Source organism: Ursus americanus, chromosome 15 (genome assembly GCF_024610735.1).
Source record: "Ursus americanus isolate L20-20 chromosome 15, mUrsAme1.1.p, whole genome shotgun sequence".
Lineage (NCBI taxonomy): Eukaryota > Metazoa > Chordata > Mammalia > Carnivora > Ursidae > Ursus > Ursus americanus.
This window is the reverse complement of record NC_142141.1, coordinates 56970460-57114638: the sequence shown is the minus strand read 5'-3', so window position 1 is coordinate 57114638 and position 144179 is coordinate 56970460. Positions and strand designations below refer to the sequence as shown.

Genomic DNA, 144179 nt, shown 5'->3' with positions numbered 1-144179 from the left:
TGCTCCGTCGGAAGAGCCCACATTCACCAGCAAACCATGAGGCTGGTACTACCATTCGGCGCAGCTAAGCCTCTATCCCAACTCCTGCAGTGATCACACAGCCCCGCTTTGCTCTGACCACCTGCCCATGTGACGGCCACTCTTGTCCCTCCTGCACTCTCTTGCCAGCTGGCCGAGTCCCTGACTTTGCTCTGGGGGACACCTCCAGCCCCAAACCCATGGAGACCCAGATGACAGACACGCAGTGCCTCCAAAACCTCCCCTGCTCTCAGCGGCAGATGGCGGCTCTGCCTCAGCCTGGGTCCTGTGTCCTCAGCCCTCCCACTCTCCCGTCCACAGGACGCCACATCCTAAACACAGGCCGAGGACACATCACTGCAAAGGAGATCTGCTTGTCCGATCATTCTTTTTTTTTAATTCCTGCATATTGATTCTGTATCCTACGACTTTAGGAACTTCTTTATCAGTTCTAACAGTTTTTTGGTGGAATCAGAAGGTTTTCTATATCATGTCATCTGCAAATAGTGACAGTTTTATTACCTCTTCCTTTATAATTTGGAGGGCTTTTATTTCTTTGTCTTGCCTGATTGCTCTTTAGGTCCCTCTGTAAACATTTATTGAGCACCTGCTGTGAGCCGGGTGGATTGCAGGCGCCCCAGCCCCAAGGACGGTGAGGCACCCACATCCCTGCTCTGAAGAGCCGCAGTCACGAAGGCCACTGGGGAAGGCAGTTACAGCACAAGCTTCATCGAAGCCTCACACACGGAGGGAAAGGGCAGGGACAGAGGGACTACAGTTGGGGGAGGACCCCAAAACTCCCACACACAGCCAGTCCCCACCTCCTGTTCAAGGTACCCAGGCTGGTCACCCCTGTTCTGCTCTGCATGGTAGATTCAGTCAAGCAACACACCTCCCTGGCGTGACACGACCACTTCCTTGGCCAGGGTCTGTGGATAAGGCCTCCGTGTGCAGTCTACACTCGGCCACCTCAGGTTCCCAGGCCGGAGGCATTGCTGAGAACGGCTTTGCCACTTACTGGGCCGCCCACAGGGCTGAGTCCCCCAGACCCCCTGGGTTTTTGAGGCAACCTGTGGGTAAGCAATGCCTTCTTACATAGTAATGTGTCCTTCACAAATCCAAGCTTCTCAAACCAGGTGTTTACGTCTAATCTCTCACACTGGGATACTTGCACAAAATTAACAATAACAAATTCCTAGAAAAGTGAAAGGAAAAGAAAAATAGAAAATACACACCTAAATGTTTTATTAGCCTCAATAGACATAACGTTACTCTATCAAATTGCCATAGAAGTTTCTGAACTCACTTAGTTCTGTGCTTATCTATCTCACTGCAGAAGGTATAACCAATAGTTCTGCCACCCTCGGGGTCGTGCGACCCCAGACCCAGGCCGGCCGGGTCCATTGTCCCCTTGGCCGCGAGTCATCTATGGCTGCTTTCATGGATCACAGAGCTGAGTAGTTGAGACAAGCAGCTCCTCTCTGGCCCTTTACAGAAGGTGTTGCCTGCCCGCCATGGACTCGCTCAGGGAACACTGTCTGCCATCCCAGCACCCGCTGTCGTTGCTCACCTCCCTCTCCGCGAACAGTGAGAACGTTACATCAGTGTAACAGTGAGATCACGCGCACTGAGTGACCCTCTCCTCGGGCTGCTGGAACTAATTACCACACCCTGGGTGGCTTACAGCGAGGGAGATTTCTTCTCTCACGACTCTGGAGGCCAGAAGGCTGAAATCAAAGTGTCGGCAGGGCCATGCTCCCTCCTCTAGGGGAGGATCCTTCCTGCTCCCCCAACCCCAGCTTCCTGGGGCTCCCCGCGATCCTCAGCTTCTGGCCACATGACTTCAAACTCTGCCTCGTCTTCTCACCGCTGTCTTCTCTGTGTGTCTGTTTTTTCCTCTTCTGTCTCTTACAGGGGCACTGGATTTAGGACCCATCTGGATCACCCAAGATAATCTCATCTCAAGATCTTCAACTTAATAACAGCTGCAATGACCCTTTTTCCAAATAAGGCCAAATACAGGTTCCTGGGATTACAACATGGACATATATTTGGGGGGCCTCCATTCAGCCCACTATGTAGAGTGTTTGCTCCATGCCAGGCGTTATTCCTATGCTAATCTCAGTCTCATAACACATTGATGAAGAAGGGACTATTGTCATCTCCAAAGTTAAGTAAGGAACAATGAAGGTACCTCCAAGGGTTGGTGAGCAGAGACAGTAGGCAGATGTAGTCCAAAGCATTGCTAGGCCATATGGCACTTTCCTGCAGATTATTCAAAGGGACCCCTTCTTTGAGACATTCATCCAAAAAAAAAAAAAAAAAATCGTCATAATAGGCCAATCTTTGCCAGACCAAGACATTTACTGCCACCTGCTGGAAAACATTAGTAAAATACACAAGTCCGCAATGTCTGTGATGTGAGTGGTGCCCCCTGGGAATGGGTTACCGTCGTGCAATGCACAACCTGCACAACTGTACAGAGCAGCTCTGTGTTGATGATGAGGCCAGAGAGCAACAAAGGCCAGGCCAATCAAAAAAGCGGGATCTAAGGGTAGGAGAGGAGCTCTGGATAGACTGAATGGTGTTGATATCAGCCTCTGGCATTTTACCTCTGACATTTTAACTTCTGGTGGAGAAGAGTGAAGTGACGCAGAGGCACAAGCAAACACATCCGTTTCATAGACCCTGTGGTCTGAAAGACTCCACGCTGGAAGCATGTGCAGCAGGCCTGCCCCCTGCACGCGGCTCTCTAGCTGCCCCCTGCAGCAGAGCCCACCTTCAGAATGCATGCACGAACCCGTCTGAGTCTCAGAAGCAAGTACAATAGAGTCCTCAAGAAAGCAGAAACTTTAAGGTTGTCTATCTGAACTTGAACCGACTGCAAGTCCAAGAATTGACTCTTACCCATCTGTGTTCCCATCAGCCTCTAGGCCACACCACCCAGGGGCAGCTGGGGTGGAGGCAGGTGTCCTTTACCCTGGCATGGAGCAGAGCCACACCAACTCCTCTGTAGGCTTCACGACAAGTCAGTCCATCCTAAGGGCTGGCTACCCCCATCTCCTTCTAGGGCCTTCCAGACTACTGCCCCATAACAACATGGAGCTTTTTCAATGTCCCCTCCCACCTCCTTTCAGTGTGGTGACATAATACTCTTCTGGGTCAGTTTCTTTTTTTTATGTTATTCTTTTTCCTGTTAAATAAATTTTTTGGAGAACTTTTTGGTTCACAGCAAAATTGAGCAGAAAGCACGGAGCAGAAGGAGGAGTTAAGATGGCAGAGGAGTAGGGGACCCCTTTTTCAGCAGGTCCCCTGAGTTGAGCTGGATAGGTACCAGACCAGCCTGAACATCCACGGAATCAGCCTGAGACGCAGGAAGATACAGCTGGATCTGTACAAATGAACATCTCCAGCGTGGAGTATTGAGGTACAAAGTGGGGAGCCTTGAAATTGCGCACAGATATTGGAAGAAAAACAGAAGGGGGAGGGAGTCTCTGCATTCAGGCACCGGGAAGCAGTAGCCACCTGCACGGGGAGCGGGCGGACTCGTGGACCGGCACCCGCGAGGGAGCAGACTGAGACCGTGAGCCGGGGATCGTGCACCACGAGACTGAAACGGAGCTCTGGTGCGCTCACTGGAACCGGACTGAGACCGGGAGCTCCGGGAGCGCACGGGGGCGGCTGGTGGCTGGCGGTGTTAGAAACACAAAGGACAGAGACGCACTGGCCCTGGAAGTGAGGGCTGGGATGCCGGGTGTGGGGCGCACATCCCGGGACGCTGCAGGGTTGAGCAGCACCAACAGAAACAGAGTTAAAGTGGCCAGAACATCAGTGGAGAACGGTCCGGGATCCCTCTGTTCTGAGACAGAGGCTGAGATTCGGCCGCTGCTGCTCTGACTCTCAGAAGAGGCACAGCAAACCACCAGGGAAAGCCGCCAGAGAACAAAAGCCTAGAAATACCGGCTCGCAGCGTGCCCATCCCCATCCCCCCTCGCAGGGGACACGGAGACTCTACCCAAACAGGGTTGCCTGAGTATCAGTGCGGCAGGCCCCTCCCCCAGAACACAGAAGGCAGTCTGAAAAATCAAGAAGCCCACAACCTGGGCGCCTGGGTGGCGCAGTCATTGAGTGCCTGTCTCCGGCTTAGGGCGTGATCCCGGCGTTCCGGAAAGGAGTCCCTCATCGGGCTCCTCTGCTGGGAGCCTGCTTCTTGCTCTCCCACTCCCCTGCTTGTGTTCCCTCTCTCGCTGGTTGTCTCTCTGCCACATAAATAAATAAAATCTTTAAAGAAGAAGCCCACATCCCTAAGATCCCTATAAAACAAGGGCGCACGGCCTGGGTCCCAGTCAATAATGTGGGCTCTGGACAACCCCGCAACCTCTCCTCATCAGAATGACGAGACGGAGAAGTCCCCCCCAGCAAAGAAAAGACAATGAGTCTGTGGCCTCTGCCACAGAACTAATGGATATGGATGTAACCAAATTATCAGAAATGGAATTCAGAGTAACGATGGTCAAAATGATGTGTAGACTTGAAAAAAGTATTAACAAAAATATTAATGAGAATATAGAATCTCTAAGGGCAGAAATGAGAGCGAATCTGTCAGAAATTAAAAATTCTATGAGCAAAATGCAGTCAAAACTAGAGGCTCTGACGGCCAGGGTGAATGAGGCAGAAGAACGTATCGGCAAATTGGAGGATGGATTAGTAGAAGAAAAAGCTAAAATAGAATCTGGGCTCAAAAAAATCCAATCCCATGAATGTAGGTTACGGGAGATTACTGACTCAATGAAACGTTCCAATGTCAGAATCATCGGCATCCCCGAGGGGGTGGAGAAAAACAGGTCTAGAAGAGATATTTGAACAAATTATAGCTGAAAACTTCCTTAATCTAGCAAAGGAAACAAACATTCATGTCCAAGAGGCAGAGAGGACCCCTCCCAAGCTCAACCACGACAAACCTACACCACGTCACGTCATAGTGCAATTCACAAATATTAGATCCAAGGATACAGTATTAAAAGCGGCCAGGGCAAAGAAATTTCTCACGTACCAAGGCAAAGTTATCAGAATTACGTCAGACATGTCTACACAGACCTGGAATGAGAGAAAGGGTTGGGGGGGAATTTTTAAAGCTCTTTCAGAGAAAAACATGCAGCCAAGGATCCTTTATCCAGCAAGGCTGTCATTCAGAATGGACGGAGAAATAAAGACCTTCCAGAATCGCTAGTCATTGACCAATCTCGTAACCACAAAACCAGCCCTACAGGAGATATTAAGGGGGGTTCTATAAAAGTAAAAAGGCCCCAAGAGTGATACAAAACAGAAAGTCACAATCTATAGAAACAAAGACTTTACTGGCAACATGGCATCATTAAATAATATCTCTCAATAATCAGTCTCAATGTAAATGGCCTAAATGCTCCCATAAAGCGCCACAGGGTTGCAGATTGGATAAAAAGACATGACCCATCCATTTGCTGTCTACAAGAGACTCATTTTGAACCCAAAGATACATTCAGATTGAAAGTAAAGGGATGGAATACCATCTTTCACGCCAATGGACCACAAAAGAAAGCTGGGGTAGCAATTCGCATAGCAGATAGATTGGATTTTAAACTAAAGACTAGAGTTAGAGACACAGAAGGGCACTATATTATTCTTAAAGGATGTATACAACAAGTGGATATGACAATTATAAATATATATGCCCCCAACAGGGGAGCAGCAAGATACACAAGCCAACTCTTAACCAGAATACAGAGACATATAGATAAAAATATACCAATAGTAGGAGACCTCAATACTCCACTATAAGCAATAGACAGATCACCTAAGCAAGAAATCAGCAAAGAAACAAGAGCTTTGAATGCCATACTCAACGAGTTGGACCTCATAGAAACATATAGAACACTACACCCCAGAACCAAAGAATACTCATTCTATTCTAATGCCCATAGAACATTCTCAAGAATAGATCATGTTCTGGTTCACAAAACAGGTCTCAACTGATACCAAAAGACTGAAATTATTCCCTGCATATTCTCAGACCACAACGCTCTGAAATTGGAACTCAACCACAAGGAAAAATTTGGAAGAAACTCAAACACTTGGAGACTAAGAACCATCCTGCTCAGGAATGACTCGATAAACCAGGAAATCAAAAATCAAATTAAACAATTTATGGAGACCAACGAGAATGAAAACACAACAGTCCAAAACCTATGGGATACTGCAAAGGCAGTCCTAAGGGGGAAATACATAGCCATCCAAGCCTCACTCAAAAGAATAGAAAAATCTAAAATGCAGTTTTTATATTCTCACCTCAAGAAGCTGGAGCAGCAACAGAGGGACAGGCCTAATCCATGCACGAGGAAGCAGTTGACCAAGATTAGAGCAGAAATCAATGAATTAGAAACCAGAAGTACAGTAGAGCAAATCAACAGAACTAGAAGCTGGTTCTTTGAGAGAATCAATAAAATTGACAGACCACTGGCAAGACTTATCCAAAAGAATAGAGGAAGGACCCAAATTAATAAAATTATGAATGAAAAAGGAGAGGTCACGACCAACACCAATGAAATTGGAAGGATTATTAGAAACTTTTATCAACAGCTATATGCCAATAAATTAAGCAATCTGGAAGAGATGGAGGCCTTCCTGGAAACCTATAAACTACCAAGATTGAAACAGGAAGAAATTGATTTTTTAAACAGACCAATTAATAATGAAGAGATTGAGTCAGTGATAAACAACCTTCCAAATAACAAAACTCCAGGCCCAGACGGTTTTCCTGGGGAATTCTACCAAATGTTCAAAGAAGAAATAATACCTATTCTCCTAAAGCTATTTCAAAAAATAGAAACAGAAGGAAAGCTACCAAACTCATTCTATGAGGCCAATATTACCTTGATCCCCAAACCAGGCAAAGACCCCATCAAAAAGGAGAATTACAGACCGATTTCCCTAATGAATATGGACGCCAAAATCCTCAACAAGATCCTGGCTAATAGAATCCAACAGTACATTTAAAGGATTATCCATCATGACCAAGTGGGATTCATCCCTGGAATGCAAGGGTGGTTCAACATTCGCAAATCGATCAGCGTGATACATCATATCAACAAGAAAAGACTCAGGAACCATATGATCCTCTCAATTGATGCAGAAAAAGCATTTGACAAAATACAGCATCCTTTCCTGATTAAAACCCTTCAGAGTGTAGGGATAGAGGGTACATTCCTCAATCTCATAAAAACCATCTATGAAAAGCATATAGCAAATATTATTCTCAATGGGGAAAAGCTGGAAGCCTTTCCCTTAAGATCAGGAACACGACAAGGATGCCCACTCTCGCCACTATTATTCAACATAGTACTAGAAGTCCTTGCAACAGCAATCAGACAACAAAAAGGGATAAAAGGTATCCAAATCAGCAAAGAAGAAATCAAAATGTCTCTCTTCGCAGATGACATAATACTCTATATGGAAAACCCAAAAGAAGCCACTCCCAAACTATTAGAAGTTATAGAGCAATTCAGTAATGTGGAGGGATACAAAATCAATGCTCAGAAATCAGTTGCATTTCTATACACGAATAACGAGACTGAAGACAGAGAAATTAGGGAATCCTTCCCATTTACAATAGCACCAAAAACCATACGTTACCTTGGAATTAACTTAACCAGAGATGTAAAGGACATATATTCTAGAAACTACAAATCACTCTTGAAAGACATTGAAGAAGACTCAAAAAGATGGAAAAAATATTCCATGCTCATGGATCAGAAGAATTAACATAGTTAAAATGTCCATGCTACCCAGAGCAATCTACACTTTCAATGCTATCCCGATCAAAATATCAAGGACACTTTTCAAAGAACTGGAACAAATAGTCCTTAAATTTGTATGGAACCCGAAAAGGCCCCGAATCGCCAAGGAACTGTTGAAAAGGAAAAACAAAGCTGGGGGCATCACAATGCTGGATTTCAAGCTGTACTACAAAGCTGTGATCACAAAGACAGCATGGTACTGGCACAAAAACAGACACATAGATCAATGGAACAGAATAGAGAACCCAGAAATGGACCCTCGGCTCTTTGGGCAACTAATCTTTGATAAAGCAGGAAAAAACATCGGTGGAAAAAAGACAGTCTCTTCAATAAATGGTGCTCGGAAAATTGGACAGCTACATGCAAAGAATGAAACTTGACCACTCTCTCACACCATACACAAAGATAAACTCCAAATGGACAAAAGACCTTGATGTGAGACAGGAATCCATCAAAATACTAGAGGAGAACATAGGCAGCAACCTCTACGACATCGGCCAAAGCAACCTTTTCCATGACACATCTCCAAAGGCAAGAGAAACAAAAGATAAAATGAACTTGTGGGACTTCATCAAGATAAAAAGCTTCTGCACAGCCAAGGAAACAGTCAAAAAAACTAAGAGGCAGCCCACGGAATGGGAGAATATATTTGCAAATGATGCTACAGATAAAAGACTAGTATCCAAGATCTACAAAGAACTTCTCAAACTCAATATGCAAGAAACAAATAAACAAATCATAAAATGGGCAGAAGATATGAACAGACACTTTTCCAATGAGGACATACAAATGGCTAACAGACACATGAAAAAATGTTCAAAATCATTAGCCATCAGGGAAATTCAAATCAAAACCACACTAAGATACCACCTTACACCAGTTAGAATGGCAAAAATTGACAAGGCAAGAAACAACAATTGCTGGAGAGGATGTGGAGAAAGGGGATCTCCTACATTGTTGGTGGGAATGCAAGTTGGTACAGCCACTCTGGAAAACAGTGTGGAGGTCCCTTCAAAAGTTAAAAATTGAGCTACCCTATGACCAGCCATTGCACTACTGGGTATTTACCCCAAAGATACAGACGTAGTGAAGAGAAGGGCCATATGCACCCCAATGTTCATAGCAGCATTGTCCACAATAGCCAAATCATGGAAAGAACCGAGATGCCCTTCAACAGATGAATGGATTAAGAAGTTGTGGTCCATATATACAATGGAATATTACTCAGCTATCAGAAAGAACGAGTTCTCAACATGTGCTGCAACATGGACGGCACTGGAGGAGATAATGCTAAGTGAAATAAGTCAAGCAGAGAAAGACAACTATCATATGATTTCTCTCATCTATGGAACATAAGAACTAGGAAGATAGGTAGGGGAAGAAAGGGATAAAGAAAGGGGGGGTAATCAGAAGGGGGAATGAAACATGAGAGACTATGGACTCTGAGAAACAAACTGAGGGCTTCAGAGGGGAGGGGGGTAGGGGAATGGGATGGACTGGTGATGGGTAGTGAGGAGAGCACGTGTTGCATGGTGCACTGGATGTTTTACGCAACTAATGAATCATTGAACTTTACATCAAAAACCAGGGATGTACTGTATGGTGACTAACATAATACAATTAAAAAAACATTAAAAAAAAAAGTATGGAGCATTCCCATATACCCACACACGCACAGTTTCCTCCACCACCACCATCACTTTCTAAAATTTTTAAGTCTTTTATTAGTATTTTTCCACGAAGGAAAAATAAAATCAAGAGCAAGATACACTTCACAAATGGGTACAGAAAATCACAAGAACAGCCCAGCACTTACAATAATTCACATACACACACGTGCACACGCACCATGGCTGGGACATACGTATGCTATTTTTACAAACTATTAGGTTCTTGGACAATTCAGGATTTTCAAGTTCCTCAGTTCTCTGAGAATACCTGATGGGTTGTCTCTGGGACAACTCAAGGAGGGGATCTACAAAACTTGAGATAGACATTTTTACAGGAGTGACAGTAAATAGTGAGAATCCTGATAGCTATACTTCCCTGCATCCGTGTGAGCCCTGCAGGATGAGGGGTGTATCCTCTGCACCGCTCTTCTCACCCCACCACTGGGTGTAACCGACACTGAGAGATCCGTCCTAGGAATGTAGTGATGAGTGTCTGAAGAGTTCAGGACTTGTCGGAAGATATGCTGTTCTATTCGCACGCTAGAAAATTAGTATATTTAATATGACCAAAAGCAAATTACCATTCAAGTTTTACTACATCCTCTGGGTAAGGTTTGTATCTGTGGTCATTACTGACGAAGCACAATGATCAGCTTTGTGAGAGGGTCCCTTCAGCAGAGGCAGAATAGGCTGTACTGTTTCAACGCACATCGGTTCTAAAGAGCCATGCGGTTATGAGCAACAGGGTGGGAGACCTGGAATTTGCAGAAAATGGTGCCTTTGGCAATAAAGATGGTCAGGGAGAGATGGTGCCTGGAGGGAAGAACCATTCGGTACGCTGACCGGGAAGTAAATCAGTGTGTAAGAATCTCTTTTCTATCCATTATTCTAAATCTTCATTGATAAATCAATACACCTCAATGGACCCATACATTTTATAATACATTTTTCAATCACACTGGTAATACGGACAGGGGCCACAAAGGAGTATTTGCCTGGGATCCCACACAACTTAAGGGACACCCTGGTAAGTACCACAGCAAATACTGTGGGGATGTGGAAAAGAAATTAATGGGCTCTCTCGTGCACTGTTAGTGGGAATGCAAACTGGTATAGCCACTGCAGACGTACCTCAAGAAGTTTAAAAGAGAATCGCCATACGATCCCATAATTCCACTACTGGACATTTACCCTAAGAATACAAAACACTAACGCGAAAGGATACGTGTACCCCTGTGTTTACTGCAACATTATTTATGATAACCAAACTATGGAAGCAACCCGAGTGTCCATCGACTGATGAATAGATCAAGATGTGGTGTGGGGGCACCTGGGTGGCTCAGTCAGTTAAGGGCCTGCCTTCAGCTCAGGTCATGATCCCAGCATTCTGGGATCAAGCCCCACATCAGGCTCTCTGCTCAATGGGGAGTCTGCTTCTTCCTCTCCCTCTCCCCGCTTATGCTCTCTCATTCTCTCTCTCTCTCTCTCAAATGAATTAATTCTTTTAAAAAAGAAGATGTGGTGCATGTATGTGTATACACACACACACACACACACACACACACACACACAGAGAATGGAATAGAATAGTACTCAACCATAAAAAAGAACAGAATCTTGCCATTTGCAGTGACACAGATGGAGCTAGAGAGTATTATACTAAGTGAAATAAGCCAGTCACAGAAAGACAAATACCATACGATTTCACTCATATATGGAATTTAACAAGACAAATGAACAAAGGGAAAAAAAGAGAGAGAGAGAGAGAGAAACCAAGAAACAGACTCTTAACTATAGAGAACACTGATGGTTACCGAAAAGGAGGTGGGTGGGGGGATGGGTGAAACAGGTGATTAACAGAACACTTACTATGATGAGCACTGAATAATGTATAGAATTGATGAATCACTATATTGTACACCTGAAACTAATATAATACTGTATGTTAACTATACTGGAATTAAAAGTAAAAACTTGGGGCACCTGGGTGACTCAGCAGTTAAGCGTAGGCCTTCGGCTCAGGGCGTGATCCCGGATCCCTGGGATCAAGCCCTGCATCAGGCTCCTGCACTGGTAGCCTGCTTCTTCCTCTCCCACTCCCCCTGCTTGTGTTCTCTCTCGCTGGCTGTCTCTCTCTCTCCGTCAAATAAATAAATAAAATCTTTTAATTAATAAATAAATAATAAATAATAAAAGTATAAACTTAACAAAATATTTTTATAAAGAAAGTAATGGCCTCAAACATGAGAGCTAGGAGAAGCCAAGAATGTACATCAGAAGGAAAAGGCAGAATGAAATAATAGCAATGAGATTCTTTTCCAAATAACAAAGGATTGACAGTATGCTTTGCATTTAAGAGTAGTTATGTTGTCCCCACGTCTTATATTTTGGATGAGAAAGAAGAAAATCAGCTCTTTTGCTTGTCAGAAAATAAGTACATTGAGATTTAGAAAGTATACACATGGCTGGGACATTTTCTTTTCTAATAATATACCACCAACCTAGCCAACATAACCAATAGAGACATTAATATAGGTTTAAACAAGTGTATCTCCTAGGCAGATCCTTAAATTCCTTTAATTTTACATTAGGATATCAAATCGCTCATTCTAATGGGTTAGTAAATGCATAGTCCTTCAGAAGCCCCATTGACAAAAACACAACATAGGCAGAGGGAAATATACTGTTATTTCTGCTCTGGCTGTATTTCCATTCCCTAATAACAATAATGAACTTGAAGCATTGTATTTGCATACAGATAGGTCTAGATTCCTGTTTTGCTGCGGCTGTACAGTTAAGCATGTCACTGATGCGCACTTCCCAGCCTCAAAACACAATTTAATGACCACTTTATGGAGAGTCGAATTACAGCAATGTGTTTAAGCATTAGGGCTGTGGCTTTTCCAAAAATTGTTGGCAACAGGGCAGAGTTCTATGGCACATAAAAGTCAAACACAGGGGCGCCTGGGTGGCACAGCGGTTAAGCGTCTGCCTTCGGCTCAGGGCGTGATCCTGGCGTTATGGGATCGAGCCCCACATCAGGCTCCTCCGCTATGAGCCTGCTTCTTCCTCTCCCGCTCCCCCTGCTTGTGTTCCCTCTCTCGCTGGCTGTCTCTATCCTGTCGAATAAATAAACAAAATCTTTAAAAAAAAAAAAAAAAGTCGAACACAAAGTTCTAAGCTGTTACAGCTCATTGATTGTAGCTGTTCTTTCAATTTCTTAATGTCCCCAGCCACGGTATATGGCCACCCATTCCATTTCCGTGACACTGCTCCTTCCTTCCTTCCTTCCTTCCCCACTCCCTGTCACACATGCACAAATGGCTGCGCACCAGTGTAAATACAGCAATGCACAGGCCCTACCCTCCAGCAGCACAGGGTTGACCTTAGGCTGACAGGAAGATGAACAAACATGGTACAATGTGAATCCTGGTGCATTCCAGTCACCATGAGCACACAGGTAATGGAACATCTGCCATCGCCCATGCAAACCACACCTTTGTGAACATGAGTTCAACAGGCAAACACTGGGATGGGGCGCAATAAAGAGCATCTCCAATTGGTGTAAAAGTACTGAAGTGCATTGAAAAACAAAACAAATACACAAATACATGACTCCTAGGAAACTGGGGCATAGTGACAGCTGGTGTGGCTAAACTATGAGACAGGGCAAGGAGCTGAAAAGCAAAGGCCAGATAAGGAACATTATTCAATGTGAAACCAAGAGGTCATCCTACAAGCAACTGAGGACCACCAAAGAGGTCATATTGGTTTTGTTGGCTAGTTGGTTGTTGCTCTTGTTTCTTTGCAGAAACAAAGAAAAGAGGCAAAAAAGCAAGAGCAGAGGCAAGGAGATCAGCTAAAAGGCCATCACAGTCCTGAGGCACAAACCCAAGTTCTGAAAAAAGGCACTGGCAGAGACCAGTGGCTATCTTTGAGTGACATTTAGAAAGAGAACTCACCACGGGCTTGGTATCCAAACGTGAGGAAGACGAGAAAAACAAATGCCCGCAAGGTTTCGACCTTGAGCCAAGAAACAAAAGACCATGCCATTTTTTTAAATTCGAGAATGTCAAAGAAAAAAACAGAATTGGATGAGGGAGAGGGGGTCAGAATAATTTTTACTTTAAACAGGACTTTGAACATCCATTGGAGAGCTCCCAAGGTCAAATTGAGGCAGAGAAGGCTGCAGGTGTGGAATCAGCATGGGTCCCAGGGAAGGGGTGGGGAGAACAACCCTGGAGTAATGGCCTTGCCAGAGAATGCCAAAGCTGAGACCCCAAAAAGGAAGACCAGGGTAGAGATCTTAAGGAGTGCCGGGAGGTAAAGCCAATGAAAGTCAAGTGTTATTAACAAAGGACTAAAGCCAGGAGAATACATCATGGCCACGGGCCTTCCCCAAAGGGGATACAAGCCAGGCCACAAGTGAAGACAGGAGATGCCGGGGCCTGTTGCAGGGGGAGGAAGGACCTGAGGTTTGCTTTATTAAATAGGGTGTGAGTGGAATGAGCTCAACTGGGGATGGGCACCTAAAGGGCAAGTGGAAACAAGAGACCGAAAGCCCAGAGAAAAGTCTGAGACACAAGGATGCCTTCAGTAATTTGCACAGTACTTGAAGAAAAGACATGCTGGTCCAAGGGAAGTCCAGCTTGGGCAACAGGAAAGCCTTCACCCACCCTGGTGAATTCCCCATGGTCTGGGCTGACCTCAGGCTGGGCAGCCCAGAGCCTTATCTGTGCAGAGGGTGTGGAGCTGGGATGCTGACTCTTGCTAAAAAGGCAACGATATATGTTGGCTAACTGAACATAATAATAAAAAATAATAATAAGGGAACTCAAAAAGGGAAACACAGATTGGTAAATCAATAAACTCATTTAGTCATATTAAAAAAAATAAATAAATCCAGACTTACCAATTCACAATGAGAAATACAAGTGTCAGGTAGTCTGAAGCTCCTGTTTAGTGCGGCCATTGCACTCTCTCTGAGTAAGGTGGGAGAAAACTTAGCAGGAGGTTATCGGCTGGTGACAGGGAGGCAGCCACCATGAGCTCCATGGTCTCCTGATGTAGTGGAAACAGGCTGGGGGTCCACCAGACCCCCACCTGGCATGCTGGACAAGGCCCAGTGAGCACCTGTCCTCCTATCTCCTTTCCCTTTGTTCCTGTCCTGCCAGGGTCTCTCTACACCAAATCACACTCCCTAAATCCTACCCGATCTCCCCAACTTCAAGAATCGTCAGCATTCCCTAGGGCCAATAGAATGGACCGAGCGCTTTCATGAGGCTATCTGGGATTGGCTACATCTCACCCTTCCAGACTCCCGACCTCCCACACTGTCACACACATTTGATTCACTAGGGAAGGCTGTTGATGCATCTTTGTCTCCCACCTGTTCTGTAAGCCCTGGGCCCTCATTCCTGTGTGCTAGGGATGGCAGTTCATACCAGCTGAGCTCCTTCTCTGCTCCACACACTGAGCGAAGGTCTGAGTACCTGTTTGTCCATCTAATTCACATCTAGTGTATCTAGGCCTCGGCTCTAGAGAGTTGGTTCCATCATCAGATTCATTTATAGATGGGAAACGCAGGCTTGATGAATAAAGAAATTTGCCCAAGGCCAAACAGTTATCAAGCAATGGAGTACAGCCTGTGAACCCAGCCCTGAGCTTAGAGTCTACACTCTCAAAGTTGCCACCTGCCCAAGGCACTGACATTGCCTGCACTGCAGATGTTGGTTTATACTCAATTCGTAGTTTACATTTGTACTGTGAAAAAATGGGGACTAGAATCATGAATGCAAGACCTTAAAATAAAATACCTTATTACTTTTTTGAAGATTCATTTATTTATTTGAGAGAAAGAAAGTGTGAGCAGGGGAGGGGCAGAAGGAGAGAATCTCAAGCAGACTCTGCACTTAGCGCAGAGCCTGTCACAGGGCTCCATCTCACAACCCTGAGATCATGACCTGAGCCGAAATCTAGAGTCGGACCCTTAACCAACTGCACCACCCAGGCACCCCCTGAAATACTTTATTATTTTAAAGACCATTTTCCTTTATTGTAAAATGAGATCTCCAAGACTGCTTCCCTAATTTTAAAACCCTCATTTAATTAACTCTATCCACCATCTCTTTGGAGGTATAAGATTGCAAATCCTATCATTCAGGCTCCTTCTCCCCCAAATCCCCAAATCAGTCTGGATTGATGAGGCTTTACTATAAAAAGCAATCTTCAGCCGACATGTGGCATTGTGTAGGAATTAAGCGTCTCTACTCCAGAGGTTGCTTTCCTGAGTGCAAAAGTTGGCTCTATCACAAAATTACTGGGTGATTTTAGGCAAGTTAATTAACCTCTCCAACCCACATTTCTACATCTATCATATGGGGGTGATTGTCATCGCCCATCCCCCCTCCATCGTCATAGCCCATCCCCCCTCCAATGGTGAGGTACACAGATAATCTGGGTATAGGGTGGCACGGAGTGAACACTCAAAAAACACAGCCATTAATGTTCTGTACCCTGCTCTACAGACACTGCCAGAGCATTTTATTTGTGTTTAAAAATGAGATATACGCTCTTTGTTTCCATTCTATTGAAGGAATTCTTCGGGAAATCGTTATAAAGTAAAATAAAAACATGTGTTTGCTCGGACAAATGGCCAGTCCTTTGGTTCCCGCCTTCGTTGCTCTCTGGGAAGAAGGGAGCCACGGCGTGTCTGCATCCTCGGCAGCAGCACTGACTCACTGCTGAGAGAGAGGAGAGCTCAGGACTCTAAATTCTGAATCTTTCAGACAGTCCCACCATTCTCCAAGTGCTGCACCAACATCATGAAATACTTTAAAATCAATAAAAACGAACTTGGGAGCAGAAGGCAATTATTCACACATTATCTGAAAACAATAAAGTAAAATATACCATCCATTCAATTTTTAGGATTATACGTATTACAGGTAAGTATTTATTTTTAGCTGCCTTTCCCCCTCTTTCTCTCTTTTTGCTCCAATTGTTGGTTTCAGAGGGTCAGACAGAGTTCAGTTGTATAGAGAAAGTACTAACTGCTGAATGGGTCTGTCAGGCTCCTGTATTTAAGGAGACGGAATTGCATATTACAAGAAAATGATTGTTCAGCTACCTTTTCATTAACAATTTGTCTAAAAGGAGACAGACTTAACTGCTTCCATTGAAGTTGGGAAGCAACAAATTGAATGTGCTCCATAAGGATTATGTCATACTTCAAACATATGGTGAGCTACAAATACCGAGATAGCGCACTCGGAAATGGTGGTGGGTTCACTGTTGTTTGGTGGCAGTTTAATTGAATAGCCATAAATACTACTAAAAAAAAAAAGAAAGGAACTTGTCATTATCTGCACAATCTCAAGTGAAATACTGTAATGATTTTCTTTTATATATATTTTTGGTCCCTGGCACGTTACAGAAAAATTTCTTTTGGGGACCGATACTGAAGGTTATTAAGGAAACATCAGCTTAAATGCATCCCAGGTCGGTTTCCTGTAATGGCTTTCCATGTTTGAGCACACAGAGGAGACATCGAAAGGGAGAAGAGAAAACTTCAGAATGAGCCCGGGCTAATGCGAAAGGGGCTTCCCTGGGTGCACCCTAGGATGCCGGTCCTGGGACCAACAGGTCAAGCAGGCTTGCTTCTATGTCTGTCCATACAACAGAAAGTCCTGTCACTTCCCATCCTCACCCCACAATGTTCTACCTTCTTTTTTTTTTTTTTTTTTTAACGTATTCTCCACACTGAATGTGGGGCTCAAACCTACAACTCCAAGAGCAAGAGCAAGCACCACCGACCGAGCCGGCCACGTGACCCAACAATGCTTTGCCTCTTTAACTCACCAAATGATGCTATTACTTTAGACATTTCCAGAAAGCTCTGTGTTGGTGTTGTGTTGTCATAATTTATATGGCCAACAAGTCCACAATGGGTAAAAGCCCCAGAACTCCAACCGTGGTTTCAAGGGGTCCAGATTTATTCCTGTCCACCAGGAAATCCACTCTTGCTCAGTCATGGAAATATTACTCATGAACACTCATTGTATATAATGTTCATGCGCTCGATGGCAAAACAGCTGTTCTATTCTCCTACTTAATAGAAAGAGATCACTAATTAACAAAAAAACGATTCCACACAGAACAAAGGAAAGCCATGGAGGCTGGACTGGGTAAAGCTGGCTCTAAGGGCCAGGTGTGGGAAAAGCAGAGCACTACTAGAGAGAAAGAAGGGAGAGATTGCTTTCTAGCAACTTTCTAAAAATAATATGTTGGTGAAGACTACAGATGGCCAACAGGCTCATGAAAAGATGTTCGATATCATTAATCAACAGGGAAATGCAAATCAAAACCACAATGAGATACCACCTCACACTAGTCAGAATGGCCAGTATCAAAAAGACAAGAAATAACAAGTGTTAGCAAGGATGTGGAGAAAAGGAAGCCTTGTGCACCGCTGGTGGGAATGTAAATTTGGTGCGGCCACTGTGGAAAACAGCATGGAGGTTCCTCAAAAAATTAAAAACAGAAATACCATATGATCCAGTAATTCCACTATTGGGTATTTACCCGAAGAAAACAAAAACACTAAATCAAAAAGATAGATATCCCTATGTTAATTGTAGCATTATTTACAATAGCGAAGATGTGAAAGCAACCCAAGTGTCCATCGATAGACAAATGGATAAAGATGTGGTGTATATATACACCACGAACTATTACTCAGCCATAAAAAAGAATGAGATCTTACCATTTGCAACAAGTGGACAGACCTAGAGGGTATTGTGCTAAGTGAAGTAAGTCAGACAGAGAAAGATAAATAAGATATGATTTCATTTGTGTGTGGAATCTAAAAAAACCAAACAAACGAAAAAGCAGAAACAGACCCATAAATGCAGAGAATAAACTGACAGTTGCCAGAGGAGAGTAAGGAATGGGCAAAATGGGTGAAAGGGAGTGGAAGATACACACTTCCAGTCATGGAATGAATAAGGCGCAACACAGGGAATGTAGGGAATGGTATTATAACTGTGTTGTATGGTGACAGATGGTAGCTTTGCTTGTGAACAGGGCATAATGTACAGAATTGTCAAATCACGATGTAGTACACTCAAAATGAATGCAACATTGTATGTCAACTATATTTCAATAAAAAGATAATAAAAAATTTAAGAAAAAGGTAGTATGTTGACATGACTGTTAAGACCATAAAGACACGAGAGCTGTTATCGTCAACCTGTTACGATAACAAATATTTTATGTTTACCCCTTTATATCTGGAGATAGAGCTCATGCAAAATATAACCTAAAACAACACTCACCAGGGTAACTACCATAAAAAAAGAAAACAGAAAATAGTAAGATTTGGTGAGGATATGGAGAAACTGCAGCCCTCATGCACTGCTGGTGAGAATGTACAATCACGTAGCCACTGCGGAAAACAATATGGACGTTCTTTTAAAAAATCAAATATGGAACTACCATGTGATCCAGTGGTCCTACTTCTGAGAACACACCCGAAGAAACTGAAGGCAGGGTCTCAGAGATACTTGTACACCTATGTTCATAGCAGCATTATTCAAAATAGCCAAGAGGCGAAGCAACCCAAATGTCCGCTGAGGGATGAATGGAAAAGCGACAGGTGGTCTAGACGTACAACAGAATGTCATCCCACCAAAAAAAGGAAAGAAATATGTCACAGGCTACAACAGGGATGACCCTTGAGGATGTTACACTAAGTGAAATAAGACACTCACAGAACGACAAATTCTGTATGATTCCAATTATATGATGTATCTAAAATAGTCAAATTCATAGAAACAGAAAGTAGAATAGTGGTTGCCAAGGACGGGGGAGGGGAAGAATGGGGAGTTGTTGTTCAATGGGTATAGTTTCAGATTTACAAGATGGACAAGTTCTGGAGATCTATTTCACAACAACATGAATATACTTACTACTACTGAACTGTATACTTTAAAATGGTTAAGATGGGGGCACCTGGGTGGCTCAGTTAGTTGGGTATCTGACTCTTGATTTCTGCTCAGGTCATGATCTCAGGGTCCTGCGATTCAGCCCCGCGTTGGGCTACACGCTCAGACTGGAGTCTGCTTGTCCGTCTCCCTCTGCTCCTCCGCGCCCACCCCCCGTCTCTCTCTCTCAAATAAATACATAAAATCTTTAAAAAAATAAATAAATAAAATGGTTAAGATGGCTAAAAGTGTGTGTGTGTGTGTAACCTAACACAAACAATTTTTAAAATACTCAACACAATGTCCTAATGGTGAAAAAAGGGAGAAAATAAATTTGTGATAAATGTACATATACTTCAAGACAGAAATGTTCAGAGAACACAACCCTAGAGGGTTAATGCAGGAGTCAATGCTTGCTGCTGTCCTTAGAATCTTCAAGGACACAGTGGCCAGAGACGCAGGTGGACAGAGGTGGTACCTCCCAGCAAAGCTGCAAGCAAAATTATTTACATGGTGGCTGCCTTCCTGGAAAATTTAGGGCACATCACCCTGCACATATGGAAAACAGAGTTAGAGTATTTTCATCATGTGCAAGTCCCAAGGGCTATCTGAAAGTATGACAGGACACACAATCCTTCAAGCGGCAGTCCTGGCACTTAGCAGGATGCTAAGTGCTCTTTTTTTTTTTTTTTTTTTTTTTTTTAATTTTATTGGTTTTGAGAGAGAGAGCACGCACGCGGCGCCCCGGATGCTAAGTGCTCCTAGACCTTAGTCACCCAATGCTCGCAGAGCCCGCCAGTCACTGTCACAACCAAAAATGCCCCAGCCGATTTCCATCACGTAGCACCCCCCAGGGAAAACTCACCCCTAGCGGAAGCGTTCGTATGGACAACTAAACCATGAGACCCACAGAGAAAATCAAAGGGTAGGGCCTCTTATTTGGCGTTCCATCCCCCACCAGTGACACAGCTAGGCTCAGCCCCAGGCCCTTGCCCAGGGGAGATTTTCAGATGTCTCAGAACGCAGGCAAAGGCCCCTCTTGGCAAAGCTATCTCAGGACAAATTTAGACTTTGTGTTTTAATTTCTAGGACACTCAGTGTAGGCCCTCCCCCACACATGTCCCTGTCACGGAATTTTATTTACTCGGGACTCTTGAAAATAAAAGGCTTCAGCCTCAAAGGAGTGAAGCACTAATGGTGAAAACGGATGTGCTGTTACACCAGCGGGGGAACCATCTTTGGGCTTCCTGATGACCCCCAAATAATCCGGCGCCTGGAGCCACCCACTCTGCCAGCAGCCAGCGGTGCTCCTGGATTGAACGCTCCCATCCCTGCATTTCCACGTCGTGACTGGCCTCTCCCTCCCTGCTTGGCTGAACCGTGCGGCGCCTGGAGGCTGAACCGCCTGCCACAGCTACAGGGGCACCCGGCCTCTCCGGCTCCGTGAGCCACGGCCTGAACCGGGGTTTCGAGGAGACAGAGGCAAAGGGCCCGACGAGGAATTACATCAAGGAGAAAATAGTGCTCAACGCCAATCAGACACCCGTTAACATCTGAGCCACATGCCCTACATATAATACGGGGGGCAAGAGGCTCCCTTCCGGGGCTAAGACCGTGTAAGGACCGTCAGAGTTTTTCACGCTGGCCAGATGCCCTGCACGCATGCGCCGAACGAGCGGCGTGCTGGGACCACAGCTGAGCACCGCTGCAAAGGCGGGACCCCATCCCTTCACCCAAGCAGTTCCAAGTCAGGCTGCACAACCAGAGGCAACTACAGCATCTCTGAGAATCTGGGGGCGGCGCAGGGACAGGATCAGCAGTAGGCAGTAAAAACTGCCTCCAAGCTAAAACGCCTGAGGTCCGGAAATGATCGGGGCAAACGGGTTTCATACGCCTGAACGACCAAGAACATTAAAAACTGTAAGCCAGTTTTGTGTCTAGACAGAGCCCCGTCTAGGAACCGTATGTGATATGCAATTTTCTACTTAGCAGAGCAGGTACGCAGAATTCAATTTGGGGGTGATCTGTATTCTATTCAGTTTCCACAATAGCATTCAAATGTAGGCAGAGACAGAGGAATTTATCTTCCCGCAAATTCACTCCTTAGGGGTCTGCTGGCTCATGGTGGGTTCAGTGTTAGCTAGATGGGCGGTGAACAGACAACAGCAAGAAATTACAGCTTCGGATTGCCCTGTGGGAGCCTCGGGCTAGCACTGCTGATTGTGCCGCCTCCTGCAATTGCAGACCCAAGACCACTGCCGGAAAAAAGGGATACCTAACCTTCGAGAAAAAATGCCTCCCCAGCTACCCAACAAGCAGGTCCTGCTCTGGTATGGAGCAGGAAATCCTGTCTAACATATTTCCCTGAGCTAAAACATTCTGCCATTCCATCACATTTGATCATTTCTGCAATGTGGAATGTTCTGCAGTCAGATTGTCCATTTTAAATGGTATTTTGCTCTCCTCCTCACACGCGCACACGCAAATACTGGTAGTAAATTGATCGTGTGTTTTGCAACCAGTAACCTCTTAGCATCTAGGAAATTTAGCAATTACCATGACTTAAAATGTATTCTGCAGACCAACTAGAAACAGAAAGCTAAACTTAGAAGCTAAGCATGGCTTCCCACTCACATCCATGTTATCAAATGTCTTTTGTTCACATCTCGGCCACGCAGCGGTTCAGCTTTTGGAATCCCCGGGAAGATAAGCCTCCCCAGGAGACCTCCAACATACCTAAGGCCCTGCAAAGGAGAGCATCCAGCCAAGCTCTCCCCCGGTGGGGGAGGCCAAGTTCTCCCCAGGAGGGAGCAGCCGGGGTACACTTGGGGTACACTCACAGACCAAGCCAGGTCCGAAGGGTGGAGTCACACCCCGGAGTTCAGCCCATGTCCCATCTTCCATTTTCAGAAAGGTGAGGCCCTGGCCACACTGATGTCTGCTTCTGATGGGGCTGGGGGTTGGGGGTCATTCGTGCAAGGGCTGGCGTGTGTCCCGGCGTCCCTCCAGTGCCACAGAAAGCCAAGCTGCAGCCTGCTCCTCCAGCAGCCAAGCTTCATCAGCATCTGGGGACAATGGCGTGTTTCTTGGAAGCAAGTGGCTGACCATGTCGGTCTTGGAGAGGGGGTATCGGAGAAGTAGGATGACGACCTGGTCCCGAGATAGAGCCAATCGGCAGGGTGTCACTCGCTATGTGGTGGGTCTCTGTCTACCTCCCACCTTCTCATTGCTCGCCCTTCATGGCTGTGGAACTCAGGCCCCTCACCGTGGGCCCCAAAGTGGCTCACCAAGAAAGAACTGGTAACAATAAACAGTAGACGTTCCTTTTCAATGTCCTGATCCCAGAACTAGTTAGAAGTTTTGTTTTGTTTTTTTTCCTAACCGATCCAGGGTTGTCATGAGAAGCGGCTAAATGTGGAACAAGAAGGTTCTGAGAGCGTTAGGAAGTGCCAGAAGCATCGCCAGCTGTGGCCAACAAAGCTGCAGAGCCCAGTGGTGACTTGAGAGCTGAGGTTTGGTGTATCCATTTAAGGAACTGTTAATAGTCTGAGCAGTAACACAAGGAGCCAAGAAATCTCCCTTCTCCACAGGAGCCTGTGGGAGCCAGGCATCTATCAAAACACCCACAGAAGCCAACTCTCAAGGTGGGAAATAAGAAGGGGAGCAAGGCAAAAAACCAGACATGGTCAGGAAATGCAGTTTTACTACGAAGAAGCTAAAGGAAAATACAAGACTAATATTTGAGAGCCTGAAAAATGCATTGCTTCTCTGTTATTTCTTTTTTGAAGTAAAAAATTAAGAGACAAAAACCTACGTGAAGCTTTACAAACTTTGTTTTTAAAAAGCAATTAATGGCACGGTGTATCAAGGCATGTATTTTATAAAATAGAAAAATCACCACAGGCAAGCACATCTATGGCACTATATTCAAAGGAAGAGATGGGATTCTGGAATAATAAACAGGCCTTAGTTGGGGTAGAAGCCACGTGTTGAGTGATCCAAGGTCCTAGAGAAGAGTAGAACCACAAGAAAGTCTTTGGGGATAAAAGCCACCCACCTACCAGGAACCCCTAACTGGGTTGTCACTTGAGTAAGAAATGAATATCTACGTGGTGGGCCCTGAAATGTAGAGATTTACTTGTTCAGCACCTAGTGTGACCCCAGTGAACACCAGCTCGATCCCTACCAGTGCGTGACCCTAATGCTGCTTCCCAAGTTCTCTGAGCCTCAATGTCCGTATCTGGACCACGAAAACAGTAATGCTCCTATACAGGTGTGTTGTGGTAATTAAATTAAGAAGGGAAGTGGGTATGAACCTGGAACATTATAAGTCTTCCACAGAGGTCTGGATTCACTTGTTTTTTTCCAAGGAATGGAGACTAAGAATGGCCCGGAGGTGCAATGAGGTCTTTAAACTTCAAAGCATCACCAGAGGGGTGCCTCGGTGGCTCAGTCGGTTGAGCATCTGCCTTCGGCTCAGGTCATGATCCCAGGGTCCTGGGGATCAAGTCCCGCATGGGGCTCCTTGCTCAGCAGGGAGCCTGCTTCTCCCTCTGCCCCTCCCCCACCCCCTGCCTGTGTGCTTTCTCTCTGACAAATGGATTAATTAATCCTTAATAAAATACCATTACTAGTAACAAGAAAGAGCTTCTTGGAGGGGCGCCTGGGCAGCTCAGTCGGTTAAGCATCCAACCGTTGATTTTGGCTCAGGTCATGATTTCAGGGTTGTGAGATCGAGCCCCACGTTCGGCTTCACACGGAGCCTGCCTGAGATTCTCTCTCAAGAACAAAAAAGAAAAAAAAAGAAAGAAAAGAAAGAGCTTACTGGAAACAGATATAAGGGGGGAAAGAAAACATTTTATATATGGTTTTCTTTCGTGTAACAGGAGGCACGTGCTTCCATCTGAAAATTATTTCCCTCTGAGCAGCTCTGAATGTCAGGCAATTTGGAATTGTAAAGTGCAGGATGTGACGCAGGAAAACTATTGCTTAAGACCTACTCCTCCTCTGCCTTTGGTTCACATGCTCTCCTTTCCTGTCAAACAACATGTCTTAAGAAGGCAGTCAAGAACTTTCTGGAAGAAAGGCATGGGAGCAGAAGTGATGCATGCCACTTGTAGGCCTGGTTCCTGAAACCCTGCATGTGTCCCCCCACATTCTTTCCCCTTCCTGCTGGCCGAGGTGCCAAGGATCAGGGTGACCCTGGAGGCCACATGTTGAGAACTGCAGAGCCACTGTCGGCCACAGTCCCTGAGTGACCCCAGGGAACAGAGCCACCACCAACCTGAACGGTTACAAGATCCCTAATATATTAAAATTCTGTGGTTTGCGGTCTCTTTGTTACAGCAGCTAGTGTTACCTTAACCAACACAGACCTGCCCATCTCTGTATCCCCAGTGCCTACAGCAGAGCGTGGCTCTGCTCCTGGTTGAAATGGAACGTCTCTACCTGTGAAGCAGAGCTACCCAGAATTGCTCCCAGTTCTAGGAAAAACAAAATAAAATTTTACTCCCCATGATGAGGAAAAAAGGTCATAAAGAAATGAAAACACTGGAGTCAGCAAGTATCGGGCCGAGCCATCTGGAGTGCACAGACAATCTGGAAAATACCAACCCATGAATTAGTCATCTGCTCTTTCCTCCTCCAGCATTATCTCCCTTTAGTCAAGGTACAAAATTCCAAAGGTCTTTACAAACCTCCCCTCCACCACTCACTCTGCAGTTGAGAGAGACTGACTCCACCCTCCCTGCCCCACCCCCAGATTGGCAGACTGGCTTCAGTCAAATAGATTATTCCATCCCCTGAGGCATGGAGATTGATCTGGGCATGGTCTGGGGAGCTAGGCCAGACCACAATGTCTGGCCAGAGTATTAAGACTGACTAGAATTGAAAGCATGAATTCAGTCCACTTCAATATAACTACTGAGACAGCAAACATGCAAAAGGTATTCTTGAGATACAGTTACGTGTATGCGCAACCCCCCCCCCCCGTGGCTTTCCTATGTGCTCCAAAATCCATTAGTCAGTGCAGCCTTGTGGAGTGAGCCACCCACCAGGTCAGGGAGGCCTAGAGCCCAGAATTTAGCATTTGTGGTTTGCGGGCCACATCAGTGGACAAGGCTCTAGGCACTGCGATAAAGAGACTACAATACAGTGAGTTGCACGTTCCATGTCCCGTGTCCCGTGAGACACTGAGCCTACAGTAGGCCTGGCTGAGGCCCACCACCATCCACCCCTTTGTGAAGATACAGATGGACGACTCTCGTGCCCCGCCATGTCCCGTGGCTCCCAGTGACACAAACAAGTGGTACCAGGACACAGCAGGGTGTTGCAAAAATAATAATAATAACCCCAAACTAAATAAGCATGTGCTATTAGTTATAGTGTAAACCCCTGCCTTGAATGTAAATTACACAAGTCCGCCAGTGAGTATTCGGACACCTAAGTCCACTGGAGTGTGTGAGCTTCACTTACGAAGAAGTTACAGTTTTGTGGCCTCACCTGCAAGGCAGTTTTTCAAGTTTTCCTAGTCGGACTCATCGCAGTGGAACCCACTTTCAAAAAGGTGTCCTTGAGACCACCAGCCCCGCAGATCTGCAATACGTCTGGTTTGGCTAGGCCAGCTGGTCCACCCCAACATCATCTGTCTCCCGAGGAAACAGCTGGTGGGAATCACTAGCTCTCCCCGTGACAATAATTCTACCGTGAGAACTCTACTTCGCGATCCTTGCCCTCTCCCTGCCATCCAGGATGTAGTAGGTTAAATAGTGAAAAAATTCATGTCTACCCCGAAGCTCACCTTCTGAGTTGACCTTATTTGGAAAAAAGGATCTTTGCAGAAGTCATTCGCTAAGGATCCCAAGATGAAATCATCCCGGATTTGGGGGCAATCCCTAAATCCAATGACTGGTATCCTCATAAGAAGAGGAGAAGACACAAAGACACACAGGCCTCCGTCCCCACTGAGCTAGTGGTCAAGGGCCCCCAGGTCTCACCTCTGGGATGTCTTTGAGATCGACCTCACCTATCTCTAGTGAGGGCTGGGGGAGGACAGACTGGATGCCCAGGTGCCAGACCACCCGCCACCACATGCCGTAATACCTCAACAGAGGATCCTTGCAGTGGGGCCAAATGCCCTGGGCTCCAGGAGGCCACCCCAATACACGGGGCTCTCTCCTTTATGTCCCTCCTTCCCCATTTCCCAGTTAAACTTGAAGTCATCCTTTGCAATCTTGCTAACTATGCCAAAAGCTTGTCCATCTATCCTGCGTTTGAACTCTGGCAAGAATAAGGACAGGGTCTTATTTAAGACTGCTTTCATCACGGTTTATCAGGAAACCAGCCATTGAGCAATGCCAAGGGCATGTGTGAGATGAGGACACAAAGGGAATCAGGAGGCCCCCCCATGGCCTCCCAATTTCTCATGAAGGGACCTAAATGCCAACATCTCCTACGCAGAGCAAGCTTCCTCCAGGCCCCAAGAGCTCAGAGCCCTGGGCTCACTTGCTTCACACCATGAGCGGGGCAGAGGGGCCACGTGAGCACTCCAGGGTTTATGGAAGGAGGGACTGTAACACTAACATTTCCTCGCATGCTCCCACCACAGGCCCGAATGACCCCTACCAGACTTAACACATGTAATAGCTAACATTTAGTAGATGCTGGGACACGTGTGTGTTCATGGATGTCATCGTCACAACAATCATTAATACCCTACTTTTCCATTATGAGGGAACCGAGGCACAGGACAGCAAAGTAACCTGCCTAGTCCAACTCTCCTTAGACATGGAAGATGGGGACACATGGGTCCCCCAGACCCGTCCCTGTCGGTCTGGGGCATCCCTCAAGTATCCCGTCTCCAGAAATGTTCTGGTTCAAGGACAGCATTCCATTCTCATTTTCCAGAAGTGTCCTGAAACTTCAGAAGTCACGTCCAACACTTTTTCCCTCTTGGGACTACAAACAGGGTTGCTTAATTCCACAAACTGCTCTCTCCCCTAAAGAAGACCAATTTTGCTTCTCCCTAGGCTGCTCCGATGTCCCTGCCCAGAAGGATTTGGTCCTCTGCTCTCCTCCGGCGTCGTCATGTTCCCCAGCAAGGTCTCTACTGAGCCCCCGTCAGAGACGGGCAGGAGGTGGCTGCGAGGCCCAGCAAGGCGCCCGAACTCTCCAGTGACTACACAAGCACGACGACGCACTGGGGTCCAGAGCAGGTGAGGTCCCCTCCGTGCTGCCGCTTACAGAACGTCCTCACAACAAGGGCTAACTGCCTGGCCGCGCCCGGGGCTCCTGGAGCAGTGACACAGGGCCTGGGTGAGGGCGGAGGGGACGAGGGAGACACGCATGCCCTCGCTGAAACCCTCCCCAGGGGGTTCTGACAGCAACCCCCTGCCAGGTGAGTGCCAGCGATAACAAGTGAAATCTCACCTCCTAACCCACGCTTCATATTTTTGGTTATTTCTGATGACAGGAAACAGTGCACGCTCATTGCGAACTTTTAAAAAGTAAGTGAGGTAGAAGATGGAAAGCACCCAAACTCTGCCCCTCCCTCACACAAACCTCAAGTAACACGTGGGTGTGCGTCCCATAGAGCTTTCTGTGCCTGCGTAAGTACACACGTATATGTATTAGTTATTTTTCGATTATTCCGAGATTATTATTAGATCAGATGATTTCTAATCAACCACTCAGCCAAGCCATCATTGTGTCTTAATGTTCCAGCAGTACTTTGGGCTTACGATATACCGAAAATGCAAACAAATCATTTACTGTATATTTAAGGGCAGGTCAGTTTTTCATAATAATGTTCTGGCTTCTGATAGTTCCCCTACAGTTTTTTCTTTCCTACTGACCCCCACATGGAGCAGAAGTCTCCCTGTTCCCTCATCTCTGTGCATAAAGGTAATATGGTTGGACGATACGGTCAGATGACACAGATTAAGCTGGGCCAGTCGCTCCCTGAAGGACAGGAGTGTCTTCTGAATGCGGGGATGTCGCTCGCCCGGATGCTTTCCTTCACAAGATGACAGCCACCATACCTGCTGGTTGAGGAGGCTGATGGTGCTCCCGGTTCCAGAAAATAGATCTGGCTAAGGCGGTGACAGAAAGCCGTAAAATGCACACGTTCCAACAAGTCTCTCCTTCCCACATTAAAAGGTTCACGAAGCCGTGGGGCACGCACTGTGATGTCCGAGGGCCCAGGCAGGTGCGGAGAAGCGAGAGCCCACAGTGGGCACTGAGAATCTGATCAGAACACCACCGCGCCCCAGGGGCGGGTGAGATGCTCACTCGCCAAGCCTCGCACTCTCCCCTTCGCTGAAATGACTACGATGTCCAGCTACGTGGCCAATTCCCTTCACCATTAACTGACCATGTGAATGTACTTTCTCTTCTAGAAAATACACTCTACACATTTTTTTCTCTCAAAATCTCATGCCCAGTTTCACTGAGCCTCGAGCCCTGTGTCTGCTGGACAGGTGAGGGTACGGAGTGTCTGGATTCCAGTGCCAACTCCGTCACTTTTAGGCATAACTTTGCTCAAGTTGCTAACATCTGAGGCTTCCTCACCTGTACAATGGGAATAAAGATAGTTCTCTCAGAGAGTCCTTATGAGAACAAATCAAGCAGAATAATTTTTTTTTTTAAACAGGCAGGGGAAAAAATACAATAAAACCGTGTGTAAAGTGGAGGAGACACTCTGTAAACAGCAGCTCCTTGCAAAATAAAAGCATGTCCAGGGAAGGCGGGCACAGCACTCAGGAGTGGGAACGCGGAGCGTGGACTGAAGATTCTCCAGAAGAGACGGCCGCTCAAGAAGGGAGACGTGTAGTGGCATGCCTGGGGGGGGCCTGTGGAGCTGGCCGGCCCTGGGTTCAAATCCCAGCTCCCCACTCAAGCATCAGCAAGTGGCTGAGCCCCTGCAAGCCTCACTATCCTCATCTGGAGCAGGATTATTAACAGGACCCTCCTCTCAGGGTAGTCAGGAAAGTGACATCAGGCCACGCATTTCAATGGCTAAAAACAATTAGCAAAATGTTGAGGATTGCTGAAGCTGGTGAAGTCCAGGGGGGAGCATTTTACTGTTCTCCCTACTTTGTGCACATTTGCAATCATCCCTAATAATTTGCAACCAAGTTCTTAAAATAGTCCTCACACAGAAGTGCTTACTAAATCCGTCTGCCCTTACATAACAGCCGAAGAGAGACAGAGCTGCATGCCGTTCCTGGCATTTGGAAGATTGTGGACCTCTCTGAGAATGCGATGAAAGACGCAGATGTACTTCCCATCAATACACCACAGCCTATGCCCCACGTTGTACACGAAGCCCGCCTGGGACCCCTGGGGGCTCCACGGAGCCCAGATTAAAAAGCCCTGCCCTTCCATTATAGGGAAAAGGCAGAGCTGCAGGAATTCTCTGCCATGCCACCCATTGTTTCCTAACCTCCCTTAGATTCAAGTGAATTGTGGGAAATCACTGAAGGAAGAGGGCCTGAAATGATGGGCCAGCCCTCACTAGGAGAACAACCAATCCGGCACCCACAGCAAGCAAGACATGTCTTATCTCTATGCTTGGTGTTTATTTTTCTGCCTCGAGTCATTTATCTGAACATGGAGTCCTTTTCTTTCCAGCCAGTGTCTGAGACGTTTTAGCTTCATAATCAAAGGGGTTTGAAATTTTGGTACACCTGTATTAGCTATCATATTCTTGGGTTGAATCTTCTCCACAGCAATAAATCTCAGAAAAAAAAAATAAGTAAGATGATGCAGTATATCATTTCTGATTCCAACTGTATTCTTGGTTTAACATACGACTTTTATGTCTTTGTTAACATTTTTTATCTAGCTTTGTGCAAATAGATGGAAAAATATCTAACACGGTGCAAAATATAACTGTGATATAAAAGCTCTATGAAAGCCGTAAGCGAGAATAATCGGCTACAAATATACCTCTCAAGTGGAATAAAATAGTTAAAGTTTTAGCTGAACTATCAATTTGGAACACAATTACAGCCCAGTAGTTAGCAGATCACTCAGAAATGGATATTTTCGTGTTCTACTTTTCAAATTACAATGTGGAACTTTCGGCAATAAAGGGCAGTTTGAAGAAGTGAAAAGTCGTAAAATGGGGAATGGAGCACATCTAGCATGAACAAGGGGAAAAGGGAAGTGTGTGAAGCATTAAATGGGACTGGGATCACTGTAAAATTTTAGGAACAGCAATGCCTCTGATCTGAAAATCTCAAGAGAGTGTACAGCAAGGGAAGGCTGGATAAGTTTAGAAAAAAAAAAATAGAATAAGTACTCTGAAATAAATGTGGAGGAGAAAAGTACAAACGATACCAACTAAAATTGAACTTGGGGTTGCCAATGGGAATTATCAATAGCACATCGCTGTGGGAACACATGTGAGCCCAGGAGTACTCACGTTACCGTGTAAGAGTGGTTCAATACTCAAGAGGAGTTCATGAAACGATGATCTGCTTGAATTTGCTCAACGTCCTGTCTAAATGGTACTTCCTGTGTTCCAAGCCGAAAAAGACGAAGCTGGGCTCCAAATGCCTCCCACCACACACAGGAAAAACAATCTCAGTGCTCTGAGGACAGAGTGCTGAAAACCGCAAGGGAGGCACATTTCTCACTTCTGTGGCACTGAGAAAAGCTACCGCTTGCTCCGGAAGGAAATATCTCTATTTTCCCAGGCTGTTTGCCCTAAAAACCTCGGTAGAAAGGTCAGTTCAGACCACAGGCTGTCAGTGCCTCCTGTACAAGAAGACATTCAGAGGCATGAATGATGTTTACAGTGACACAGACTTCTCTTCAACAGCATTCGATGTAGGGAGACAATGGAATAATATCATTGAAATGATTTAGAAAACAAATAACCAAGAATCTTAGCCCCTCAAAAGTAAAGGCAAAATAAACATTTCTCAGAGAAATGTAACCTTTAGGGTGAACTGCCCAAAATCTGGGATATACTCATAAAGCAACGGAAATTTATTAACATCCATTTTCATCTCATTTTTGCTTTAAAACTGCTGGGAGACAAGTTCCTCTTCTACTTCTGGACAAAACCTCAGCCCCATAAATGTCTTGGTCATAGTTAGATTACAAAAATCTAAAAAGGGCTAAATCACAAAAGATCAATTCCACATTTTAAATATCCATTCCCGTGTTAAGTGTTGAAATTCAAACTACTGCTCCAAGCTGAGGTTTCTCTGTTTCCCCCACGTCAGGCTGTGCACTGCGGTTAGGACACGAGCTGCCATGGCCTCTGCTCTCTTCCCGGGCTTGTGCTTCTATCCCAGCTTCTGACCCCTGCAGGCCAAGCGGGACAGAAGAAGATGCGGGGAGGGTAGGAAAGCAGGAAAGCTCTTACTGACTAGTAGGGGAGGTGAGCTAGCATAGTGCTCTCGGGGTTCAGCAAGTGTCCATATCTGACCCTTTATCTCATGGTGTATTATGAACTGTGTCCCCCAAAGTTCACATGTTGAACTCCTCACCCCCACTGTGATGGTATTGGGAGAAGGGGCCTTGGGGAGGAGATTTGGTCATGAGGGGGGAGCCCTCAAGAATGGGAGCTTCCCCTCTCTCTACCCTACTCCCAACACTCTCTCTCTCCCATGTGAGGATACAATCAGAAGACATCCATGATATTCTTGGAAGTAAGGTTCCTCCACTCCAGTAAAGGGATCAGTGCATCCCAGGAAAAGTGGCGGCACAATGGTGGAATCTACAGGCACTGACGCTGGGAGGCTCTCTGCGAAATGGCGCACTGCACCTTCAGCCTCTCAACCAGTCCCATCAATGCACACAGAGCCCTGATCGCCTTTTAAGTGTCCCATCCTTAAAAATAAACCACCAACCCAGGATCTCTGGACACATGGGAAAAGCCTCTTTATTACTCAGCTATTGCTCTGTTTGCAGATGATATGATCTCATATACAGGTAATCCTAAAGACTCCACCAAAAAATAGTGAGAACTAATCAACAAATTCAGTAAAGTTGTAGGAAACAAAGTCAACATACAGAAGTCAATTGCATTTCTATACACTAACAACAAAGTATTTGAAAAATAAAACAATTTCACTTATGATAGCATCAACAACAATAAAGTACCTAGGAATAAACTTAGCCAAGGAGGTAGAGATCTGTACACTGAAAACTATAAGACTTTGATGAAATTGAAGAAGACACATATAAATGAAAGATATCCTGTGTTCATGGACTGGAAGAATTAATATTGTTAAAATATCCACACTACCCATAGTGATCCACAGATTCAATGCAATCCCCATCAAAATTCCAATGGCATTTTTCACAGAAATAGAAAAAAACAATCCTTAAATTCGTATGGAATCAGAAAAGACCCTGAATAGCCATAGCAATCTTGAGAAAGAAGAACAAAGCCAGAGACATCACACCTCCTGATTTCCAACTTTATTATAAGCTACACTAATCAAACAATATGGTAAAAAAATATATTTTAGCACTGGCATAAAAATAGACATATAGACCGAAACAGAACCCAGAGCCCAGAAAAAACCCCACAGGTATTTAGTCAACTAATATTTGACAAGGGAGCCAAGAATACTCGATGGGGAAAGAATAATCTCTTCAATAAACGGTGTTAAGAAAATGGGATCTTACCTCACTCACAAAATGCATTAAAGATTTAAACACAAGAACTAAAACTATAAAACTCCAAGAAGAAAACATAAGAGAAAACTTCCTTGACATTGTCTTGGCAACGATTCTTTGATATGCCATCAAAAGCACAAGCTCTGAGAGGTCTAGCCTTGAGGAAAGTTGGACTAAAGGCTGGAGGAAAGAGCTGGTTGAGCACGTTTAGAACGATAATGTCAGAGAGAGGAAGGCAGAGAGAAAAGGAAAAGGTAAATTGCAGCTCCCAATTCAAGGAACCAAAAATGCACAGGGTAGGAAATAGAATCACTAAGATATAATTTGGCTCATCTATAAACAAGATTGACGGAGCTAAAGTAATGAAAACACTGACTATATAACCTCTCCATCTCTGAAGGTGGGGAAGGGAAAAACGTACATGTGAGGATTATGTGATAGTGTAACAAAGCTTAATTCTGATTTTTCTTAATATAAATTCAACAGTCATAAAACAGTAATCTAAAACTAAAAGTCAAGAAATAGCAGTATAAGCATTATCTTTAGAATTGTGGAGGTAAGAAACATAAGAAAACAGAAAAAAAAGTGGAAAGCATCTGCTGATGGGGGTAGGGAAGGATAGGGAAAGACATGGTCTTTTTCATTATAGATTGTGATGGTTAACTGTGTGTGTCAAGTTGACTGGGTAAGAGATACCCAGAGCTAGAAAAAAACATTATTTCTAGGTTTCTGTGAGGGCGTCTCCAGAAGAGATTAGCATTTGAATCAGTAGGCTGAGGAAAGAAAATCATCCTCACCATGGGGGGCCGGCATCATCCAATCTGCTGAAAGCCGAATGAAACAAAAAGGCAGAGGACAGATGAACTCTGTGAGCTAAGACACCCATCTTTTCCTGCCCCTGGACAATGGTACTCTTGGTTCTTGGCCTTCCGGACTCAGATTGGGACTTACACCATTACAACCCCCACCAAGTTCAGGCCCTCTGACTTCAACAGAATTACACCACTAGCCTTCCTGGTTCACCTTGCTGATGACAGATTGTGGGACTTCTCAGCCTCCATAACCATGTGAGCCAATTCCTATAATAAATTTCCTCTTATATAACTACCTATATCCTACTGATTCTACTTTCCTGGAGAACCCTGACTAATGCACAAGCAAAACACCTGCAAGCTTCTGCTGACCTCCCATCTTCTCCATCCCATTGGTCAAAACAAGTCAACGACCAAGCACAGCTTCTGAGTGGGAGGAAGCTAAAAAGTTCCAGGGAGCAGGCAGGGACCATTCAGTGGCCCATTCGTGTGATTAACTACCCACGGCCCCACTCCACAGGGTTGTTGCAAGACCAGAATGAAGTGACCATAACAAGACTCAATAGATATTCAAGAACAGAGGAATCCATGATGGGTATCTAAGCTGAAATATCCAAGGGGCACAGCCGGACTGCTCTGGCCTCTTCTCTCAACTGTCTTTGAGCTAGAATGCTTCAGATTTAAGTAAGCTTAGATTTGGACAAACACCAGAAGGACCATACATGGATGTAAGCCAGGAGTTTTCAAACTTTGCACTCCATGGCCCCAGAATTAGGAGGGAAGGTGGGTAGGAGGGAGGGGGATGCAGCAGTTGGAACATCTCTGCTTTGAGTAAGGGTTTGTTTTACGTTTTGTCTCCTGGACTTCTGCAAATTATTTAATGTGAACCAAGTTCAAAACCCACTCATCTAAGTACTGTCTTTAGTGCCAGGCTGTCCAGAGAAATAGGATCCACCTGTGGACTCTCCCAATATCAATGAGCAAGCACCATGCAGGACAAGATACTAAGAGCCCCAAGGAGACAGGCTCACAGAATCTCGGAGGATAAACAACTGTGAATTTGGAGCCAAGGCTCTAGCTGCAAGCTTAGTTCTCCCATTTCTCTCAATAACAGTGCTGCTGCTTTAATTATGGGTTGTGGATGGTTCTAGCAAGGAAGAGAGCAGAAAGGTCAGAGAGGTGCCTGCAGAAAGATGGAGGGTGGCAGCCTATATAAAACCTTATCCAAATTTGCTCCTCGCACCTGGGCTTCCAACACTTCATCACCAACCCTTAAGATGAGGCATGTAACTGGAGGTCAATAAAGTGTTCTATCCCACGTCTGCACAAGTATCAGTTGCCAAGTTATTTCAGGCAGGAACAGCTATGTAATTTGTGGAACTCAGTGCAAAATGAAAAGGCAACTTTCCTTGTTCAAAAACCATTAAGAGTTTCAAGACAGCGAGCGACAGCAGAGCATCAGAGCGAGCACAGAGCCCTTCAAAGTGTGGGACCCCCTATGACCACCTGGGGGGCAAGCCCAGGTAGCCAGTCCTGATTTCCAGACCCCAGAAAGACCACTGTTGGCAAAAGGTGAGTAATAGCTTGCTGAGAAAGTACTTACAGACTGTTGGCTCCCTCTCTTTCATATAAACACGGCTAGTCCTACAACCTGGGTTTTCTTATCAAATAATTGCACAAAAACAGCAAGTTAATTTCTAAAAGAGGCCACCTTTTCTCCCGCTGTATTCTAGAAAAAAATCATCAAATATCGGCTGCATGTGCCCTGCAGAGAACATGAAGGACGAAGAGGAACAAATAGTGGCCCCAGCCTTTAGTTTTAAACCTTATCTCTAAAGAAAGCCTTTGTCTCCCTTAAAGGAATCCTGGGCATCTGTGAGAAGCTGGGAGAAGTATTTTGGCAGACAGGCAGTGTTTTTCCCATAGAAGCTCTTAGAATCTTTCTGTGTAGGCAGTGACCTGCTTAGACTAGAATGTATGTCAACAATTCAGAATCACTTTTTTTAAAAAGACTTTTGTTTATTTGAGAGAGAGAGAAAGAGCATGCACACGAGAAGGGGGAGGAGCAGAGAGAGAGGGAGAAGCAGATTCCCCACCAAGCAGGGAGCCCCATGCAGGGCTCGATCCCAGGACCCCAAGATCATGACCTCAGTGGAAGGCAGACGCTTCACCAACTATGTCACCCAGGTGCCCCCAGAATCACTTGTTTGTAGATCCCCATGCCTGGGTATATATTTAACTGTAAGTGGACAGTTTATATATGCACATAAATTTTCGCCCTCGGCTCATAACCCCCAGCAGAGGGAAACGTGTGTTGAGCCTAAGTCACAGAGGCAGAGTTTCGGAGTGGTTACGAGCTCCAATTCTGGGGACAGACACACTTCCCAAGCCAGCTCTACATTTTCAATCCCTGTGACCCTGAGTAAGCTAGCTAGTCTCTCTCAGCCTCACTTTCCTAATCTATGAAATGCGGGTGAGAGCAGGCGAGGGTTCCATGAGATGCTATGTGTGAAACTCACCCGCAACAAGGCATGTTGTCAGCTCAGCAAACGTTAAGTCTCATCACTGAGCCATAGATCCCACAAGGACACGTGGTCTGATGCGAAGTTCTCAGGGATCGACTCAGGAGCAGAAGTGGGGCACCTGGTCCCTAGATCTCCGGGGATGTCCCGTTCTGAGTCCAGAGATGCTACTGAGAGTCCTGGTTTGACACCTGCCCCTGGTCTGCAGGCAGCATCTCTGCCTCTCAGACAACAACCGCGCACCTACCCCAGCCTCGAGGAGGGAGCCCTGAGCTCGGCTCAGACTGCGGCTGTGACAGTGGCCTCCACTCAGGCTCCCTGACTCTGTCGTCTGCCATCCCCAACCCACCACCAGGCCAAACTTCCCAAAACACAATGATTACAGTTCTCTGCTCAAACCCCTATTCCTCACCACCTTGGCCTGATACCAAGAGGTATCAGGTCTCCCTCCTACTAGACTGATCTCATTTCCCCCTCTGCTCCACATCATCAACCTCTCCTTGGTAGTCGGTCTTACTCCCTGCTGTGAAGATGCCAAGCTCATAGGGCTGCCTCCAGCAACCGCCCAACCTGGGAAGTCTTCCCCAGTCCTCCGCCTGCCCAACCTGACCTGGGGCTGCCCGAAACTCTAGGTGGGATGTCTGGAATTTATAACTTCTGGAAAGCATTAGAGAGAATACAGTTTAACCTAGAATCCTCTGTTTCCCTTTAATTCATTCGGAAATACTAAGTTGGATACCTATCTTACTCATCATACCAAATAAATTACAAATGGGTCAAAGATGTAAATTTTTAAAAATCCGTAAATATTGTTGAAGAAAACACGGGCAAATTCCCTGATGTTCTCCAAGTAGGGAAGACCTTTTTATGCATGACACAGAATTCAAAAGCTGTAAATAAAAGATTTTTTTTAGGGGCGCCTGGGTGGCACAGCAGTTAAGCGTCTGCCTTTGGCTCAGGGCATGATCCTGGCGTTATGGGATCGAGCCCCACATCGAGCCCCACATCGGGCTCCTCTGCTATGAGCCTGCTTCTTCCTCTCCCACTCCCCCTGCTTGTGTTCCCTCTCTCGCTGGCTGTCTCGATCTCTGTCGAATAAATAAATAAAATCTTTTAAAAAAAAAAAGATTTTTTTTAAATCTGAGTAAACAACATTAAAATTTTCTGCATGGCAGAAGAAAAATGCCAGCCCTGGTGTAAGTTCGCAGCACTCGGACAAAGGGCTCCTATAAATCAATGAGTAAAAGTGTAGCAACATAATATAAAAATGGGCAAAGGACACGAATGGACAAGTCACAGGGAAAAAATGGTTTTCAAAAGTATGAAAAATCCTCAATTTTATTTCAAAATACAAACTGGAAACTACAAGAGGATATCCGTTTCCATTATCAGTGTAGTGAAGATAAAGTTTTTGTTTCATCCGTTGTGCTATCACGAGTGTAAGGAAGGAGGCAACCTTACAAATGTCTTAAGGTTCTCGGCTGGAGAGGAAAATCGGTAAGACCTCTGAGCAGCAATCAGCAGCAATTAAGATTTAAAGTTCACATGCCCACCGACCCAGCACTTGTCCACACGTTGCTTGTACTGGATTGCCTGTTGTTAGCTCTTCGCCACACCACCCGCTTTGGCATCAGTAAAAGAAAGTAGGGGGGCTACCTCCCCAGCATCCCCTTCCCAGGGTGATTCTGTTAGCCCTCCAGGCAGAAGCCCTTGCAGATGAGGGACACACTGGAAAGTGGGAGACTGGTGGTCCAGGCAAGCTCCTGAGGCCCACCCACATGGCGCTGCACACAGAGATCCTTGGTGAGAGCTGCAGAGACTGCTGGGAACCGCGCTCGCTCAGCTCCAAGGACCACCCACACAGTAGCTTCCAGCTGAGACTGCCATTTGCATCCTCCCTGACCCTCACTGCCCCGCCTGTGTTACAGATGTGTGTGCCCTCACTGCCCTGAAAACCTTTTTTTTTAATAATATTTTTTTATTATATTATGTTAGTCACCATACAGTACATCCCTAGTTTTTGATGTAAAGTTCCATGATTCATTACTTGCGTATAACACCCAGTGCACCATGCAATACGTGCCCTCCTTACTACCCATCACCGGCCTCTCCCATTCCCCCACCCCCCTCCCCTCTGAAGCCCTCAGTTTGTTTCCCCTGAAAACCTTTAACCAGAACTTTTACAAAGACTGGCTTCTGTTTCCCTGACTGACCCCTGTCACACATTTACCTTTGGGGAATTTATCCTACAGGTAGACTCACTCATATATGAAACCACGTATATACCCCCCCAATTCACTGTTTCTAATAGCAAAAGACTGTAAACAACCTAAAAGTATATTGGTGGTAGATGATTTAAAATGTCACAGCCATATGATAGAATGCATTTCCCACCAAAAGCACCATATTTCATGTATTCATACAGATTGGTCACCAAGATGAAAAATAATTAATTTAGACTGTATGCTCCCACTTGTATAAAAAAAAAAACCCACAAAGAATATCACCAGGCGTATACATAAGGAACCAATGATGGTGAGTACCTCTGAGGAAAACTTAGGGAATCGGGAGTGGGAGGTAGTGTCACATTACTCCATCTACCCTTTCTACTCCTGACCGATCTAACATGTGCATATAGTTCAAACAGGAAACTACTAATTAGTAGTCAGTAAGATTACATCATCAATACACAATGGCAGCAAGACATCAGCAGGACACCACACTTTCTTCCCCTTCCCTCTCTTTCTGTTATTTCTTCCTGAAATGTAAAATGAACTGGAGATAGGGAACTTTCCTTCTTGTCATTTGCCTTCTTGGAGATGAGTCTACTACATGCATTTATAGTATCTAACACTTTCTCCCCAAACGCCAAAGATGAGGTAGAAGCTGGATAGAGATTTATGTGCTTCCTTGTCTTATTCTAGTAAAGGATTACCTAACTTGCAAATCCAAGCGCTTGGTCTTCTTGAGCTGAAGTGCCTACTGTCTTCCGGTTGATAAATTCTAGAGGTTGATTTGACTGTTCCATATCTTCTAATTGAAAAAGAATAAACATACAGGGGACAACTTGACAACTCAGGAAGAAAATCCACATTCTTTCAGTTTCTCACCGTTCCTGCCCTTGTCTAGAAGCGGGGTGTCCGAATGGATGCCTTCCGTTGAATGGAGACTGTTGGAATCCCAACAGCACTACTGAAACTGGAGTTCAACATCATGAGCCCAGACACATCCAGCTTCAAGTCACTATTCACACCCCAGGCCTCTGATAAACATCTCACATGATTCGTCAGACAAACATAGCTGACATTTTAACTCTTCCCTGAAACGTTTTCTATTCCAGCAAAAAGTTCTTCCTTCCTTCTTTAGACCCCTGTCATATTGAGTATAATTTAAGTAATTGTTTTAGTGTCATCTAAGTTTAAAAACTGGCCATTTACCAATATATTCAAATAGAGTTGGGTGCCTGTTTTTTTTTAAATATGATTACCGCTATTATTAATTTCTAGACAGTACTAATGAGAAATGTCCTGGCTCTTTCTGATATTTCCATGTAATGACCAATGGTGGTGTTTTATTCTGCTTTATATGTAGTATCTCCTGTCCTTCGACCTGCACGTGTCTGTCCTCCTTTTCTCCCTCAAGCAGTTTTGAGCTGGGTCTCTCTCTTCCAACGGCAAGAATCCCAAGGGCTCTCATCCCGTCTCTATTGTGGCAATAGCAGTGTACGCAGATACGCACACCTCTCCTCTAAGCCACTCTGCTAACTCAGTTACTAATCAAATAGTCCTCTCAGTCCAATCCAGTAATCCTCCCTACAACTCACGTCAGTGCTCCCTCCCTCACACCCACTCTGCTTCAGGCCCTCAAGTTCTTCCTCAGGGGCCTTCCCTGCTTATCCAAGTAACATTGCAAGAGACAGAAGTCACTTCCAAGAAACTTCAGGAAAAAGACATATCACAAGGTGTAATGGGTTGAATTATGTCTCCTCAAAGGGTACGTCCAAGTCCTAAACCCAACCCTTATAAATGAGATCTTATTTGGAACCAGGGTCTTTGCAGATATGATCCAGACTCCCACCACCACACACACACCCTTGAGATTCTCTGCTTTGGAAAATATTGTTGGAGAACAAACATCAACCACACGACAGACAACAGTACATTCTATTCTACAGAAGGTTTTAAGCCAGTCTCAACTCCCTATTATAACAACATGCCAGACTATAGCCATAGCTTTATCAATGAGTTATTGGAATTAGATGGGGTTAAATTCCTTGTAAATCTTATTACCCAAAAAGGTATACAACAGGTATTCCTCCGTCACTAAACCTTGATTTTACAAATGTCAGCAATTCATGAGTTGCCACTCCTTGTTCCTGGTTTGTGGTTCATGATGAGGCTAAACGTGATCTGAAGATTCACTGACGACTCTGCCTTCTTGCTGTCAAGCAACTGTTCATGCCCATTTCTTGCAACTCAAAGTGAACGGGACTGGCGTTATGGGTTGGAGGCCCAGGCTTGCTCTGATCAAAGATTACATATAACCCTTGCCTTATTAGAGGCAGCTAAGTAGAGAAGAGTGAATGGTTTTAAGAGAATCCATGACCACTCTGACAAAGTGGCTTAAAGCACCTTCTTCCCACACTGATTCAAGAGCATCCCCTTTGAACACAAAGGACAGCTCAGTGATGGATGGGCATCCGCTGATGCCAGCCCTTCTTCTCTACCTAATGAAGGACAAACTCCAATATATTGATCACATTACATGAATTCTCTGAAAATTTTGGAAATTTTCCTTCTCTTATTATTAAATCAGTTGAGATAGACTATAGGCCATGCCACAGTAATAAACAATCCCCAAATCTCAACAGCTGTGAACCTTATTTCTCACCCTGCTCAAAACTATTGTCGATTGGCTGGGACTCTGCTCCATGTCATTTGCATTCAGGGACACAGGTTGACAGATACTCTACCATCTGGAACATCACAGATGCTGTGGCAGAGGGACAGGGGGGATGGCAAACTACACATTAGCTCTTAAGGGAGTCTGCCTAGACAAAACACCTGTCGCTTCTGGTCACATTTCATTGGCCAAGCGAGCCACATGACAAAGCCTATCTTCAAGGGGTCATGGAAACACAATCCTCACAGCTGAAGAGTCCTCATGATAACTGCAATCCACCTCTCTGGTCACTAAATAGCTCAGTTTTCTTCCCTTCAACAAAACTCACTTACTCCCTCCCCAAGAGAGACAACTCCGAAGTGCCATCCCATGGATCAAGTATCTCTGGGTGATGCATGGCAGTCTCTCCCTCAGGGGTTCTGTTAGTCGGCTCGAGCTGGCGTAACAAAATACCACCGACTGCGGGGCTTAAACAACCAAAGTTCATTATGCACAGTTCCCACCGCCAGAAGGCCCAGGCCACGGCACAGCAGGACTGGTTTCTCCTGAGGCCTACCCCATTGGACGGGGGCCCCACCCTTATGACCTCAGTTAGCCTTAACCACCTCTTTAAAGGCCCTATCTCCAAGTAGAGTCTCATGGGGGCTAAGGCTTCAACATTTGATTTCGGGGGACACAATTCAGCCCATAACTGGAGGTGATACTCTGCGACGAAACTGTGCCTGGATGTGGCTCTTCTCATTCTAAGATTTATGAAATAAAAAGACAAGTTATCGATCTCCCACATACCCAATCTGCAAAGATGAAACCGGGGCAGACAATTCTGTTGTCTGTTTGGAAAGAGACACAGAGACACGGGTCTTCAGCAATTCTGAAATCCCCAGAACAAATAACTTGAGGCCTACCCTGGGCCTGAGGAATATTAGTCCCGGAGAGAAGCCTCATGATCCATAATCCTCCGTGGCCTCTGGTTCCCTTTTACAGTATGTGCTTATGCTCTTTGATACTATGAAGCAGGCATTAGGGAATATGCTTAGCTGGAGGGCCGAGTTTGCTCAGCCCACTTCCTGCCCTAAATATTTGGGGCCCGAGGCTCCTTTTCAGTCATTAGCAGGTACAATCTCCTGTTCAGCCTGGTGATTCTTTTGGAAGCACACCTTCTGCAATTACATCAGCCTCGTATCTCTTTGATCTCAGAAAACTCCATCTGCCAACAGTCATGCCCACAGTCACCTGAAAAACGTATCTTATTTGGATCTTTACTCTAGTAAAGAGGTTTTAATAATGCAGAGGTTTTAGTAATGTAGTGATAGCCAAGGAAATATAATCAGCTGAATGGTTTTTAACAGGAGGCTAAGAGGTCATGCCCTTTGCTGCAAGACTCAGATTTAACATTTTTCTATTAGCAAAGGCTCTCTCAATTTTATCTTCTGCTGTTTGGAGTCAGTCTTTCCAACATTGCAAAGCCTCAAATTTCCCATTAGCTCCTGATTAAAATCCAGCTGATTCTTTCCTGACCTTGTCTCCTATAATACATTGTCAAATGCAGCCCACAGAAAACAACACACATTGTCAATATTCTGTTTTCCGGCCTTTTCTCTAGAACTACAAATTCATTAAGCATATAATCTGTCTTCCAAGTTAGTTGGACAATAGTTTCACCAAATTTTTTGCCACTGTGTAACATGGATTGTCATCTTTCCAGACCTTATAAGAGGTTCTTCACTGTCTATAACTTGTTGTTCAAGCCAATGACAAATTATAATTTTCTTGCTATGTTAGCGCCCCACTCCTGGTAGCAATTTCTGTATCAGTCAGAATAAGCTGAATTATGCTGCAGTAAGAAACCACCCCATGGCTAGAAGAAATCATTCTTTCTCATGTAACATGTCCATCATGCATCAGCTGGTGAGGCTCTGCTCCTTATCATCATCACTAAGGGACACAGTCGGACAACAACTCCACTACCTGGAACTCTTATGGCAGGAAGAAATAAATGTAGCAATTGGTGCACTAGCTCTTAAAGACTTCGCCCATGTTTTATTAACCAAGTCAAGTCACATGGCCATGCCTAAATTCAAGAGGTAGGGTAGGGGCACCTGGGTGGCTCAGTCGGTTAAGCGTCTGCCTTTGGCTCAGGTCATGATCCCAGAGTCCTGGGAGAGAGTCCCATGTCAGGCTCCCTGCTCAGTGGGGAGTCTGCTTCTCCCTCTACCCTTCCTCCCTGCTGATCTCAATCTCTCTCAACTAATTAAATAAAATTTTTTAAAAAAAAGAGGTAGGGTAAATTCAATCCTACCATGTACCTGGAAAACAGAGTACCAAAATAACAGTAAAATGTCTTTATGATTATCACATTTTTTTGATTGAGATATGTAAGAATAAGTTCCAAGAAACTTAACAAAAGACTATACCCAAAAAGACCTCAGAAACATCTCATGGAACTAGTGTACCTTGACATATATTTTGGGGAAAATGGCTTTTGCTTCTAAAAATACAATTCAGTTAGTGAACTTACCCTGTGTTTTGTCTAAGTTTTTATTTCTCAGGTGAATTAACTCTAGGTTTGGCTATTTTAGAGGCTGCGAGTCATGAAGTCCCAAGAATCACCTGAGAGAACTAGAGCAGGGGGTCCGTGCGTCACGGAGACACCTCTAGCTGCCACCATCATATTCTGCGTGCCCATCACATAGGGAGGCATCTGCCAGCCATCAGGAAAAGACTTGATTTTTCCTAAAGATAATTCTCCAATAACAGCTTCTTCTGACCATTGAGCAGGCAAAGGTATGGGGTTGGTCTTCTCCACAGCACTCTGCTTGCCCTTCGGGCGTTCCTTCCCCATAAAGATTGCCTTGTCATTCACATAAATGGAATTTTCTCATCCAACAATAGAAGAAAGCTACACCTAGATTTCATGACTTCCATGGGCCTGGTCCAAACTCCTGGGGTCAATCTCATGGATCCCAACCTATTCCACACCTCTCACCCAACTATTACTAGAGACTTTTTTGCTTTTGACCATAGTATAACTTCCGTGTCCTGATTTTCTCTTCGGGGCTATAGGAAGGCTGTATACCCATTTATTTCTGGTTACCACTGTGTTTGTGACTTTAGAAATGCAAGACGGACTTATCTCCTGATACTAAACTGCATTATGAACAATTTAATGTCTGATACACTCTCAGGAATGAGTTTCCTCTCTTCCCGTTCTTTTGCCTTATTTACTCCGAGAAGAACACCGGGAGCTTGCTCAGGAAGGATAATGCTCTGTTGGTTATGTCTTCTCTGGGAGTTGCAAACAAGACTCCATCAGCCTGCCAAGCATATGCACGGTATTCCAATGTGAAACAGAAGCCTCGCTGATCAGTGAACAGAACAAACCACAGCTGCTAGTTTAGTTCTGGCTCGAATCAGAAGGTGTGACTTATGCCATCTCCAAAGGCTGGTTAAGGCTCTGATTCATGCACGAACTCCCCAGTCCATATGGGGTAGGCAACTCAGCTTGAGCTAAAACTTTCTATGAGATTTAATAGAGTTCAGGAAAACAGCACTCTCATACCAATCCACTGCCAGTTTTACTGAATGATGATCAATTGAATAGCATCATTTAAAGCCATGGACTTTAAATCTCTGAAGAAGCAATCTGACTTGCTCATAGGTAAAATTTGTGGAGAGCTGCTAACCGTTATCTTCCCAACCAAACTACCGTCTCCATCTCTTTAAATGAAGGCATGAGGGGCGCCTGGGTGGCTCAGTCAGTTAAGTGTCCGACTCTTGATTTCAGCTCAGGTCACAATCTTGGGGCTGTGAGATCGAGCCCCGTGGCAGGCTCCGCACTGAGCACGGAGTCTGCTTAATATTCTCTCTCCCCTTCAGCCTCTCCCCACTCCCTCTCTAAAAAAATAAAAAATAAAAAAGTAAATGAAGGCGCGAGCCTCTAGAAGTCTCCCTCCTGGCATTGATACGTACTCCGGAATAACTCATTAACGCTATGCTTCTCAAACTTCCCCAGTAAGGTACCCCTAATAGAAGACAATAAAGGTGTGTTGAAGGGAATGCAAGAGGCATTTCTGAAGAGGCGTGAAATTCCTTCGAGGTTGTTTCTACTTTATCTTTTAAATGTAAATAAATTTTCTGTTCTACTCCATAGATATGATGATTATTTTAATATCATAGTAAATACTGACTGAAGTACTTGGGTCAGTCAGGTTCTGGTCAGGACACAGAAACCATGCCCTTCTATTTTAACAGAGAATTTAACAAAAAAGTTGACAACCAAGTATTGGCAACCTAAGAACACAAATAGGGGACACAGGTTCCCAGAGGTTATGACACAGAAAGCAGCTAACATGCTATGGTTGGGGAATAAAGAGAAGAGGCTGGGACTATGAAGCTCGAGAAGGGGAGAGGAGGAGCCCCATCGGGGACCCGGGTCTCTGAGGAGGGGACACGAACAGCCAGTGCTGTGCTTCCAAGGAGACCCATGACACTGGTCCCGAGCATGTGGAAAGACTGCAAACGGCAAGCAGCCACTGCTACCAGAACACGTGACGCTGCGAGGCAAGGAACTGAACTGTCCCCAGGCGGTCAGACACAGGATGGAAGGCCAGTCATGGGAAACAGGAAGAACTAGGTTACTTCTCCAGCCTTGCAGCCACCGTCTAACTTCCCTCTTGACAGAGCCTAAAAAGGAGAAGCTGACAAAGCAGAAACGTGCAGTCTCAACCCCAACACCCCACACTGAACACGGAAGGGGAGGGAAGCCGAGAGACACAACACTTAATTTTTTTCCAATAAAAGTCCTGCTTGTATTGATGCTCCAAGAAGATTCACCATACTGATTCGCCCAATGGCTTTCTAGAGCTCTGCAAAACATCTCAGAGCCCTGACAATGCGCGAGCGTTGGTTATCACCAGCCCAGTGTGAATTAACTTAGCAGGCACTCAGCCAGGTTCAAGGACACCCGCAGGCCCATTCCAGTCCAGTCACTTTTTTTATGACTTGACACACATCACTTTCTTGGTGACCTCTCACCTAATATGAGGGAGCTGATTCATTTTCTTGAAGTCCATTCCATTTTTATAATTAACGGGGATTATTATGGGACAGCTCACCTTCTATAAGCGTGGTTTTTGCAGAGAGAGGAGTCCAAAAACAATGAGACTCCTAAAACTCTTCCGGACATCCAGAAGTACCTTAAGGGTACTGGGAGGAGGAGAGCCTTGAAGAAAGGGGATGAGAGAGAAAGAAACACCACAGGAATGGCAGAGCGCTGAACAGAACCCTGGAAGGGGCATTAAGGTGAGAGCAGACAGGCAGAGCAGGCGAGCGCGCCTGGCATTTTCATTACTTGAATTGCTCTCAGTGGCTCATCTCATGATTTCTGATGGTTGTGAAATGCAAGCTTTGTGTGTGAGATAATCCTGTGTGCGAACAAGCACAAGTCCACTCGGGGGAAAGCCAGCCTTTCCTCTGTAGTGAGGAATTAGTGCCCAGAGTTGAACACTTAATCCTTTCTCCCCTCCAGGACTGTGCGAATGGGAGGTGGGAGACCTGTACACACTGCTACCTGCCACAAAGCATTTCTTGACATCAGACTCCCCTCGTATAGATGAAATACTTTGTGCTTCTTGGCAGAATGGTGTTTTTTCAGTGCAACATGTAACTCACTGCCTTGCCGGGGAAAGAGCTGCTTCTAGCTGGATCACAGAGAAGACAGGTGAGTACCAAGGGGTAGGCAGTGTTTGCGGTGAGACTGCATGCACCGTGTTGATGTCAAGACACTTGAAATTCGGCCTATAACGCTCCCGTGAATTTGGTTACAATCACTCAGTAATTAAATATCCTCTTCAAGATATCATGGCTGATTTAATGAGGGCCAAACCCACCATAACAGATTGTGAATCTGAGCTTTTTTTCCTCTGTTTCATTTTCAAAGATTTTTATTATGGTAAGATATTTGGTAATATTCTTTATTAGGCTGATAAGTTTTGAATTGCTTTTCATTTTATTATCACATTAGTTCCTTCTTAATGGTTTTACTAGAACTCAGAAGTCTCCCGAGTTTTAATAACCTCTCTTTTTTCAGTACTTTTGGTCGTGGAATTAATTGTATAAAATCACGATCCTTCACTGAATGTGTCACTGGGCCCAAAGAAGACAGTAGGAAGAATTAGACCTTGAAGAGTGAATGACAATTCATCTTGCTACAGATTTTTCACTCAGCCACTTTCATTTGGTAATAGTAACAGAATTTCCTTCCTTTCCACCTCTAAGAATACTCTTCAGACTGAGGAATACTTTGGATTTCTCTGAACTGAGGTTTATTAAAGTGAAACTTTTTAGAGATCAGTTGACTTTTTTAAAGTATATGAAAGGACATCTTTTATTCACCTAAGAATACTCTCTTTATAGCTGGCTCTGTTTAAAGGAGAGACGACAATAAGGTGAACTATAAGAAAGTATCAGATTAGCAGGTTTTCTTTGGGCCTTATTTTCATGTTCATCCTCCTTGATCCATGGTAGTAGCAATTCTTTTAAAAACAAATGGCTATTAATTAAAGTCCTGAGGTCAAATCACCTTTGTTAAATTATAACTAATTAACATAAATTAATATTAAAACAACAAAATCCAGAAATAACAAGCTCAGAAAGAACAGAAATTTTAAATAATCTTTGTCTTAGATTTTAGCAAACAATGAGACACTCAAGAGGAAATCAGTGGCCAGGTTTTCAAAAAGGAATAAATAATAAAATGCCCCAATAACAAGAATAAGAGTTGGGCAAATTAAAATCAGTTTACAAATTCATTATCAAAAAAGATTCATTATTAAATGAACAATTATTCTGGATAACCAGAAACTTGCACTCTTACCAATATACAACTGATTATGTACATTACAACGGAAGTCTCTCCACAGCAGCAAATCAGAACATTATCCTCATGTCAAAATTTCTCTTCTAAATCTAACACATAATAGATATGCAATAAACGTCTACTGAATAAATGGGTTTGTTCAGTTAATGGTTTTAATCAGTTAAAAGATACCTGAGTCGGGACGTCTAGGTGGCTCAGTCAATTGAGTGTCAGCCCATGGCTCAGGTCATGATCTCAGGGTCCTGAGATTGAGTCCCACATCGGGCTCCTTACTCAGCAGAGAGCCTGCTTCTCCCTCTGCCTGCCGCTCCCCCTGCTCATGCTCTCTCTCTCTCTCTGACAAATAAATAAATAAATCTTAAGGAAAAAAAAAAGATACCTGAGTCCATCAAACATGATTCCTTAATCTAACTAAGCTATAAATCTTGAAATTAGTCAATTACTGATGGATCTGATTTTTAACAATTCATTTGGGAAGGTGAGTTACTTCTAAAGATATTTAAATAAGAAAACTATTAAGGTGATAACCAAGCTGTCTGTCATGCAAACTATTAATATATTCGTCCTTGATATATGTAAAACTAAATATGGATTTTATTTTCTTCAAAGGCATTAGGTAACCAGATGGCCTCACTGGTGAATTCTACTGAATATTTGAAGAAGACATAACATCAATCTTTCACAAACTCTACCAAAAAATAGAAGAGGAAGCAACATTTTCATAACTCATTCTGAGTCCAGTGTTATTCTGATACAAAAACCAGACAAAGACATCACAAGAAAAGAAAATTACAGACCAATATCTCTTATCACCATAGGTACAAAGATCCTCAATAAAATGCTAACAAACTGAATCCAGCAGCATAATATATAGATAGATGACAGATAGATAGATCGATCGATCGATCGATCGATCGACCGAGCTCCACCATAACCAAATGTGATTTATCCCAGGGATGCAAGTTTGATTCAATATATGAAAATCAATCAATATAATATATCATACTGATAGAATTAAAAATAGAGACCATGGGGGCACCTGGGTGGCACAGCGGTCAAGCGTCTGCCTTCGGCTCAGGGCGTGATCCCGGCGTTACGGGATCGAGCCCCACATCAGGCTCCTCCGCTATGAGCCTGCTTCTTCCTCTCCCTCTCCCCCTGCTTGTGTTCCCTCTCTCACTGGCTGTCTCTATCTCTGTCAAATAAACAAATAAAATCTTAAAAAAAAAAATAGAGACTCATCATTTCAAAAGATGAAGAAAAAACATTTGATAAAATCTAACACCTTTCATCACAACAACACTCAATAAACTAAGCATAGAAGATTTTCTCATCCTGATAAAGGGTAGCTACAAAAAAAACCCACAGATAACATTATACTTAATGCTGAAAGACTGAAAACTTTCCCCCTAAGATCAAAAACAAGACAAGGATGTCTACTCTCACCACTTCTATTCAACATTCTATTGGAGGTTTTAGCCAGGGCAATCAGACAAGAAAAAGAAATAAAAGCATCCAGATTAGATGATATGATCTTGTGCAGAGAAAATCCTAAGGGATTCACAAATGCACTATTAGAGCTAATAGACAAGCTCAGAAAGGCTGCAGGGCACAAGGTCAACATACAAGAATCAAGTGCATTTCTATACACTAGCAATGAATAATTTGAAAAGGAAATTAATAAAATTCCATTAACAAGAGCATAAAAAATAAAATACTTAGGAATATGCTTAACAAAAGAAAGGCAAGATTTGAATGCACGAAACTATACAACATTGTTGAAAGGAATTAAAGATCTAAATAAATGGAATAACATCCCATTTTCATGAAGGAGAATGTAATCTTGTTAAGAAGACAATATTCTACAAACTGGTCTTCAGATTTAATGCAAAGTCTATCAAAATCCTAGCTGACTTTTTTTTTCTAGCAGAAATTAACATGCTGATCCTAAAATTCATTTGGAAATCCAAGGGACCCTGATTAGCCAAAACAGTCTTGAAAAAGAAGAAAGGCGGAAAACTCACACTTCTTGATTTCAGAACTTACTAAAAAACTACAGCAATCAAGACTGTGGTACTGGCATAAGAACAGACTTCTAGATCAATAAAATAAAACTGAGAGTCCTGAAATGAAACCATATATTTCTGGTCAACTGAGTTTTGACAAGGGTGCCATGACAATTCAACAGGGAAAGAACAGTCAACACATGGTGCTGGGACAACACCATTCATGCAAAAGAATGAAGTTGCAACTCTACATCATACAATATACAAAACTTAATTCCAAATGGATCAAAGACCCAAATGTAAGAGCTAAATCTATTAAACTCTTAGGAGAAAACATAGGAGTAAATATGCACAACCATGAACAAGGCAATGGTTCCTTAGATGTGACACCAAAAGCACAAGCAATGAAAAGATAAATTAGACTTCATCAAAACTAAAAACTCTTGTGCTTCACTTCTGTGCTTTTGACACTAACAAGAAAGTGAAAAGACAACCCACAGGATGGGAGAAAATACTTACAAATCATGTATCTGATAAAAGCCTATTTTCCAAAATAGTTAAAGAACTCTCATAATTCAACAAGAAAAGGATATATAACTCAATGGATTAAATGGGCAAAGGGGTTGAATATAGATGTCTCCAAAGAATATATATAAGTAGCCATTAAGTACATGAAGAGATATTCAACATCATTCATCATCAGAGAAATGCAGATCAATGCCACAATGTGATATCACTTCACACACACACTAGGATGGCTAAAATCAAAAAGATGGACAATAACAAATGTTGGTGAGGACATTGCAACACTCACACACTGGTGAGAATGTAACATGGTGCAGCCATTCTGGAATGTGGTTTGGCAGTTCCTCAAAAAACATGTTCTCACAAACACTTGAACATGAGTGTCCACAGCAGCATTATTTATGATAGCCCAAAATGGAAACAACCCAAATGTCCACCAACTAATTAATGGAAAACAAAATTGGACATATCCATATAGTGGAACATTATTCAGCCACTAAAAGTAATGAAGTGCTGGTACAATCCTACAACATGGATGAACACTGAAAGCATGATGCTAAGTGAAAGAAGCCAGGCACAAAAGGCCACAGATTCTGTGACTCCATTTAGATGAAATTTTCAGAACTGACAAATCCATGGAGACAGAAAATAGATCAGTAGTTTCCAAGGGCAGAGGAAGTGGGGGATGGAGGCCACTGCTAGCGGATAATTTCTGGGGTGTAGAAAATTTTCTGACATTAGATAGTGGGGATGATTGCACAACTTTGTGAATATACTAAAAACCACTCAATTGTACACTTAAATTTAAAAAAATCAATGTTCTAACAATAAAGAACAAATTCCTTAAAAAAAATCAGATAAAATATTAAGATATGTGAGGGGCACCTGGGTGGCTCAGTCGGTTAAGCGTCTGCCTTCGGTTCAGGTCATGATCTCGGGTCCTTGGGATTGAGCTCCCTGCTTAACAGGGAATCTGCTTCTCCCTCTCCCTCTGGTCCTCCCCTCAGCTCATGCCCCCCCAATAAATAAATAATCTTTTTTAAAAAATAAAATATTAAGATATGTGAAAATGTGATCATGTCCAAAAAAAATCATATAAAAAGTTATAGTTCTAATATTACACTTATGTTAACTAGCTGGAATTTAAATAAAAACTTGGGGGAATAAAAGATGTAAGTGCTAATAAATATATAAGTAGGATAAAAAAAGTTATAGCAATTAAGATGAAAATACTAAAAATCATATTTTGCTCTGTCACATCTGTTTTCCCTAAATAGAGAAAAAATTTTTATTGTTACTATTCTGTATCATATAGTGTTGATATAAAAATATGTCATTATTTCTATAGAGTAATGGCTAATAAAATGATCAAAAATCACTGTCTTCCTTTTTATCGAGATAATCATAATAAAACATTCTGCAATGATTTTTTTTCAGGAGGTAAATCACATCCATTCATTGACTATGCCCCACCTTCTTCAGTTCTTGAACATGTTTTACCATTTTACAAAGTATTTTATCAATTAAGTTTAAACAAAGTACCAGCCATCGTTAAGACTAATATATTTCAACGACTGAGAATTATTCTTCAGTTTCTGCAACTTGCATCTAGTATTCATTGATTCATCAAAAATTTCACATGGTCCCTTTCAAAAACACTGTGTATGTATGTTTAATATTGGAAAAACAGTTGCAGTCAGGCCAAGGAAATAACTATAATCTAATGTTCACTAAAACAAGGGTCAATCTTAAAAGATAATTACAAAGATATGACTTAATTATCTCATAACCTCAGATGGTATAAATTGACCTACAAATCTAAAGATCTGCTATTCTTTATAAAATGGCATTGGAAAACACTTAGAGAGGCTCCTGAAGGCTTAAAACACTGGAATATAAAATTTCCATTATGTTCAACATCATTCTAGCACTGACACTGCAGATACGTAATAAATTTGAGAGGGTAATGATTATATTGGATTTGAATTATAATGATCAAATCTATCAGTTGTTATCATAATAGATTTCTTAATTAAAATACATTACAACTATAATGGTTTATAACACCTTTTATATGAGAAGCCAGCTTTTCAGAATTCTTTTACTAGTCATGAAAAGGGAGGGAGAAATCAGGTACTACTATCTCCATTTCCTATTTTCAGTAAAAGAAAATGAGAAACATCTTGCACAATGTCACCGCACATTACAAACCTTTTTAACGGTAGGCCAGGTGAGGGAGAAAACAAGCATAAGGAGCAAATTAAGCCGTGTGTCCCCTACCATTTAGGAACTAAAAATTCCTACTCTAAATCAAAGATTTTCCAAACACATTGAGTGTGTGTGAGCACAGCAGTGCTGAAACTGCTACAAGTTGCTGTGTGTTGGAATCACATTTCTACATGACTAATTCCAACAAGGTAAAGGAAGATTGGAAATGCTCTCTTAAAACCATAACGATGAGAAAGATAACAGGGGTGCTTGGGTGGCTCAGTCAGTTGAGCATCCAACTTTTTTTTTTTTTAAGATTTTATTTATTTATTTGACAGAGAGAGACAGCCAGCGAGAGAGGGAACACAGCAGGGGGAGTGGGAAAGGAAGAAGCAGGCTCCCAGCGGAGGAGCCCGATGTGAGACTAGATCCCAGAACGCTGGGATCACGCCCTGACTGCACCACCCAGGTGCCCCCAGCATCCAACTCTTGATTTTGGCTCAGGTCATGATCTTGGGGTCCTAGGATCCAGCCCCGTGTCAGGCTCTACACTCAGCAGGGAGTCTGCTTGGGACTCCCCCTCTCTGTGTCCCTCCCCTCTGCGTTCCCTCTGTAAAATAAATAAATAAATCTTTCTTCAAAAGAGATAATTGTTCAGGGGCGCCTGGGTGGTGCAGTCGTTAAGCGTCTGCCTTCGGCTCAGGGTGTGATCCCGGCGTTCCGGGATCGAGCCCCACATCAGGCTCTTCCGCTGGGAGCCTGCTTCTTCCTCTCCCACTCCCCCTGCTTGTGTTCCCCCTCTCACTGGCTGTCTCTCTCTCTCTGTCAAATAAATAAATAAAATCTTAAAAAAAAAAAAAAAGATAACTGTTCCTACAAAGCTCTTTTAAAAAGTTATTCATAAGGATTTCAACTTGTCAAAAGGAGAGGATGTTTTGAAGATAAAGGAAGTAGGAAAAAAAAATCCTTAGAGCTAGCTAGGCCTATGTTCTCACCATCCCATCATCTAGTGTCCCTACGACTACAGAGAATTTTGTGTGAATATAGGTTTAAGACTCAGTAATTACACCACTTTTGCACTTTTTAAATTTCTTTTGGTATTTATAAAGGATGGTATAATTTGTTCTAGTGGTTATTATTTTATACGTATATATTTTTATATATTCTGTAGATTTAATGCAAACCCTTTAAAATTCCCAGTAGACTTTTTTGTTGAAATTGACAAGCTGATTCTAAAATTTATATGGAACTGAATAGCCAAAATAATTTTTTAAAAGACTGAAGTTGGAGGACTCACCATCCACTTTTCAGACTTATCATAAGCTAGTACCTAAGACTATATGGTACTGAAGAAAAGGTAGACGCATAGTCCACTGAAACAAAATATACAGTCAAGAAATAGACTCACATACATACAGATGGCCAACAGACAAATGAAAAGATGCTCAAAATCACTCATCATCAGGGAAATGCAAATCGAAACATCAATGAGTTATTAATTCACACCTGTCAGAATGGCTAAAATCAAAAGCACAAGAAACAAGTGTTGGCAAGGACTTCGTGCAGTGTTGGTGGGAATGCAAACTGGTGCAGCTGGAAAACAGAATGGAGGTTCCTCAAAAAATGAGAAACAGAATTACCGCTAGATCCAGTAATTCCACGACCCAATAGTTACCCAAAAAATAGGAAAACACTAATTCAAAAAAAAATGCACCCATACGTTTATTACATTATTATTTATAATAGTCAAATTATGGAAGCAGTCCAAATGTCCATTGATCAATGAATGGATAAGAAACATGTGGTATATATACAATGGAATCTTACTCAGCCATAAAAAAGAATGAAGTCTTGGGGTGCCTGGGTGGCTCAGTCAGTAAAGCCTCCGCCTTCGACTCAGGGTCCTGGGATCAAGCCCCACATCTCCCTCTGCCCTTCCCCCCCCCACACTCGTGCTCTCTCTCTCTCAAATAAATAAATAAAAGTTATTTATAAATATTTATAAATAAATAATAACAGTTTGTTTATTTATTTGAGAGAGAGAGAGCACGAGTGTGGGGGGGGGGGTGAGGGGCAGAGGGAGAGGAAGAAGCAAAGAAGCAGGCTCCCTGCTGAGCAGGGAGCCCAATGTGAGGCTCAATCCCAGGACCCTGAGATCATGACCTGAGCCAAAGGCAGATGCATAACAATTGAGTCACCCAGGTGCCCTGAAAATCTTAAAAAAAAAAAAAAAAAATGGGGCACCTGAGTGGCTCAGTCGGTTGGGCGTCTGCCTTCAGCTCAGGTCATGGTCCTGGAGTCCCAAGATTGAGTTCCACATCAGGGTCCCTGCTTTGCGGGAAGCCTGCTTCTCCCTCTCACACTCCCCCTGCTTGTGTTCCCTCTCTCACTGGTTGTCTCTCTCTGTCAAATAAATAAATAAAATCTTAAAAAAAAAAAAAAAAAAAGGAGTGCAGTTATCGTGACTAAGCTCTGAGGAATGTATAGAATTGCTGAATCACTATATTGTACACCTGAATCTAATATAACACTGTATGTTAACTACACTGGAATTCAAAATTTTTAATTAAAAAAAGAAATAGATTGACATATATTTTGTCAAATGATTTTCAACACAGATGCAATGGCAACTCTATAAAGAAAGAACAGTCTTTCCAACAGAGGCTGCTGGAACAATTGCATAGCCACGTGCAAATAAAGGAGCTTTCATCTATACCTTACCCCGTAAACAAAATTTAACCTAAAATGGATCATAGACCTAAATATAAATTCTAAAACTATAAAACTTCTAAAAGTAAACATAAGAGAAAATCTTTGTGACCTTAGCAAGAAATTCTTAAATATGACACCAAAGCACAATTCAGAAAAAATCAATTATATTGGACTTCATCAAAATTAAAACCTTCTACTTTGCCAAAGATGCTCTTAACAGAACGAAAATGAAAAGCCACAAACTGAGAGAAAATATTGGCAAAACACATGCAGGATAAAGGATTTGTATCCCAAATACACACAAAACTGTCAAAATCCTATAATAAGTAAATAAGCAACCCAGTTTTGAAAACAGGCAAAAAATTTGAACAGACTCTTCACCAAAGAAGACACACGGGTAGCAAATAAGATTACAAAGAGAGGCTTCACAAAATGCAAACTGATACCCTAATAAGAAACCAGGACAAATCTATTAGAACGGAGGGAAGAAAACTGAGAAAAACAGATGCTAAGGAGACCACAGAGCAATGGGAATTCTCACAGACCTCAGTCTCTTACAAGGTTAACATACAAGCCAGCAATCCTACTCCTAGGGACCGAGCCCACTTCAACAAAATTTGTGTTCACAAAAGAAAGCCTGTAGGTAAATGTGTATAGTGACTCTATTCATAATCATCAAAAACTGGGGAAAAAATCCAAATGTTTCTCTATTGGTGCATGATAATGCCAGGTACATTCATCCTGCGGAGCCCTGCTTAGCAAGGAAAAGTAATAAACGCCTAACAACAGGGATGAATTTCAAATGCATTACATGAAGTGAAGGAAGCCAGACACAGAGCTTATATTCTGTATGATTCCGTCTATGTGACATGCTGGAAAAGCAGACTACAGGGATAAGAAAGAGATCGGTGGTTGCCAGGGAACAGAAGTCGGACGAGGCACTGAACACAGTGCGGCAGGTGGGAATTTTGTGGGTAGTGGGATTATATTCTCTAGCTTGATCCTGTGATAGTTACATGACTGTATATGCATTTGTCAAAACTCACAGCCCAGAAGACCAATAAGGGTGAATTTTTCTGTATGCGAATCCTACCTCAATTTTTTTAAGTCTCTAGCTTTCCTCCTCTACCACTAACACCTTCAAATAGGATGTTCAAACAGTCCTACATCACACTAATAGACGTCATCGTTACCGCCAATACTTGGAGGGGATTTCTATTTTCTTAGGCCAGAATATTGGTTTTTCTGAACAAAGGTTTGCCTGAAAGAAATACATATCACACCCACTTTGAAACTTTGAAACTTCCTCCTGCTCTGGGGGAAAAAAAAAAAAAAAAGATTGTAAATAGCAAATCACTGTCCTTCATCATTTCCCTCCACATACAAACTGAGCAGTAAAATCTTCTTTCTCGTTTTAATTCCAGCAATAGTGCATTTGCTTCTGGGAAAGAATTCATCATCATCAGTCTAAGTTATTTTCATGTTTGCTAGCCGTCTGCAGGATTTGACCAACAGTCATACGGATAATTTGAAATATTTGTTTGTTCATATCTGTCTCAACACAATTCATTGTGTTCTGTAGCAAAGTAATTCTTTATACCTGAAAAAAAAATCAGGACCTTCTGTTTTTACGGAAACTTTATTTATATAGGATCAAAATTCATGCCTTAAAAGGCATCAAGTAAAAGCCTGGACAAATAATCACCAAACTATTGAAGATACAAAATGCCGACAAGTGAACCAAACCGTGAAGCAGAAAGAATAAAATGCAAATCCATCACGTACTTATCTCAGAGAACTGCTGAGCACTCAAGCTTTTTTCCTTCCCTTTGCCTAACTACTAAGTGGGTGGAAATGTTTTCCTTTCATTTACTGGAAACAAAAGTGATGCTACATCAGCAGATAGGCTCCAAAATAAAAGATTAAAAAACAAGATGATGCCTAGTTAAATGTGAACACAACAAAATGACAAGAGGCTTCATTAGGGCGTGAATTTTTTTTTTAATGATTTTTTATTATATTATGTTAGTCACCATACAGTATATCCCCGGTTTCCGATGTAAGGCTCGATGATTCATTAGTAGCGTATAACACCCAGTGCACCATGCAATACGTGTCCTCCTTACTACCCATCACCGGTCTATCCCATTCCCCCACCCCCTCCCCTCTGAGGCCCTCAGTTTGTTTCTCAGAGTCCATAGTCTCTCATGTTTCATTCCTAGGGCGTGAATTTTACAATTAAAAACTGTATTCAGAAAAATTAAAATGTGGGGACGCCTGGGTGGCTCAGTTGGTGAAGCGTCTGCCTTCAGCTCAGGTCATGATCCCGGGGTCCTGGGATCGAGTCCCGCATCAGGGTCCCTGCTCAGCAGGGAGTCGGCTTTTCTCTCTGCCCCTCCCCCTGCTCATGTGCGCGCTCTCTCTCTCTCTCTCTCTCTCTAATAAATAAATAAAAGCTTAAAGAAAAAGAAAAAGAAAAATGTGGAAGGAAAAGCCTGAGACCCCGTCAAGGACAGAAGGAGCATAGGGTCCAAGATGCAAGAGAGAGTGGACAGAAAAAAACATGAAGGTGAAGGTCAGAGGGAGGAAGAGCGTAACCAGCTCAGCTGAACTGGTGGATGGAAAAAAAAAACTATTAAATGGAAAGTACTTCGTAAATTGTAAATAAAATCAGAAATGTGCAGTAAACGTGAAATTCATTGTTCTATTTTGGGAACCCACCACCCCAAAAATACTTAGATTTTAACTGATATATTAAAAATGAAAAATTGTGAGTAGAAAGAAATATTCTCTCAATTAGTGCTTAGGCTAAGGGAAATTTTTCATTAGAAATTCCAAATTTAGACTGATTTACTCAGGAAGAAGCTAGCACTGCTAGAATTCCAGTCATAAAAAGCAAAAGGAAGTTTAAAAACAAAAAAACAGGGTGGATAGCAAAACGTATTCTAACTGGGGCCTTTTCAATCTACAGAGAGACAGCCCTGTCAGTTAACTGCTCTAAATGAATCGGTGTTAGAATAAAATAGTATCCAGAAAACAGAGAAGTTGTGTAAATGAGACACCCAAATTATTATTGGAGATGTTGGAGAAATGTGTAGAACAGAAGCACCAGAGGTCCAGAGTGGTACGCCAATATGAGCAAGGTCCTGAAAGGCTTGGAAGAAGGTCAATTCTAGGAACTACAGACTCACAAGCGTGGGTGTTAGTTAACCTTGGGCAAGACCAGCCTTGAAGATCCGTGCGTGGCTCCCCCCCCCCAAAGGAAGCGAAGGTTCCAGCTGCATGTGACAACACCACTGGGCCTGAAGGACCACACCAAGCGAAAGAAGCCAGTCACAGAGGGCCAAATGCTGCATGACTCCACCTCCAGGAGGAATCTAAAATAGCTGAATTCCTAGAAGCAGAGAATAGAAAGGGGGAGGGGGTCACCAAGTGGTGGCAGAGGGTCAAATAGGGTGCTGCTGTTCAGGGGACTGAAGTTTCAGTTATGCAGGATGAAGAAGTTCCAGAGACCTGCCCAACGATACAGAGCCTGTAGTTAACAATTCACTGTTGTAGGGGCACCCGGGTGGCTCAGTCGGTGAAGCGTCTGCCTTCAGCTAAGGTCATGATCCAGGGTCCTGGGATCAAGCCCTGCATCAGGCTCCTTGCTCAGTGGGGAGTCTGCTTCTCCCTCTCCCTCTGCTCCTCCCCTTTCTTGTGCTCTTCCACGCACTATCAAATAAATATATAAAATCTTTAAAAAAAATTCAGTGTTGTACACTACAATTTTTAAGAGGGTAGATCTCACGTTGTGTTCTTATCATCAAAACAAAACAACATCAAAAAACAAAAGAGCGGAAGGAACCTTTTGGAGGTGACGGATATGTTTACTACATTGATTGTGGTGATAATTTCATGGGTGTGTGTCTATGTCCAAATTCATCAAATTGTACACGTTAAACATGCCCAAGTTTGGGGGTGTTTTGTTTTTGTTTTTTGGTATATCAGTTATACCACAAAAAAAAAAAAAAGCTTTTTTTTAAGAAAGAAGAAAGAAAAATGTGGGAAAGCAAGTAATAAAATTTGAGTCAAAAAAAAGAAAAAAAAAGTAGAGACTTCAGGAGACAGTATAGATTGCCAGGAATGGATTCAGAGATTTTCTTTTTTTTTTTTTTTAAATATTTTATTTATTTATTCGACAGAGATAGAGACAGCCAGTAAGACAGGGAACACAAGCAGAGGGAGTGGGAGAGGAAGAAGCAGGCTCATAGCAGAGGAGCCTGATGTGGGGCTCGATCCCACAACGCCAGGATCATGCCCTGAGCCAAAGGCAGACGCTTAACCGCTGTGCCACCCAGGTGCCCCAGAGATTTTCTTTTTTAACCAGTGCACCAACACGACTAGGTTGGAATAAAGGGAAAACATAACGCAGCCGGACTTCAGTAAGACGTGTATCCACTCTTCCCTGACATCCTTCACTCACACATTTATTCAACAAGTATTTATGGACTGACTAAGACCCGGGCACACAGTGATGAAGGCCACACAGAGGGGACATTAGGGCACACGCTCATACGCATGTCCTTATTGGCCCATAGAGCAAATGATATAGTGTATTGGATAGGGAGGTCCCAGGGCTCTGTCTCATTCAAAATTTGTGGCTTTTCTTTCAAATAATGTAGATGAGAACATTAATTTCCTGGTTATTAAAGTTGTATGTGGCATAAAGTACACAGGGACAATCAAATAATTAGATGATTAAATTAGAATCCCAAATCCCTTAAAATCCTGTAGCAGCGGGGCAAATCTAACATGAGAAAACTTAAAAAGGAAAATATTTCAATTTTTCACTTGCTTCGAAAACATAACATGCACCTGGGTCAAAAATAAATAAATCCAGGGGCACCTGGGTGGCACAGTGAGACAGGCATCTGACTCTCAGTGTTCACTCAGGTCATGATCTAAGGGTCATGGGATCGAGCCCTGCACCAGGTTCCATGCTCAGCATGGAGTCTGCTTGGGATTCTCTCTCCCTTTCCCTCTTCCCCTCCTGCTTATGTGCGCTCTCACTCTCTCTCAAATAAATAAATAAATCTTTTTAAAAAATAATTCCACTGACATGGTCTATACAACAATATGGTATGGGAGGTGACCTATCAGAAGCATAAGGGAAAATTGCACGTGAGGCGAGTAGCAGGTGTCAGTGTGAAGACAAGTGCAGGGCAAGGAAGGGGGCTGTCTGTTCCCCTCTGCACTGGTGGGGCCACACCTGACTCTGTATCTGGCTCCAGAACCCACACGTCAGAAAGATAACTTAAAACCTAGCTTGTGTCAAGACGAGAGTTAGGCTGGGGAGGGTTGGTTTATATGAAGAAACATGAGAACGGAAGATTTAGTAGGGACAGGAGAGAGTCCTCCAAACGTCTGGATTTTGGATTTCCCAAGGAGGAAGCATTAGATTTGTTCACGGTGGTCCCCAGGGGGTGAAATTAGGGCCAGTGGGGGAAGTGCCAGGGAGCCAGGTTAGAGCCAGCTATACAGAAGGTGCTTCTAACAGGGTGCCCTAAGGTAAGACGAGCTGCCGTAAGAGTTCAGAGTGAACTGCCATCCCCAGAAGGCCTCACACAGGGGCGCCATAACCGAGACGGAAATGTTTCAGGCCGCAGCGGATGCTTATTTAGAATCAATAACCTGAAAGTTCCATTCAGCGCTGTTTGCATATATCACCTGCTAGTCTACCCAGTACGTCCTTTTGTACACAATACAAAAAGCAAAGTGGAATATGTCTTGGCTTTTAACTTGCTATCACAATTTGGTGTTGGGTACAACCAGTTCTAAAAGGTAATGCCAAACTCTCAGAGAAGGCAAGAAAGAGCAGTGAGAAGGCCAGGGGCAGGAGGTGGACGTGGCCAACAGAGGCCAGGGGAGACGGGCAGTGGGAAGGTGTGCCGGGGAAGATGCTTTCCCCCAGAGCTGCTCACACACCCTCCATGCAGCCCACAGCCTTGCCCCTACAACCCCCCTAAACCTGCAGTCCCTTCTAACTCTGGGCTCCTTCAAGCTGCTGACCAAAACCTCACAAATCACGTGCTTCTCTCCTCTAACTTTATGATAAATACGTGTATCAGGGAACAAAGGAGAAGAAATTGGAGGAAAACACACAAAAAAAAACACACAACACACACACAAACACACACACAATATTTAACCAGTAACACAAGTAGTCACTAGAACTCAGTTTCCCACCTTCACAAAAGCATAGCCCCAAATATGGATGGATTTGCCCTGAAACATGCTACCACTCAGGTGTCCCAGAGTCTGACTCACCACTGTGCTTGGTCACATCTGCTCAGCACGGTCACACCAGCTCACCACGGTCACACCGGCTCAGCACACTCACAACGACTCAGCACAATTACACCAGCTCGCACGGTCACATCTGCTCGCGCGGTCACACCTGCTCAGCATGGACACACCAGCTCAGCACGGTCACAACTGCTCAGCACGATCACACCTGCTCAGCATAGACACACGGGCTCAGCACAATCAAACCTGCTCAGCACGGACACACCAGCTCAGCAAATCACACCTGCTCAGCATGGACATGCCGACTCAGCAAGATCACACCTGCTCACCAAGACACACCTGCTCAGCACAATCACACCTGCTCAGCATGGTCACGCCGGCTCAGCACAGTCACACCTGCTCAGCACAATCACACCTGCTCAGCATGGACACACCTGCTCAGCACAATCACACATGCTCAGCATGGAGTGCCGGTTCAAAACGATCACACCTGCTAGCATGGACACACCAGCTCAGCACAGTCACACCGACTCAGCAAATTACACCTGCTCAGCATGGACACACCTGCTCAACAAAATCACACCTGCTCAGCATGGACACACCTCCTCAGCACAATCACACCTGCTCAGCAAGGACACACCTGCTCAACACAATCACACCTGCTCAGCATGGACACACCTGCTCAACACAATCACACATGCTCAGCATGGAGTGCCGGCTCAAACGATCACACCTGCTAGCACGGACACACAACTCAGCACAGTCACACCGACTCAGCAAGATCACACCTGCTCACCACAGACACACCTGCTCAGCACAATCACACCTGCTCAGCAAGGACACACCTGCTCAACACAATCACACCTGCTCAGCATGGACACACCTGCTCAACACAATCACACATGCTCAGCATGGAGTGCCGGCTCAAACGATCACACCTGCTAGCACGGACACACAACTCAGCACAGTCACACCGACTCAGCAAGATCACACCTGCTCACCACAGACACACCTGCTCAGCACAATCACACCTGCTCAGCACGGTCACACCGACTCAGCACAATCACACCTGCTCAGCACAATCACACCTGCTCAGCACGGACACACCGGCTCAGCACGATCACACCTGCTCGGCACGGTCACACTGGCTCAGCACGTTTCAGTCCCACGTCATCACTGACCAGTTATCTCATATATGTGTTTTCGAAAGTGGCATCTCATGTGAACTGAAGCTAATCTTCTACCCATACATGTGAACTTTAAAGAATTAACTTTTCATTGAAAAGTTGTATACGGTTAAAAAAAATACAAAAAAATATTTTAAAATTTATAATCAAAGGGGTCTTGCCTTCACCTCAGTCCCTAGTCCCCTCTGGACTCACCCTCCCCAGAGGCAAAAGCTATTACCAGTTTCTCATACACTCACAGATGATTTCCAGCAGGATATGTGTGGGAGACTCAGGGAACGGGGGAGCACACATGTGTAAGTGTGTGAATACCCCTTTTTAATATAACAGGAAGCAAATATCACACTGTCCTGCCCCTTGTTTTTTATACCCGACAACACTCTGCCCTGCTACAGCACCTGTTGCTGTAACACCAGTGATACCACCGTGCATCGGGAATGATGTCAGAATCACCTAGAAGTTTCATTGGTTTCTAGGAGGTTCTTTCTGCAAGGGGAGCTTAGCTGTGAATTATGAGACCTGGAAATCAGCAGGAAGAGAAGTGGCCCTCAACACAGAAGCTTGTCATTGGATTTTTAGAAAATGTAAGAGTGCCCGCCCCTCCCCAGAGAGGGGTACCCCAGCCTTGCTGTCCTGGGTTTGTAGCAGGGGACAAGCCCTCCAGTGCTCATCCTCACTGTATTATTTCCCCAAACCAGCATTCCCATGCTGTTGTTTTTTTTTTTTTTTAATTACTATCCCCTCAGGCAGTCTCCAGTGCCACTGAGCTGTCTACCTGGACTGCCACGTTCTCTCCCCAGATACCAACGATTGTTTCTGTTAATGCCCTGATTTCAAGGTTGCAACCATTCTGAGTGGTCTCCCATTAACCCTGCTTTTTCCATAAGACTGGCTAGGCGCAGTGTGCATTCTTGCAGAAATTCCAACCTCTACTGGAAACCACACGTGCATCAGTACGTGTCACTCTGCCACAGCCTTTCTTCCAGATATACCAACGTGTACTCAACTGGTCTCAGCTGATGCACGCTTAGGCTGTGTCCAAATACTTGCTTACAAAAACGAGGCTGTCATTAACTTGGTAAGATGTTCATATGGACTGATTTGCGTCCCCCTCCCCCCAAAAAAACCTCATGTATTAAATTCCAATCCCCAGTATTCAGAATGTGACTGTATTTGGAGACAGGGCCTTTAAAGAGGGGATGAAGCTAAAATGAGGCCGTTGGGGTGGGTCCTGATCCAACAGGACCGGTGTCCTTGTAAGAGGAAGAGACATTGGGGAAGCTGGTACACAGAGGAAGGGCCATGTGAGGACACAGCGAGCAGAGGAGGTGGCCATCTGCTAGCGAGGGAGAAACCAATCCTGCCAACACCAGGGTCTTGAACTTCCAGTCCCCAAAACTACGAGGAATATAGATCTGCTGCTTCCGTGTGCAGCCGTGCTGCTTTGGGAGGGCCGCCTCAGCAGATGATAGAGATGTGTATACTTCCACAAGCTGCTGACTGTCCAGCACAGACAGGGGATGTGTTTGCAATAACACACCCTCGGGAGGTGGGCCTACAAAGCAGGTGATAACTCAGTTTTGCTTAGGAGACATTACTTCCTCTACCTATTTCTGAGTGGGGGACAATTCTGAAAAATTGGCTCCTTTATCTTTTTCTCAGGCTTATGCTTCTAACTCAAGGGCCACCCTGTGCTCCCAAAAAAAGATTTATTCTGATTCACAGAGACAGAGGACCCAAGACTCAGAGTTATCCAAACGTTGCTAATATCTAAGCTACTAGGTAGATGGGACTGATTTCGGAGCAGCAGAGCCTTCCCCACACCTTGGCCGGGGCCCGGGGTGGGGGGTGTTCCATACAGGTGTTAGTGCTGGACAGGCCTGGTTTTGAATACCAGCTCCACTCTTTGCCAATGAGTGCATGGGCCTTAGCAAAGAAATTACTCTCTAAATGCCTCAGTTTCCCCCACTGAGAAATATCACACCTACACTGCAGTTAGTAGGAGAATTAAAAATCACATATCTAAAAGACCTATGACAGTCAACACTTGAGAGCTATCATTGTTATTGTCATTTCGGGACTATGAATTTCTACTCCTAATTAACACGTTCAGGTCAAGAGAAACTTGCATTGACCACAGTCTGCCTTTCTGAGCTGTCTTGGACGTGCCAGTTGGGCAGTTTGGGCTGGGGCAAGGGCAGGCGGAAACTAGGAATCTGACATTTCTCCATTACAAATCCATCGTTTACTCTCACCGAAAATTCAAATTCATATCATAGCGCTCCTTAACAAAACGCAAATGCCCTTGAAGACGGGAATATGTAATATAACTCTTGAATCAATGAGTAGTGGACACGTGGAAAAAAGGCCACGGGATAAAGGATAAAGCGTGGGTGCCTGGCACAGGTAAATGTCAGAGGGCGAGAAGAGACGATCACTGGGAGAGCAGAACTCCAGCTACCTCCCAAATGTGCTGACTACTCACCCTGTGCAGCAGCACAGACCTAACGCCCTGGGACAGGCTGCCTCTGTCACTGTCACATTCCCCACGAACAACACTGCCCCGCTATCTCTACAGCAAACCCCGCAAGACCCCACCCCTCGAACGTAACCACCAAGTTTGGGACACACGTGGGGGTTTGTCGATTTTCCTGATGTTTGGATTCATTCTTATAAAGGGTCATTTCGCTGCCCGAGTTTTCACCCTACGATATTCCAGAGAAGGGAATTTACTTGATTACTCCTTTCCATCCTTCAATTAAACCTTGTGATCAATGAGGTATTGTTTCATCAGTCCTTCTCAGGTAATATTCTCACCATAATATTAAATTAGAAAAAATAAGATCGAATTTCCCTCACCTATAGAAGTTTTATGATTTTTTTTGTTCATGTTCAATTTGCATCAGTCCATTGGGTCACAACTGTGCCAATTACAACATAGCCGTAATGTGTCACTATTTCGGGAACACTTCACTCTGCCTGAGAGGTTCCCGGATGACTCAAGTTTCCTGTTTGAGCGCAGAAACTTTATTGTGTTATTCAGATGGGAGATTTCCTTACATTTATATAAATATCATTTTTCTATTTAAATATATGGCCTGCGCCATCTTTGGGGATAATAAGTTCCTTGTGTTTAATACCCGCCATGACAACTGTGATTTTCATTTGTCATAAAATAACCTATTTCATAAATGGAGTTGTTCAGGGAACATGACACTCAACTGAATTCTCTGAGGGGCCGAGATGTTAGGGACCGTGAGGGCTCTGCCGGCCACCGTCTGGCTCTACTCCTGTCCCAGTTCTTGGGCCCCCTGGGGTGGCAGGGGCAGGCCCGTGACAGGGTCCTACTCCGCAGGACTGTGGTCTGCTCCCAGGACTGAGCCCTTCACCCAGAGAAAAACCTGTTACTCTCCCGTCTCTCATGGCCCTCCACAGTCCTCTGGCCTCAACTTCAAGACCTTAACTTCCACTTGGATGTCCCCAATCTTTCTGTTGCCCAGTTTATGGAATCTGCATGGCCCATCTCATCTCTACAGTGTTTGGCTCCAATGCCAGACTCTGGTCCAATCAACTGGAGAAAGGTCAGAGAGCCCTGGGTCCTTGTAAAGCTGCTCCCTTGACAAGGTGATGGGTGGGACAATGTCACTTAGAAGGGGATGAGGCACCATTCCTCATGTATTTCTCGCAGCGGATTCGAGAACAGTCTCCTGGTTCTCATCAGAACATGGGGAACACAACTGCAGCTAAGCCCTCTGGGGTTTAACGGATTCCAACCTTCTTCTCTGAGCATTACCACTTCTCTGCTGGACCTCTGATAAAGCATATTGTCCTGCATCGGCTTCCCCGAGATTCCAAGATTCCGGCTGCTTTTGTTTCGTATACCAGAGTAAAAAGCTGCCCACGGCTTCTGCTGGGGGAGGCTAAGTACACTGGAGTTGTGCGAGATGCCCTCGATGCGAATGGCTGCTCGGACGCCTCACAGACCCGCTGGGTTCTGCTCAAAGGGTTCGGGCGGTCCCGCTAAGGCTGGAACACATGTGGTCATTTCGGGTCATTTCAAGACACGGCGCCTGCTCGCTGCCGGATCCCTGCTGCCACATCCCCACCGTGTGGCTGTCCAGCCCTCTGCGGCGGCACCTCCAGTGACAACAAAGTCACCACGGCCAGAGGCAACGCATTCTAACCTCAAAGGACTTCACGAAAACCGGACCTCAGACTGAGCTGTGGCTTCCCGTCCCTTTAGCACCGATGCTCAGAGCCAAGTTTCCGCCTCAGAGCCGGTCAGAACAGGTCTAACTGCGGGTAAGCAACCAAGGGTAGCAAGACTCTGCTCCTGAGTCTGGTCGGCACTGAGCAAGTCGACCACAAGTGCCTGTGGTTAAGAATGAAAAAAGTCAGCAGACAGTGCCTCCTCCCCAGAGATGGGAATAGGGGTATTTCTGTGCACGGAAACTCCTGGTACACAGTCATCATGCTCGTTATCACTTTTCCTTTCTTCTTCTGCTTGGCAAGCCTTCAAACATTGGGAAACGTCTGTCCTGTTTCCTCTAAGGATCCTCTCATCCCGGGAAAACATCCACAACCACTTGAACTGTGCCTCGTAGGACAGGTTCTCAAGGCCCTTTACCATCTAGAATTCATGTCTGCTTGTCTCCTCTTCCTCTGCCTCTGGGTTTTTTTAGATCATCTATGTGGGTTTAGGGACAAACTGTGCCAAAAGCATCCTCCGTGTGAGCTGGGAGGCACAGAAGAGACCCCTCCCAGGGAAGCTGCCCCCTGTGATGGTGCCAACCACGCCCCCTGACGGTTGTCCAGACAGGGGGATTCAGTGGAACTTTGGGAGCCCACCCAGCCCACCAGCCCTGACCATTACGTCGAGGGGATGGTTTCCTGCTCTTCCCAGCTGGCACGGGGGAGAATCCTCTTGAAGCTTGGCTCCCTTCAACTTCCATACCTCATGCAGGCCCCGGCAACGATGGCTAGAGCGGGGGCAAGTCTGGAGAGTGCTGGTGGGCTCTTCTAGATGACCAGCTTGGACCGCTATCACAGAACACTGCAGCCGGGGGCGCTTAAACTACAAGTATCTATTCCTCTCAGCTACGGAGGCTAAGAAGTGCCAGATTCCGACGGCAGCACACTGGGTGTCCGGTGAGAAGCCCCTTCCTGGTTCATAGCTGGCTGTCTTCCCACTCACGTGGCGAGAGGAAGGAGCTCTCTGAGGTCGCCCGTTCAGGAGGGCTCCACCCCAGGACCTAAGCACCTCTCCAGGTGATCATACGGTCACATGGAAGGTCAGGACTTCAACCTAAGGACACAAACGCGTGGTCCACATCATGGTTCCTCCCCTCGGCAGCCCCACCCGCCAAGAGGGCAATCTGGGTGTTTTTTTCCCTTCCTTTTACTAATTCCTTTCTGATCCCGAGGAATCATCTTTCCCCCGACAAAACTCCCTGGGTGCAGGGATGTGGCTGAGGCTCCATGGTTACTCAGCCCTGCCCATGCCCCCAGGAACAGGAAGCCCACCCAGGAGGATTCCTGCCTGTGGTGAAAGCTGGGTCCAAGTACCTGGTACAATTGCCCAAACGCCACTCTGGGAGCGGGGCCTCCCGCCGTGGGCGCTCTCCGTCCCTCTCAAATACTCCAGACGTGCTTCTGACCTGGCCAAGCGAGTGCCTGCTCCTGCAGTGCCCTCCGGACAGGGCAGTGGGCTCAGGGGCGCCTGCAGTCCACACCGCCAGGCTCCCTCACCCAGCTTCAGCCTCACACCCTACTGTCTCGGCCAGGCCGCCACAGGGCACAACTACCACCACACCGGCAGGAGCAACCATGTGGGTTTGTTGCCCCACATAAGATGCCCTGAAGTCGGAGGCTCCAGGTCAGTTCAGCAACTCCGTGTCTCGTCAAAGACCTGGAATCTGTCCATCCTTCTGCTCCACCAGCCCCCTGGCTCCCATCTTCACATTCCCCCTGGTGGCTGCAACAATGTCAGGTGTTTCTGCGTTCTACAGCCTGCCCGACGACAGGAAGGATGCTTACTCCTCAAGCACCTCCTTCTGTTCGCAACAAAACCGTTCCCAAAGCTCCCAGCAGATGTCCCTTCAAACTTCATGGGCAGGAACGGGATCACATGCGCATGGCCCACCACCCGCCCTGACGCCCAGAGGATGGGATCAGACAACTGGCGGGGCCCATGGTCCCTGAACACATCAGTGCCTGCCACCTGAAGCCCGGGATGTCTGCTACCCAGAAAGAGGGGAGATGGCCGTGGGATCAGAGCGAGCAGTGTCTGCACACCTTCAGCCACGACGGGTGCCTGAGTCAGAGGCCTGCAGACCCGGGTGCCCGGGCCAGGTGAGAAACGCTCCGGCGTGGCCCAGAGGCCTGCGGGTCGTCTAGGAAACACGCGTTACAGCACAAGCTCAGAAGACTCCCGCCCGTGAGCACGTCCATGCCTTCACGGCAGCTCCTTCCCTCCCTGGGCCATCAGGGCATGTGCTTCGGCAGAGGTGTGGTGCGAGGTGGAAACGTCAGCAATCTCGCACTCTTTCTGCTCTGTGTGGCTGTGGCTTGTCACAGTGTACGCCATCTCTCAGCAACGGTAAACACGGTGTATCTGGAAGAGTCTCAGTTTGTAAGTCTTTTTTTTTTTTTTTTTTTTAAGATTTTATTTATTTATTCGACAGAGATAGAGACAGCCAGCGAGAGAGGGAACACAAGTAGGGGGAGTGGGAGAGGAAGAAGCAGGCTCACAGCAAAGGAGCCTGATGTGGGGCTCGATCCCATAACGCTAGAATCACGCCCTGAGCCGAAGGCAGACGCTTAACCGCTGTGCCACCCAGGCGCCCCTCAGTTTGTAAGTCTTTTAAACCTGGTTTCACAGCCTCTTGGTGGAACCAAGCGTTTCAGGGAGTCCGAACGCCAGAACTGGTGGAGGGTCTGACGAAGCCCCCCTGGGACACCCGGGGAGGGCAGGGGTTGCAATCCTGGGGCCAAGCTTTTAGAGAAAGATGCAATCAGATGGGAATGTGCTCGGGGCATTGAGCTGAATGTCGACGGAACCTCCCTGTCTGGTCACAACAGCTACTGTTTGGCTATGTCACCACTAAGCTCTATTTCTATTCTTGTCGGTTGTTTTTTGTTTGTTTTAACTTCAAATTTTATCAAGTTAGCACTCATCCCTGATTTCAATCTGTCAGACATTTTTGAATCTGACTTTTGACATCAACAATAGTCGCTCTCACTCCCTGCCTTGTGCCGTGTGCAAACTTAATCAATACCCTCAACCCAGTAACTGATCATTGAAACCAGCCAGTCAGAGAAGCCAAGATAACCTCTACGAGAAAATTCTTACAGGTCACTTACAGGCTACTTCAAGGCACAACTGAAAAAAATCAATTAAAGGTCTTACAAACTCCATGAACGTCAACACTTCTGTGAAATGGTCTATTTTATTCTGAGGTTACGGGACCAGGCATCGTCTAGTTCCTGGGAAGCTAAAGGAGAAACCCCAAAACAGCAAGTTATACGTATCTTTGCTGATAGCCTGATGCCTCCAGTAATCCGCCAGGAGCGTGTCTAGAAACTTACTGAATACATCCAAGGTTCCACAAAACCCTGCCTCCGCCCATCGCACCTGCCCGGCAGGGAGTTGTGATGGGTCCCTCTCCGAGCATGCCCAGCCGAGTCACAGGGCTGGCAGGAGTGACAGGGAGGGGCAGACACCAAAACACACACCATCAGAGAGAACTCATTCCTCAGAAAGAAATCGGGGGCCATTGGGAAGGGATGGACAGTAGCAGCCAAAAACCTGACACATACCCATGACTGTCACTGTTGACTTCTTTCAAAGAACATCACACATGCTAACATTCACTCTAGTATTTGTCTATCTCACTCTTCTAGAATATACGTTCCATAAGATGAGAGGCCTTGCAGGTCTATTCACCCCTGAGTCAGAAAAGCTTATTGCACAGTAGACACTCGGTAAGTATTTGCTGAATAAATGAATGAATGAGTCCCTGGGTTGCTGCTCATTTAAATGACAATTATCAAACAGATCACAGTTTCAGGAGTTTAGTTAAAAATATAAACCGTCTCACTTTATCAAACCTCTGTGAAGACGGGTTGGTATTTGGGTTACAGGTGTGTATGATCAGGAGCTCAATGCTTTCCTGTGATGCACGGGAATTACTCGAGCCCCCATTTAATACTAACTTTCAGATACATGAAACTTGTCTATTCCCATTCAAAGTTTTTCCTTAACTTGTCTTTATCTCAGTCAAGTCTCCTCTCGTAAATGAGAAATATTACATAAATGGCGGCTTTCATAAAGCAAGAAGTGATTAGCAGAAATAATCCATAACTTCTGTAAATAAGCTTTTCTTTAGTATTTAAAACAATAAACACCACTTACAGACCGAAGACTTTGTGTCATGAGTTCACCCAAAAAAGTCCCCTGTTCAGTCTATCATTATCCCAACAGGTCCTCGAGATAACGGGGAAAGCAAGGCTCCACGAGGGGCAAGCCACTGGTCCGGGGCCTCCTGCTGGTGGCCAGGCAGGGATCTGATCTCAGGGCTGGCTGAATGCCAAGCTCATGTCTGCTTATTTTACTGTGATGTTACTGCCAACTACTCCACTCCATCATCAGCTTCTCTGAGCACATTAACTCAAACCTGAGATACCATCAATGCTGGCTGACGTACAACTCTATCACGATGGACAACACTGCCGATCACAGACACAAAACACCGACTGGAAGGTACGCCACCATTTCAGAAATATTCAAATGTGCGTCTATACACACACATTTACACACACGTACACAACTCAGATTCAATAAAATACAGTAATCCACTAGCCTTGGAACGAATTAAAGTTTTACGATGAAGTACAGAAAAGAAAGACATAAATCTTAAGTACGAATGAAGTCGGAGGAAACTACAAATATTTGCAAACACATACCCTCTTTAAAAAGTGTTTATTTTCACCTCTGGCGTTACATCGTATTTTTCATAATGTGAAGAGCTGTTCACATCTTTCCCGCACGTCAATGTGACTACCACTCATTCATATTTTCACACGTCTGAGTGCATGGAAAAGAAGTAAGGCCACTTTTTTGAATATACCGTGAAAAGGGACTTTAAATCTACCTGCTCTTCTTAACTTCTGTTTGTTTTCCAAAAGTCAAGGAAAGTAATAGTTTTTCATTCCATACTGAAGAAAAATATACTCTTTGCTGAAGACACAGCTGGAAGTCTCTATAAAATCGAAGACCACCAATACTTGGGAAATCGTGCTCAATAAAGTCTACATTTCAATGAGCGACCGGAAATGCACGGGTCTTCAGGACCTCTTGCCTCTCACACTGCTCACATCGTAGGCCCACACGGTGTCCACCCCCTCCCCGGTGACGTGGTCTGGGGTCCAGCGAGGGAAAGGGAACCGGCAAGCAATGACTCTGGCGTCATCCTGAAGTTCCAGCGCAAGTTTCTCCTCCAACCGCGGCATCTGTGCAGAACGACAGCCGTTATTTCAGTAAGCGCTGAGTCGGAGGAAAAGATTCCTAAACGTTCTTTTGGATCTGAGTGCCTGAAAATACCTGTGCAAAAATTTGGAACTGTAGGGGCGACTGGTAGGTTCAGCCAGTGAAGCATCTGCCTTCGGCTCAGGTCATGATCTCAGGGTCCTGGGATCGAGCCCCACGTTGGGCTCCCTGCTCAGTGGGGAGCCTGCTTCTCCCTCTCCCTCTGCCCCCAACTTGTGCTCTCTCTTTCTCTCAGTCTCTCTCAAATAAATAGAATCTTTAAAAAAAAAATTAGTAAATAAGATCCCTTCGGGGCATAAATACATTATCAAATGATCCACTAAAACACAGAAGTGACATTAACAACAGGGGCTTCTGGGTGGCTCAGTCGGTTAAGTGTCCAACTCTTGATTTTGGCTCCAGTCGAGATCCCAGGGTCATGAGACTGAGCCCCACACCCAGCGGGGAGTCTGCTTGAGATTCTCTCTCTCTCCCTCCGCCTCCCCAAAAATAAAATACCTTTATTTAAAAGTAAATAATAAAATGAGAAGCAGCTTTAAATTATCTGCCCACCTAACATTTTAACCCACCCTGTCTCAACTATTTAACACATTTTCCCACATGTTCTAACATCTTGGAAATCGGGATACATTTTACAATTGACATAGTCTTAGAATTACATTGGCAGTAATTTTTTCTTTCTCGACAGCAATGGTACATCCTAAAATTAATAGCATCTAGATTCAGTGAAATATGGTACTACTAAATAACACTATGAAAAAATATACTCATTCTACTAACTTGAAATATAATGAAATATTCATAATTCTTCAAAATTTATAATTCACGGACAACTTCTTCACAATCAACATAACTTATAAAAAGTAAAATCCTCTTATTTATCACTTTTATATCCTTTTATTACCAGTCTACCTGCTAGAAGTATTGACATTATAATTATATCAAGAAATAAACAACTGCTTAAAAATTGATTCTCAGATCCTACCATTTTAAGTACTAAAACTATTTTTCCCACTTCTTTTAATTTGTTATTTTGAAAGAATTTCAAATTTACAGAAAAGTCACAAAAATAGAACAAAGGATTCCTGTATTCCTTCACCCAGGTTCACCAATGTATAATAGTTGATCATATTTGCTTTACCTGATTTGCTGTCTTCCTCTATGAATATTTCTCCTAAACCATTTGAGAAGATGTTACAACACGCCCCTTTATTCCTTGATCCTTCAGTATTCCCTAAGACACAGCTCCAGCTCAGTTATCAAATTCAGGAAATTTAAGGTTGTATTCCAATAATAATGCCAAGAGCCTTCCAATTTTGCCAAATGTCCCAATAATATCCTTTGTGACACTTTCCCCATGAGGCCATGCTGCATTTAGCTATCATGTTTTCTTAATCTACTTTTACCTGGCACAGTTCTTCCATCTTCCTTTGTCTCTCATGACCACATCTTTAGGAAGACAGCCCAGGTATTCACCGGTGGCCCTCACCTCGGGTTCTCCTGATGTCTGCTCATGACAATTCAGCATGTGCATCATGGGCAGTGCCCCACAAGTGGGGCTGTGAGCTTCTCAGGGCCCCATTATCAGGTGCCCACGGGGACTTTCTGCTTTGAGAGTGATGGTCACCACCCGGTTAGGGTGATATCTGCTGTCTCCACAATGGTTACTAATTTTGAATGAATTATTGTCGGAGGTAGCTTGAGATGATGTAAATCTCCTGCTGCTCATCGAACTGCCCCCCACTAGATGTAGCGTTCTTGATGATTCTGGCCCGAGTTAATTTTCACAGTATGGTGGCAAAGTGGCAATTTTGCTAATTCTGTCATTCCTTCTAGACTGACAGTCGGCATTCTAGGGCAAGGAAGAGCTCTCCCTTCTTTCTACCTGTGTACCTGTCGCCGTAAATACGAGCTCCTAGGTTCCTATTCTGTTCAAGGGGTTCTAATCTACTATCATCCTTGTTTCTTCTGATGCTCAGACTGTCCCAGTCTGGCCCCGGGGAGCCTCCTCACATTGGCCTCTCCGTCCTTTGGATGCACTCCCAACAAATATTCTCTGAACACTTGTTCATATTTGGTCAAATATGCTCTGCTCAAAATGCCCCAGGCTTTTATATCGATCCCCGTCCTCAGCCCTCAGATCAGCTACCTCTCAGACATTCCTGGTTCCTCTAAATGGGAAATGATATCTCAAAACCAAGATCTGAGCAAAAACTAATCCCTTTAAAACTAACCAAATAAATCAAGACAAACAAATCAATAGTCCTTCTATGAAGACTTTATTCCTGACCTATATCTTTAAAAAGTGGCTTGGGGAAAGTCCTCTGTGTGACCTCTGGCTAGAGTGAGCCAAAACTCTGATTCTTCATTACAATTAATACCAAGGTAACCAAGAGTAAATTCCATTAAGGACGGGATATTTCTACTCTCTTAACAGCCAATAAAAGATTTCTTTAAAAAAAAAAAAAAGTTTTGTTCCTTGAGGGAAAAATTAAATAAGCAAAGAATGAGACAATATGTGTTCTTCCAAAATATCAGAGGTTTCTCACAGTAATTTTGTTCATCAAAAGGATCATTGTAAACGTATTCATGTTATCATTATTCTTTTCTCTTTTCCAGTTTCTTTTATTTCCCAACGACTGTCATATGCTAAGTCAAGATAAACCTACAAATGAAAGGAGCTATTTCAATGGTAAGAAATTAACTGAGTCAATCACACATAAATATGCAATGAACCTGGGTCTTGATATCATGCACAAAGAGAGGCAGTGATGTGTCACGTCTGTCTAATGGAATTCAAAATTATTCATACAATTAGAGGTTTCAAAGTGACATGAACTCATCATATCCTAATTACATCTTCAAAACCTTAAACGTAAGTTGAAACCAGCTCAAAGATGTAAGAGCAAGCAGCCATGCCCAAGAGCAGTTCTTCAGCCACGTGATGGCTCCCTCCTCCCCAAAACACTGGCTTTACTTGGCCCTAGGGTAACCCCCACCCCCTGGGCTTTCCTCCTACCCAACTCCTCCTCTTGAGTCCTTTGCTGGGTGCCCCTCATTTGTCAGGGGCTGGAGCTCGGGCCTGGACCAGCTCTGCCCCCTCCCCAGGGAACCTCAGCCCCTCCTGGGCTTCAAACTCCTGCTGGGAGCTGATGCCCAATCTCCAGCCCCCTCTCCTTCCTGAGCCCCAGACCCCCTCTATCCACACTGCCAACCTCACACCTCCACACACACGTCAGGCTTCCTGACCCTCCCCCTCCAGCGGCGCTGCCTGCACCCTTCCCAGCTCAGTAACAACTGCGAACTCCCAGTTGCTCTGGCCAAAATTCTGGAGGAACGGCTCCTCTCTCTTGCCCGCCCCCCACTGGACGCATGCCGTCAGTGCCATCTACTCAACCCGTGCAGAACTCGACCACTTCGTATCAGCTTCTGCTCACTGGCACAAGCCTAGCACACGGGCTGCCTGCAAGAGCTCCTACCCCGTCTCCCACCTTCTACCCACGTCCGATCTCCACACAGCAGCCCGGGATGCTTTACAACCCCTGCTCAACTCCGCCAGGGCTCCTGCATTCCAACAGCACAGTGTCCTCCACGCTGGGCCCCTAGTTCCTCTCTGGCATCACCTCTCCCTCCTCCCGCCACACCTACCTCCCAGCTGTGGCTGGAACCCAAGAGGGGTTCCATGGGGCGCCTCCGTGGTGGCTCTGCCTGGCCCAATCCCCATACCTCCTGGTGTCCCCTGCCCAGGGACACTGTCTCTGCCCCTCCTTCTCCTGCTTTACTTCACCCCACAGCACTTACTCCTGTTGGACATTTTTGCTTATTCGTTTTTTAAGTAACCTCTATGCGCAACGTGGAGCTCACACCCCTGAGATCACGACTCGCATGCCCTGCTGACTGAGCCAGCCTGGCGCCCTTTATACAGGGACCTCATTTAATATCCGCTCTCCCCCTAGCATCTAGGCACCTCGGGGAGGGATGTTTCTCTATTCCATTCACTAAAGTATCCCAGGTGATTAGAATGCAGTCTGGCACTTCATGGCACCGAATACTTGTCGAATGAATGAACAAAGGACACGTGATCCCGTCGCCATTTATCTTTATCAGAATATGATGATAACATTTATGTTCATCAATTCACAACATGATTCACAACTAAAATTATAGTCTTTGAAGTTATGACATTTAGTAGCCCACCAGGAAGTGTCCTTACTGGGTAGTTTCATTCATTTCTCCAGTATTTCCTGAGTCATTACTCTGTGCGGGGGCTGCCGCGCTGGCCTGGCAGTAAGCTTGCTCTTGAACTTACACCACAGTGTCCGCGGCAAACCTGCCGAAGCCACCGCGTAAGGAAATGTGCGATAACTCACTCCGGAGAAGAGAACAGGCACCGTGCGGATAGAAAACAGGGGCACTGGGGTTTGTCTCACCGGGCAATCAGGGACGACTTCCTGGAGGAAAGGACACCTGACCTGTGAGTGGTCAAGAGGTGTTCACCAACCAGGCCCAGAGCTGGGGGGACTGAAGTCAGAGGGAAGAACACGGCTCACACCGTGGAGTCCCGGGGCCAAGAGAAGGACAGAGCGCTGACGCACAGAAAGCTAAGGGAAGCAGGGGCCACTCCACACAGGCCTCAGGCCCGGTGGAGTAATTGCACCTTATTTTCGCTGCTTTCAAGCAGCAAGACATCCCAAGTGGGTTTTACACAAGGACGCAATTGATCCGTCTCACATTTTGAAAAGAGGAGCACAGGCTGGATTTGAATGTGGGTCTTACCGTGCTAGGACTGGATTCACCAGATTCAGATGAGATTCCTTACCCCTGGCCGGTTAGATACACGAAAGCACAGAGCTGTTAGGAACCAGGAGCGGTGTAGATGATTTTCACACCAGGCTTCTACCTCTCCAGTTCCCTAAGCATTCTCCTGGCTCCCTGTGGCCTATATGTGGCTCAGCTGCCACAGGAAACGTGGGTGCTACGTGGGCTTTGCTGAGCCACGCTGCCAAGCCGACCAGTGCTCAGACAAGGGAAGTGCATTTCACTGGAAGATAGCCCCATCAGGGCTCCTGGACTCCAGAGAGCAGAGCTGGCCCCTGCCCCCCAGACAGCACCTTCCCTCCCCTTCACTGTCTCCATGTAGGCAAAGCTCGGTGAGGGTGAAAAGTGAGGCCTTGCACCCACAAATGAGCCCCTGTGGGTCTTGTGAACAGGCCACCTGCATGGAAAACTGCCCACTGGCTGAATCCCTCTCATTCCACGGAACGTGGCTGCTTCGTGTTTTCAGCTGCTCCCCTTTTTCTTGGGAACAGTGAAATGCCACAACTTCCTTGTTTAAGGTTTCTCTGCATACAGGAAGATGGACAATAACTGCAAAAGCATTCATCAAAAAAATAGGACTCTTATTTCCTGAGTCTGACGACGCTAAAACATGGTAAGACGCACAAGGGGTTGGAACCCACAGGCCACGCAGAGACGACGTGACCTCTATAGGCCACGGCTGCCCCCCTCTGGAGTGGAGCTGCTGTGGCCTCGTGAGCCCACACCTCAGGCCACCACCGGCTGGCCTCTCAGGATGGCATGGAAGTTGCAGTAAACATCAACTTTCTCTTTTTATAAAGCATGGAATTCAAATTAAATCTATTTGCTCCAACATGCTGCCCAAACATCATCAGGAGTAGATAACCGTCAGAGGCCACAGCAACGCTAGCATTCCAAACAGTTTCTTTACAGTGACTAGGGATCACGCCCCTTTTCGTTTCTATAACAAGTGTGAACACCAATATTTCATCTTAATTTTAGGCTTCCTGAAAATTCCAAACAGAATCCTGCTACTTTCAAGAATATGTAACAACAGCACTTCTAAATCGACTTAAATAAAAGTGGCATTGTACTGAAGTTCCTAATAGTAAGAATAAATTTCTCAAGCGATGAGCTGTCTTATACAAAAAGGTGTGACTAAGAAAACAAAACAACAAAAAAGTAAATTTCCCTTCTTTTTTATATGACAAGCCATACATATCAGTTATATAGTGGCATTTCAGCAAACATCCAATTCTGCCACGATTATTGCGGCTACAATTACAGACCTTGAAAAGCCAAAAGGGATTTCTCTCTATGGTCTGTAAACCAACAATTACAATGAAAGCACCCCAACCTGGTCATCTTTCCATAGGCTAAATCTGGAACCACGTACAGTGCGATGCCACGGTGTTTTCACTTTTTAAAGTATGAAATCTAAGTTCGATACAAATCACTCAGCTGAGGTCAACCGGAACTAGTCGATGCTCGCCCGCCCTGAAAACTGCCTTTCTGCAGAATCAGAGAATGATCAATTCGAAGGGAACATGCCATTAACTCTCCCAAGTGACTTCCGCTGGCTGTTAAGTGAGCAGCCGCGAAAATCTCCAACGACATTAGACACTGGGAGCTCATAAAGTCGTTTCCAGATTGGAGTTTTTAGGGCTTAGGTAGATCATTGAGAATTTTATCTGAAGCAAAAGTTTTAACGACATGACTGAATCTTTTACAATTAAACTTTTAAGGCCCTGAGGAAGTTTGTCAAGCCAGTAAAGTGAAATCCGACGTGTCCCCCCCACCCCCACTGGAATCTCGGGGGAGCTGCCATTGGGCACACAGGTGGGCGGCCACACGGAGGTGGCCTGTTAGAGCTGGAGGGACTACACAAGACCTAAAGCCAGCCAACCAGGGGGCAGGAGGACACATACTCACCATCTGAGGCACACCGAAAATAATGACGTTTGAGTACTGCGAAAAAGTAACCTAAAGGAGAGGAGGAATGAGGCACAGATTAGTTATAAAAGGCCAAACATCAAGCTTAACTTTTGTTTCAAAACGAGTAGCAATTTCCCATTTCCTCAAATAGTAGGTTTTCACAAAGAGTGGCTCCCTTTAAGATTTCACGAGAAGAATCCACGTTTACACTTCTGTTAATTCAATCCACTGCAGTTTTCCAAACACCTGCCCTAAGCCACTCCTGTCACCCCCAGGGACACTCCCGGCAGGGCCCACCCAGGGGTCATCTGTCGGAAACGCCAGTGACTCATCCAGTGACCAGCTGGTGGCCGTGCCGGATGCTCTGGGCCATCTGTGCCCTGACCCACACTCTCTACTCTTCTCCACCATCTGCCAAACTAAGCTCAGCAAGAACGTGTGACACTGGACAAGCACCTGACTTTTATGTTGAGCCAACCTTAAAATGCTAGTGCCCCTCCTCTTCTCTAAAATACTAAGTAAAAAATGGAATAAAATGATCTTTAGTTGAAAAACTGGGGGGAAAAGTGCTTTGCCAGTCAAAATTCTTATTGCCCAATAAAAGTCTTATTTACTCTATAGAGAGATCGTTTATGTATATACGGTATAAAAAACAATGCAAGCAAAACTCAAGTGAATTTTTATAAACTACTGATGACAACATTACAATGGGAAATTCTTATTTAAGAAAACACATTTAATGGAGCATTCTTAGAGCAAAATTATAGGACTTTTTTTAGAGTACAAATAAACTTGGAAGTATCTTATACATTATGAAGACCAGAAAGAACCATGACAACATAGTGGATTGTGTCTTTTGCACTCATCTCTCTCTGTAGACCCGTACACATGCAGCCACACACAAACACACCTCTCTGTACACACACACTTGCACACATGTACACAGAGAAAAGTGCCATTTACCAAGAATGACATCAACAAGTTAATGCCTATATTATAATTTATAAGATTTCCAAATGAGATTTTTAAAAATCTCATCATTTTGTAATAAATAGAAATGAAAACTTTGTTAGTTGAACAAATTCTTGGAATTCACATGACCTAGCAGGTCTAAAACCTTAAGCTTGTACTCTAAGAGAGCTGATGTGTAAATCTATCAATTTAAAAGGTGTTCACATTTCATTATGCTGAAATATACACTTGTATTTTAACTGTTTTTCTTTAAATACATTCTTCAGTTTTTAATCATACTAATTACAAATTACAAAGTTTTGGTTGGCACTTCCTAGGACCATTCTCTGCCTTACATACCTTCCACAAATCTGAAATATAAAACTTGGCAGAGTCCTGCACCCCCTCTTGCCAAGCACGGTATCTGGAGTACCAAACCAGCCATGGGTTTAATTCATAACCAACGGCTGCGAATCCTTCTTTTGCAGCCGCTATCACCTACAGAAAGAAGCCAGTGTTTATTCGAGGTAAGAAGAAAAACATCAACCTACTGAATGGAGAGCTCTGCAAATGATATCCAATAAGGGGCTAGTATCTAAAATATGTAAAGAAACTTACATAACTCAACACCAAAAAAACAATTAATCCAATTAAAAATGGGCAGAAGATATGAAAAGACATTTCTCCAAAGAAACATGCAGATGGTCAACAGACACATGAAAAGATGTTCAACATCACTGATGATCAGGGAAATGCAAATCAGAACTACAATGAGATACCACCTCGCACCCGTCAGAATGGCTAAAATCAAAAAACACAAGAAACAAGTGTTGGTGATGGTGTGGAGAAAAAAGAACCCTCGTATACTACTGGTGGGAATGTAAATTTGGGTGCAGCCACTATGGAAAAGTATGGAGGTTCCCCAAAAAATTAAAAATAGAATTACCATATGATCCAGTAATTCCGCTATTGGGTATCCACCCAAAGAACATGAAAACACTAATTTGAAAAAATATACGTGCCTCTATGTTTATTGCAGCATTATTTACAAATGCTAAATTACGGAAGCAGCCCAAGTATCCACTGATAGATGAATGGATAAAGAAGATGTGGTGTGTGTGTATATGTACACACACACACACACACACACACACACACACACAATGGAATATTACTCAGCCACAAAAAAGAATGAAATCTTGCCATGTACAACAAATGGATGGATCTAGAATGGTATGATACTAAGTGCAATAAGTCAAAGAAAGACAAATACCATATGATTTCACTCATATGTGGAATTTAACAAGACAAATGAACAAATACAAACAAAAAAAACAGACACTTAACTATAGAGAACAAACCACTGGTCACCAGAGGGGAGGCAGGTGGGGGGATGGGAAATATGTGAAGGGGATTAACAGTACACCTATAATAACGAGCATGGAGTAATGCACACAATTGTTGAATCACTACATCATACACCTGAAACTAATATTAACACTGTATGTTAACTACACCGGACTTTAAAAAATAAACTTAAAATTTTTAAATTAATTAAAAAAAAAAAAAAGAAAAACAGCAACTTAATGTGGTCCAGTGATATGACTACTTCCTATTTCTGGTCTATAATCAGAAAATGTCCAGGGGCACCTGGGTGGCTCAGTCGTTAAGCGTCTGCCTTCGGCTCAGATCATGATCCCGAGGTCCTGGGATCGAGCCCTGCATCAGGCTCCCTGCTCAGCGGGGAGCCTGTTTCTCCTTCTCCCACTCCCCCTGCTTATGCTCCCTCTCTCGCTGCCTCTCTCTCTGTTAAATGAATAAATTCTTTAAAAAAAAAAAAAAAAGAAAAGAAAATGTCCAATCAGGGGCCCCTGGGTGGCGCAGTCATTAGGTGTCTGCCTTCGGCTCAGGGCGTGATCCCAGCGTTCTGGGATCGAGCCCCGCATCAGGCTTCTCCGCTAGGAGCCAGCTTCTTCCTCTCCCACTCCCCCTGCTTGTGTTCCCTCTCTCGCTGGCTGTCTCTGTCCAATAAATAAATAAAACCTTTAAAAAAAAAAAAAGAGGGGCGCCTGGGTAGCGCAGTCGTTAAGGCGTCTGCCTTCGGCTCAGGGCGTGATCCTGGCGATCCGGGATCGAGTCCCACATCAGGCTCTTCCGCTATGAGCCTGCTTCTTCCTCTCCCACTCCCCCTGCTGTGTTCCCTCTCTCGCTGGCTGTCTCTCTGTCACATAAATAAATAAAATCTTTAAAAAAATAAAAAATAAAAAAATAAAAAATAAAAAATAAAAAAAAAAAAGAGAAAATGTCCAATCAAATGTCCTTTTGATTCTTTGGTTCAAAACGCCATTTAAAGACAGGTTTCTAAAACGATGTAGCTTTATAGACAAGATAATGCTGATTTAAACTCAGTTTTAATGTTTTTGTCAAAGATTTCACCTCGAGCATCACAACCATCAGGTTTGCTTTGGATAGAGCACTTCTAGGTTGGCCAACCCCTGGGTCAGCCTGACGAGAAGTTGCTGAAAACCCACTGTCTCTCTCCATCACTGATGGCACAGCAGCGGGCAAAATGAATCTGGCTGGGAGAATGTTTTGTGAAAGAGGTGTAATTTGCAATCAAAATGACCTGTCAGTGAGAACCTGCAATTACTTACACATTTCCTTAGTATTTAAAGACTGTTCACTCAAAGCTGAAAACGGGTAAAAGTAAAATGGAAGGAGTCAGAATAAAGTCAACTGTAGAAGGCCACGGCCTCTGTAAGGTGAGGACAGCGGGCTGGCCTGGGGTCTCTGCTCATTCGGTCTTGCCACCACTCCTCCAGGGAGCATCCCGAAGGAGCTGTCTGAGCCCCGTAATTTCCCTCCTTAACGAGAGTGTCGCCTCCTTAAGAAGAAAAGGAAACCACAAAGATACTACTCAGAAGTGTAAAGCATTCAAAACTGGGTTTTACAACTTCCTCCTGGTTCACAGATATACCTCTTGATTTCCTAAAAACAAACGAGGTATGTTTTAACCTTGTCCTGGCTATTCGGGTCACCATGATGACATTGCAAGGTCCATGCTCCAGGGGGTGGTGAAAGGAGTCACACCCCCGCTGGTCTCCACCCAAATGTTTCCAGAACTCGAGCCTTGACTAATGCTGTCCTCACTTCCCCAGTCATCACTGGATGGGGGCCTATGGATGGTGCCACCATACCCATGGAGGAACACGCTGGGGACACCCGTGGGAGAGTCACTGGCCCTGAATCTTTACTTACAGGTTCTCAGCTGGAGTCAGTGAGCCCAGATCACTAAAAGTTTGATCTTTGAATAAGTGAGGGTTAATGCTCTGGCTCTGTGAAAAACTCTACATTACCCAGTGGGAATTATTATGTATGTATAAACACAGAAAAGCGTAGAAGTAAACATCTACATTAAACTCCACGACTCCACGTTTCCTCTAATTAAACTACCTCTACTGGCCCAAGTTTTTTTACTGGAAAATTTCTTAATTACCAGTTAATTGCTCCTTTTTACCTAGCAAATCTACAGAGCACTTTCACCTTTCAGAAAAATTAAATCTGAAAAAAATAAATTCTAATTCATGCTGGAGGGTTTGAGAGTTCGGCCAAAACACACAAAATACACGACTACTTTATTAAATTGTCAGATTTAGCAGGGCTTGGCATAAACCTCATAAGAAAGGTGAAGCTGGGATGGGCTAGATGGGTGATGGGCATTAGAGAGGGCACTTGTGATGAGCACTGCGTGTTGTATGGAAGTGACCAATCACTAAGTTCTACTCCTGAAACCAATACTACACTTTACGTTAACTAATTTAGCCAGAATTTAAATAAAACCTGATACAAAAGAAAAAGAAACAAAACAGGAATTTTAAAACCTCTAGTCTGAAAGCTTCAAGTGTCTTAGCGTAACTCACAATACGCCCGTCGCCGCTGCCAATGTCGACCAGGGACCCCTTTCTGCAGTGCAACATTTTCACAACATTTTCAATCTGCTTTGTAGTTGCAGGTACAAAAGGCAAACAAATTTTTCGGAGGGCTGGTGTTAGAAACGGTGTGGCCACGGCATACACGGCCACCAGCGTCCCACCAACAATCCCAGTAAATAAGAACCCCCAACTGCTCTTCTTCAAACTGTTGGCTCCGAGACTTGAAGGTAGAACACATCCTGACTGACTTTCTTCAAGGATTTCCGGGGGTGTACCTAGATGGGAAGCAAGCAGGAAATACGTACATCGCATCAAATCTGAAATCCAAGGTAGTTTTTTTTTTTCTTTTTTTTTCTTTTTTTTTTTTTTAAGATTTTATTTTTATTTATTAGACAGAGATAGAGACAGCCAGCGAGAGAGGGAACACAAGCAGGGGAAGTGGGAGAGGAAGAAGCAGTCTCATAGCAGAGGAGCCTGACGTGGGGCTTGATCCCACAACGCCGGGATCACGCCCTGAGCCGAAGGCAGACGCTTAACCGCTGTGCCACCCAGGCGCCCCTAGTTTTTTTTTTTTTTTCTATAACTCTTACTGACAAACTCATTCTGTTTAAAGAAGGATGATTTAGCTAAATACAATCTAAATTACAAATGTAGGATTCCATGAATTCCAAATTTCTTCAACTAAATTAAAGTGTTTTCGAGGAAATTATTCAATTCTAATGGGAGACTGACTAAAATCTTTTCTTTCCAACATACTAATTTTTTTTTGGCGTCATCCTTAGAAAACAATGTATTCATTCCTCTTTGGTATTTTATGAATTCAATAAAAATACACATTAATACGGACGTTAACCATGAACTCCGTATTTTTATGGTTTAGAACAAAGCTCCACAAATAAGTATTAAAATGTCTGATTACTACCCTATTTCAAATAAGATGCACAGATCTCACATCAAAATTGGTCAGGTATCTACAATCCACTTGCACTGATTCAAGGGTCAAATAATAGGAGATCAAAACCAGGTTTCACTAAAAAAAATAAGTATGGTAAAGGTAAGATTTTTAAAGAAGATCCAAAGAAGAACAAATGATAAAATCATCATTTCAATGCAGCGGTATGGAATAAAGTAACTCCAATCACTTGAAAACAGAGGATGAATGATACCTGAAATACCCTCCCCTTGAGTTTTTCCCTTTAAAATACAAGTCTTAAGAGGATCTCATGTTTCCTTGATTGAAACTGATTTGAAAATGATTTTGAAATTGACTACAGAGGAGCCCAGCACAGCAAGTAAGAGCATGACCCCGACTGAGGACCTGGGCTGTGCACCTGGCTAAGGGTATGACCCTTCACCTCTCTGAACTTTGGTTTTCTCATCTATAACATGAGGATTACAGGGTCACTGTGCAGACAAAACAAATGGATGCAAGGAACGCACTTGGAACACTGCTCAGCACATGTTGACCGTGTCCACCGTTGGCTACGTGCTGAACCCTACATGGAACAAGACTGCCCCCAAGCAGCTCCCAGTCTAGTAGAGAAGATAAGGCCCAAAACACCGGAATCATAGGAAACAGAAGACAGTAGGGGGGGCGGTGGGAGGGAGAGAACAACAGATTCTTGTCATTTGAAGATGTTAATATCCATGGTTTCAAGAATTAATAAACCATTGGAAAGGCCCTCGGATTAGTTTCCCAATGTTGCAGTGAGAAATCTTAGAGGGTTGAAGCAACACACACTTATTATCATACAGGTCAGGAGGTCAGATATCTGAAATGGGTTGGCAACACTGGGTTCCTTCTGGAGGCTCTAGGGTGGGATGGATGTGCTTGCCTTTTCCAGCATCTAGAAGCTGCCCACACTCCTCAGCCAGTGGCCCTATATCACCCCAACCTCTGCTTCCATCAGGACACCTCCTTCTGACTCTCCTGCCTCCCTTTTCTTTATAGGGACCCTTGTGGGGACACTGGGTCCACCCAGACAAGCCAGAATAATCTCCCCATCTCAAAGCCCTAACATCATCCCATTTATAAATTCTCTTGTGTAACATATTCACAGGTTCCAGAGATTAGGACCTGGACCTGGGTGGGGGGGGGGGTATGTCTACCATACCCATGATATGTGGTGATCTGTTACAACTTGTGAGGTACAGATGTGAACACAGAACACACGAAAAGCTGGCCCTCTGCAGTGAGTCAATGCTCAAGGCACTGACCAACCACCAGCATCTCACACACTGTGGAGCTTTGTTCTTGACACCTGACGTCCCCTAAAGTGAGTTTTAAAACTGGTTTCACAGTGGAAATCCAACTCAGAAACAAGAACAAGAGTCTACTGCTGGTGCTGGAGATAAGATAAAAGTAAAGATTAGGAAGGTGATGGTGTTTGACAGAAAGCAAGAGTTTTAATTACGTTTTCAGTTACACTTTTCAGCATCGTATGGAGGAACTTACATGCTAGAGTAAACAGTCATGCATTTGACGGTTTCATAAAAAGTCAAAGTACCATCTGCCAGGCCTCTGCAAAATTATCCTGTGGGTATTTCGATTATACAGTACAGTGGTTAAAAGGATTTGAGTCATAAAGTTCTAAAGTCACAGAACTTAACTAGCGTGTAACATTAGGGAAGTTTTGGCCAAGGCTCAGGTTCCTCACCTGTAAAATTCAGAAATAATACTAACCACATGGGTTTATTGGAATAAATAAATAATGCATATAAAGCACTTAGTGCTCAAGGTGAGAGAGTAAATGATGACTGTTATCTGCTACTGTTAGGCTCGTACTATGGGTCCGGGGGGAGCTCTCTAATTTTTAACAGCTTATATACCATACAATGTGCCTATTTAATGTACATAATCCAAAGGTTTTTAGTATATTCATAGATATGTGTAACCATCACCACAGTCAATTCTAGAACATTCTCACTACCTCAAGAAGAAACCCCTTAACCTTTAGCTATCACCCCACACACACACATCTTATCCCTAAGCAACCACTAATCGACTTTGTCTCTACAGAGCTCCTATTCTGGACTTTCATGGGAGTGGAATCATATAGCACGTGCTCTTTTGTGACTGACTTCTTTCACTTGGCATGTTTTCAACATCCATGGATCAGTACAGTATACCCTTGAACAACACCGGTTTAAGCTGCACAGATCCACTGAAACATGGATTTTTTGATACAGTAAACATTTTCTTTTGTGATTTTAATAACACCTTTTCTCTAGCTTACTTTACCGTAAGCATACAGTATGTAATACATATAACATACGAAATATGGTAACTGGCTTCTCATCGACACATTAGTAGTTTTGGGGGAGTCCAAAGTTACACATGCATTTTCGACTGCAGAGGAGGTCTGACTATAAGGTTTAGGCTGCACGGGCACCCCTAACCCCCACATTGTTCAAGGGTCAACTGTACTTTATCACTTTTTATGGCCAAATCTAAGCCTATAAAATATTAGGTAATGACCACTCTGCTCAAGCAAACACAAACAGGGTACTATCAAGATAGAATTAGGCGCCTGGGTGACTCAGTCAGTTAAGAGTCTGCCTTCTGCTCAGGTCATGATCCCCAGGTCCTGGGATCTAGCCCCACATCACGGTCCCTGCTCAGCGGGAAGCCTGCTTCTCCCTCTCCCACTCCCCCTGCTTGTGTTTCTTCTCTGTGTCAAATAAATAAATAAAATCTTTAAAAAAAAAAAAAAAAGCTAGAATTAAGAGTGGGACCCTTAGCGCTGGGCTGTGCAACCTTGCTTCTTACTAGCTATAGCACGGTGCCCAGGTTACTGGACTATTTGTGCAAAATGGGGATTCCTTCGACAAAACACTTAAACAGAACTTGCTAAGGGCAGGCACCGTTCTGCCTGAATCCTTTCAGGAACTGTGCAAGGTTGATACACTTGTCACTCCTGCCATGTTTGCAGGCAAGGTAACTGAGGCACAAAGCGGTTCAGTCACTTCCACTAAGACCCAGTCGGCGGCCACGCTGTATGACTCCCACCCAGTGTGACTCCAGTTCACAACTCCGAACACCGTGAAGCAGACACCGTCAGCGTTCAGAACCACTCCGGGCAGCTAGATGCCGGTACCAGCGAGCGGCCCGCGCCCTGTGCCCCGTGCTCCGGCGGCTCCCCCTCCCGCCCGGCCGTATCCGCGCAGGGAAGCGGCCAGCGCACCACAAGCCCCACGTGGGGACCGCACCCGCCACCCCTGCAGCCCGCAGCGCCCGCCGGCTCACCGCCTCCTCCCTCCATCGCGAGACTTCCTGAGGCTTTAGGGGAAGGGGGTCACGAAGGCGGGGGAAGGGAGGAGGCGGAGAGGGTGGAAATCCGGAAGTGGGTTCTACCATCTTCTCGGAGCCGGGTGGGACGGAGGGAGAAAGTGACGCTGCAAGTAAACGAGTTCCTCGTTGGGACCCACTACCTGGAAGCTCTCCATTGTACAGCTCTGGCAAATGAGTTCCATCTGCTCTCGGCTTGTGGGTTTTAACTTCCCGTCCGTGTCTTCGAACTTAACCCCCCCCCGCGGCTTCGTAGATATAGATGTTTCCTAAGGCCTCTGGTTCCAGAAGGTACTGTCTGGCGTCAAACTAGTCTCGGGTGGAAAATAAGTCTCACGCGACCCGGACCGCGCATGCGCGCACTTTGCGCCCTCCCGCGAGCGGAAGGCTTGTTCTCGGTTCCGGGGCGGTGTCCACCGGTTGAGGGAAAGTAACCACTGCTGCTGCACCATGGCGTCGGTCGGGACCCTCGCCTTCGACGAATATGGGCGCCCTTTCCTCATCATCAAGGATCAGGATCGCAAATCTCGTCTTATGGGACTTGAGGCTCTCAAGGTAACGGGACGGACGCTGTCGGTGGCATGAGGGGAGGCGGCCGAAGCCCGTGGCTGTGCGCCTGCGCAAGCCTGGGAGCGGTTCCGCCATGTGCTCCCCGGAAAGGTCGGGGACCCCGTCTCGTCTCCGGCCCTCTACCCCGCTCCTTGAGCTCGGGCGAGGCCGGCGTAGAAGCCCCTAATCCCAATTTAGGGGTTGGGGTAGAGCCGCTGGCGCCCTTTAGCGTTGGGTGGGGCAGTTCAGTGCCTAGGCTTGTGAGCCCGCCTCCGATGGCTTCTCCAGCCTTTGGTCGTTAGTACAGTGTTTCCATCGGGAAGAAGCAGGGAGGGTATTCTCGGGTTACTTGGCCAGGAAACAAGCAATAGCCCCCAAAGGATGAGGCTCCCTTTCTTTGTCACTGGTTAGAGGGTTAGTCGTTTACAAAGTATTTAATTTCTTAGCACCTTTATACATGGCGCGATACTGGATGTGGTGTCGTAAAAACGAAAATCGTGTGCCCCTAGAGAAGAGAATACCACTGCCAGAATGGAAGGTGGACACCCATAATCATAATGCAAGGAATAGGAGGCAGCGTATCACCGTTGTGGAGGGGGATAAAAGGTGGAGGGTGGCATTTGATCAGGGATGGGGTTACTGCTTTGAATGTGACAGAGGTAGCATTTGGGGGAGAGGGGACAGCAAAGGCAAAAAGCTGGCCAGGAAAACGCATGGCACATTGTAGAGGGAAAGAGCAGCATGGTTTTGATGGAGCCCAGTCTCGTTTAAGTAAACAGCAGTTCCCTGGAAGGTGGAAGCTCTAGAACGCCTCGCAGTCCAGATTTAGCCCTGGGAAGGGGAGCCAGTAAGGGGGTTTTGAGCAGAACCATAATTCAGGTAGAACTGTACTTTAGGAAGTGGGGTCTGGTGGACAAAAGGGAACAGAAAGCACCAGGGGAATTAAACCAGGGACAGGAGTCCAGGTGAGAAAGTCATCTGAACACAGACTTTGACAGAAAATGCAGGGGAAGCTTTGAAAGGACACGGACTTCTTTAGGGTTTGTTAAAAGTGAGTTGGCATCACCAGATCTAAGGTGTGTTTGCTTGGTGTCTTTGTATTTTAAACAAGTGAAGAAAGCATACAGTCCTCTCACTGACTGTTTACACAACGTCTCTCAACCTCATTTCTCAGTGAGGGTAGTACAGCTCCCTCAAGCTAAGGATGAGGGTTACATGGGGTCACTTCAGGAGGGGCCATGATTCAGAGAGGTGGTACAGCTTGTCGATAAAGAATGGGGCCAGGATTCGAGCCCACCTGTGGTTGACTCCAAAGCCAGTGGTCTAGAGCCAGAGTTCTCAGCATTGGCATTGTTAATATTTGGGGGGCCAGATCATTCTTCCTTGTGTGGACCTGTCCTGTACAGGACGATGAGCAGCATCCAGCCTTTACTCACTCCGTCCATGCCAGTAGCAGCCCCCACCCCATTTATTACAACCAAAGATGTGTGCAGGCATGGCCAGATGTCTCCCGAGGGACAGAATCCTCCCTGATTAAGAACTGCTTACCTGTGATGATTATCTTTTAAAAATTACATTACACAGACAAATCCGTCAATCTGTATTTTAATGACGACCAGCATTTTCACAGATGTACGAAGTTTGTCTTTTCTTACCTGCCAGATGGAGTGACCCAGGAGGGCTTCACAGAACATGTGCGTTTGAACTGCTTTGAAAGGTGGTCAGGGTTTTGATGAGCAGAGCGCCTTTTATGCCCCGTGCTGTTTCAAGGATCATAGGACATATTTGGGGAACAAAGTATGGCCCATCGTCACAGGGAGGGAACTAGCTCTTAGATTGTGGAGGGCATTGAAGGAAACGCTGAAGCCTTCAGACTTCAGTGTTGGGGCCCTACGGAGTCATTTAAGGTTTGTGGACTGGCAAATAACGTGTTTGAGAAAAACAGATGATTTAGCTTGGTGTTGGATGAATCTAAAGGATAAGAGTAGATAAGAGACCCTACATTTCTGTAGGGCGCTGTGGATCCAGGTTAGGTTGGTGACAGCAAGACTGGGAGCAAAGGAAACAACATTTGGAGGGAAAATGAGCCCGGTTATGTGTGCAAACAGGAAAGGATGCTTACAAGTTCCCATTACTTATTGATACCCTTGGCACGTGACAAGCAAGGGTGACTTTTCACATATAGGTCGCGTATCAGCTTGACCATGAAAGAGAAGGGTACGTTTCTGCCGTGTATCATAGGGTGATAGTTCAAGGTGTCGTATGCTTACATCTGGACTCTCTGCGCGAGATTAGCTTTGCAGAGTGGTCTTGCACGGCCTGTCCGGTCAGATTGCCCCTGCTCTCAGCTGTAAAATGGGGCAAGTAAGAGAACCTGCCTCATAGATGGGTGAGTTAAAGCACTGAGTTCTGTTCTTTTACATAAGAATGGTCTACTGAAGCTGGTAGTTGTGAAGGTTACCACACTTACTTAGACTTGAATGTTGTCTCTTAAATAGAAAAGCTTCTAGAGAACAGAAACTATGTAAAAGTAGATTTTACAATTATCAGCTGTGTGCTTTTAACTATTATGATATGTAACTTGAACATTTGTTTTTTCTGTTTGTTTCATTTTTCAGTCTCATATCATGGCAGCAAAGGCTGTAGCAAATACAATGAGAACATCACTTGGACCAAATGGTAGGAGACTATCATTCTGTTTTTTGACGAATGTTGTCAATTATGGACAGTTGCTACAACCCTTGTATAAAGTTGGGATGTGGGGCGGGGGCATCTTAGGCCCCCAGCACTAACAAACTCGTTCTGTGTGCTCCGGGCTTTCAACGTGGTTGTGATCATAGGCGCGTACGGTTTTATGTCAGGGTTTTTTCCTCCCTCTTCACATCATTTCATTAGCATTTTCCAAGTCATAGTTGTCCCTTTTTATAATTAATAATACATTTAGGGGCACCTGGGTAGCGCAGTCGTTAAAGCGTCTGCCTTCGGCTCAGGGCGTGATCCCGGCGTTCCGGGATCGAGTCCCACATCAGGCTCCTCCGCTGGGAGCCTGCTTCTTCCTCTCCCACTCCCCCTGCTGTGTTCCCTCTCTCGCTGGCTGTCTCTCTGTCACATAAATAAATAAATAAAATCTTTAAAAAAAATAATAATAATACATTTAGTATGCTCCTTTTTTTCTCCCATTTGTCCAGCTTTAGCCCTTAGGATTGCTTCCAGTGTTTTGCTTACCTGAAAGTGTCTGCATGTAGATACCCTTTTATGTAAAATTTTTATAATAAGTTCTGTAATTAGGAATTGGGTCAAGAGGCCTATGTTTTTCTTATAGGCTTTGGTACAGATTTTGGTTTTGTTCTTTTGCTTAATGCCATTGTAAACATTGCCATCTTTCTAGGACTTGATAAAATGATGGTGGACAAGGATGGTGACGTGACGGTGACAAATGACGGTGCCACCATTCTAAGCATGATGGACGTCGATCACCAGATTGCCAAGCTGATGGTGGAGCTGTCCAAATCACAGGATGATGAAATTGGAGATGGGACCACAGGGGTGGTTGGTAAGAAAGCAGAATAGCCTTCCTAACACCCTGTTTCAGAGGTGTTAGTTAGAATCACACACACCGCCGAGAATGTTTACTCTGAATCAGAGTGTGAGGAGACAGTCGTGCAAATTCAAGTTGAAGGACATGATCAGTACAAGGCCCAAAAGTCCTTTTCCCGGACGAACAAGAAGGGGTTGGGGAGCGTTAAACAACTGTTCTAAGTCAAGGGAGCCAAAGAGAAATGGCAGCCAGCTGTAACGCATAACACTTGATTGGGTGGGTGCTTTTTTGTTTTGTTTTACTTTTTCAGCTGTGAGGGATGTTTGGCATACACGGAGGATTTGTGGATTGCGCATTGCAGAGTAGTGCCCCCCTTAAGTTTCCTGAGCATGACGGTTACATTATAGTGCTGTAGGGGAATGCCCTTGTACTTGGGGCTGGTTGCTCACTTTGAGGTGGCGTGATTTTCGCAACTAATTGTCACGTAGTTGAACAGAATTACGTGTGTGCATTTGTAGAGAAAACAAATGTGGTAAAATGGTGTTGGTAAACTATTTATTTTACTATTCTTGTACTTTTTCTGAAGGTCTGAAATACTTAAAAAGTTGGGGAAGGTGGGAGAGGGAAACAGCTTTACTGTTACCTTTTCTGCAGTTGAGCTTTGAATTCATTTCAACAAATATTTATCGGGTACCAAGCAGTATTATGGATGTGCTTGGAGTGTAGCAGTAGTAAAACAAGCAGTATTCCTCCTCTTTGTGACCGTAAAACACAAGAAGGAGGGAAGATGGTAGGGAGGATAAATTGTAAGTTCTTAAAATCCTCTTATCACCAACAAATTTTACTGAATAGAAATCCCTGGCCTGGGAGGGGCACTTGGCTGGCTCACTTGGTGGAGCATGCAGCTCTTGATCTCGGGATTGTGAGTCAGAGGCCCGTGTTGGGTGTAGAGATGACTTAAAAAAAATTGGGATCAAGCCCCGCATCAGGCTCCCTGCTCAGTGGGGAGTCTGCTGCTCTCGCTGCTCGTGCTCTCTCTCTCAGATAAGTAAATAAAATCTTTAAGTGAAATGAAATAAATCCTAAAAGAAAAGAAATTCTTGGCCCGGGAAACATAAGAGGTTTTTGCCCTCAGAAAGATGTTTTTAGGTTACATCCTTCAGTTACATTCCGGGCATCGCCGAGAGCTGAACACCCATGTATAAGGGGCTTGCCGTTAGATCTTTGCTAAAAGCAAACCCAGAGGCTCTATTAAAAAAAATACCTCTGTCCCCAAGATACTTTTACCTTAATTCCAGAACCTTCCTATTTCTAGGGTAGCGTCTAATCGGTATTGATCACATAAGCTTTAGCGTTTTTCTGATCTGGTCGCGCACTATCCTGTCTGCAGTCCTGGCCGGCGCCCTGCTGGAGGAAGCCGAGCAGCTGCTGGACCGCGGCATTCACCCGATCAGGATCGCCGACGGCTACGAACAGGCCGCCCGCATTGCTATCGAGCACCTGGACAAGATCAGCGATAGTGTCCTTGTTGACATGAAGGACACTGAGCCCCTGATTCAGACCGCCAAGACCACGCTGGGCTCCAAAGTGTACGTTTACAGTAGAGTGCCGCTGTTGGCCCTTGGAGAGAAGCAGAGTGTGTGTGCTTGTTGCTGAAGACATCCTCCCTGGTGGCCGCTGCTGGCCTCGTTCTGGTTCCATGTACTGCACTCTGTTTTTGTTGTTGTTTTGGTTTGCTTTTGTTTTTAATGCAGGTATAGCCACATGCATCTGTTTTAGTTGGAAAAAGAAGTTCCAGGCTTTGGTATTAAATTTTTCCCGCAGTATTTGTAAGAGAAACTGTTCTTTAATTTAGTAGGATAGGCTGTGTTAGAAATCAAGCAGAAAAGGGTCCTACTTGGGGAATGTTAATTTTCAAAAACACTTCTACCATTTCTTTGCTAGGAAGCCATTTAGGGGGAGGGGCTCCACTTTTCATTTATTCGACAAGCAAGTTACTGGTACAGAATTTTAATTTAGTGAGAGGGGCGTCTTGAAATTGAGTTACATTGGGTGTTTTGAGTGTTTGCATAATGCCTGCTATTTACCAGGCCTGCTGCCACGTCTGGGGGCTCAAAGACACAGTTATTCCCTGGAGACTCAAAGCAGTCTCAGCCAAGGGACACACTTATTTGAACAATAACAGAGATTTACTGGCTCTTGCCATGATGTGGGATAAAAATCTACCCTGAGGTGGTTTATTACACTGGTTATTTTGAATCAAGATCAGTGTGAGAAATGTTTTAATTTTTAATTTGTGTGCGTGATGGTTTAGCAAAAAGGAAGGCAGTCTTGACTCAGCTGTCGGGGAGAGTGCCACAGAGATCGTTGCTCCCTCTACCCCCAGGGAAAGGCCTCTACCACAGTGCTGTGCGAGGTGTCTCCTGTTGTGCAGGTGCTGAAACTCGCTGGGTAGAGAAACGGCCTCTGTCCCAAGTAGAGCACTGTCTTCTCCAGGGAGGCAGGTGTTACCCGTAGTCAGATGCACAAATCTCACGTTGTTGTGGCTTTATAAGTTGACTTTGCTGTATTTGCAGGTCTTCATAAAATCAAGCACACATAGGTCTTTAGTACAGAAGATGTTCAAAACAACCAATAATGACCAAATATATTCAGCATAAAGCAAAGTAGTATAAATCCCCTGGTTAGGATACTAACAACACTTAGAGTTTCATGGTTCTTTTCTCTCTAAAATGACTCGATTTCAGGCACTGTGTTTCAAGTACTAAATTTCCATGCAGTTTTTCTACAACCAGAAGTAAATTTATTGAGCAATCTGTTCAGATGTTCAAAGGTGTCAGAAAAGATACTGCCACTGCCCCCCCCACCCCAGTCTGTAACTGATGTTGGTGGAAATTCCTGCAAAGATCGTAGTCATGGCAAGTCCCCACACTCCTCACTAAGTGCCACACCTTGTTCAGACAAGATGTCATTTTTTTCCCCCATCCCAGTTAGGTTTTTTCTGGGGTCTGTGGATCCCGGATTAGGAAGCCCTGCCCCAGACTGTTGAAAGTGCGGGTTCCAGTGGCATTGCTTTCTATAGACTGAGAACATCCCTAGTTTTATAAAATATCCCTGAGTTACCACATTGTATTCCATGTCCTGCTGTGGTTAGAGTAGTTGTCCGTGAACGTGAAAGTTCTGTCTTGGGTTTCCCTCAGGGTTAACAGCTGTCACCGGCAGATGGCCGAGATCGCCGTGAATGCCGTCCTCACCGTGGCGGACATGCAGCGCAGAGACGTGGACTTTGAGCTCATCAAAGTGGAAGGCAAAGTGGGTGGGAGGCTGGAGGACACGAAACTTATTAAGGGAGTGATCGTGGACAAGGATTTCAGTCACCCGCAGATGCCAAAAGTAAGTCCGTGCCTTTCAGCTTCAGCTTTTTCGCTCTTAAAGCCACCAGCCTAAGGGTTTCTTTCTCCCCGTAGCAAGTAGAAAATGCTAAGATTGCAATCCTCACGTGCCCGTTTGAACCACCCAAACCGAAGACCAAGCATAAGCTGGACGTGACCTCTGTAGAAGATTATAAGGCCCTTCAGAAATACGAAAAGGAGAAGTTTGAAGAGATGATTCAGCAAGTAAGTCCCACCGTAGTTGTGAGTAAAATTTAGCCTCTGAAAGGATGCGGTTAGCCGTCGACCTGTACCTGAGAGGTAACTCCTGGCGCTCACCTGCGCTGTCGGATGCTTCCTCGTGTGGCTCCAGACGGCGTGTTAACGGTGTGAGCCACCTTACTTCACTTTGAAATTGTAAAAGTAATAAGTGTCCACACTGAGAAGAAATCAAAGGGCACAGAAAGGCTTAAGGAGGAAAGCAAGCTGATTTTGTCTTAAGGTGGTAACTTGTGGAGTGCCTGAAAGAATTGGCTTACTTTGAGCTGTGCTTTTGATTTTACAATGCTTGCTTTCCTGGACACCTGTAACCTAGTACGTTCAAGGTTTGGACAACTTCAGTACAGCTCAGCACGTGTTCGGGACATCTAAATATAACTCGTAGAGAGGAGAGTTACTGAATAACTGGAATTAAACTAGAATGTAATTAATAGTAATTCCAGTTGTTTGCTCAAGTCAGACTGTTGTAAACACCTTAACCCTTTTTCTTTGGCTGTTGATATTTTACATGTGCACAAGCCCGACAGTGGCTCGTCTTCAGGTCTCTGTCCTTGGGAATTTACAGCATCGGCACTCCACGAACGTTACTTCTCGTGGCGAACAGACGAGAGGCTATCTTGCCGTCTGTCTTCACGGGAGTAGTTGGATTCATTTACTCCTGTGTGACCCGTGTCTCTGGCTGCGGTATACCAGGCACTGTTGTAGGGACCTGGGATAGAGCAGGGAGCAAAGCAGGGCTCTGGCTCTTGAGGTGCAGAATAAGGGGAAAGTGGGTACGGGCTCTGTGAAGGACACTGGTCAGAGAAAGCCTCTCTGAAGTGGTGATATGGCCAGAGACCTAAGCAAAGTGAGAGCTGTGTGCCTGGGTGAAGAGCATTCCAGGTTGAGGTAAGGTGGGCGTAAGCAGCATGTGCAAAGGTCCTGAGGCAGGAACGTGGTTGGCATGTGCAGGGAACAGCAAGGCTGAGAGGTTAGAGCATGCTGGCAGGAGTTGGTAAGCGAAAACCCATTATCTGGGCTACAGGGCTGCCGTGGGAGTGCCAGCCAAGGTGCACTGGGCGAAAAGGTGGCAGGAACTAAGAGGCCAGGGGAGTTGGACAGATGGTGTTGGTAGATGTGTGGGTTGCCAAGAATGATAGTAGGAATGTGACAGGACTAGATGCTAACGTTCTAAAGAATGAGAGTTGTCCACAGAGGAACGTTGTTGTCGGTTGTGGGGACCAAGAAGGACACCTTCCATTTTGAACACATGGGACGGAAAAGTAGCCGTTCGAGGAGAGGTGCTGACGCGGATTGATTTCAAGGGACAGCCAGGGTTTGTTGACAGCAGGAATGTGCCAGAAGCAGTGCAAGAACAAGTGGGCTGTTAATAGACTGAGTTCCAGAGGGCCATGGGCTAGAAGCAGAGAGCCCATGTGGTGGATGATTCAAGAGGCTTGGGTGCAGACAGAGTGGATGTGAGGCGTGGCCCAGCCACCACAGGTGACCGCCCAGGGCAGGATGCACAGACAGTTCTGGTCATTGCTGCCTTCTCGGGACAAGTGGCTTAGTGCAGGGGTGGGAGGAAGAGTCACCTCTGTGGGCCCAAAATCCATCTGTTAATCCACGGAGGGTCATGCACGCAAATGAGAAAAGCTAGTGGAGAGGAGTGTGTATCAAAGACGCCGTTCCTGTTGGACACGTACATGAATGAACTTGCCTTACGGGTGTTTGTGGTGAGACACGGCTGTCACCCTGGGTACTGGGGCGGTGCTAAGCCTGTTGACACGTCCTCGTTTTATTTCGCTGTAGCCATGGGGTTCAGCATGAATTACTGATCCTTAAAGCATAGTTTACAAACTGAGGGGATTCCAGGGGCGCCTGGGGGGCCCAGTCAGTTGAGCGTCCAACTCTTGATTTCAGCTCGGGTCGTGATCTCAGGGTCGTGAGATGGAGCCCGGTGTCAGGCTCTGCAGTGAGCTTGGAGTCTACTTGGGATTCTCCCTCTCCCCCTCCCCTACGTGTGTACTTGCGCACACACTTTCTCTCGCTCAAATAAATAAATAATTTTTCCAAAAAAATAAAAGGTGATTTCCATTGATACCTCTTCATTATTTGGAATTTGGGCCTGACAGAAAGTAGACACTTGGGTGTTCCTTCTCTCTCTCTTGTCTGCTTTGTTTTAATGCAACCCCACTGTAGCCTATCTTTCTTCGAGCACGAGGAACGTTTTTATTAATATGACTGTGGCGTTTTTTTCCCCAGATTAAAGAAACAGGGGCAAACCTAGCTATTTGCCAGTGGGGATTCGACGATGAAGCGAATCATTTACTTCTCCAGAATAACCTGCCTGCAGTTCGCTGGGTAGGAGGACCTGAAATAGAGGTAGGACGCGCCGTGCGGAGACTTCTGAATGCAGGGGCTGAGCTGTGCGGGTATGGGGCTGCTTTGATAGCACTGGCCTTCAGTAACCACATCGTGCCAAGGCTCCGTAGATGAGAGGAGGAGGAGCTAGGAGAGAGAAAAGTGCTGGAATCTTGTTTTTATTTGTAAAAACGTATACTGTTATGAGAACAGCAGAGCTGTGTATTTCTGGTGCTCTGGTTTTTAGAAATGCTTTCCATACGTCATCCCACTTGGCTGTCTGAGGCAGGAAGCCCTGTCTTACCCACTTCTGTGTCGGCCACATGCTGATGGCCGGACGTCCCAGATGTGGTCTGTGCCCAGACATACATGGCCTCTGGTCCTCACTGCAGCCAGGTAGGAAGGGGCTGCTGTGCTGAGCTCAATCCAGTCTGGAGAGGCAGTCAAGAGCTATGGGGAGTGTGCAGGGTGATGGGGCCAGACCAAGACACCAGCCCTTCAAACCACACTGATTGACACGGCTTTTTGGGTTGACCTTGACATTTCGGGCTAGTGTGGGTTAGCACTTGGATACACAAGGTGGTCCTAGCTTGGCTTATCTGTGGTCTGATTTAGAAAGTTCAGTGTTCACCAGCATCGTCTCTCTCCTCCTCCTGACCCACCCCACCTAGCTCATCGCCATTGCGACGGGAGGCCGGATCGTCCCACGGTTCTCAGAGCTCACTTCTGAGAAGCTGGGCTTTGCTGGTCTTGTAAAAGAGATCTCCTTTGGGACCACTAAGGACAAAATGCTGGTCATTGAGCAATGTAAGAACTCCAGGGCTGTGACCATTTTCATCAGAGGAGGAAATAAGATGGTAAGAATCCAGTTTATTTGTCCTGCATTTTTTCTGCTTTTAGAATGTGGTTTGGCTTTGCCCGTAATGTATTTAAGTGAGATATAATTGCTATTTTTTAAAAAACAATCATTTTTCTCAAAGAAATTGTGATATACCAGGATGTGAAATTATCAAAGACCATGTTCCATCATAAATTCTGCAGGGCACACTGGTCTTTGAGTCTCTTAGTGAAAATAGGGGACCCCAGCAAATAACCACTGGTAATCTCTCCCTTCCCTGAGAATGCTTCGTGATCAGTTAGACTCAGGAGGTTTTTCTTGGTCAGTTTTGGACTTTTTGATCCCTCGCCTTGGTCATGGGTCCCAGAAAGAGTCCCTGCCTGCCTCTGCGTGGTTCTAACTACGTTACAGAGAAGAAAGGGAGGGTAAAGGTAGAAACTTCTGGTAACGAATGTACTGGCATGTTCTCTCCATTTGTTCTTAACCAAAACAGCTTATTAGGGGAGTTAGTATTTCCAGTACCCAGCCAACACCTAGATTAAATCAGTGTGCAGGTAGCTGACTCTCAAACAGGTATTGTGATAACGGTAACTTAGGCAAAGCTGTTTCCCAGATCATCGAGGAAGCAAAACGATCCCTTCACGACGCGCTGTGTGTCATCCGGAACCTCATCCGTGACAACCGTGTGGTGTACGGTGGAGGCGCCGCCGAGATAGCCTGTGCCCTGGCAGTGAGCCAAGAGGCGGACAAGGTAAAGCCCACGCAGCGTTTCTGACCCCGGTGGGTACGGCAGTGTTGCTGCGGACGGAGCATGGTAGCCGCGGGTAACCAGCGTCTGCTGTGATCCTCGCGCACGTGTTCAGGTGCAGGTGTCCAGAACCCCTGAAGCATCTGCCTTTGGCTCAGGTCGTGATCCCAGGGTCCTGGGATCGAGTCCTGTGTCAGGCTCCATGCTCGGCGGGAAGCCTGCTGCTTCCTCTCCCTCTGCCTGCCACTCCCCCTGCTTGTTCTCTCTCTCTCTCTCTCTCTCTCTCTCTCTCTCTCTCGGTCAAAAAATAAAATCTTTTAAAAAAAAATAGTTTAAAAAAAATGAAGTAGTAAGAGCTGATTTGAGACTTGTCTCAGATGTATACCTTTTCTTCCCTTTGTAGTGACGTTTACATATTCTGGTAGATTAAAATAAGACCGCCTTTTCTTGGAATTCTTCATCAGTTAGGTTTTCAAAGTATGCAATTTATTTACATTTCCAAATTGCAGCCTTGGTTTTTTGGGTTTTGGGGTTTTTTTCCTTTCTGCCAAGCACGCTAACTATAGCCCTGTCCCCTTCCAGTGCCCGACCTTGGAGCAGTATGCCATGCGGGCTTTTGCTGATGCGCTGGAGGTCATCCCCATGGCTCTTTCTGAAAACAGCGGCATGAATCCCATCCAGACTATGACCGAAGTCCGAGCCAGACAAGTGAAGGAGATGAACCCCGCTCTTGGGATTGACTGTTTACACAAGGGTACAAATGGTGAGGAGCGGTCGCCACTTGGAGGGGCTGCAATGGGTTGAAAGCGATTGATTTCATGCTGGCTGCACAGTGTGTCGTGCATGGCGTAAGCTTATCGTATCTTTAAACACTTACACGCTAGAGATAATCCGGCCCCGAGTTTTAGAAAGTTCCATTTGATTACCTTAGGAGTTGCTTAGACTGCTGCTCCTAGCAACATGGCATTGATTTTAATAATGGTAAGATACAATCTGCTGTTCTATACTGAAGATGACTTCCATTTCAATCTCTAGTTTTAGAAAATCATTCCCCTCTTGCGTTTTTACAGAGGTGTCTGTCAGGGAGGTTCTGGGTGTCCTGGGAAGCAGCTCTGAAAGGGACTTTTTGCTGTCCGCTTATTCTGGGGTTGTGTCCACAAATTCCAGAGTGTGTCCCTGGGTGATGTAGTTGCTGGGGTTTACAGGCTGACCTAGCAGAAGCTTGTTGGAACGGTGGCGCTCAGGTTTCCTGTACAAATGGGCCGTGTCCAGAGTCCCGCAGTCCTCCCCAACCACAGAATCCAAGGATTTGTGCTTTTACTTGGAGTGACAGCTGTGCTGTGGTTTTCATGTTCACAGCCAGCAGATTTCAATAACAGCATCGACTCTTTGTCAGACAAATATTTAAATTTGTTTTTAACTTGAATGACTGGTTCTTTCGACATTTATAATTCTTGGGCTTGGAATTATTTTACATTTCAGGTATAGTCCGATTTTTTCACTTACTTTGGGATTACTAAATTATGTTATAGTGAATACTTCGTGGGTGAGATGTCTCTGAAAGACTTTAGCTAGTCGCCCAGCACCTGAGCTTGTCGATGGAGAGAGGTCCCCTCCACCCACAGCTTTCTGGCACCCACATTTAAGTTCAGAGTGTCCGCGGGAGTGATGAAATCCTGTTCCTCTGAAAATGAAACTGGGACTGGGGGCTTCTTCCAGATTTGTATTTTTAAGTTTACTGTGATTCTATAAATGAGAGCAAGTTATTAATACGAAACATATTTAGGATAATCTGTTCGTATTTTTCAGATATGAAGCAGCAACACGTCATAGAAACTTTGATTGGCAAGAAGCAACAGATCTCTCTTGCAACACAAATGGTTAGAATGATTTTGAAGATTGATGACATCCGGAAGCCCGGAGAATCCGAAGAGTAAGGAAAAAATGGAGAATCAGATGTAGTAGTAAGACCCGCGGCTATGACTGAATAAAGGGATGTCTTGTGACGCATCGGCAGTTATTTATTACTGTGTCCTTTTTCAGACACTGTGGATGCTGTAGCGGTCAATAAAAAGAGCTGTTTGGTAACCGTGGTTCTATCGTTCAAAGACACTCGGTTGTGGGGGTGCCATCTCACAGGCTTTTGTACCGTTCCATGAAAGCGCTCTCTTCAAGCCACTGCTACCTTCTCTTCAGGAAACACTGTACCAGTCAAACGGGCCTTAATGACGGGGTTTGAGTAGATCTCTTTTTTTAATCTGTGGGTACTTTGAACAGCTTCAGCAGAGTTTGTTCTCAAGATGTAACGGTCTGTGGGCTTGATCCAATGAACGCAGCTCAGCCCTGCCCGTCCGAGTAGATGGAGTGACCCGTCGGAGGGGAGTGTGGGAAACCACGAGACCGCGGGCTGACTGGCATGCTCCTAGCTGAGACCGCAGAGCGAGCGTAGGCTAAGACTGCACGTGGTCCCCCAGGCATCACGTTGCCCTGGTCCTGCACCACCTGCAGGAACTTAGAAGGGCCATTCAGAGCCCCGCCGGGGTTTCCTTTCAGCAGGACAACACGGGGAGGTTAGAATGGCTTGAGTGGAAGGAAGGGTCCTGTGGTTACCATGCATGGGTAGACCAGTGTCTCCTTCCTAAAGTGACCGTGGCCTTGGCACAGGCTGGGCCTTATTCTGAGAGTCTGAGCTAGCCTAGTGCTGCTCTCCCCTCCCTGGGAGGGGACGTGTGTCCTGTCACAGCTTCCAGGCAAGTCTGGATTGCCTGCTTGCGCCTCCTGGCCAGTGAGCAGTAGAGCTGGGTCAAAGCCAGGCGGCCTGACTCCTGGGGCCCCTCCTCCCCTACGCCGTTTTGCCCTGTGTATGGTTCTCTAGATTGCATTTTTCCGGAGAATCATGATAAGTTTACTTCTTTGCCACCAGGGGGAGAGGATTTCCTCATGGGACTAGTCAGATAACCAGAATTACGAAGTGAAATATTGTGGTCTACCTTGACCTCGGTGACGTCTCAGGGTTGCCTTTGATGAGCCTGGATGCTGATCAGTCCTCACTGTCGGGTCATCATTTCTTCTCTGTGCCTGCACTGGTGCTTTGGCGAAGCAAGCAGCCTGCAGGCTTAGGAGTGAGTGCTGGGATTCCAGCAGCACGTTGTGGAATAGACGGTCCAGTTTTGAAAGCTGAATGCGGGCGCCTGGGTGGCTCAGTCGGTTAAGTGTCCGATCTCGGCTCAGGTCATGATCTCGGGGTCCTGGGATCAAGTCCCGCATCAGGCTCCACACTCAGCTTGGGGTCTATTCTCCCTCTCCCCCTCGCCCCCACTCGTGCTCGCATGCACACGCTATCGGATGAATAGATGACATCTTAAAACCTTACTGCACGAGGAACCTCCTGTGTGTTTCATTTCAAAATGTGGCGTGCAGTAGCCCTGTTATAATTTGTACTATGAGCCTCTGGGTCTGGAGTCAAGTCAGACAGAGACCCACCTCACTGGGACTGACTCCAGCCTACAGACAGCACAGCAGCTAGCTTTGGACCGTGTCGCCTGAAGGGGTCTGTGATTTCCTGAGAAGAGCCACTAAACCCTACTCCTCCCTTGCAATACGGACCTCACACACGTTCCTGGCGGGTTTGGGGGCTGAGAGGAACGACGCGGCCTGTGAACGGGACCTGTAGAGATGTTTCACAAACTTCTGATTTCGCCTCATGTGAGGACCACTTCAAGGTAACGTGACCTTTTTTACTTTCCAGTTACAAATCTCTTGACAGGTTACGTGTCCCCTTTTTTTGTCTATAACAAGAACATTTATTTCCATACCCTGTAATGAGGATTAGGACACTGAGCAAAAGGAACCAGTCTCCATCAGATGGAGAAGATCCAGTCTTCAGTAGCTGAGATTGGGACCTGCGACCCCAGGGAGTGCTGGGGGTCTTGCTGGGCGGCCTTCAGCTGTTAGGTCTCCACCTGACGCTTCAGCAGACTGCAAACATGCCTTCCTGCCAGGCCGGCTTTCCTAACCCTGACCACCACCCGGGGCCCAGAGAGCTGGCTCACCCAGCAGGGGATCAGTCCCTGCGCTCCAGCGGGGACAGCAAGGGTGACAAGACACGGGACCCCCAGGCCAGACCGCTGGTGGCACTTTCCAGCTGGTTCCCAACTCTGACACTAGCTGGATTGATTCGATGTCCACTAAATGGCCTGGTCTTTCATTATAAGCAACCACTGGAAAGTACAGTTGCTTCTGGAAGGGCTGAGAGGTCATCCGGCTCCGCTGAAGGATCAGGAGTTGGGGCCGGGGGGAGGGGGGTCGGTAGTAATGAGATGATAGATATTTGTAGGCATGGACCTGTGCTGCTCCATTTTGGGTGCGGCTTGCACGACAGAGGTCACATCGAAAACTCCAGAAGAGTGTGGCAGAGAGGGACGGCTGCCTAGAGAATGTGTTCAAGGTCGGCCAAAGCAGGGAGGAGGTGACCGCAGGAGGGAAGGTGTGTGAAGCATTCGTGGTGTCCTAAGGGCCCTTGTAAATGTTTTACACAGATCCTGGCAGTGGTTTCAAGTGTGGTCCCAGCCTGAGGGGCCTGGGCCGTCTCAAAGGGCCGTGAGGTCATATTAAGAGCTTATTTGCCTTTTCCCTTGTTAACAGTAGTCACTGAGCACCGCACAAGAAGAAAAAAGCCGCTTTCCCTAAAGGAGGGCCTTGCTGAATCAACGCGAACACAGAATCTTAGCTCCCAGCCTGGAGCCCACAGCTTTCTAACGTTCCATGACAAAGCGTGTAGAGCGGGTCCTTGTAGCCGGCACGGTGGTCGTGCACGCCGAACTAGCCCCCTTACCCCGGAACACCACTGTTAATTGAAAGAAAGACCTTTGAACTAGTCATACTTCTCAAGAATGATACAGTGAGCCTGAAACTTTAGTAGATAACCGGCTTAGTTCAGGCTTCTAGAACAAAAACACCATAGATGGTGGCTTAAACATTGCTTTCTCACCGTTCTGGAAGCTGGGAGTCCCAGATTAAGGGTGGGGGAGTCTTGGGAAAGAGTTCCCTCCCTAACAAAATAGCCGCTGGCCTCCCTTCCTGCCCTGGCTGGTGTTCTGTGAAGGAGGAGGCCTGCAGCCATGCCCATGAGAGGGCCCAGAATGGCAGGCACCCGTCCATGTCCTGACATCATCCGGGCCCTGAACCACTCTGGGACCCAATTGGGAGTGTTGTGGATGAGACTTCAGTGTTATTCTCTCAGCCACTGTTAGTCGAGCCACTATTAGTTGGAGTATTTTTAGCTCAAGAAAACCGGATCTTCCAGACTTTACCCAAACCAAACTTGTCCCCACAGCCCTGCTTCTCTCCCTAACCTGCATCATCTCTAAGCTTCTCTCCCTAACCTGCATCATCTCTAAGCAGGCCTCAGACAGTTCACTGTCTCCTCCCAGGACTCTTCTAAACGCTCTGGAATCCCTCCTCTCCTCTCCATTTCCCTGCCTGGGTGAGGCCCACATCACTGCTCCCTTTTTCTCTCCCTCTCCAGAGGGACCCATCTTGTCACCCCTCCGCTCTCACAGAACAAAAACGATCAGTCGTGGGACTCCGCAAGCCCAGCCGTGGAAGAAACAAAGGGGTGGGTGTGGATCCTTGATGCCACAGGGACCCTTCTCATTCCTGTCTTCCAGAATAGAAGTGTGTGGGTTTCCCTCCCAGAGGCCTAGGATTGATGGGAAATGGCTCAAGTTGGCCATGGCACATGGGGGTGAAAAAGGCCCTGCCATGGTCCCACCTGATGGAGGGCACATCCTGCAGGGCCCAGGCCTGCGTTGCGGGGGGAGCAAGGTGGCCCTTCTGGATGTGCAGACTCAGAGGGGCCGGTGGGAGTGTCCGCTGTCCAGCCTAGGGTTCATGGGAAGTCAGCAGGGCACAGCGAGAAGGAAGAGCCCTTCCTGGCGCAGACTGGCTCTGCCCCATACGGCTCCTCCTGGCCATGTGCGGCCGCTGAATGCCTGGCATGGGGCTGGGGCTCCTGAGGAGCTGAGCTGTTTGTGAGATTTAATATAAAGTAATTAAAATCTAAAACCTGAAACTTGACCCTGTACACCTCCCACGTGAACGCATGAGTGATTTCTAACGCAACCCCAGGCCCTGGGCCTGGAAGATGCCCTGTTCTGGAAAATCACTTCTCGGAGACGGTCACTGTAATCCATTGTTATTTATTAGCTTTTAGAAAAAGCCACACATTCAAAAAGTAAGTTTATCGGCTTGATGTAATTAGGTCAATGAAACCCTATTTTAACCTCAGGATTTCTCCTAGTGCCACGTATGAATGTGACAGAGTCGTCTATATTAAGACAGATAAGTGCCCAGTTAAGCTGGGCTCTGAATCTGAGGTTATAGTTCATGGCCTTCATCATTTGCCACGTTCATCATTTTAAAGGACGTACTTAATTAAAAAGCAAGAAGTCCACACCTGAGCTGTCAGCGGCTCCATCAACAGCCCTAGGGTTTTACTAATAGTGAGGATATTACTCTGTCATTCAAATTCTTCAGGGACTGACCAGGCTTGGGTTTGTTTTTGTTTTTGTTTTTTAGGGGTTAAAAGTGAAATTCTATCATGCATTAGCTTTTTCTACCGAATTTATGTTTCAGGGGAAATAATGAGTTTCAGGATTCCTTGATTTATATAAAGTGAAAATTAAATCAAATGACCCAAGTATCCCAAAGCACATTTCTGGATGCGAGCTATTTTGAGGAAGTTTTACACGTGGCCACAGCTAAACATACTTGTGCAACCACTCGAGTAAATTTCTTCTTGCCTCGTCGATATAGGGCTTGTCTTCTGCTGAACAATCTTCTCTCTTTCGATGCACGAAGCCATGGGTTTGCCCAGAAAATGTTTTAATTTGATACTCCACTTTGCAGTGTTTTTTCAACTTCTGGGTCAGCAAAGACACCTGATACGCAAAAGATTTCACGATAGGAGGACTTTAGCAATCTAGTCATATTTTCCATTCTCCAAATCCTCTCTGAATGCTCATAAAAGAAATTTAACATCACTGCCTTAAGTTCTGGAGCTATTATAAATTTTTTACTTTTAATTTTATACCTAACACAGTCCTTACCTCTGGCAAAGGAGAGGATTCTGAGCAATATAAAAATGATATAATATCAGTTATTTGAAATTGTATTAATATCTTTTGTGTATCATTCAATATATAACAAAATAGTCCATATATTTAAGTATAAATTATTTTAAATTTGTATTAATATAATGTGTTAGTTATGAATAACAACAATAATTTCTAAATGACTGCTTTTGATCCAGTTTTCTTCTGCTTTTTTCTTATCAACATACTGGGTTTAACACACCCAATTCTTTTTTTTTTTTTTTTTTTAAGTAAACTCTACCTTCAACATGGAGCTCAAACTCACAACCCCGAGGTCAAGAGTTGCAAGCTTCACCAACTGAGCCAGCCAGGCGCCCCCACACCCATGTCTTTAAAGACATACACCTTAACTTGTGGGTTACACATAGGAGGATGGGGAGTCAGGGCCTGCTTCAATGCCCAGTAAACAGACCACAACAGGAGCACTTTTAGGGGGTTACAGCCCCTAAGTCCCTAACAACACCCACCTTTAAAACTTTTTAAAAGATTTTATTTGACAGAGAAAGAAAACACAAGTGGGGGGGGGAGCATTAGAGGGAAGAGGGAGAAGCAGGCTGCCCACTGAGCAGGGAGCCCCATGTGGGGCTCAATCTCAGGACCCTGGGATCATGACCCGAGCCAAAGGCAGACACAACCGAATGAGCCACCCAGGCGCCCCATCACCTTTAAAACTTTAATCTTGATGGGGGCGCCTGGGTGGCTCAGTCGTTAAGCGTCTGCCTTCGGCTCAGGGCGTGATCCCGGAGTTCTGGGATTGAGCCCCACGTCAGGCTCTTCCGCTGGGAGCCTGCTTCTTTCTCCTCCACTCCCCCTGCTTGTGTTCCCTCTCTCCCTGGCTGTCTCTCTCTCTGTTAAATAAACAAATAAAATCTTTAAAAAAAAAAAAAACTTTAATCTTGAATAATATTTGGAGCAACAAATGAACCCTTTGGGATATTTTCCCTGAAAGGGCAAACCATATTATTTAATATAAAAATGAGAAGAGGAGGGGCGCCTGGGGGGCTCAGTTGGTTAAGCATCGGACTCTTGGTTTCAGCTCGGGTCATGATCTCAGGGTCGTGGGATCAGCCCCAGGTCCCACTTCATGCTCAGCAGGGAGTCGGCTTAAGGATTCTCTCTCCCTCTCTGCTTCTCCACCAACTCATGAGCATGCTCTCTCTCTAAATAAATAAATCTTAAAAGAAAAAAAGAAAGAAAAGAAATGAGAAGAGGAACAATGCCAACTTACTTGCTCAAGGGGAATCACAGCATCATTTTCAGCAAAAATGAACAACGTGGGGTTCTTTAAACTGTGCACATCCTCAGAGTCCTTGACGATGCCTGGAAGATGGGGCAGAAACATGAAGTAGGATTTTCCAACACAAGCCTCAGAAATCTCTGTGGGTTTGGTTTTGATTTTTCAAAGTAAAATATGTGCTTTGGGGTTTCGGTTTAGTTCCTTTTTAGCAATTCCACAGAAGTGGCCTGGCCTATAAAATTAGCCTCAAAGAGAAACTTACCTAGTCAGACCTTCCTGCTCTCACTTCACGAGGAGTCAGGCCAGAAACAATAGAATTAGCCCTTGCTGTCTGCTTGCCCTGCACAGAGACAGGAGCAGCCTGAAAAATGCTCCCGTGTGTGACATGCCTTCATTGACAAACAGGTGACAAACTTTCAAATCCAGACCATGTGGCCACTACTGTCCTAGAAGTCTCTCACAGTCCACACAAGCCCCACAGCTTCTGACCTCAGTTTGCCGAGTGGCTTCATTCATAAGGTGGGCGGCTGTTCACGGGCTAGTCGTGCTCAGACAAGACCACAGGTGTGATGTCACGGGTATGACATCACCGGTGTGGTACCCGGTCCTCACAGGCCATCTGTAAAAGTTACCTTTCATCCTTCACTTCAGAATTTTAGTGAGCATTTGGCCAAAAGCCTGTTGTGCCTTGGGGATTCAGAGAACTGTGGGTGTGCCCACTCGTATAGGAAAATAAGCCAAAGTTCTGCAATATGATGCCATTTTAAGATAACAGTAGTGTGAAAGGAAATTATTCTGACACTTGTGAAGGAAGTTTTATTCCAGAGGGACCACCATAGTGGGGTTTGGCTGTAGGGGAGAGAGATCGCTCAACCAGAATACCAGGAAAGTGGGGATTTATGGCCAAGGAGCAGGGTGGGGGGCGGTGGGTGCAAAATGACAAAGAGGAAACATCAGAGTAGGATGGATTCTGGCCAGAGGACATGACGGGATTCTTGCCGACAAGATACAGAGTGTGGGGGGTGAGGAATTTGGTCAGACATCCGAAGTGGGGGACTCTCACTAAACTGCCCCAATGGGTCAAGGACAGAGCCCGGTCGGGGCCTCTTCAGAAAGAGGACCCCCAGAGGAGCCTGGCTCAGGTATGGTCGGGGGCAGGGTCCACGTCAGTAGGAAAAAGAAAATAATGGGTGTCTCCTGCTTCCATATCCTGTGGGCAGCACAGCAAAGCTAAGTAGCCCAGAGAACCTCCCTCACCTTTAACTCCTCTTGAGGAGGCAGGGAGCCACAGGAGGAATGGCCACGCTCCCTGTCCCACTCTGTTAAGGCCACGTTGCGTGGCTGGACATCCGTTTGATGCCCCCAGGCGGCTCTGAGTCCTGCCACATTCTGCAGCTCATGCAGTGTGCAACAGCGGCCAGAAGGGGGTGCTGGCGAGGCGTCCACGCAGGAGAGCCTTCTGCTATTTCACACAAGGGGACAGTCACCCCCATTGTGCCCAACAGCAAATGACAACTTACTCTCCTTGATGTAAGTTAGTATTTAAAGGATTTTTTTAATGCTAAAAGTAAGCAAAAATACCACAGCGAGAAACCATTAATCCAAATAAGAATCTTTAGTGTAACTGTGCGACATACTATCATGAAAGAAAGCCAAATTTCCTTCTGTGTCTTGTCTTTTTTTTTTTTTTTAACATTTTTATGGTCCGCTTCTCTATCATGAACTTAGTATGCCACGTCTCTACACACGTGTTGGTATTTCACTGCTATACCTGTGGTCTGTTTGGCTAAAATGCGTATGCTGCCACCTACATTTTAGAGTCTTTTCCTTTTCTTTCCTTCCTTCTTTATACGTATATTATGTGTGCACATGCAGCTGAAAATAACTCCTATCTTGGGAAAATACGTCCAGAGGTGTTCCTCATAAAGGATAGTGCTTGATATTAACCATGATCACGAAATAAATGTTCTCCCCTTCACCCTCGGGGGAGAAATCGAGGCCTCGGGTTAGGTGAGTCTCCCAACAGCACACTGTGGGGACCAGGACTCCTCGATCCCGTGACACCCTCTGGTTCCTGCATTATGAACCTGCACCTCTACTTCCAGATTTGTAAAGCCAAGCTCCTTACGACGGGCGTCTCGGGCTGTGTAGGGCTCCCGGCACTGCTAGCTTGGGAAGAGGCTCGTGGCGGTCACTCGACCCCTCCTCCTGTTTGCACTGTGTAAATGTACAAGGCAGATTTACCGTAGACAGACACCCCCGCCCTGAATTCGGGGTACTTCATCATCACGTGATGGACGGCCACTCCACCCCAGCAGAATCCCACGACGCCGATTTTCTGGGCGTGACACTGTTGTTTCAGATACTTCAAGACAGCATCCACCTCTCTAGAACAGAAAGTTATTCAAGAATCAACAGATACAAGGGGCGCCTGGGTTGCTCAGTCGTTAAGCGTCTGCCTTCGGCTCGGCGTGATCCCAGGGTCCTGGGATCGAGCCCTGCATCGGGCTCCCTGCTCCGCTGGGAGCCTGCTTCTTCCTCTCCCACTCCCCCTGCTTGTGTTCCCTCTCTCTCTGGCTGTCTCTCTCTCTCTCTGTCAAATAAATAAATAAATAAAATCTTTAAAAAAGAGAGAGAGAGAGAATCAACAGATACAGATCGCTTACAGCCAAGCTCAGAGAAACAGAGTAGGGTGGTGACCGGGGCGGGGCACGAGGAAATGGGGAAATACTGGACAAAGGGCACAAACTTCCAGCTCGGGGTTGTAATGTGCAGCCTGGTGACTAGAGTCGATTAGACTGCATGCTCTCCACGAAGGCTGCTACGAGGCCGGACCTGAAGCGTTCTCACCACCAAAAGGAAAGAGTAACTATGTGACGGGATAGAGGTGTTAGCTAAGGCTATGGGGGCGATCATTTTGCAATATATAAATGTGTTAAATCAACACAGCATACACCTTAAACTTACACATTATATGTCAAGTGTATCTCAATAAAGCCCGGGGAGGGGGGCAGGCAAAACATCAAGAGGTATTTTGTGAGCCCCCCCCCGGGGGGAGGGGGAGCGAGCAGGACAGCAAGTGCTATGCTGACGGACAGTGATGGGGCTTCAGCAGCAGCTCTTCCTGGAAGTTCTGCGAATCTTCTGGAGCTCTGTCCTCACCACGTGCTGTCGCAGTGATGCATATCTCCCCCACGGGTCTCCCCACAGCTCTCACCACCAAGCACAGCCTCCTCCAACCACCTGACCGAGCCACGAGCGGGCTGTTTGCAAACCACAGATCAGACCAGCTCACGTCCCAGCTGAAAGCTGAGCCCTGGCCTTGCACAGCCTCCAGATCAAGGTCAAAGGCCAAAGCACAGCTCCTAAGACCTGATCCCAAGATCCACCCCCCACCCCACCCCCACCAAGCACCGCAGCCTGCTCTCCTCTGACAGACACCAGCCCCAACCGGGCAGCTCCCCAAACTCTCTGACTTGGCACATTCACTCCCGAAGCTAACATCCCGACTCCAGACCGCCCGTCCCCTCCCGTGCCCAAAGAGCACAGAGGGACTTGGAAATCCGCCAGCACCACGCAAGCCAGGAGAGTACCAAGAATAGCGGCCCTGTCTTGCAAATGGTTCATTTGCAAATTGCTGGTTTGCAACTCAGTGCATTTTCAACTAGAAGCAAACACGCAAATGGAGGTAGGGAAGCAAGGCCAGCCGGAATGTTCTGTTTGATCGGATAAGGAAGAAACGCTGTTTAAGATTTAAAAAAGAAAAAGAAAGCCATTCTATTGCACTTCCCTTCCCTTTTGATCCCAGCATGTCCTTGAGCACCTTTAAATATATGTATCCACCACTGCGTTTAGTTAGACTCATAATGTGAGCAGTAATTAAGTAATTCCGCAAGATAACGTGGAAAGAGCAATAGTTGACATTTGGGGTTTTAAATTTTCCTCGAATGTTTTGATCTTAAGAATAACTGCTTTAATTGGAGGGGACAAGAAGGAAGAGACTATTTCTATAAAAATACTTTAACTCAAGTGAACATGTCTGCTGGTGTTGCTCTGCAGTGTTCCCCACTTTTCTGGGAGCACCAGGGTTTAGCTTTGGATGAACCTTTCCCCCCATTCCCCAGTGCTTGGTTCGTATACCCTGGGGGACTCTGCCCTAGGTTCCAGGAGTGAGGTGTGTGGCTCAGGCTGGCCATCGGCGCATAGCAATCTCCTGGCCACAATGATTGATTCAAGGATGGACCTGTGACTGAGCCCTCACCATCAGGGCAAAATGAGAATGTTGCTGGGTTGCTGTAAAGGGAACAGTGGAAGGCTGGAGCTGCTGCAGCCATCTTGCCACCCAGAGGCAAAAGCTGCCTGAGAATGGAGCCAGTGTATAGGCAATGAAGAGAAATGCTGTAAGGCAAGTCCTGGAAATACTGTACTATAAACAACTCCTACCTCAAGCCAGAAGCTACCTCTTTCCAGCTCTATAAACCAATAAATCCCATGACTGCTGAAGCATTCAAGATGGGTTTTCTGTGACTTACAAACAAAAATACTTGACAGATAAAAGGATTTCAGTCTCCTTTCTAAGTTAGTGTTTCTCTTTGTTTTGGTTTTGATTTTTGTTTTGTTTTGTTCTGTTTTTTGAGAGAGAGAGAGCACATGAGCAGGGAGGGGGTACCGCAGAGGAAGGGGGAGAATCTTAAGCAAGCATGGAGCCCAACATGGGTCTTGATCTCACGATCCAGAGATCATGACCTGAGGCGAAATCAAGAGTCAGATGTTTAACCAACTGAGCCACCCAGGTGCCCCACCCAGTGTTTCTGTTTTATGTCTCATTTTTATTTAAAATGCGTGGCTCTCCCTTTCCCCTGTAGAACAGTACCGCTGGGCTACTCGAACACCTGCCAGAAACGATCACTGTGCTTTGTGCTCAAGGACGTGTGGCCAATGTGGCCACAGGCAGGGGACCATATTCTTAGCAGTTCCCCCAAGGGGAAGGCAGACCCACACAGCGTCTCCTCAGAAAGCAGCAAATGGTCCCAACTATTCTCGCCGACCCCAGCCCCACAGGGAAAGCTGAATTTCACATCCCGTCCCAGTCTCTGTGCCTCTCTTGTGCTTCCACCTCTCATTTTCTCCTCGCTTCTTGCTTCATTTTGTTTCTCTTGGGGCTGCAGGTCCCCTGGGAGGGACTCGGAAAAGGTGAGTGTGCCGGAGGCTTGTCCCCAGGAACCTCAGGGGCGAAGGGGAGGGACGGACACAGAGCCGGGCAGGGGGAGAAGCTGGCTGTGGCTCAGTCCCCACACAGGCCCCAGCCAGCTCCTCAGGGGAGCTCGGAGCTGGCGTGGCCACTGAGGGTTCCCCTGACTGGAGGTGAGGGAGCCAGGCCTTCATATCCCTGCAGGGATACTCCTCAGGATGGGGCAGAGGAAAACGAGGCAGCTGATGTCCCAGAGACAGTCCCAAGGACAGCTAATGGGCTGGTGACACAAGCGCCCAGGTGACTGCATGTTAACACAGCCTCGGGTGCTCGGCCATGCCAGGAGCTCCCAGGGCAGCCAGGAGCACAGGCTCCTGAGAGAGGGTGGCCCCAGTGAGTGTGGGGCATGAGAAGGGGCCGAGGAGCCAGGCAGGGGCACTCAGCAGGGCCCCTGGCCCTTTGGGCTATGGGCAGGGATCTGCCCAGAGTCCACCAGCCCAGGGGACAGAGAGGGCCAGCAGCCCTGGGGTCAACTCTGAAGGGCACTCTGGTGGGAGAAGAAAGGAGCAGAAAGTTCCAAGGACCGAGTGGCCACAGGCAGGAGACCACATTCTTAGCAGTTTCCCCAACCTCAGCTGGGGGAGCAGCTGATCAAACCCATGGCTCCCGTCAGGTGACCGGGAAGGAGCGTGTTCAGAAGGACAGATGGCCAAGGTGAATCAGGGCTGGTGTTGGAGAAACCTCCTTTGCCCTGGGCTCACATTTACTTGTTGAAAGAGCTTGGCATGAGAGAACACTCCTGGCCCCTTTCCCCCTCCATACGTAGCCCAGACAGAAGAGGGTGTCTGAGCGGCAGCTGAGATCCTTGCTTCTGGGCTGGTGGAGCTAATTCAATGAAAAACTGAAATCTTGGGGGGATCCCCCTCTTTTCTTCTCACTGCTCCCTGGACCCTGTCAAGACAGCAGTCCTGGTCTGATGGGCCTGAGTCTGGGCCCGAAGTCTCTCAGAGGGGGAGCTGGGAGGTCAGGTCTAGGCTGGGGGGAGGGGATGGCCCTTTCGGTCTCCAGTCCTCTGAGCAATCATGGGGCTAGCTAGCCTCCACTCCAGCTTCTTTCCTCTGACCGTTGCCTCGACTGGTTCAGCAGCCAGGACAGGAAGGAAGGAGTGTTGACCCTATGGATCCCCAAAGCCCCCAGTGTCAAGGGAAATCGCACCACCTACAAAGCTCCCTTGGCATGAGCGCCATGAAGTTTCTCCGAGAGGGAAGCAGACGAGCCTGCTGCGCAGCAGGAAAGCTTGCTGGTGTCCCACCTTCCAGGCCACACACGGTGCTCGATGACAGCCGGTTTCCTTAAGCATTAGCTGTGCCCGAGGAAGTCCCACCACGATTGGGCGGGGGGGGGGGGGGGGGGCTGAATGGTGAAGCCACACCCACTTCTCCCTCTAACCTCCGCGGGGCCCTGGGACGGGGGTCGGGGGGTGGGGGTGGCACAAACATGGCTGATAACTTACTTATCAACCTTCCTGGCATCTCTTGTTTTCAACCACTCCGGGAAGGCGGACCAGTCCGCAGAAGGGTGCCACGGCTCCCGCCCTACGAAGAAGTCCGGGACGATGGTCCTGTCAAATAGGGACAGTCATTGCTCTTCCTTTCGGAGCTGCTGGTCTTTGCTTACAGTCATTAAGAAGCTCGCTACGTTAGTGACTCTGATTCACAGGGGAAGAAAAGTGGGGACCACGAGGGCCAAGTTTGATCGCATCAAAGAGGTCAGCTGGCCCCAGGCCAGACCACTTCGGATTTCACAACCGTAGGTGTGCGGCCTCTGGCAGCCTGCTTAGAGCCCAGCCCATCTGAAATGACGAGGCAATCCGGTAGGGCACAGTCCCCACCAGATTTATGGCACAGGATGGCGCCCAGGGCCCCCCTCCCCCACCCCAGAGGAGCCGCGTTGCTCAGGCAGCCTTTTGCAGCAGCCCCAGGTCAGAGGGTACACCTGGGTCGCATGTCCAGTCACGATGACCAAGCAATTTTCCCCAGCCTCCGCCCAGGATGCTGACAGGGCACAACCTCCTGCCCGGAGAGAAAGGTCTCTTGCAGGTTCTAAAACAGGCGGCAGAGAGAAAACAAGCCAGTTTCCGAGTCCGTGTCCATCCTCCATGCTAATCAACCCCCGGGCCGGGTCCACATGGCACTGGCCGGAGACTCGCTTCCTAAAATAAAGGCCATCGCCAAGGATGGAGAAACCCGGCTCTTCCTGCCAGGCTGGAAGGAACCCTGAAATCTGGGCCAGAAGAATCCAAGTTCAAGTCCCAGTACAGCCCCGTCTGCCCCGTGACTTTAACAAGTCACTTTTAGCCTCATTTTCTTGGTCTGATGACCAGACAGCACCGCCTGACCTCAGAGGATTATTTTGAAGGCAAAGGGGGTTGGATAAGTGGGAGAGAGCTTTGTAAATCACGGGCGCCTTTGCTCATGTTTTCTGTCCCGTCTCCAACTAAAGGACCCACTGTAAGACAGTGGAAGCCACAGTCCCGCGCACCTGCCGGCTGCATGTCGAGAGGACAAGCTCCATCCTCCTGCCTCAGGGCAGTCCTAGCCTTGCGGGGGTGTTGGGAGGATGAAGGACACTTCTCCCTGTAACGCCCTCCGCATGGGGTCTGGCCAAGCCACAGGGCAACTGGGGTTGGCTACTGTGTTTCTTACTGGGTTTGCCCCTACTAAGTTACGTGGCCTCCCATTCCAGACAAAATCTGGGGGCACGCAAAAGTGAAAGCTCAAGTGCAAATCCTCTTTTCAGTCTGCACTAACGTTGAGTCACATGACCGACAGTGGGCGTGCTACCTTCAAATCAATTTCTCTTGTAGGAAAACGAGGTAGGTGCACGCTTTGATTTGCAGCTTTTTGAGAAAACAAAGGAAATTGGGTGCACCACACTCGGGGCTGGCGAGTCGCAGGCTGTCTGGAAGCTGGAGGGAAGGAATGGCTCCTCCTCTCCTCCGTGTTTTCTGACACTCTGCCACGACCTGGCGTGGCGGGAAGCAGACAGGTGTGTTCTCGACACTCGATCTGACAAAGGCCTAACCTTCCGGCGATCAGTGAGGTCTCACTGCGCCGTCCTGGAACCCCCGGGAACTTGGACAGGACCGTGATCGCTTGTGTTTAGCATGTGTTTAACCCAGGCTAACCACGGGCACCCTGCTTGTGAAACCTGACCCGGGATGAGATGTGCCGAGGGCCAAGGAGCAGATCCATTTCACAGCTGGCGAGGTCTGCCCCAGGCGTCCTGTACCTGTGTCCAGGCAGGCCCCACATCGGGAAATAACTCTCTCGGATGAGTCCACAGACCCAGGCACTGCGAGGAGGAGCCGAAGCCCCAGGGGTGGGCTGGGAGCAGTGGCTACCTCTGGAGGCCAGGTGGTGGTTAGACTCACGTGACATTCATTCCCCATTTACCTGCACCCTGTGAGATGAGGAAGTAGGTCACCTAACTTAGAATGCAGGTGGGGCTTTTTGGGTTTGGTTTTGTTTTCCCTCAAGGGAACAAAATAGATCACAGAAATCTCCATGAATTTAAGGAAAGTAACAGAACTTCATACGTACGTGTATCCATTTCCTGCGATCATGTCAGCCATGTATCTGGTATTGGGCAACTGCCAGCCAAATATATCCTGAATGACGATCACAGCCTTGCCTGTGTCGAAGGGGGGCTTGGTGACATAAGCCTTGATGTGCTCGACTTGAACTTCGTGCCCCATCCCTCCATACTCTATCCTGTGGCCAATGTCACACGGACAAGGATAAGCCTCGTTAGCCATTGCAGAGATGCAAGTTGGGCTACAGAGAGAGAAACAGGCATTATATTCTGAATGGTGCAAATCCAAAGATTATAAACAGTAAGCAAACTAAAATCAAGAGTATAGAAAAGGATTCATTTTAACTACACTCATCATGTATTCATGGAGGAAAAAGCTGGTAACTTGTGATTCTGGGTGGGGCTAATAGGAATCCATTCCCATTACAAACACTAGACATACCAGAGTGAAAGTAATCAACAGATAAAAATTAAAACGGTGGCACTCCTAGAAACAAGGGAACAATCCCCAGCCAGGATTGGAAAGGAGACTTGAAGCCAGGGTCAGGGTGGCATGAGCAGATATGGAGGGAGCCTGGCGATGCTGGGGACCAGGCTAGACCCAAAAACAAGCCCTAAAACCCCCCATGAGATGGGGATTTGTGACTGAGACCCCATGCAGTGTCAGAGCCCCCAAAGGTTTATATTTAATAGGGAAAATAAAAACAAAAAACAACAACAAAAGAAAAAAAAAGAAAAGAAAACTCCACCAACAAGGACTAGGACCATGGTTAGAAAGCCAAGGGAGGGGAAAAAAGAAACCAATCCCCCAAAATGTCCCCTCTCCTTTCAAAGTAGGAATACCTAGACTGTGAAATTAACAGAACAACTGACCCTGGGCACTGAAGTTGCTGGGCACCTGGAAGAAGCAAATGCAAATCTACTTAGAACAAAGACTTTCACACTCCAGGACAAAAGACGCTACTCCCTGAAGAGGGCCGGTAAAGGGGAAAGCCCAGGGTAGCTGGCGTCTGGAGAGAAGGTGCAGGGAAGGTCAACTGTTTCTGCTGGCAGATGGCACGTGGAGGGTATCAGGCAAAGAGGAGTCCATGAGGATGAGGGATTTTGCCCGAGCAACTGGAAAAGGAGAAAGGGTCTTTAAATGAGAAGGGGGAGACTCGGGAAGAGCAGGTTGGAGGAAATCGGGTCTTCGATGTGGGGTGGTAAGCCTGAAACGTCCGTCAGACGAGCTGAGTGGACAGCTCATCACAAGAAGTTCAGGGCAGGGGTCCAAGCTGAAACTACAAACTTGAGAAGAGTCAGCAATATACAGTTGAGCCTCTTTTTTTTTTTTTTTTTTTTTTGCAGATTCCATACACATGAATTTGCCTAGTTGGAAAATTTACTTGCAACTCCAAAATCAATATTTGCAGTGCTTTCGCCATCCACAGACTTCCGTAGAGCAGTGACAGATCCGAGTCACTGACACGCACGGTCCCAGCCGAGGTCGAACAAGGTAACGCTCTGCCTTCTCAGTCAGCTCCCACTGCAAACAAGTATCCTGTTCGCTTTCTGTTGAGTCTGGCATCTTCTGCATTTCTGTGCTTTTGGCTGGCGATGTCGTTGTTTACGAACAGACCCCATGCATAGTGCTGAAGAGCTGTCTAGTGACCCTAAGGGCACAAAGATGCGCCTCCAAAATAATACGTACAGTACACAAGCCTAGTTCAGGTGTGCGCTACAGCCGCTGATGGCAGGTGCAATGTCAGTGAATCAACTCTGTATTAGATACGGTGTCTCTACACAGAAACACACGTAAAACGGGGTGATGCATTGACCAGTTGACGGAAACGTGACCAGAGGCTCGGAGCAGTGGCTCGGGGTTTGCTAGTCCGCTGTCCACATGACTTTATCGACCACGACGATGGTTGGCCCTTGAACTACGTGGGTTTTAACTGCAGGGCTCCCCTTACACATGGATTTGTTTTCCATAAATACAGTCCAGGACTGTGAATGTATTTTCTCTTTTTTCTAACTTTCTTAACATTTTCTTTTCTCTAGCTTTCTTCATTGTAAGAATACACGCAAAATACGTGTCAATCATTGGTTTATGTTACTGGCAAGGCTTCCAGTCGACGGAGGCTGTTAGGAGTTACGTTTCTGAGGAGTCAAAAGTTATATGCAGATTTCTGACTGCACAGAGCTCAGCGCCCCTAACCCCCGTGTTGTTCAAGGGTCAACTATGCTGTAAGTAATGAGAATCAGCTGTACATTGTATTTAAAACCTTGAGAGTGAGTGACATCATGAAGGGAATGACAGTAGATAAAGAAGAGAAGGATCTAGCAGATCGAGCCCTGGGGTCTTCACCATAAAAGGCTTCGGGGAGTAAGAAGGAATAAGACAGTGAGTCTGAGAAGAAACAGCGAGTGAGAGGGGAGGAACCCCCAGTCATGGGCCTGGAGCCATGTGAAGACGGGGTTTCAAGGAGGCAGAGTGTAGACCGAGACATTCTGCAAGAAGCTCAGGGTGACTTCCACAAGAACAGGTCTGGAGGACCGGGGTGGCAAGACAGCAGCGAGCTGGAGATAATGACAGGAGGGAATGACAGGATGGACACAGAAGCCGTTCAAGGCTTTAGCCAGAAACAGGAGCAAAGAAAGTGAGCAGAAGATAGAGGGAAGATAGGGCAACAAGTGTTTTTATTTATTTATTTTTTAAGATTTATGTATTTATTCCAAAGAGAGAGAGTGAGAGAGAGAGAGAGAGAACAAGTGGGAAGGGGAGGGGCAGAGGGAGAGGGAGAAGCAGGCTCCCCGCTGAGCAGGGAGCCCAATGCGGGACTCGATCCCAGGACCCCAGGACCATGACCTGAGCCCAAGGCAGACGCTTCACCGACTGAGCCACCCAGGCGCCCCTCTTTTTATTTTTTAATGGAAGAAATTTCAGCACATTTATATGTGGATGAGAGTGGTACCTCACGGAGGAAAACAAAGCAAAACCAAACCAAACCAAACCGAAGATGCGAGGGGCACAGGATCAGCACGGGGAGATGACCTTCCCTGGAAGCGCAGACGGGTCCTCCACGGTCCCGGGAGGGAAGAGAAGGCTGGGCGATGTCGGGGCAGGGGGCTGTGGATACTCCCTACTCGCATCTGCTCTGAGAACTGAGAGCAGAGTCAACAGTGAGAGTGAGAGCAGCGGGGAGGTCGGAAGGAACAGAAGTGGGAAAATGAAGGACCAGGGAAATGTACACGGTCCCAGAGGCTGTGTCCCTCCAGCCACGTCCAGCGGCAGGACGGTGGTTTGAAGCAGGCAGAGAGATCGAGCAGAACAGAACCGGGCTCCGGAGGTCATTATGGGGGCAGGAGGGCACAGTGGATCCGTGGCGGGAGGACAGACTGGCCAAGAAGGGGATAAGATGCGACACTGAGCAACCCAGGGGAGCAAACAGATCACAGTGGATCCCCACCTACCGTGTCGCAGCCCTGCCAGACGGTGAGAAACCTGAGGAGGAAAGCAAAAGGAATCTGTTAGAAGAAAATAGAGAATACCATTTTCTTGAGTCTTAGCATAAAGCAGCATTTCTTTCATTAGGCCCAGAAAACATAAGCTACAAAGAAAAAGATTAATAAATTTCATTAAGTACGTATGAGTCTGCTCGAGCTTCCGTGACAAAATAGCACAGGCTGGGCTATGTATTTCTCATAGTTCTGGAGGCAAGAACTCCCAGAACCTATGAACGTGCCCTTATTTGGAAATAGCATCTTTGCAGAGGTAATCAAGTTAAGATGAGGTACCGGGGTGGCTCAGTCAGTGCAGCGTCTGACTCTCCATTTCGGCTCAGGTCATGATCTCGAGGTTGTGAAATCCTGCCCCGCATTGGGCTCCTCACTCAGCAGGCAGTCTGCTCGAGATTCTCTCCCTCTCCTTCTGCCCCTCCCCTCTCAAATAAGTACATAAATCTGTTTAAAAAAACGTTAAGATGAGGATTAGGGTGGCCACTAACCCGATAACTAGTATCCCTTATAAGAAGAGGGAAATTTAGATACAGAGACACACGGGGACGAAGGCCACCTGAAGACATAGGCAGACAGTGGAGTGAGGCACCTACAAGCCCAGGAACACCAGGGACTGCTAGCAACCATCAGAAACTAGGAGAGAAGCAAGCAAGGAGTCCCCTCTGTAGGTTTCAGAGAAAGCAGGGCCCTGCTGACACCCTCATTTTGGACTTCTGGCCCCCAGAACTGTGAGAATACATTTCTGTTGTCATAAGTCACCCAGCTGGGTGACAGACAACATGTATACTTACCAATATGATAAATCTTAGAAACGTAACGCTGTATAAAAGACAATGGCCTTTTTGATGCTAAGTAAACACTAAAAAGAAAAATCGTCCTGACTTTTCCAATAAATACACTGTTGTAAAAGTGTAATGCGTAAACACACCACCCTTAGACAGTGGTTACTGGCGAGGGAGAGAGGGTGGAGACAGCTGGCTTTAATTGCATTTGTTACATTTTATTTCCTAAGAAAGTTTTGATTAAGGACAAAATGTTCCCATGTCTTAAGCCTGGGTCACGTGTATATGGGTGGCTGTTATATTATGTCCTGTGCCTTTCAGAATATTTTAGGAAGAAAATAACTAAATTTTAAAGAAACACAAATTAAGAGCTAGTCATTTGCTCAAAGAAAATTTTTAACTATCCCTCACGGTTTTGTTTTCACAAGCTCAGTTATAAAACTATTGTTAGTAAGAGAAGTCACAATAATCCAGTACCAACGGCAGCAAATTTTATGTCCAATGCACTATTTGTGGACAGCCGATTCCTTAGGCTGATTTCTTTCTCTTTTTTGAAAATTTAAATTCTATTTAGTTGACATACGGTTCATCATTTACATATAACACCCAGTGCTCATTACAAGTGCCCTCCTTAATGCCCATCACCTATCTATCCCAACCCCCGCCCACCTCCTCCAGCAATCCTCAGTTTGTTTTCCAGTTAAGAGTCTCTCATGATTTGCTTCCCTCTCTCTCTCTTTTCCCCCTTCCAAATATTCATGTTTTGTTTCTTAAATTCCACATATGAGTAAAATCGTATGGTATTTGTCTTTCTCTGATTGACTTATTTCACTTAGCATAATACACTCTAGCTCCCTCTGCGTCATGGCAAATGGCAAGATGTCTTTCTTTTTGATGGCTGAGTAGTAGTCCATTGTGTGTGTGTGCGTGTGTGTGTGTGCGTGTGTGTGTGTGTGTGTGTGTAGACATAAATAGACATTTTTCCAAAGAAAACATCCAGATGGCCAACAGACCCATGAAAAGATGCTCAACATCACTCATCATCGGGAAAATGCAAATCAAAACCACAATGAACTGTTTCCATAGTTTGGCTATTGTTGATAATGCTGCCATAACCATCGGGGTGTATGTATCCTTTCATTGTGTATTTTAGAATCCTCTGAGTAAGTACCTAGTAGTGCAATTGCTGGATCATAGGGTAGCTCTATTTTTAACTTTTTGAGGAACTGCCATACTGTTTTCCAGAGTGGCTGCACCAGTTTGCATTCCCACCAACAGTGCACGAGGGTTCCCCTTTCTCTGCATCCTCGCCAACACCTGTTGTCTCCTGTGTTGTTAATTTTAGCCATCTGACAGGTGTGAGGTGATATCTCATTGTGGTTTTGATTTGTATTTCCTGATGATGAGTGATGTTGAGCGTCTTTTCATGGGTCTGTTGGCCATATGGACGTCTTCTTTGGAAAAGTGTCTATTTATGTCTTCTGCCCATTTCTTAAGTGGATTATTTGTTTTTAGGGTGTTGGGTTTAATAAGTTCTTTATAGATTTTGGATACTAACCCTTTATTGCATATGTCATTTACAAATATCTTCTCCCATTCCGTAGGCTGCCTTTTAGTTTTGTTGATTGTTTCCTTTGCTGTGCGGAAGCTTTTTATCTTGATGAAGTGCCAATAGTTCATTTTTGCCCTTGCTTCCTTTCCCCCATTGACGTGTCTAGTAAGAAACTGCTACAGTCAAGGTCAAAGAGGTTGCTGTCTGTGTTCTCCTCTAGAATTCTGATGGTTTCCTATCTCACATTTAGGTCTTTCATCCATTTTGAATTTATTTTTGTGTGTGGTGTAAGAAAATGGCCCAGTTTCATTCTTCTGCATGTTGCTGTCCAGTTTTCCCAACACCATTTGTTAAAGAGACTGTCTTTTTTCCATTGGATATTCTTTCCTGCTTTGCCAAAGGTTAGTTGACCATATAGTTGTGGATCCATTTCTGGGTTCTTTATTCTGTGCTGTTGACCTATGTGTCTGTTTTGGTGCCAGTACATACTGTCTTGATGATCACAGCTTTGCAATAGAGCTTGAAGTCCAGAATCATGATGCCCCTAGTTTTGCTTTTCTTTTTCAGAATTGCTTTGGCTATTTGCGACTTTTGTGGTTCCATACAAATTTTAGGACTGTTTCTTCTAGCTCTATAAAAAATGCTGGTGGTACCTTGATAAGTATTGCATTAAGTATGTAGATTGCTTTAGGTAATATAGACATTTTAATAATGTTTGTTCTTCCAATCCAAGATCATGCGATGTTTTCCCATTTCTTTAAGTCCTCTTCAATTTCTTTCATAAGTATTTCATAGTTTTCAGAGTACAGATCTTTTACGTCTTTGGTTAGGTTTATTCCTAGGTATCTTATGGGTTTTGGTGCAATTATGAATGGGATCGATTCCTTGATTTCGGTTTCTGTTGCATCATGATTGATGTGTAGGAAGGTAACACTTCTGTTCGTGATTTTATATCCTGCGATGTTGCTGAATTCATGTATCAGTTCTAGCAACACTCTGGTAGACTATTTCAGGTTTTCTACATAGAGTATCATGTCATCTACAGATAATGAAAGTTTGACTTCTTCCTTGCCGATTTGGGTGTCCTTAGGCTGATTTCTTCCCTGAGTTATCCTATGGGGCCTCAGAACCACAAAATATCCTGGCCATTCCAAAGCACCCTTGAATCTGAATCTTATTACTTTATTTTCAGTTGATACCCGCTTTCCAGAAGGAATGTTTATGGCCAGGAGATCCGCCATCTGGACTGATCTGCACAAAGGGGCAGTGCCCAGAAGAGCCTGGTGTGGAAGGCTGGACTCCAGCCAGACCCATCCGTGGCACAGCATTGCAGTGTGTTTTCTAGGCCAAGGCCACAGGGCGGGCAGACATTTTCCAAGGACTACACACCTCTGAGGCTCCCAGGGAAAGAGCCTCGTGGAACACAGCAGAGCCGCTCTACTGACTGGAGGAAACACACAATTTCTGTACATCCCTTCTGGGATTTTGGCTTTGCCCCACCCCATGACACATTTGTTAAAGGAGAATTTTCAGAGAAAAGTAAATCCATGACTCTCATAAGATTTTTTTTTAAATGAACACATAAAGGATTTTATTTCACTCCTATAACAGGGAATGAGGTGGCTGTGATCTGGTTTGAAGGAAGAAGGAAAGAGCACAAATGTATACGCCATAAAGGCACGTTGAGATTGCAAAAGGAGAGAAAACGGATTTTTCCTCAGGTAGGAGGAACCCAACTGATTCTCCACCAGAGGGGACAGAATTTACTAACTTACTGGTTATCAGCGGCTTACAAAGAGTTTCAGTGGCACCAAGGCAATGACCAGGGCCAGAGTCAGATGACCCAGAAGGGTGTGCCACCGATGACAGAGGCTGTCCCAAAAAAACACGAAGTTTCTCCTGCATGACATTCACTGTGAGGTCGCTCACAGTGAGCAAAAGGTTTCCTCCTACATGGGGATGGGACTGTGGGTCTGACGTGTACGGTGGGGGCTTCATAAAATGTGTCAAGAAGGGCTTTTCTGGGGCTGGCTTGGTCGGTAGAGCATGCAACTCTTGATCTCCGAGTTGTGAGTTTGAGCCCCATGTTGGGTGGAGAAATTACTTAAAATCTTAAAAAAAACAATAGAAGAAGAAGGGCTCTTCTGTTTCCTGGCAGGTGGCTTGGCAACACTCACAGGCCACCTCGAGATCAGATCTGTGGTCTCCACTAGTGAAGCCTCTGGAAGTCAGAACCCTCCTCAGGGCACCAAGGAGAATGAAGACAGGCCCCTGCAGAGGAGACCCTGACTGGAACGTTCTTTGACGAGGCCACACTGGCTAGCAGGGCTAACGCTCGTGATCCGCCCATGACCTTCGTGCAAGATGCCACAGAAGTGTGAGTGACCTCAAGGCCCGCTTTCCCAAAGTGACTCACAGTCCCTTAACCACCTCTCTCCTTCACCAAGCTCCTCGGAACTCTTCTCAAACAGACTCTGGAGTTTCCAATGGCCTCTCTGCCGTGTCTAGTTCCGGTAAGAATTCTGCTAAGTCAGTTTCACAGAATCCCTGACTCTCCAAATCTAATCTGGTTCCTCATCCTCCACTACCCCCTGGGTGTGATCTGATCACACTGGCTTGTCTTCTGCAAGAACCCCGTTAGATCGGTTTTCCAGAACTCCCATCCCCTGTGATGTTTCCTCTTAGCCATTTTCCATCCACGGACCCCCACTCCACTCCTTGGCTCTAAATTCCCACTTTTCTTTGTTATTTGCGGAGTTGATCCCAATCTCTCTCCCCCACTGTAAAACCCCACTTCAGTGGTCCTTACACGTATCCCTATGGTCCTGAATAAGGTCTGCCTTCCGTTCTTTAACAAATGCCTTGACTGAATGATTTATTCTTCAACACCCTGCCGCACTGCTTCACACACTGAGTGCCTCCCCAATATCACAAGTCAAGACCCATGGGGATCACTGGTGCCTGTCTGATCAGCCAATTCCAAGGGGCTGACCTGTCCTGCCCCCTCTCCTAACCTGAGCCTTCCCGAGGCATTCCTTTGCCCCATATAGATCTGTTCTTCTTGACGTCTCACCTGAACCAGTTATAACATCTGCCTGGTTCCCTCTTTCATGAGTAAAATAGAATCTTAAACACGTGCCATTTAAAAAATATTTTTTAAGGTAATCTCTACACCCAACACGGGGCTCAAACTCACAACCCCGAGATCAAGAGTCGCATGGTCTACCTGACAGAGCCAGCCAGGTGCCCCAACACATGCTCATTTTTATGTCTGTATGACAGTCATGATTTTACCTTTCGCTGAAAATTATCTTTTAACAATGCAATTGAACAACATTCCCTTTTTCTCACTGGAAGTCAGAAAGGCAAGAAATGGGTGGCAAAGCGTGGTCCAGCAAGTCTGGTTTTTCTGCTCTCATACCCTCAAGGATTTAAGTAACTCGGATGTCAGACTTCCCAATGCAATGATGTTCTCCTACAGAAACAGAGAAAACAGATTTCGACGAGCAAACGGAATTGGCATCGATGGGACTGTAACTGGCAAAGAAGACAAGGAATAAATGGCTAGAAGCTTCAGAGATCTGGAAACCATCAGCAAGCAAAACAAAGGCTGAAAGGTAACAGGAAGGTGGTGACTAACAGGGAAGGCTCGGCGTTTCCCCTTCCTGGGTAAACACGGCAGAAACTTGCCTGGCCGCTGATTTTCCATCTGTCTTGCAGCTGGGAAGGCTCAGGCACAGCCCTACTTATCCGTCTACCTGTCGATGACCCTACGAACGCCAACAACTCCAGATATTTATTTGTCAGCAATCACACTTGCGTCTTCCACAGGGTACAGGTCTAGGCTGCATTCATTAGAAAGGTAGATCTGATGAGTACCCACTGGCCTGCAAGCATGCCGACCATATGGCTGCCTTTGGCCTTCAGAGGCCTGGAGAGCGTTTCCCCTGGCACCTGTGGGGCTCACACCTTGTTCTAAATGGGCTTTGAAAACGACAGGTTGTATTTCCCCTCGGCAAGTAGACCCAAATCGCCTCCAACTCACATGGCTGGGTGTGTGATCTGTGGGGTCTTTCTTGGCAACACACACCAAGTACCCAGCACCAAGGATGTCGCCATGTCTCCTCTCTAGACCCAGGAGCCATCCTAAGGAAATACTGCCAACGTGGTTAATGTTTGAAGCCGAGTCCATCTTGTCAGTTCAGGTGAAAGAACAAACACAGGAGGTCATACTGACCCCAGGCACAGCCAGACCAGTCAAGGAACACGTGGGCCTAGGCTCAAGGGATAAGAATGCTGCTCAACTTTCTAACCTAAGGAACACAGATATGTCCCAGATTCCAAGCTTCCTCAGATGGAAGAGACCAACACGGCACCAAAGTGGTCAGCTGCTAATATGACCTCATGGGTCCCCAATCAACGGTGTCCACCTCCTAGGACAGCCCTTCCCAAATTTTGCCCTTAAAAGCCCTCATCTGCAAGCCAGCGAGGATTCTGGACTTTTGAGCAATTGTTGCCCGTTTTCTTGGGTGGCCCCACACCAGTAAATCAAGGATCTTTCTCCTCTGCAAAAGCTCGGTGTCAAGTTTTTATCAGCTTGCTGCCTGTCTGGTGGACAAACTCTCACTTGCTTCGGTTACATTTTGAGGCAAATATGCTCATTTTCCCACAGGTTTATACTGGTAAAAACTCCACGACCGAAACGTCCAACTCTAGGACAGCAATGACAAAGCGTACTCGATGGCATGAAAGAAAGGCCCCAGACAAATGGAAAAAATAAAGACGAGTTTCCGTACAGCATGATTCCAACCACGTTTTTCAACCGTGTGGCTACACAGCACAGGAAAACGCACCAAAGGCCGCTGGCCAGGGCTGCTTTGCCGCAGTGACAACGTGCTGCAGCTTTGGCAGAAGTCAGGTTCTGAAAAAGGGCTTTGATCGGCTCCTGACCTGTGCACACGGTGAGCTGCTCTACCGCCTGCAAACACGCGCGCGAGGGAGCGCAGAGCCGGGCTGCGCGCGTTGCTGGGTCCCCGCGGCGCACGTACCTGTCCGCCGCCCGAAGCCTGCGTTCTCGCCGCGCGAAGGCGGCCCGCCGAGCTCGGGGACGCTCGGGGCGGGCGGAGAGGAGGTGCCTCCCGCGGGGACGGAAGTGGACGCGGTGACGGAGGGCGGCGGATCCCCGCGGGCCAGTGGCTGTCCCGGATTCCCAGTCTCCCGCGGGAAGGCCGGGCGGGCGGGAGGGAGGGGGTGGGGCAGGGGAGGGGAGGCCTGGAGGGCAAGGGGTGGGGGCGGGACGAGGAGGAGAGGGGGGGGGAGGGGGGAGGGGAGAGAAGGAGGAGGGAGGCGGGAGGAGGGCCAGAAGCAGGAAAACGGCCAGCCTGTGAAATTTACACGCGTCCCTGGCTCCTAGGACCTGGGACTTCCCTGTCGTAAATCTAGATTAGGCTATTTTTAAAAATAAATGGTTACGGGGGCGCCTGAGTGGCTCTGTCGGTAAGCGTCTGCCTTCGGCTCAGGGTGTGATCCCGGGGTTCCGGGATCGAGTCTCACATCGGGCTCCTCGGCTGGGAGCCTGCTTCTTCCTCTCCCACTCCCCTGCTGTGTTCCCTCTCTCGCTGGCTGTCTCTCTGTCACATAAATAAATAACATCTTTAAAAAATAAAAATAAATGGTTACATATTCGTAGTTGCGCCCCCCTCCGTCCACCCTCCATGCTTTGTCTGGTCACCTAAAGTTGTCATAACCGATTCAGTTGGCTCCAATGATCGAAAGAGGAAGAAATGCGCATTAGGAAAATCAGTGACAGTGGAGTAAGGAGTAGCAGCTTCCTGAGGCCACAAGAAGGTAACCACAGATCTTCTGACCCCAGAGATAGAACCTTATTAATTTAGATGCTTCTAAACGGAACATGTGTGAATCCTGACTGAGGATGACTTTTTCCTTCAAGGATCTTTTCTGGAGAAAGATGGCAAATCAGTAAGATAAAAAGAAGGCTGGGGTAAGGTTTGTGAGGAAGACAATTGGACTGTTCCACGGTAATCTTCAGGCAAAGGTAAAATCATTATGCTCACACACATGTAAAAATGACATGTGTTAAAGATTCTATGCTCCTCATTAATTAATGAGGAAACCAGGCAGATGTTAAAACCAGTTCAGAAGCACCTGGCTGGCTCAGTTGGTTAAACATGGGGCTCTTGATTTCAGCTCAGGTCATGATCTCAGGGTTGTAAGATCAAGCCCCCCATCCAGTTCCGCTCAGTGTGGTATCTGCTTGAGATTCTCTTTCTCTCCATCTGCCCCTTCCCTGGCTCTTGTGCACGTGCTCTCTCTCTCTCTCTCTCTCTCTCTCAAATAAATAAGTAAATAAAATCTTTTTTTAAAAAAGTTTTTAAAAAAAACAGTTCAAAAGAAAAATCCCAAAATATCACACGTTTACATTTATATAGAGTAAAAAGGGGTTGAAAGTGTAGATTGAGGCAAACTGGCTTTCTTCCAGGGGATGGGAAAGGGGGGCAGTTACACAAGAAAGTTTGCGTGTCTTCCATTCACCTACGACTTACACAATTATCAAGTGTCTCCGAGACATTGAAAGATGAGAATCAGCCTGGAAGGTGTCCTCTAGACCAGCCTAGTTTTCCAACAAAACACAAAATTGTTTCCGTAAGACTGTTAAGCACCTTCTAGCGTCTTGGAAGTACCCTTTACATGGAAAGACTAGATATGACTAATTACATGTCATTTTTCTCTATTTGCTAATTTAGCTCCCCAAGCATCATTACTAACTTCTTCCTTAATAACACTGCTGTTAAGATGAGGTCGTTCCTAATCGTGAGCCCCCATGTCTTGCTGCACTTGCTAGCTCAGTGTTAGATCTATGCGTGTACTTCAAAGTTAAAAATAGTTGCCTCCCCTATCAGTCTCAATTGGCAAAATGTGCTGTAGATTCAAATTTTATGAGACAGCCCTATATTGTGAAATACGCCTTTGCCACAACATTCAAAAGCAGTTTATTCCTACCATTTTCCCACCTATTTTCCTAAGAGGATCTAGCGGAGTCTTCCTACGGTTTTACTCATCACTTAACTTGTAACTTGAGACTGAGTGGAGCTGGACTCTTTCTTGCCCTGCCCCTTCCTTTCTGTGGCTTTCTCCCCTTGGGGAGAAGGCTGCCCTCTGTCTTACTATTTATGCAAATCATCTTCAGCCTTTAGAATTCTTCTCCATGAAGCTTGCTTGGGTGCTATAACTCTTTTTTTTTTTTTAAGATTTTATTTGTTTATCTGAGAGAGAGAGCGAGCAAGAGAGAGCATGGGGGGGGGGGGGAGCGGCAGTGCGAGAGGGAGCCTGACCGTGGGGCTCAACCCCAGGACGCTGAGATCATGAGTGAAAGGCGGATGCTTAACTGACTGAACCACCCAGCTACAACTCTTCTGATATTCCCTCATCTGTGTTCCCAAAGAACTATTCCTTTGGCATTTTGTACTATAAACACTGTCGCTGGTCAAGTGTCATCTTCTAGTGGAAGAAAGCCTATTGACATGAATGTAGTAACCGAGGTTTCCCAGGACAGAGGCTCTGAGTATTCTCCCCTTAAAACACCAGAGCTCAATGAAGAAGTGCTTCCCATTCCTGTCAAATTTCCTTAACCCAAAGACATGTCCCTTCTCTTTGGATTCAATTTCCTTAACTATAAAATGAGATATGGTTCTCCAACTTTAGCATCCAAATCCCCTGGAAGGCTTGCAAAACCACGGAGTGCTGGGCCCCAACCACAGAGCCGCTAATTCGGGGGGTCCAGGATGGACCTTAGGAATTTGCATGTCCAACAAGATTTTGGGTGATGATGCTGATACACCCCATCCAAAGACCAGACTTTGAGAACCACTAGACCAGAATCACAGTGACTAGCAAACCCACTTGACTGGTCATCAAAACCACTTAGGAAATTTGCAAAAGAAATTCAGATGTCCTGAGCTCAGACCTCCTGAACCAGCTCTTCATAAGTGGCACGGAGGGGATCCATATTTCAAAAAAGCTTCCCTGATAACCCTTATAAATGAGATAATCTGTACAGGTCATGTCATGTCAACCTTCCATGGTTTTATATTATGGGTTCAGCAAGAAAAGCCCAGCTGAAGGAGGGCAGGTGAAACTCTCAGGCTGGAATATCCCTTGTAGTTCAGTCAAACTGGAAACATACAAGAAAAGGGGTTTCTGAGAAAAATGGCTGAGTCTAGCCAAGAGGACGCATTGCCCGCCCATCTCACCATGGTGAACACTCTTCCTGTCCTCCCCATTGTTATCCCCTGGAGATACACTGATTAACCATCAAACAGATCCCTTCCTATCCCAGTCTGAAATATCTGTAATCAAATTATTTTACTGCCTTGGAATTTCTCCAAAATAACAGGTAGGTGTTTTGTTGTTGTTGTTGTTTTTCACATCAGAATAATTTTTCAATTATCACCAAGAAGCCACCAAAGTGTTATCATCAAGAACAAATTGAGGGGCAGTCTTAAACATAAATCTTTGTTTCTCTCCTAAAATGCACAAATTTCTTACAACACCCAAAATGGCAGCCTTTCAGATTCCCCAATTTTAGTTCCAAATTCCTCTGGCAAATTCATCACACAAGTTAACATTTAACCCAGGTTCTAAAAAAACTGTTTAAAGTTACATTCTTACAGAAATACTTAGTGTAAGTGAACCTAGGATTCCATGGAGTTCCTTCATAAACCAAAGAACTGTGACTTAGCAGACACAGCTGGGTATCCTTCCAAAGTTGTTTTAGTTTCCTTTATGAAATAAGGAACTAAAGTCCAGGGACTGAATGAGCTCAAGCTGAATTAACAAAAGGGGCAAAGGCAAAGCTCAACAAGACTGCTGACTCTGCTAAAACCCTATGATGAACACTGACCTTGAGGGCAAGGTCACAAAAAGGATTCCATGGGACTGTTCCTCTAAAGAAATTTTGGAACACCATCAGAAAAAGTGCTGGTGTGTTTCAGAACATCTCAAAATAATACCTGAGGGAGAACATATTCTAGCTCATCTGTTACCACTTAGGGGGCCGGGCTGCTGACTCAGTTCCCTGCCCCCTGAGCGCAGCTGTAGGTAGCCAGCTGGGAAAGTGCTGTGTGTTGTGTGCAAGGCATGCATTGCTGGTGAAGACAGGTCAGAAGGCTGGGTAGAAAAGAAAGCAACTGGCTTCTAGAGGATTCTTGAGCCAGTCAGCCATCTTGTCACTCCCAGGGAGAAAGCCTAAATTTCACTAAATTTGTTTCATCAACCTCTTACTTTTTTGCCCAAGTATGTAAGTTATAGACAACATGACATTTTGCCCCTCAAAAAAATGTGTGGTAGGCAGCCTCCAAGATGACCCATAATGCTCCCCTGCCTCTGGGAATTCACACCCTCGCACAGTCTCCTCCCACATAATGGCAGGGTCAGAGAATACAGAAATAGTGATGGTGTGTCTCTTCTGGCATTAGGTTTTAGAAGACATCATGGCTTCCATCTTGCATTCTCTCTCTCAAGCTTTCATATCACTCTCTCTGGGGGAAGTCAGCTGCCGTATCATGAGTAGCACTGTGGAGAGGCCCATATGGCAAAGAAAGCCCCTGACCGACAGCCACGTGCCTGGACCAATGCGGACGTGGGTCCCCCAGCTCCCGTTCAGTTTCTGATGACCACGACCCCAACCAACATCTTGAGGGTAACCTCCTGAGAGATGGCGTGCCAGAGCCAGCTGGCTAAGCCACCCCCGGATTCCTGACCCTCACACACTGCAGAATAATCATTTCTATTGTTTCAAGTTGCTAAGCTTGGGGCTAAATCATTACATAGCGGTAGATAGTTAATACGTAGTTTTTAAAAATATTGCACCACATTTGTTTTGGGAGCTTTTATCGTTTTTATTTTCAAATGTGCTGTGTGCCAGGATCACGTTGCTTTAGTTATCCTAGTTTTATGGTACGTACTCAAGTTCTTCTCTCCATCTTCAAAATTCTCTGGGCTCTTTCTGACCCTTTACTTTGCTGTATTAATTTTGGAATCTTGTCAGTTTCCATGAAAAATACCTAATAGGATTTCAATTAACCTTTTCGTTAAAATGGCACTGATTAATAAGTGATTCCTGAGTGTTTTCCCATGTACTGAACAAACACTTGTCCTCACAGGGGGTGAAGTCCAGAGCCTAGGTTGAGCTCCAGTGAAAGGGCCATCCAGGGAGTGAGGTGCCCCAGGGAAGAGAAACCTTACTGGATAGGGCAGGGGATGAAATCAGGCCAAATTTCCCCCCTCTAATTGGTTAGTTGCAGTTCTTAAAACCCTTTCTTTGATGTGGCCTCTTCTCTGGATAGGGCAGGGGATGAAATCAGGCCAAATTTCCCCCCTCTAATTGGTTAGTTGCAGTTCTTAAAACCCTTTCTTTGATGTGGCCTCTTCTCTACCTTTAGTTGTAGAGTTTGTTCTGCTAGTTTTCAGGTCAATTTCTGGAGTATTTAGGATGATTTGGTAGTGGTCTAGTTGTCGCATGGGAAGAGGCGAGCCCGGGTCCTCCTACTCCACCGCCATCTTGCCCGCACACTTCTGTGTATTAATACACCCACAAGGAGGATGCTGTTGTTACCAAACCCTACAACGTGAGTGCGGCCTTTGTTGAGAGTGCTAGAGGGAGCCTGAAGTGCCTTGCAGAAGCCGTTTGTAGAAAAGCCAAGGTGTCTAAAGTTTTAGGTAAGAGCTTCCAGGAGAGCTAGGTAACTGTTACTGGAACCCAGAGAGAGAGGGCCTGGCATTGCTGCTGCCCGCAGGCATGGGGACAGAAGAAAATGCACCTAGGGACTGACAATCCGGTCAAGGAGATTTCGCACCAGAGGCTACACTCCAATCACTTCCTTACTGGACTCTCCTAGGGCTCTCACACTCTGGGCCACTATCTACCTGCACCAATCAGCCCGGGTCCCAGACAACTAGAGGAAGCCCCAGTGCCCTAGAGCCCACCGAAACGATTCAGACTAGCCCGTCTTAAACTTGCTTCCCCTGCTTTGCCCATTCTTCCTGTGGAAAGCGCAGCAGAGGCTCTTGCCCACATTTTCCTGTCACTCCCTCTGCCTCCCGGATGACCCCGGTGCTTCCCTGTGTGGCCCACCTGAGGCAGTGTGCTCCCGTCTTTGGGGATGTGAAACAAACCAAAGGTAGTCACCTCCTCATCTTTTGACTTACATTAAAAATACTATGATTTAGGTAATTTGTTACACACACTAGATAAGTAATGCAGTTAAACATCCTTCATACCACAATGCCATCTTCACGTCTAAGAAAATGAAAATTATTCCTTAATATCATCTAATGCCTTGGGGCACCTGGATGGCTCAATTGGCTAGGCATCTATCTGCCTTCAGCTCAGGTGATGATCCCAGGGTCCTGGATCGAGCCCCACAGGGGGCTCTAAGCTCAGCAGGGAGTCTGCTCCTCTCTCTCCCTCTGCCCCTCCCCCTGCTTCTGCTCTCTCTCCCAAATAAATAAATACATAAATAAATAAATACATAAATAAATAAATAAAGTCTTTAAAAAAATACACCATCTAATGCCTAGATCCTTTTGTAAATGTCCTCCGTCTCCCTAAAAATGCCTTTACAACTGGTTTATTGGAGAATAGGATCCAAATAAGGTCCACATGTTTTATTCTATGTTAATTCTTTCAAGTCTCTTTTCAAAGTAGAATTTTTAAAAAGGCAAAATCACAAGTCTCCTATTAAGACAAAGTAACTAGGTATCAAATATTTAATTAACTCATTAATGAGGGAAGCAGCAGGATGGTTAAACTGGTTAAAAGAAACTCTGAGAGATGAAAGCCCTGGAGGATTGCTAAGTTAGGTGTTTAAAAGTCTGGTTAACAACGTCCCAGGCGATAAAACCGATCGTCAAAACATTTTTGATTATCTTTGCAACCAGACAAGGAATCATTTGCATCCCTACCAGACAGAATTAATCTCAACTGCTGTCAGATAAGAATCATTTGCATCTTTCAGTTTTGTACAGGTTATCCCCTGCCCTCACAGGATTGTCAACTATCTTAATGAATCTTAAACAGTCTGAAATGAAGGTGTACCCGCCCCCCTGCCCCAGACTGTTAGTGCCCCAGCATGATGTTGCCAGGCAAGGAGAGTAAGTCATGCGTTTCCTATTTCCAAGTTTGGAGATTTTCTTTTTTCTTAATTTTTTTTTTTCTTAAGTAGGCTCCATGCCTGGCAGGACTTGAACTCACAACCCTGAGATCAAGACCTGAGCTGAGATCAAGAGTCAGACGCTTAACCAACTGAGCCACGAGGCACCCTGAGGTTTTTCTTTTTCTTAATGCTCTTTTAATCTAGAGTTGTCTCCCCGTAAGGTTGTTACCCTGTAGAAAGTTCCCACATTCTGATTTTTATCTGCTTCCTTTTAAGTGTACTTCAGTCGACTGTGATTTTAAAATCAATACCTACTTGTAAGAAGAATGCATGGCACTGAATGGATGAGATGGTTTTTCTGCCAATGAGTTATTAAACGATTGTAGGATGTTGAGCTAATGTTTTATTAATTTTTTCACTCTGTTGTTAACCTCAAATTCGAACACATAGGATCCCCTTCGGATACTCTAAAAGTAACGAATGTGGGCTTGTTTTAGAGACACAATCCTGAGGTGTCCGTTTGATCGTGGACTTCCCTCCGTTTCTTCCAAGAGTCCTTGGTGCCCAACAGATAGAGGCTTCCTGGTGGTCATCTTTGAAACAGTGGGCTGCAAGTATGAAGGGGCTCTTCTTCCCCACCCCTGTTCCTTACCTTGTCTATTCACTGAAGGTCCTGCAACTTCTGCTTTTTGTAAAGGACATTGATTTTTCTCCTTGACATCAATGTCTGATTTGTTCTGCTTACCCCATATGTCTTTAATATCCTCCTTGTGGCTGCTCACATACGAGGGACTGCCACACATACGAGGTATCTCTTCCTGGGTCTCCTTCAGAAAGAACGTTCCCTGAGCAAATAAGACACCCGCTTGCCAGAAATATTAGATAAAAGAAGAACATTTATGTAAAGGTGAAAGTTCTCATTTTTCTTTGGGCAAGCCAAGGATGACAACCTAATTCCTCAGCCTTGAATTGGAGAACTTCACCCCAAAATTGACCCAAATTATCCTCATATATTTATCCACTTTTAATTTTGAAAAATGTTGAAAGTGTAAACAAAATCAAGAATTAGTACAATGGGGGCGCCTGGGTGGCTCAGTCGTTGGGCGTCTGCCTTTGGCTCGGGGCGTGATCCCAGCATTATGGGATCGAGCCCCACATCGGGCTCCTCCGCTGGGAGCCTGCTTCTTCCTCTCCCACTCCCCCTGCTTGTGTTCCCTCTCTCGCTGGCTGTCTCTGTCTCTGTCGAATAAAAAAAAATCCTCTCCTACCCACCTAACCTCCGTAAGAGGAGTATACTTCCCCACTCCACTAATAGAAAGCTCAACCATATGATGTTTTGGCCGATAGGATGTTAGCGCACATGATGTGAGCAAAGGCTTGAAGTGTGCTTGCCATTCGGGGCTCACCCTCCCGTACTTCTGCCATCACCGTGAGAAGAGCTTCTCCCTGGGAGCTGTCATCCCCTGAACCTGAGCCCCAGGACGGTCCAGCCAAGCCCAACCTCGATCAGCTGCCTTGTAGGTCTACAAAAAAAATAATTGTTATTTTCAGGTACTTCATTTTGGGTCTTTTAGACAGCATGGGGCGGGGAGTAGCTAACGGATACAACACAGCACAAGATGGCAGCTACAGGCAGACACCATTGGACACCTGCTTTTCTCAAAGAATCAGCCACCTGATCCACAGACATGGGTGCCAGGCAGCCATGTTTAGATGGCAAATCTTACCCCCAGCACCATGGTGGATCGGACTAGGGTGGGGGGTGGGCACTTGAGCTACCCAAGTTGGTTTCGGGGTGAGTGAAGACTAGCTAGTTTCCCTGTGTGGCTAGAATGGTAACACATACAGGAGCTATGGGGCGGCCATATTCTACATGGAAGCAGGGCAAACGTGAGAAAACAAACAAACAATGAAGCAGACACAAAGATAAACAGGGTCCTGCCGGCATTCCAGGTTCTGGTTCTCATCCCCTTCTCAAGCGCAAACCCTTTCTTGACCTTGAGTTCTAGTACACCGTATCCTGACGAGTGACTCTTTTACGAATAAGATAGTGTCACTGGGATTCCATGCTTGCAACTCAAGAGTTTTCGTACACATGCTGAAACCTGCCTCTCCCAGGTGTGCCCCGAACACACCTGCTTTAGTTTCCTGGGGCTGCCACAGCAAATCCCACAAACTCGGTAGCTTAAAATAACTGAAATGTCTTCTCTCACAGTTCTGGAGACCAGAAGTCTGGCCGGGCTGCACTCTCTCTAAGGGCAGAATCCTTCCCCAACGCTCGGAGTTTCTGAAGGCTCAAGGTGGTCCTGATCCCGCGGCTGCCTCGCTCCAGTCTCCGTCTGCACCTTCCTATGACCTTCTCCGTGGTTGTCTGTTCTTCTTTCCTGCCTTCCAGAACGACAAATGTGGGATGCAGAGCCCACCCAGATTATCCAGGAAGATCTCGTCTCAAGATTCTTCACGGAATTACATCTACAACAACTTTTTTCATCAGTGCCACATACGCTGGGTCCAAGTAGTAGAGCACGGACCTCATAGCTCATGCAGCCTTCTCACCAGGCCTCAGCCAGTGGAACAGCCTCATACACTGGTACGCGCACATGTGAGCTACAGAATTCAGTTGGAGAGCATTTTAAGTATCGATAGGAGTGTGTGTAGTCTGAAAAGAAAATAAGAGAACGCAAGATTCCAACAAGTTTTCAGTTCTTTTGTGTTGAAAGGAACAGACATTTTACATATTTTAGGATCCCTATTAAGGTCCAAGGTGTTTGAATGTAGTACGTATAACTAGAGCCTAGGGATTCAGGCCACACCAATGCACCTTCTAAAGGTTCTGGAATCACTGACAGAACAATTGTAGACAGGGCTCCCTGCATGACTGCCGGGCCGTAAGAAGACCCACCCTGAATCTCTGTAATACTCGGGCTCATCTTTGCCTGTAGCCCCGGCCTTAGTAGCTTCAGTGAGCTGGCTGCTAACGATCCTCTCCTGCGCACAAATATCTTTTATTCCGGGAAGATTTAGAATTAAGTATCAAAACCTTTTTGAGACGCAAAACTATTGTATTTTCTTTTCATTTACTTTTAAGTAATGTCTACACCCAGCATGGGGCTCCAACGCACAACCCCGAGATCAAGAGTCACACACTCTGCGGACTAAGCCAGCCAGGGGCCTCTCAAAAACAGAGCATTAAGATGAAATTTGTTAGGTAGGATATGTACATTTTTGGTGTTTGATATTCTTGGGGTACTTAAGAGAACTTGACCTATAGGAAGGTCAGCCGTGTCAGGCCAAATTTAAAATATGCAACTAAATCATTAATTTGGCTTTTGATCTGGAGATGAAGTCTTACTAAGTTTATTTACCATGTTGCAATGATTCAGACGAGATCGGGCGCGTTCAGGGTGGTATGGCTGTAGACATGTCGCAATGATTCAGAGAACTTAAATTTTGTTTCCTTTGTAACGTTAATTTGTTAGAGTTCCTATAATTACTCAGTATACAGGAATTTTTTGTTATTTTTTTAAAGTTTTTTGGTTTTTTACTTTTGGTGCGCCTGGGTGGCGCAGTCGGTTGAGTGTCTGACTCTTGGTTTTGGTTCAGGTCGTGATCTCAGTGTTGTGGGATCGAGCCCCACATCCGGCTCCGTGCTCAGCAAGGCGTCTGCTTGGGATTCTCTCTCCTCTCCCTCTGCCCATCCTGCTTATGCTCTCTCTCTCTCTTTCTAAAATAAACCAATAAATCTTTTTTTAAAAAAGATTTATTCTACTTTTAAGTAATCTCTACACCTGCTGTGAGGGTCCCGAGATCAAGAGTCACATGCTCTACCAACTGAGCCAGCCGGGCGCCCCAGGAATGTTTTTATTGTTAATTCAAACAACAAAAACACTGTAAAAGGAAACCAGTTATATTACATTTTAAAATGCAGCTAAAAAGATCTGAGAGTGGGAGGAGAGGGGTTTGGAGGAAGGGGGTCAAAAGGCATGACCTTCCAGTTCTAAGAGAAATAAGTGCCAGGGATATCGTGTACGACCTGAGGTCTTCAGTTCACGCTGCTCTCGGGGATACAGGGATGGCAGGAGAGTAGATCCTCAGCGTTCCCGCCACAGGAGACATTTCTTTTTCTCTTCTTTTTATTCTGTCTACATGAGGTGATGGGTGTTAACGAGACCTATTGTGGTGATCACTTCACAGTGTGTGTAAATTAAACCATCATAACTGTACACCTTAAACTTAAAAAACAATGAATAAGAATAAGGCAGCCAAAGAGATAAACACTGAGCATTTGGTGATAAGAAAACCCTGTGTGCAAAGGCTCGGTGAACTTAGGCGTACAGCATATTTGATTAACTTAAGCCAGAAAATTATGTCCTCTTAGGCTGGAGGGGTGCATACGAGCAGACACAGACATCGCATGTCCTTTCTGTTTACGCGCTCATCCGAGAGGAGTAACGATCCCTTGAACTGAAAACTTAGGGCTGGCAGCATTTCGTCTATTATTAGAGAGTTCCAGTAAGGTTGAAACAAGAGACACCTATAAAAACATTTTAAGGGTATTATTATAAAAGTGTGAGTCATGCCTAATGCCTTAGTTCTGAATTCAGAAAAAGAACTTTGATGTTTTTTTTTTTATGAAATTTATCTTTTCCCCACCGTTTGTGAATTTTAGATTTACTGTAGAGGGATAATTCTGATTTCCGTTGTATTCCAGTTATAATACCTTTATACTTAATTACACTAAAAAAAAGTTTGAAGATGGTTAATTAACTAAGTTAATAAATGGTACCAAGTATTATCCAAAGATCTCTTTAAACTGATGCCTCAAATTGGCTAGATGTATAAGGAAAATGAGAGCTGTAACCTAATCTTTAATAATGAAAAAATAACGATTTAGGATTTGTAACTTTCACATAGTGAAATTCAAAATGTAAAGCCAAAGCGAACACCCGCACAGTTCTTTCTGTCCCCAAAACTACCCTCAAGGATGCCCAAACCCTCATATCAACAAACCAGTGCCATCCCTTGTCCATTTCTGGCTGCCAACATTGGGAACTTTCTTAGGTCCAATCAAAGTGCTTCCAATTAAAAGAAAATTATTTATATCTCTCCCGTCTTCAGATCACATGTAAAATTGCCCTGCTCCAAACCACCGTTTCACTGTATGTGTATCCATTATGTGGACTCGATCTTACTTGGCCTTGGGTCCTGAAAATCTGTGGCGGCATATTTGCAACAATGTGGATCAAGCTAGAGAGTATTATGCTAAGTGGAATAAGTCAGAGAGAGACAAATACCATATGATTTCACTCATGTGGAATTTAAGAAACAAAACAAATGAACAAAGGCAAAAAAAAAGAGAGAAAGACAAACCCCAAAATGGACTCTTAGCTATGGAGAACAGACTGATGGTTACCAGAGGGGAGGTGGGTGGGGGGATGGGTGAAATAGGTGAAGGGGATTTAGAGTAAGCTTATTTTGTTGAGCACTGAGTCATGTATGAAACCACTGAATCACTGAATCATATACGTGAAACTAATATAACACTGTACGTTAGCTACACTGGAATTAAAATAAAATGAAATAAAATTTGTGGGTGCAGGGGCACCTGGATGGCTCAATCAGTTGAGCACCTGCCTCTTGGTCAGCTTTGGTCCTGATCACAGGGTTGTGGGATCCAGCCCCCCTGGGGCTCTGCGCGGGGTGTGGAGCCTGCTCAAGATTCTCTCTCTCCCTCTGCCCCTCCCTCCACTCGTGCACACTCTCTCTCTAAAATAAAATAAATAAACTCTTAAATAAATAAATAAATAAAATGTGTGGGTGCATATTAAGTTATGGTAGTTAATTAATAAAAAGATACTTAGTAGTAGTGATTATACAGAGGAAATGCTCATTTAACACCCCAAAACTACTGGAATAAACACTTTATTATTTTTTTAAGATTTATTTATTTATTTGAGAGAGAGAGAGAGTATGAGCAGGAGAGGCAGGGAGAGAAGGAGAGAGAATCTCAAGTGGACTCCACGCTGAGCGCAGTGCCTGACCTGGGAGCCGATACCACCAGCCAGGAGATCATGATTGAGCCAAAACCAAGAGTTGGATGCTTAACCAACTGAGCCACCCAGATGCCCCTGGAATAAACACTTTAAATAAAAATCAAAGTACCATAAACTACAGTTTAATATTTCTGCTGATAAAGTAGTTTCGATGTAAACAGCGTTACCGTTTTATGAATTAAAACGAGGAGACACTGGGGGCTCCTGGCTGGCTCAGTCAGAGAAGCATGGGACACTTGATCTCAGGGTCAGGAGTTCGAGCCTCATGTTGGGTGCAGAGATTAAATAAATAGATAGATAAATAAATAAATAAAATGAAGAGACATTTACAGCAGCTGTATTCATAATTGCCCCAAACAAGAAACAACCCAAACGTCTTTCAGCAAGCAAGCTGATAAACAAACAGGGACGGATCCATGCAATGGAACGTTACTCAGATATAAAAAGGAACAAATTATTCAGACCCCGAAAAACATGGATAGGTGAGTGAAGGAAGGTGGTCTCAAAAAGTTACATACTACATGATTCCATTCATACGACGTTCTGGAAAAGCAGAACTGAAGGAAGAACAGATCTGTGGTTGCTGGGAGCGGGCTCAGGAGAGGGCTTGATAGCAAAAGGGCACACAAGGGAGTTTCATGGGGTGATGGCAATGTTCTTAGAGCTGATGCTGGTGGTCGATACACATATCTACACATATTTAAAGTGTACAGAACTGGGCGCCAAAAATCAAATGCCTATTTCATAGTATGCAAATCTAAAATAAGTCAAAATACATAGAGAGACAAATATCCAAAAGTCTGAACAGTAATTCCTTAACTTGCTCTTTTTCTCTGGTTATTTGTTGCTCAGTATTCTGCTGAACAGAGAAATAAATTCTGGTATCAAATTCCTTAATCTCAAGAGAACTCCATGAAAGGAGTCATCGTGATGTGTTTCTTTTTCAACAAAACAGCAGAGAGGTCCTTCCTGAAACCCTGATATTGGGAGATAAGTTTCAATTTAAATCCCTCTAAGAGAGAAAGGTCGTGATGCTGTTTGAGAGCCCAGGGTCTACTAATGTGGTGAGAGATACTAGGAAGGACGTGTCAGCATCGAAAAGGGGTAGAAAGGGAGAGCACAATTTTGTTAATTCGAAGCCAAGTGCAAAGTTAGGCAGGTCCCAATTCTTTTGGGTTGAAAGTGAACAAAGCACCAGTAAGGAGAAAATGGCAATTTTCAGGCTATCACTGGACCCATTTAGCAATTTCTTTTTCTCTCCCCCTAAACTAGCTTTTAGTCTAAATAATAAATCAACTCAGTTTTCTTTTTTTAATGGGTAAGCATCATTATATTTTGGCATTTAAATCTAAATTCACAGACTTTCTTAAACTATTCTGTTTCCTTTTTTTTCAAAGAAAGAAACCCTACCTTTACTGTTCTGGAAAGTGGGAAACTTTCTCATCTGTTTTTAGAGATGATGTCAATTTTCATAGAAAAGGGACACCATCCTGTCACCATTTAGGGTCCTGCTTGTATTAGTTATCTCTTGCTGTGTAAGAAACATCCTTAAAATGTAGTGACTCCAAGCCAGTAAATGTATGTTTTTTTCAAGTTTCTGCTGGCCACCTCTGGGTTCAGACAGCTGGTCGAAAAGCTGAGGCAGGAATCTAAGGTGGTTTCATTCCCATGTCTGGGGCCTCAGTGTGGCAGTCAGCTGGCCTTGCTCTCCACCTGGACTCTGAGTGTTCCAAGAGACTAACAAGAGAATGTACACTGTCTCTCAAGGGCTAGTCTTATAGGTTGCACTGTGTCATTTTGGCTGCATTCTGTTGGTCAAAGCAAGTTACCGGGCCAGCCCAGGGCCAGTGGTTGGAGAAATGAGTCTTACCACTTGATTTAAGGAGGAGCAGCAGAGTCACATTGTAAAGTGGTAAAGGGCACAGGGACCACATTCATCAGGGGACCACGACTGTAATAATGCATCACTCTACTGTTAATAACGTTTAAAGCTCATATAAATATTTTTAAAAAGATTTTATTTATTTATTTGCCAGAGAGAGAAAGAGAGAGCGCACAAGCAGGGGGAGCAGCAGGCAGAGGAAGAGGGAGAAGCAGGCTCCCCATCAAGCAGGGAGCCCAATGCAGGGCTCGATCCCAGGACCCTGGGGTCATAACATGAGCCAAAGGCAGACGTCCAACCGACGAAGACACGCAGGGGCCCCTAAATCTCATATAACCATTACTTAAATTAGCTCTTGGATCTGAAACTGGATGAAATTAAGCTAAAGATATATTTTGGATTAGAAACTCGCATTCACTCCAGCTTTGATGTAGTTAATCCTTATTTTAAAACCATCAGAAACCACTTATAGATGATTCAGAAAAATCTGACCCTGTGGTTTTTATGGGCGTTTTAACCATCAACTAACAGAAGAGTAACATGGAATCCATTAGCTATTTTAAAATACACCATTATTATCTAATCGTGTGTCAACTCCCCGAGGTGTCCTAATGTCTAAACATTTCATAATGTTGTAGAATTGTGAAAGGATCCAATTCCCTAAAGGGTGTGAGCAAACCTGAACATAACTATCACCTAGAGCCGGAATGCTGGGAGGTCTCTGGAGCAGAGGCACCGAGGAAGACCAGGGTAATCCTTGTGTGTGC

General features: G+C 45.6%; 3 protein-coding genes across 7 annotated transcripts; 1 reads left to right on the top strand and 2 right to left on the bottom strand.

The window, feature by feature from the left end:
* Positions 1-69818: 69818 nt before the first annotated feature.
* ATPSCKMT (ATP synthase c subunit lysine N-methyltransferase) lies at positions 69819-88938 on the bottom strand. Of its 3 annotated transcripts, none has more exons than XM_045787141.2 (5): positions 88774-88938; positions 84331-84617; positions 80771-80908; positions 79457-79507; positions 69819-72690 (listed from the first exon to the last, which is right to left on the bottom strand). In XM_045787141.2, exons 2-5 carry the CDS (start codon positions 84385-84387, stop codon positions 72526-72528), a joined length of 411 nt encoding a protein of 136 aa, XP_045643097.1. In that variant the 5' UTR covers positions 84388-84617; positions 88774-88938; the 3' UTR covers positions 69819-72525. The 3 variants fall into 3 exon arrangements, with proteins under 3 accessions (XP_045643097.1, XP_045643094.1, XP_045643095.1); XM_045787138.2 differs by lacking the exon at positions 88774-88938 and adding an exon at positions 88589-88670; XM_045787139.2 differs by lacking the exons at positions 80771-80908; positions 88774-88938 and adding an exon at positions 88589-88670.
* A 72-nt stretch (positions 88939-89010) lies between these two features.
* On the top strand, positions 89011-102384 carry CCT5 (chaperonin containing TCP1 subunit 5). Its single transcript, XM_045787137.2, has 11 exons — positions 89011-89185; positions 91798-91858; positions 92568-92732; positions 94108-94306; positions 95918-96110; positions 96185-96334; positions 98612-98731; positions 99382-99567; positions 100162-100299; positions 100879-101059; positions 102106-102384. The coding sequence occupies exons 1-11, from the start codon at positions 89081-89083 to the stop codon at positions 102231-102233; spliced, it is 1626 nt and encodes a 541-aa protein (XP_045643093.1). The 5' UTR covers positions 89011-89080; the 3' UTR covers positions 102234-102384.
* Positions 102385-106480: 4096 nt separating this feature from the next.
* Positions 106481-128542, bottom strand: CMBL (carboxymethylenebutenolidase homolog). 3 transcript variants are annotated; one of them, XM_045787143.2, is made up of 7 exons: positions 128255-128542; positions 120926-120956; positions 117481-117714; positions 115392-115499; positions 110932-111074; positions 108679-108770; positions 106481-107237 (listed from the first exon to the last, which is right to left on the bottom strand). In XM_045787143.2, exons 3-7 carry the CDS (start codon positions 117693-117695, stop codon positions 107058-107060), a joined length of 738 nt encoding a protein of 245 aa, XP_045643099.2. In that variant the 5' UTR covers positions 117696-117714; positions 120926-120956; positions 128255-128542; the 3' UTR covers positions 106481-107057. The 3 variants fall into 3 exon arrangements, with proteins under 3 accessions (XP_045643099.2, XP_045643098.2, XP_087724103.1); XM_045787142.2 differs by having other exon boundaries at positions 128353-128541; XM_087867977.1 differs by lacking the exon at positions 128255-128542 and adding an exon at positions 126599-126748.
* Positions 128543-144179: the final 15637 nt, after the last annotated feature.

What these genes read in the sequence shown, in the direction of transcription:
- ATPSCKMT (XM_045787138.2), bottom strand. An exon ending in GCAGCGGCGACGGGCGTATT is followed by an intron (nt 80,909 to 84,330) that starts GTGAGTTACGCT and finishes TTCTTTCTGTAG; the next exon opens with GTGATAGCGGCTGCAAAAGA. An exon ending in ATATTTCAGATTTGTGGAAG is followed by an intron (nt 79,508 to 80,770) that starts GTATGTAAGGCA and finishes CCTCTCCTTTAG; the next exon opens with GTTACTTTTTCGCAGTACTC.
- CCT5 (XM_045787137.2), top strand. Translation starts at nt 89,081, where the DNA reads ATGGCGTCGGTCGGGACCCTCGCCTTCGACGAATATGGGCGCCCTTTC. An exon ending in TGGGACTTGAGGCTCTCAAG is followed by an intron (nt 89,186 to 91,797) that starts GTAACGGGACGG and finishes TTCATTTTTCAG; the next exon opens with TCTCATATCATGGCAGCAAA. An exon ending in TAGGAGGACCTGAAATAGAG is followed by an intron (nt 98,732 to 99,381) that starts GTAGGACGCGCC and finishes CACCCCACCTAG; the next exon opens with CTCATCGCCATTGCGACGGG.
- CMBL (XM_045787143.2), bottom strand. Translation starts at nt 117,695, where the DNA reads ATGGCTAACGAGGCTTATCCTTGTCCGTGTGACATTGGCCACAGGATA. An exon ending in ATCGCAGGAAATGGATACAC is followed by an intron (nt 115,500 to 117,480) that starts GTACGTATGAAG and finishes CCTATTTGACAG; the next exon opens with GACCATCGTCCCGGACTTCT. An exon ending in GGCGGGGGTGTCTGTCTACG is followed by an intron (nt 108,771 to 110,931) that starts GTAAATCTGCCT and finishes CCCATCTTCCAG; the next exon opens with GCATCGTCAAGGACTCTGAG.